The 105594-nt window shown below is 44.3% G+C and overlaps 2 protein-coding genes, 1 non-coding gene and 1 pseudogene across 9 annotated transcripts; 2 read left to right on the forward strand and 2 right to left on the reverse strand.

Annotated features, from left to right (window-relative positions):
* Positions 1-6117: 6117 nt before the first annotated feature.
* On the reverse strand, positions 6118-102736 carry Gpr45 (G protein-coupled receptor 45). Of its 7 annotated transcripts, none has more exons than XM_052744989.1 (3): positions 102373-102736; positions 14235-14585; positions 6118-9662 (listed from the first exon to the last, which is right to left on the reverse strand). In XM_052744989.1, exon 3 carries the CDS (start codon positions 9509-9511, stop codon positions 8291-8293), a length of 1221 nt encoding a protein of 406 aa, XP_052600949.1. In that variant the 5' UTR covers positions 9512-9662; positions 14235-14585; positions 102373-102736; the 3' UTR covers positions 6118-8290. The 7 variants fall into 7 exon arrangements, with proteins under 7 accessions (XP_052600949.1, XP_052600952.1, XP_052600950.1 ...); XM_052744992.1 differs by lacking the exon at positions 14235-14585 and adding an exon at positions 70772-70969; XM_052744990.1 differs by lacking the exon at positions 14235-14585 and adding an exon at positions 70703-70969.
* LOC128114765 (high mobility group protein B2-like) lies at positions 9669-11429 on the forward strand. Its single transcript, XM_052744996.1, has one exon. It carries the CDS (start codon positions 10528-10530, stop codon positions 11095-11097), a length of 570 nt encoding a protein of 189 aa, XP_052600956.1. The 5' UTR covers positions 9669-10527; the 3' UTR covers positions 11098-11429.
* On the forward strand, positions 24926-27618 carry LOC128114764 (NHP2-like protein 1; annotated as a pseudogene).
* Positions 41822-41904, reverse strand: Trnaa-agc (transfer RNA alanine (anticodon AGC)). The gene has a single exon. It is a non-coding gene; the product is annotated as a tRNA-Ala (tRNA).
* Positions 102737-105594: the final 2858 nt, after the last annotated feature.

Consider the following 105594-nt stretch of genomic DNA (forward strand, 5'->3'; position numbering starts at 1 on the left):
CAAAAAAGAAAAAAATATAAAACCCAACCCAGAAACTCCAGCAGGTGCCCTCTGGGACTCAAATCCATGCTTGTAACAATGCTTTTGGCTTTCCTGGTCTTCAGAACCACAAGCCTTACTACATCTCTTTCCTTATAAACTGCACAGTCTGAGGTGGGGTTATAGCACTAGATGACAAGACCTGGAGAAGAGGACATGTCAGCTGCAGCCTCGGACGAGGTGTGACTGATTTAGAAAGCATGGAGTGCATCCTCTGGGGAATGTGGAAGGCAGCCAGGAGCACTTGTGTATGCTTGGCGGGGAGAAACCCAAGAGTGACCACAACGCCCTTCCCCCCACCAACACACACACCAAAGGTCTGTGCATGGGGAAAAGTGCTTTCTCAATAGTACTTTCTCTAGTAGATCCATCAAATCCCAGAGGCAATCTGGAAGCCTTGAGGGAGAAAAGCTCTGAGTATCAGATAATGTTTCTCCCTTACTCTGTTCACCATTGAAAGCATTTTTTTCTTTTCTTTTTTTAAGCTTTCCACTTTTCCTTACGCATTTTCTAAAGTGTTCAGTTTGCTTGTCTTTCATGGTGAGCAGTGACCTCTCTTCACGGTGTAATAAAGCATTCAAAGGCTCCCTGATACCACTGCAAAGTCCCGAAATGGAGAACTATGGCAGCAGCATTTCAATGAGGGAGGAAACTGGAAATATATTCCCCCAAGGACCGTGCATAAGGAACAGCAAGCCTTTCCGATAAAAATGCTAAATGAGCTTGGTCATTTTTTTTTTCCTAGGGAGTGCTTGGAAAATGGGCAGTGGATGCCGGAGGCAGCAGCAAAGAGGGTAGAGATGGAACATGGAGCTATAAGGGAAGTAATTTGTTCTTCCTAACTGGGCCATGGGGATCTGCAGGTGTTTATTTACACATTGAGGGAGGCTGGACTGGAGTATCAGGGAGAAGGGACTTAAGAGACAACCATTTTATTCTGGCTCATGCTTTGAGGGTGTAGTCCATCATGGTGATGGGAGTGGCCTTCTGCTGGGGCAGCAGAAGTAGAAGGCTGCTTGACCACATCCGGGTGGATCAGGACATGGATAGGGTGTAGGAAATTCATGTACTCAGCTGACTCTCCTTTTTCATTAGTCCTGAGCCCAGCTCAGAGAAAGGGCCATCCACATTCAGGCAGAGTCCTCCTGCCTCAGTTTATCCTCTCTCAAATCACTTTCACAGACACACCAAAAAGCATGTCTCCCAGGAGACTCTGACTCCGGTCCAGTTGACAGTGAGGATGAACCATGACAACTGCCGTTAGGTTTGAGCTCTTCTCATTAAAAAACAAAAACAAAACCAACCAGCCAAACAAAACAAAAACCCTCTTTCTGTTCCTATGAAACTAACACGGGTTGATGAAGCTGTAGAGTGGCCCTCTGATGAAGCTGTCCCCTCTGTCCCCTCTTTGACCCTGCCTTTCTCTGGCACCTCTCCTCTTCCCAGAGTGTCTTGTCCTTAGCTTTCTCGGGATGAAGGGCTGGGAGGATGAGGAAGTCCGGGACTCTCTGCTGCAGTAACCCGGGACACTTGCCCAGAATGACACCCCCCCCCATGCATTTGCATTCACACTGCCTGTTATTAGAATAAAATCCAGACACTGAGACACCAGCAAGGGTCCCCAAACCTTTCCTTAAATGTTTAGAGTACCATGGTGGGCTGGTCAGCCCACTATGCACTCTGTCTATAGCAACCAGTCTTCTCCCACAGAGCAGCTAGCTTTGAACTAACCCTTTCCTACAACATAGTCAGAGTCTTAGAGTTCTGTCAACTAGTTTTGCATTCATTGTTTTTTTTTTTTGTATTTACATTAGTGAAGTTCATCCCTATGTGGCTACAAACTTTCACTTTCACTTTTATGTCTCCCATTGTGTGTCTGAGAAGTTTACTATGGCCCCCTTTCTCCTCCTCTGCAGCGTAAATCTGTGCAGTTGCTGCCACTACACGTAAGACTATATCTTTTGAGGGCTTAGGGTAAAAAGAGAGCTCACCTTCTTCAATTGATGGAGTACAGTTATGCTTATTTTTTGAGAACAAAGGTTCATGTATGAAATTCGTGCTTTGGACTTTAGAATTCCTATGCATTCTGGGATCTCTCATTTATTTTTAAACTAGGTGACTCATTGGCAGATACGCTGAGGAATCCACTGAATGCCCCCCTTTTCTTCCAGGGGTAGCCAACTATAGTTAGGCATATAGCCTCACGAGAAAGCACTGCAGTTCTCAGCCTTCTTTGGGACTGCCCATGGTTGTGTGCCCATGGAGGACAGGTTATGTGGAGAACATTTGCCACACATGCTCCTCCACACCTGCCCCACCCTCATATGCTAGAATACAAAGTGGTTGCAGCCCAGGCTAGCCCACACTATGAAGACCATAAATATGAAGAGGACAAGGGGAAACTAGGCAAAAGGAACAGTCTGAGTGACAACCAGTGTGCCTAACCGTTTGGTAATTAATGCCTGCTTCCCCAAAGTGCTTTAGTGCTGGCTCTCTTCGCTATTATCAGTCCTATGCGTCACCTAGATGATGGCTCCCATCTCACTCTGCCTCCCTGGTTTCCCATGCGTACTATAGGCTTCGGAACAGCCCTCAGAAGAGCAGGTGCGCACATGCAGCTGTAGGGATGGTGTTGCACTCATTGTCCACGCCGTTCTCCCCATCAGCCCTGCAGGACTGGCTCATGACCCAGTAGAAATTTATATGGAGTAAACGGGCACAGCTTAGGCCACATGGCAGACTTTTCCTTTTGAAGTCCATTAACGCTTTGAAATCATTGACCACGTGAGGGCGAGATTCCTTTGGATGCGCCTGTCTGTGGCTAGGGCTTCCAGGTTGCTTCCAAGTGTCCCTGGCCACCAGGACGGACTGCGTAGTCTAGAGGAAAGGAACTTTTCAACCCCACTCTAAGCCCCGATGAGAGGAGAGTTGCTCACAGATGGCTGGTGGTGTCATTGGTCATGGCCGTGTACGGAAGCCTCCGTAGAAACCCAGAGGATGGGTGCAGACGGGCTTCTGGGAGCTGCCTGACGAAGTTTTGCGACAGGGTTATACCTTGGAGAGGGCGAAAAGGCACAGTGCTCCTCCCTCCAGGCCTCATCCTCCTCATTTCTCCCACCTACCTGCCCATCTGCACCCTTTGCAGTTTCCTCTGTAATATAAAGATAAGCGGGAGCGCAAAATGGTTCCCTGGGTTCTGTGAGCAGCTGCAAGAAATTAATCACGCCGCGAAGGGCATTGTGGGAACTCTGGTTTATGGGCCATTATGCACTTCAGCTACTTTTTGTGCAGTTACCTGAAATGTGTGGGAGGGGGTTGTCTAGTCTTAGGAACTCAGCCCCCAACTTGTGGAATCTGATGTCACCTCCAGGTAGACAGTACCAAACTGAATCCAGCCAGATGCTCCTCTAATTGGAGAGCCGTTCTGTTTTATTTCAGTTCAGGAAAATTCAGCAGCCTGTCTCTCTAACCATTTTCTACCCTAGCCCACAAACAGGACAAGCTGGTAGGAAGCGGGTGCCCAGTCCATCTGAAACAATTATGGCCTCCAAATCCCCGTGCCTGCCATGGACCAGGCCCTTCCTTCAGCTCTAGTCTATAAATAATGTAATTTCTATTTGTTCGTTTATTTTGATGGGGCTGGGGGGCAGAAGCTAGAACCTCAAGATTGCTAGAGAATCATGCTCTACCAGCTACACCTCACCCTTTTCTTGCTAGTCACCAAGGCTTTGTGCCTGGGAAGATTCCCTTTATTTCCCAGATAAGACTCATGGGGTCTGGGTGCTCTCCTACTTACTCAGAATGATGCAGGGAGTAAGCAGCCCCAGGATCCAGACTGTCGCCGTCCGGAGTCCTTCCTCCACATTGCTAAAGTTTCTGTAGGGTTCAGGCCTGAGTGCAGGGTGTCAAGCCCCTTTCTAACTACAGAGGGTGGGGATGGCGGTGCCCACTGCCTGAGCTGGGGAGAGCTGAGCAACTGTACTTAGTCCTAAACTATACGCAGTCCTGACCTCAGTCCCAAAAGGCTGTTCTGTGAGTTGTGCAGGGGAAAAATACACAAAGTGTTGGCAAATAGGAGACACTGACCTGGATTTCCATTGCTCGTTTTAATGCTCACAACGTTCTTAGGACTTCGCTGTGTTTTTTTTTTTTTTAATATTTCTTTATTTTTATTGATGTGTGTGAGTTTCCTGCCTTCACGTATATGTATGTACACAATGTGTGTACCTGATGCCTGCAGAGGCCCGATGGAGGCGCCGGAGCCCCTGGAACTGGAGTTAAGGACCCCTGTAAGTCACCATGTGGATGCTGGGAACCGAAGCTGGGTCCCCTGCAAGAGCAGTAAGTACTCTTACTAGCCGAGCCCTTGCTCCAGCCCTAGAACCTTCGCTTGTATTTTACTCCAGCTGTGGGGACCAAGAGTGAAGATGAAAACACGGGGGCTGATGAGACAGTTCCTGGGGTAAAGATGCTTGTCCCCAAGCCCGACAACTCCACTTCAGTTACCTGGACCCACATGGTAGAAGAAGATAACCGACTCCCACCAACTGTCCTCTAACTTCCACACCCATGCTGCTCCCCCTTCTCTACCACATACACACAAATAAATGCAAAAACTGAAAAGGGTGATAGTTTTTGGGGATTCATTATAATTAGAACAATATCCTTGGGTTCTACATGCATGGAGTCAACCACCTAGGGATGAAAAATACTTGAAAAAAAAATCCTTTGTACTAGATATGTACTGATTTCCCCCTCTCATTCCTTAAAAAAAGTGTAGTATGTTGTGTACCTGTACGGTATGTGCATCATTTGGTTTTAAGTCATCTACAAATGCTTCAAAGTATCCAGGAGTGTGTGCGTTGGTTCTTTGAATTATCATAGCACTTCAAGAGATATCTAAATGTAGGTATCTATAGGGAATTGGTTCCTGGACTCTTTGAGGATATGACTTTGTGTCTTATGTCTGAGGCTCTTCCATGTGGCCCAGGCATCGTCACAGGATGGGAATCAGTTATTCCTGTGGCTGAGAGATTTTTTTCTCTTTCCCAGGCCTTGAGAGAAAAAAAAAATCATGGATGTAGTTGCTCTGATGTCACAGATCCCAGAAATCCCAGGACCTGGCTAAACCGGGGGCCAAAGAGAATAAGAAACAGATGAATGATTCCAAAGCGAAGCAGCATGTGCTCTGTGAGCCTTAGGGAAGGACACTGGGACTCTGCATTTACTCTCAATCTCAGGAAATGGAAGTTCCTTAAAGTGGGAGTAACTCCGAGCCTAAAATGGAGGTGGTCAACTGCGGTCAGAGTTAAGACAAGCTGCTCTTTCACTCCCCAGAAGCATGATGAAAAAAAAAAAAAAAACAGCCACAGTCTCTGCACTGAGCCACCTGTGGCTCCAACAGTCTCTAGCTGTCAACTCAGCGTCCCATCTACTTCAGTTTTGCCAGCCTTGCTGGTTACTCACAGGCTGTCCACCTTGGGGAGGTCATTGTGTCTTTGGAATGGCTACAGTTATAACGTGTTTTCTCCAAGTTCTGATGTTGCAACTTCATACCAGTGTGACAGTGTTAAGAGATGGGGCCATGGGGAGGCAATTTGGTGGTCCTGAGGGCTCCACTCTCCTGAATAGGATTAGCATCTTTATTCTATTTTTTTTTTTAATGTGGAGAACACAGATGATGTCAACCTCTGGCCTTCCTATGCACACTCACACACACATATGCATACACAAGTGAACACACATGATCATGCACACATACATATACACCGCAAGCATGCATGCACGCACACACAAGGCCCCTCCCCTTCTGCTTCCACCATATGGCAACATAGCAACAAAGGCACCTTCTGTGATTTAACAGAGTGGTCCTTTCCAGACACTAAATCTGCTGGTTTCTTGATCTTAGACATGCCAGCTTCTGGAACCATAACACCTGTATTTGCATAGTTTGTATTTGCAAAGGTGTAGCCTGAACAGCCTGATAAATAGGTATTGGGCACAGGATTCCAGGCTTATAATAGTAGCTTTGATACCACAAAAAGTATTTTGGCAAAAAACATGATTTTATACACTGAAAGAGCCATAATACTTTATTTAAAATATATACAAAATTATTACTTTGAAACATATATATTACTATCCAACATATATCATATAACACACATTGATGTAAATTTTGGTACCTTCATTCAGTTTTGTGATTTCTCTTTGCTCAAGGTTCCTGAATAAAAATTCTCTAAAATACCACTGGAGGGGAGGTGCCCATAGGCTTGCCCCCCACAGTAGTCTGGCAATTCTCTTGGGCACCCTTGGGCCCTGTGAACTTGACCCATGGAAGCTGAGGCCAACCCTAGCCTTGTTGGGGCACTGGGGGAGGCACAGGGTTGGTGGCACCAGCCTTTAATAAACTACACACCAGCCCCATCTTTTCTCTCTCTTTCCCTCCTGGTTGGTGAAAACTGGTCAATCACTGTCTTGACAGACCCTCCCCTGGGCTGAGGTTAACGTAAGTTAGGTTCTTTTGCACACTCCACCTTCCTTCACTGCCTCCATCACCACTACCACAGGAAGAGGGTAGGAGAGTAGGGAGCTGGCCTCTGAGTACAACTTGGAAAGAAATAAAAATGAAGCCAACCGGAACTTCTGTGCTCTTGGGCTGAGATCTCACACCCCTGACAGAAATCAGACAACTGGTTTTGGGTGCATTCCAGCCTTTTTTTTTTTTGTCACTGTCACTTGCACAGTGCATTTCATCCAATAGGCACTTACTTAATAGATGCCCATCATATGGATGAATAAATAAATGCAAGGGATCTGGTGATTTCAGGCAGAAAAACTTCCAGTTTAGAATCAAGGGGACTTACCTCTTCTCAGCTTTTTGGCTACAATCAAGTGTAGACTCAAGGAGACTGAAGTCATGGAGATTTGTTTCCTCCTTTGACAAATGGGTAAACTGAGGCTGACAGATGATAAAATGAACAAGATTACTGACTGGTCCCTGATAGAGTCAGACCTGGAATCCTGTTTTCTTCATTTCTCCCTCTCTTCAGGTCTGACTGTGTAAAGAGAGCTCAATGGACCCACTGCTGTGTCCTGAACGGTCAGAACTCACCTTCCTACACCAGAAGCTCTTGGTCAATATGGGCGGCCAACGAGCATAGTGGCCAAGCATAGGCTACAAGCAAAATGTCTCCTCGAAGGAGCTTCACCCCCAGAATCGGGTCCTGGGCACGAGGATTTGTCGGCAGCAGTGGGCATGAGTGAGGTAGGAGGAACAGAGATGGATGGGTATAAGCCCAGCTTTGGGGAAGGGAGTGTCTGTTCTGTTCCTGTAGCAGTTCTAGTACTGATGTGGATTTGGTGCCTCACAAGGCTCTGGGTTGTCCAGAGGAGATGTGTAAACAAAGCTAAGTCACTGGTTGCTCCTGCTTCTGAGAGCATGTCACTACAAATACTTGCCCAGTGGACGAGTAACACTATGTTCTTAGCACACCGGAAAGGATGAAAACAAGGTGGCCAACACAGGGACAGAGGGATAGAGACTGTCAGGCTAGCCGGATGTGTGAGGGGTGGGCACACGCCCAAGGATCCAGGTGGACTTCTCATTTCAGTTAAGCTGTCACAAGGTACATTTTGAGCTTTGGGCCACTGTCACCCCGCCCCCCCCCCACACACACACATCCACCTCCTGTCATACTGTGGATCTCAAGAACATCCCAATGTGAGCTCCACTCCTTTCCAGAAAGGATAATTTTTCATGATCGGAAACACACAGTTGAACATTTATGGAGACCTCTGCACCATACCCAGGCCCTGCAGATACGCTGGCATCCGACCCAACAAGGGCACCACAATCTGCCACCAGGGGCCTCCTCTCTTGAGCATGTAGCATGGGGGCTGGGATGAACGTGATGTGCTCTTTTTGATAGATCCTCCTCTTGCCCCGCCCTCAGCCCGCTTCACTTTCTGCTTCCCCTCATCCTCTCTCATTTTCTGGCCAGCTCCTGCAAGCCCCAACTCCCATTAGAACTATATATGGTTTTGTTTTTTGTTTTTTTTTCTGAGAGAGAAAAATAATCATTATTCGTCTTACGGAAATCGGAAAGTTGAAAGCCACACATCACCTGGAAATAAATGAGTACCTTTGTGCTTGTGTCGTCACTACAAGACGCAGACAACTAAAAGCCAGGGAGCAGGGTCTGAGCAGGGACCCTTTGGAGTGGTCTGTTGGCCTGCTCTGACCCGCTCCCTAGACAGCGGATTGGTTTTCATTGCACACGTAGACCGTGCTCGGCTGGATTTTCCTCTGGATCCGCTCAGGCACTTTTGGGAGGATTTGGAAAGTTTGGGGAAGCAACTCTATGCAGGCCTCGCGGAATTTCTTGATCCTCCAGCAGTAGACGATGGGGTTGAAGACGGACTTGAGGTAACTGAGCCACAGGACGCACGTGCTGGTGGTGTAGAAGGAGGCGCTGTAGTAGAACCGCCGACTGAACGCAGACAGCAGGCTGTAGACTGAGTGGGGCAGCCAGCAGAGCGAAAAGCCCACGAAGAGGATGAGGATGGTGGTGAAGGCCTTGGTTTTGAAGCTCAGGTCCAGGCTGACCTGCTGCTGCTGCCGCCGGAGCCGTCTCAGGCCAGCCCTGGTCAGCTGTCTGAGGTCCAGGCTGTCTGACTGGTTGTGCACGCGGACGGCGTTCTTCCGCACCGTGTTGAGGATGCACAGATAGGAGCACAGCATGACGCCGAAGGGCGCGAAGAACACTGCCACCACCAGCATCACCACGTAGGCGCGTTCGGCTGGGAACTCAGTGTAGCCCAGAACGCACTGTGGGGCCCGAGCCGGCACCTCCATGAACGTCCAGCCGGTGAAGGAGGGCGCAGAGATGCAGAAAGACAGCACCCAGGAGGCTGCGATGATCACCTTGGCCCTGCGTGGGTTCAGCTTGTCCTGACGCTGCACGATGATGAGAAAGCGGTCCACGCTAATGATGAGCAGGATGGCCACGCCCTCTAGGACAAAAAACCAATAGAGTGTAGCTGAGAGCCGGCAAAAGTGGTCCCCGAAGTGCCAGCGGACAGTGATGAGGGTGATGGCCGTGAAAGGCATGCAGCATAAGGACAGCATGATGTCAGAGAAGGCCAAGGTGGCCAGCAGCAGGTTGATGGCTGAACGCATGGCCGGCCTCTGATACACGATGATGCAGACCACCGTGTTCCCGAGGAACCCTACCACGATCATCAGCAGCATCGTTATTGCCAGCGAGATCCTGAGTGGTGCGGACAGTGGGGTGGCCCCGGGGTCCAAAGCATTGCTCACATTCTGCAGCAGATGTTCGTAAGTCCCGATGGATGTGCTGTTACAGACCATCGTGGAGAGAAACTCGGAACCTGGACAGAAGTGGCTGCAAGGGCACCCTCCAGCGCTTGGGTGGCTTTCATTTTCTGTCTGCTGGCTGCATCTTTTCATTTGATGTTGAAGGATCTCTAAGGCCCTTGAATCATGGGGAGAAATCTTTCTTTGGAGTGGCTAGCTGGGTTTTGCGATTCATCACTCACATTCTTGTCCTGTCTCTCTGGCAGTCATGCATTCGCACAGCTCCCTCGTAAGACACTACAGTCTAGAGCAAGAAGGGAGAGAAGAGTCAGATATTGGAATCCTGGTGGAATGGAGCATGGTCTAAATTTTACAGGTACCGGTGATCTGACATGTGAGGGTTTTGCATCTCTGCATTCAGCCAACCAACCCAGGAAATAGTCAGAAGTCCCCAGCAGGGTATGAACTGAACAAATACAGACTCCTCCTTGCCACTGTTCTAGACAACACAACTATTTGCATACCTCTTTCATCACAGTGTGTCACACATGATCTGAAGATGAGTTTTGGCGTTATATGCAAACACCTCACCATCTTCTTAGAGATGTTAGTCCATAAGGGAGTATTGGGATTGATTCCTGTGAATTCCCAGGGACAGGAGAGCAGAGAGAAGAATGACTCATTTATTTCTGATTTAGGACAGAAGTTGGTATTTACAAAGAGTGAGTCTTGTCAAGCAGTTCAGGAAACCCAAGAAGCTAGCTATCCTCTGGGCACTTGGAAGCTCTGCCTTTTGGGTACTTTGGAATTACCACTTATGTAGTTTGGAATGGATTTTTAGGAAAATCAGTGGAATACGGCCTTGAGCAAACAAACCACCTGCTTTGGAATGCCGGATTCAAGCCCGCAGGGCTCTCGCTTGCTTTAATATGTGTGTCCTCAGCACCTAGGACAGCGCCCGGCTGACAGGCAGTTGGTACTCTCCTGGCTCCTTGATGAAAAAATGATTAGTTTTGAGATCTCGCCAGAGCTTGGGGAAGGAAGTCTCTCTGTCGGGACTCGGAGGGAAGTGCTGGCGCCAGGTTAGACGCCGCCGCGCCGTCAACACGGCAAGGGAGGCCCCAACAAGCCACAGGGGCAAGATGTCCTCATAAGCCTTCTTCGTGCAGATGTGCCGGGAGGATCACAAGAAGAAGCACCCGGATTCCTCGGTCAACTTCGCCGAGTTCTCCAAGAAGTGCTCTGAGAGATGGAAGACCATGTCTGCAAAGGAAAAGTCAAGTTTCGAAGATTTGGCCAAGAGCAACAAAGCTCATTATGACAGGGAGATGAAGAATTATGTTCCTCCCAAAGGTGATAACAAAGGAAAGAAAAAGGCTCCTAATGCTCCAAAAAGACCACCGTCTGCCTTCTTCCTGTTTTGCTCTGAACATAGCCCAAAGATCAAAAGTGAACACCCAGGCCTGTCTATTGGAGATACTGCAAAAAAATTGGGTGAGATGTGGTCCGAACAGTCTGCCAAAGATAAACAACCCTATGAGCAGAAAGCAGCTAAACTAAAGGAGAAGTATGAAAAGGATATTGCTGCATACCGTGCCAAGGGTGAAAGGGAAGCAGGAAAGAAGGGTCCTGGTAGGCCAACAGGCTCAAAGAAGAAGAATGAACCAGAAGATGAGGAAGAGGAGGAGGAGGAGGAAGACGAAGATGATGATGATGAGGAGGAGGAGGATGAAGAGTAAATGGCTGTCCTAAAATGTGTGGCATGTATGTGCTCAGGCAATTATTTTGCTAAGAATGTGAAATTCAAGTGCAGCTCAACATTACCTTCAGCATAAAAACTGTACAGATTTTAAAAAAAGAAGTTTGTAGCTTTTTCAGGGGCTACAACGTACAGTTAGATTTAAAGCTTTTGATGTTGAATGTTCCTAAATATTTAATGGTTTCTTTAATTTTTATGGTAGCAGAGCAAACTTAATAGGAATTTGTATTACCAGTAAATTTTGGTCTTTTTTTTAGGATGATGCATTTTTTTAAAAAAATTGTAATAAAATAATGTATATTTTAAAAATGATTAGTTTTTATACCATCACTCTAATACTTTTTTATTTCATCCTTTTAAAAAGGAGATTACAGCCGGGCGGTGGTGGCGCACGCCTTTAATCCCAGCACTCGGGAGGCAGAGCCAGGCGGATCTCTGTGAGTTCGAGGCCAGCCTGGTCTCCAAAGCGAGTCCCAGGAAAGGCGCAAAGCTACACAGAGAAACCCTGTCTCGAAAAACCAAAAAAAAAAAAAAAAAAAAAGGAGATTACAGACTATCCTTTATTAAGATATTTTATCTGCAGAGTTAAAAGTGGAGAATTTAAAAAGTAAAATTTATTAAAACATCACAAAGCAAAATTAACCAGACCCAAACTCTCTAACCTAAGTCTTAGCTTAAAAAACAACAACACCTTTTTGAGGTGTGAATGGAATGTGAACAGGTGTATGTGTTTACATCTCAATAGTGCCAGGGACAAGTGTGTACCTGGAAACCATCACAACCATCAAGGCCATAAACACATCCATGGTTCTGAAAGTTGGCCTTCTACTCTCTTTACTGAGATCTACCTTTGGAGAAAAAAAAATTTAAATGTGTTTTCCTAAAAATATTTAGTGTATTTGAGACAGGTATAAACTCCCACTCACATGGAGTCATAAGGAAGTAGTGACCTTCTGTATATCCTTTGCCTTGTTTCTCTGGCAGAAGCATCAGATGAGTGTAAAGCTGCTATATGATTCTTCTTGGAAACACTGAGAAGGAGAGAGGACCAGTTCTTAAAAACAGCGTTAATCTTTATTGCTTTTCTCAGAGATGTGGCAGGTATGGTGTCCAGGAGCCGAGGTCCACAGTTATGTCTTTGCTAGGTGAAACAGATCCTCCCCTGAGTATCCATTCCCTGGGTATCCTCACTCACTAATACCTTCCTTTGGAGTCTCTCATCTAGAATGCATCAGGCCCAGGTACGGAGTAGCTGTGCATATCGCAGATTCATGTCACCACATCTGGATGGCAGAAGGCTCTCTGGAGGTGGCACTGTTATCATTTGAGCCCTGTGGCAAGCCAATCACATTGCTACAATGGCTGCTGTTTCGTGTACGCAGTAGAGTCATGTGCACACATTTGCACGTGGACTGGACCTGATAGCAGCATGTTTTGAAATCCCACCATGTCCACTGCAGCCGATTGCACCAGCATGGTGGCCTCAGGAAGTCTACTCTAGAGTCTGACTGTGATGAGGCAGACTCCAGGTACTCAGCTGGAAACAGAAACTAGGAGTTTGCAGCAGCTACGGCCGCTGAGGGATCACAGGGTTGTAGGTGGATGAGGCCATAAGATATGCTGGAGGCTCTCTTATCCCCTCCGGATTCCTGGCCCTCTCCATCCTGCCCTTACCTGGGAGGATGGACCCTAGTCCATGAAGATGGGTGAGAAATAAGGTCTATTTTGCCCCAGCTTCCTTCTGCCTGGTTGTGGGTGATCCTCCTGTAAAGCCCTAGCTTCTGGGGACAGATGTGCTCTACAACCTACAACCTGGCCTTCTTCTCAGGTTCTCCATGTGTTTCCTGTCTCCCTGCTGGCCTCCTTCACTTCCCTTATCCTATTTCACCTTAGCACCCTTCCTGTATCTATTTTCAGCACCATGCCAGAGGTCATACAAACAGAAGTTACTAGGAAGCAGAAAATAAAAGCAGATAGTATGGGCAAAGGCATGTGTGGTTTTTAAACAGTTACATTTCCACAAGTACTTTTGTAGTATTTACTTCTTCCCCTGTGTTTAATGGATGCTTTAGCCTTTTTTTTTCTTTATCTGATCTCTTACCTGCATCTTTGCTGATCCCCCTTAAACAGGCACTCCTAGAAGTGTCTGGCTTGAGTTATGCTGATGATGCTCACACAATGCTGTAGGAGAAACTCGAATCTTAGTTCCTGAATTACTTTAAATACTATTGTTTGCACCACAGCATGCCAAGATTGAGCTTATTTTATTACCTCACTGTGGTGGTTTGGATAAAAATGCTCCCCATAGACTCACAGGGAGTGGCACTATTAGGAGGTGTGGCCTTTTTGGAATAAGTTTGGCTTTGTTGGAGGAAGTGTATCACTAGGGGTGGGCTTTGATGTTTCACATGCTCAAGCCAGGCCCAGAAGCTCTCTCTCTTCATGTTGCCTGCAGTTCCAGATGTAGAACTCTCAGCTCCTTCTCCAGCACCATGTCTACCTGCATACTGCCATGTCCCACCATTATGATAATGGACTAAACCTCTGAATGGTAAGCCAGCTCCAACTAAATGCTTTCCATTGTAAGAGTTGTCTTGGTCATTGTGTCTCTTCACAGAAGTAAAATCCTAAATATGACACTACTGACTTCCTCTTAATGATTGATGAATAAGTGTTTTGAAGTCATCTGAGAAGCACCGAAACCATAACAATATTTAAATCTCTGCGTGACACTCCACTGAGAATGGACAGTATCCATTTTGTCTCTACCCTATAAGATGCAAGTTAAGTATCTCTTGTCTTTACTCACATTCTCTTATTCTTTTACATCTATTAGCTATCAGCTATATTTTTATTTTTGCCTAGTTAAGGTCACCTATTTATCACCTGTAACTCAATCTTCTGCGATTATTTTTATAAGTAGTCTTTAATAATTTAACCCCCAATAAAGCTAGTTACATTCTTATGACAGTGTAACATTTTTCAAATTTGGGTATTTTATCTGCTAGAAGCCTATTTTCCTGACTAGTTCAAGATTATGATCTACAGGGTCCAGATAAACAAGGAGTATATTCCTAATATAAAGGTCAAGTTAAGTATACATATTTGGTAACTTACCAAAACTTAGAAGCTAAAAGAACCTCATATTACAGTTTACTTCATATATGGTCCATGACGGTCATGTACAGATGTTTGTGTTTCCCTTGAGTTTCTCGTCACCTCTTTTTCACACTGTGATGTCATTCTTTGGTCTAATAGTTTTGATCAGGCTTGCTATCCCTCCTGAAGATTTGCCTCTGCTGCAGATCTGGGCTCTGTCTCCTGGGTCAGTAACATGGCTGCTCATGAGTCACTTGTTCTGAAATCCACTGCTGTCTCTTTTCTGGAAAATGACTGTAAATTGCTTGCTAAGAAAATGTTCCAACAGGAAAGCTTCAAGTTAAGAAAGCACTCCAAGCCTTTGCGTCTCTGGAAAAAAAAAAAAAAGGTATTTTTCTTCTACCTTCTCACAGACGGATGCTTTGTCTGACTATTGAGGCAGCGAGAATTTACTGCCCGAAATGGAAGGCTTTGCCTCTTCACCAATTGGTGTCACTGATGTCTTTAAAGTAGATTCCATTATTTTTCTTCATTGATGACAAGCTTTTTTTTCTCTTGAAGTTGTATTAATTTTTTCTTCTGGAAATGTTGGTGAAAGATGTACATTTGGGTCATTTTTTACTATGTGGGACACTCACTCACTGAGTCATTTAAACCCAAAGGTACATGCAGGTCAACTCCAGAAAAACCTTTTCCTCAGTAGGTTTGGTATTGCCTTCCCACTGATCCTGTGGTAGAACACAGACTGCTTTGAATGCTAGGCCCATTCTTCTGGCCTCAATTTTCTTTTCCATTAAAAAACCTTTCTCTTTTGTATCCTATACTCTGTGGTGATTTAAAAAAAAAACTTTTATGTTTAGTGTTTGTTTTCAGTCTCATGTAGCCCATGATGGCCTCAAAATCACTATGTAGCCTCAAATCCTGCACCTCCTACCTCTACCTCCCAAATTCTAGAATCATAGACAGGTGTATTGTGTCCATTTTATTTAGTTTTACTTAATTCTGTTGTTTGTTTGTTTGTTTGTTTGTTTGTTTCTGAGAAAGGATTTCTCTGTGTAACTGCTCTGGCTGTCCTGGAACTCGATTTGTAGACCAGACTGACCTCAAACTCACAGAGATCCACTTACCTCTGCCTCCCAAATCTTGAGATTAAATGGCACATACCTAGCTAGGTCAGCGTTTTATCACAGCAACAGAAAAGCACAGTAGAACAGCCAAGACATCTTCGGTTTACAATCTGTCTTGCCTGCAAAATATGCTAGGGCAGGGGCACTTGTGGGAGTAGCCAACCAATGTCTGACTTAACTTAAAGCCTACCCCATGAAAAAGAACCCACACCTGACACTGCTTGGGTAACCAAGAACCAGAGACTAGATAGCCCAGAGACCTAGGGTGAAACTAAACATGACTAATCTAATAAAAAAAAAAGAAATCAATAAAACGATTCCTAATAATATTCTGCTATACTCATAGATCAGTGCCTTATCCAGTCATCATCTGAGAGGCTTCCTCCAGGAGCAGATGGGAAGAGATGTAGAGACCCACAGCCAGACATGCAGAGAAAGTATCTAAATTGGATGTCTCCATCAAATTCCTCCCCTCAGAGCTCAAAGAACCCTGCTGAAGAGGAGGGGGAAAGATTGTATGAGCCAGACAGGAGTACATGGCCCTCTGAATCAACTAAGCAAGGTGCATGTGAGCTCACAGAGACTGAAGCAGCAATCACAGGGTCTACATGGGTCTACACCAGATCCTCTGTGTATATATTATAGCTATTAGCTTAGTATTGTTATGAGACTCTTGACTGCGAGGACAAGTGGATCTCACAGTCTTGTGCCTGTTCTTGGGACTCTTCCTCTTGTTGGGTTGCTGTGTCCAACTTCAATATGCAAATTTTTTGCTTCATCTTATTATGATTTATTTTATCATGTTTAGTTGTTATCTCTTAGAAGCCTGTTCTTTTCTAATGAGTGGCAGAAAGGGAGTGGATACAGAGTGGGGGCATGGGGAGAGGGGAGGAACTGGGAGGAGTAGAGGGAGGGGAAACCAATCAGGATATATTGTATGAGGAAATCTATATTTAAGAAAAGAAAACAATAAAATAGAGAAGGAAAAGAAGGAGGAGGAAGGAGGAGGAGGAGGAGGAGGAGGAGGAGGAGGAGGAGGAGGAGGAGGAGGAGGAAAAGAAGAAGTAATAGAAGAAGGAGAAGTAGTAGAAGAAGGAGAAGAAGAAGAAAAGTAGGAGCATGTCTAAGAGGGACTGCAAGCTCAGCCCTGGACTAATATGTCTCCTATTAACTGATGATGAGCTTAATCTCTTTAAGCCATGATTTTCTCATCTGTAGAATGGGGATAACCACTCTGCCACTGAAGAAGATTCTTATGAAATGGTCCTGAGGGAAGATGTAAGATTCTGGGCACAACAGGCATCTATACCTTCCAGCTGAGAAATAATGCTCGGTTCAAGGATGGGAACTTCGTTTGTTTTGGCCATAGGTCCTTATGGTGGAAGATGCTTTTGAATTATTAACAATATATCATTCAAGGTGTACTCTTGTGATGGTTGGTGTTAATTGTCAACTTGACAGGATCTAGAATTACCTTGGAGATAGGACTCCAGATATTGTTTTTTTTTTTAGGGATTATCTAGCTTAGAGTTTGCCTCTGAGAATGTCTGTGAGGGATCATCTTGATTGAGTTGATTGATGGGGGAAAACTGCATCTTGCTTATGGATTTAATGTGGCTGGTTGCTTTAAACTCCTGATGCCTTGACCTCCTTGCCATAATGAACTGGCTAAACCCTTAAACTGTGAGCCAAAATAAAAATAAATGCTTCTCACTTGACTTGCTTTTGTCATGGTATTTTATCACAGCAACAAGAAAAGAAACTAATATAACTTCATTTACAAATTCTGTAAAAGAATAATGGACTTTAAAAACTCAGGCATTTGATGAGTTAACAATTTTGACTAAATTTTAACTAGCTGCATGTTTTTTCCTCTGAGAAATATGTGTATAATATTTTCAATTGCTGGGCATGGTGGTACATGACTGTGGAGAAAAGGCAGATATACTGGATACACAGCTTAAACTCTCTCTCTCTCTCTCTCTCTCTCTCTCTCTCTCTCTCTCTCTCTCTCTCTCTGTCTCTCTCTCTCTCTCTGTCTCTCTCTCTCTCTCTCTCTCTCTCTCTCTCTCTCTCTCTCTCTCTCTCTCTCTCTCTCTCACACACACACACACACACACACATCTAATAGAATTTGCTTTCTCCTTACTGATCCAGTTTCAGCTAAGTGGCGGGAAACTTGACAGGCTCTGTCTCCACAGCATTTACTATTACTTCATGGAACCCATTGGTGTTTGGAATATTGGGTTTTTCAGTCTCTTCTCCAGAAGAACATATTGTTTCTCAAATGCCAAATCTGGAAATGGAGTCAGTTTTGGCAGATGGAAAAGCGGGAAACAGCCCTTTGCTGTGGAAACAGCTTGACTCTATCATTACCTGCAACCCTGTCACCTGCCTCTTCCACACAAACTCAAACAGATGGCATATTTCAATCTCAATAACTTTATCGGCAATTAAAAAAAATATGCAAGGGCTGCCAAAAGTAATACATCAAGTAGCAGTGTTTAGAAACAGGTGTTGGGCCATGTGTCTCGACTTCCAAGAAAGGTAAGCTAAAAGGAGCCTGGATTTTTTAGTCCTCAGCTCAGGCAAGGCTCTTGGGGTGGGATTTTTCAACTAGGGCAGAACTGGGGATGTTTTTAATGAAGTAAATCTTTATGGCTCGTTCTTCTTAGCAATGGTTGAATTTCCTCGTGTGCATTTCCTGTGATAAGTGAATCCCTTTACATAGTTGGGCAGTTCTGGAGCTTGGCCCTGGATTGACTGCATTAGCATCCCCAGCATTTGTTAGATCTTCAGCCCCCCCCCCCACTGTTGTGAAATATTAGTTTAAGACGTGTTACATTCATTTATGCTATGGAATATTTGTTTAATGGTGTAAAGATGTGTTGCATTCTTTCATGTTCATTTGTTTAACTCTGTGAAGCTGTGTTACTTTGTCTGTCTAAAACACCTCATTGATCTAATAAAGAGCTGAACAGCTAACAGTGCGGCAGGAGAAAGAAGTAGGTGGGGCTGGCATACAGAGAGTATAAACAGAAGTAGAGAAGAGGAAGGAGCAAGAAAAAGAGGAAAGGAGGATGCCAGGGGCCAGCCACCCAGCCACACAACCAGTCATGGAGGAAGAAGGAAAGAAAAATATATAAGATAGAGAAAGGTAAAAGCCCAGAGGCAAAAGGTAGATGGGATAATTAGTTAAGAAAAGCTGCCTAGAAACAAGCCAAGCTAAGGCTGAGCATTCATAAGTAAGAATAAGTCTCTGTGTCTTTATTTGGTAGCTATGTGGTGGGCCCCCAAAGAGTGAAAAAAAAAAAAACAACAACAAAGCCAACTACACTCTACTAGATCAGAAATGCTGCATGAGGCACCAGCTGACCTTTAATAAGGCCTCTAGGAGGTCAGGCTTTCTCAGTGAGAACTCTAAGGAAATGTTTGACATAATGTCTCTTGTTTGATGTTCATGCTAAGTCCTTTTTACTGGTAACATTTAGTACAGGGAACCCTTCTGTGTCAAGAGCTTCCAAATTTATTGATTCAACCAAGCACAGATTGAAGACATTTAAGGGAAAAAAATGTATCTATGCTAAGCATGGTCAGCCTTTTTCTCCCCTTGTCATGCTGTGGAATGATACACAGAGGTGGTGCTTATAATAGTATCGTAATGGTATCACGTCACCTGGAGATGATATATAGTTCATGGGATGATGCAATCACTTTGCCATTCTACATAAGAGACTGGGGCTTTTGCACAAGGAGAGGAGAGTCCTGAAACCATTCCCATGTGGATGCTGGTGGATGAGTGCTGTGGGATTCAGCATCAGGACCAAGTGGTCTGACTCAGGACCCAGAGTCTTAAGGTCTGGGCTATGCAGAGGCTGCTTACATAATCACACATTGGGAAATCACACCCGATTTTTTTTTTTTTTTTTTATCCAGGTGTGATTGAATTCTGGATGCCCTGGCAATTGAACCCGGCTCCTCTGGAATATTGTCATGCTCTTAACCGCTGAGTCATCTCTGGCCTCTACAACTGATTTTTATATCAGAAATGAATCACCAGTTTGGAGCAGCAGCCATATCTTTCACAGTAAATATAGGAACAAGGAAGTGCTCAGGGACTCTACAGGAGCACATTGGGTACTTGATATCCTAGGCAGACCCTGGGCCACCAGGCTTTCTCACAGCTTGGATCAGACCCTGTGCAACAGTGGTAGAAGACTCTTAAAACATGGATTAGACCAGTATCAGTCCACTTTTCATCACCATGACAATACACATTAGACAATCAACTTAGAAAGAGAAAAAAAATTATTTTGGTCCATAGTTCTAGCGTCTTGGATTTGTGGTCAATTGGCTTAGGTGATTTGTGTCCTTGGTGAAGCAGCACATCAAACCAGGAGCTTGAGGAGGAAACAGTTCAACATCATAGCAGCTGAGAAGCAAATACTGAGAAGAGATATGGTGATTTGCATGAGAATGTCCCCCATAGGCTCAACTATTTGAATACTTGGTCCCCAGTTGGTGGTACTGTTTGGGAGGTTGTGGAACCTTTGCAAAGTTGAGCCTTGCTGAAGGAATTACATCATTGAAGTCAGGCTTTGAGGATTTAAACCTGCACCCCACTTCCAGTTTTCTCTCTGCTTCTTGCCAGCGTTTGAAGTTGTGAATGCTCAGTTTCCTGCTCCTGCTTCCATCCCTGCTGATTCCCACCATACTTTCCCACCATAATACACTCAGCCCTCCGGAACTGTATGCCCAAATAAACTCTTTCTTCACAGCAACAGAAAGGTAACTAAGACAGAAGTTCATACCTGAGCGTTGCTATTTCTGTGACGAACTTGACATGTTGGTCTTTTGAGGAATGCGGAAGATTTAGGAACTTTGGCCTAAAAAGGTTTCAATGATGTAAAGCTTCAGAGCTTAAAATGCTATACTAGTAGGACCCTGAAAGACAGTCATGCTGAGAGCAATGTGGAATATGGAGGTCTGGCTCAAGAGGCCTCAGAGGGAAGCAAGGGCTTTACCAGTAACTCAGCTAGAAGCCTGTCCTGTGATAGTCTGGCAAAGAATCATGGTTCTCTTCTGCCCATGCCTTGAGAACTTGCCTGAGGTTAAAATAAAAAATAACAGACTGGTTTCCTTAGTGAGGGAGATTTCAAGACAATGAAATATTGAATCTGTGGCATCGTTGTTACTAATGCTACTTGTGCAAGTCTGTAATAAAAAAAAGAAAGAAAAAATATACAGTTCATAGAGAAAAAGCTCACTGGGAAGCTTATGTTATAGCTGAAGTATATGCGGGAAGAGAAGCGGTAAGAGTTAAGTTTAGTGCCAAGATGGAAGGGCCTGTTCCACAATGGAATAAAGGGAAGGGTGCCCTCAGGGCGAGACTCCACCCAGCTAATTTTCTAACTTGTGAAAGAGGTTAGGAGAGGGGTTTTCCACTCCTAGCAAGAAACGGAGTGCAAAAGGTGCTGCTGATTGTTTCAAGGAGACAAGGCTCCATCCCAAGCTGGAAGCCAAGACTGGCAGTGCTATACACATCATGCTGGTGTTTAGAGGCATGATTAGTGCAAGATTGAAGGGACCATGTATTCTTTCTCCAGAGTTTGAGAGAGCTGCAGCTGAGGCCAGGCAGCATGTGTCAGGAGAGCACCTGTGTGAAGGCCCTGAGAAGGCAGAAAGCCCCGAGAGGCCATTGTGTGAAGCTGTGAAACTGAAGCCCCCAAGATATGGGAGATGCCAGAACAATGGGATATATGCTAAGAAGGGTGTATAGAAGGAGTGGAACCAGCCTGTGTGTGTGTGTGTGTGTGTGTGTGTGTGAGAGAGAGAGAGCGAGAGCGAGAGCGAGAGAGAGAGAGAGAGAGAGAGAGAGAGAGAGAGAGAGAGAGAGAGAGAGAGAGAAGAGCTGCAATCTGAGAGGCTGGAAGGTGCCGTCATTAGACATGGAGCTCCAGGATTTGTTCTGCTTATTTTCAGTTTTGCTTTAGTCCAGCATTTCTTCACTATGCTCCCATTTCTTTTGGAATGGTAATATGTATTTTATGCTATTGTATGTTGGAAGTATGTAATCTCATTTTTTTAAATTTTATTTTACAAGGGATTATAATTAAAAGATTGCCTTGAGTCTCTGAAGAGATATTGGACTTTGGACTTTCAAACAGTGTTGAAACTATGAAAGACTGTGGGGACTTTCAAAGTTGGACTAAATGTATTTTGAGTTATGATATGACTGTGAGACTATGGGAGCCTGGGCATGTGATGTGGTGGTTTGAATGAGAACTTCCCTGTCTCAGTTAGGTTTCTATTGCTGTGAAGAGACACCATGACCATGGCCACTCTTATAAAGAGAACATTTAATTGAGGTGGCTCGCTTACTGTTTCAGAGGTTCAGTCCATTGTCATCGTGACAGGGAAGATGGCATTGTGCAGGCAGACATAGTGCTGGAGCTTGCAGGCAACAGGAAGTTGAATGTCACACTGAGAGAAGCTTGAGCAAAAGAGACTCCACCCCCACAGTGACACCCTTCCTCCAACAAGGCCGCACCTCCTGTTGGTGCCACTCCCTTGGCGGGCCATTTTCTTTCAAACCACCAAAATCCCCAGTAGGGTCAAATGTTTGAACATTTGGTCCTTAGTTAGTGGCCTTGTCTGGGGAGGTTGTGGAACCTTTAGGAAGTGAATCTTTGCTAGGGGAAGTGAATCACTGGGAACAGACTTTGAGTATTTAAAGCCTCATGCCCCTCCCAGTTTTCTCTATGCTTCTTGCTTCTGTTTGAAGATATGAGCTCTTAGCTTCCTGCTTCGGCCATCATGCCTGCCCTGTCATGATGGACCTGTATCCCTCTTTCTCCCTAAAGATGTTGTTGTACATGGCATTTTTCTCACAGCACTAGAAAAGTAACTCAGAGGAAGGAACTAGAGTCACTACGTCCCCTTTAAGGACAAACTCCCAGTGACCTAACTTCCTCCCACCAGGCCTCATGTCTGAAAATTTATACTGCCTCCCCTACCAAAGCAACATGAGTTTGTGACTGAAATCTTCATTGCATGAACCTTAGGGGGACATTTAAGAGCCAAACTACAACAAGACCTATAGTCTCTCAAAAGTAAAATCTGCTAGCTCCAAAAAAAGCAACAACAATTATAAAAAAAATATCTATAACTTGAAGCTGGATCCATGAGAGACACAGGGTGGAGCTGGGATTCACTGCCATCCCGTGTCTTTGTTCAGCTTTTGGTACCTCTCCACTTTCTTTGGGTAAGGACCAGACAGAAGACGATGTTGCCCAGCATCATAGAGTCACTGACCACAGAGGTTGTCAGGTTGTTGCTATGCTGATGGGATTGATGCCTCAGGCATCAATGGCTCCAAGGCCACAGATGAAGTGACCCATCCCAATAACCAATTGAAATCATTCATCAAACCTCCACTTACACAAACTCTAATGACCAAAGAAGCAACAGTAACATCTCACATTTGTATAAGACTTTCAAATAGACAAAATGTTGCAGAAATGAGTTCTTACTTCCTTTCCATAGCCCCTAGTGACATACAGTTATTCCTTAAGGCCCACAGGCACTGTTTCAAGAATTCCAAATTCTGTGAGTGCTCAAGTCCCTCTATGAAATGGCACCATCCTCTTCGCACAGAGCCTACATGTGTCCCCCATACACTCAAATGACTTAGAATATTGAATGCAATGTAAGCCCGTACAAATGGTGAGATGCAGTATTGTTTAGGGAACAGTTACAAGACCCATGTGCATAGTCAGTATGGATGGATTTTTTTAATGGTATCTTTTTGGCACTGCTGGGGACTAAGCTTTGCATGCACTGAGTGAGGCTTCTAGCACTGATAGTCTGATCATCCCTATATGTAGGATATTTTCAGTCCGCATTTGGTTGCCTCTGAGAGGTGGAATCTGCAGATACAGGTGGCCCCACTGTCTTGATAGCCCCGTTTATACATGTGGAACCTTGATCAAGACAATGACCTCTTTTTTGATACCCGTGGAAGGCAGAGAAATCAAGTCACATCTTTGTTTGTTGAGATGGTGTGGTGGCTTGAAAGAGAACAGCCCCCCCAAAGGGAGTGACACTAGTGGGAGGTGTGGCCTTGTTGGAGGAAGTGTGTCACTGTGGAGGTGGACTTTGAGGTCACATACATGCATCCAGTGTCTCAGACCACTTTCTATTGCCTGTGAAAGATGAACTCTCAGCTCCCTCTCCAAGCACCATGTCTGCCTGCAAGCTGCCATGCCCCACCTTGATAATGGACTGAGCTTCCGAAAATGCAAGGCACCCCAATTAAATGTTTTTCCTTTATAAGAGTTGCTGTGGTCATTGTGTCTCTTCACAATAGAAACCCTAACTAAGACAGATGGGGTCTTGCTCTGTAGCCCAGGCTGGTCTTGAAGTCATGATCCTCCTGCCTTAGCCTGTAGAGTAACAGGATTATAGTCATGTATCCTGCTTCAGAACTTAGTTTTGACCATTCTCCTCTTTTCTCCCTCCCGATGTCTTGGGGAAGACTCAATCAGGACATCCACTCCGTCCGTGTACAATGTGAGCTTCATTATGTGGACAAATGTGCCCCTACGGTTTCAGCTGATGAGCAATCAATCGTCCAGCTGGCTGTACTTGCTCTGGTTCTGAGAAAGAACCATTAGTTCTTCAAGGCTTCTAACAAGCCCAAACTCACCTGGAGGATATTCACACAATATCTATTTCCTGCATCTTCCTGTTACCACCTTTCTTCGGGGGGAGACAGCACATGATTCCCTAAGGGTTAGCAGCTTCCAAGTGGAGCCCTGAGAATTTGATCTGTGAATTTCACGATTAAAAGCTAACATTTTCACTCTGGCTCAACTCATCTAGAGGTCTTGTAGCTAAGAAGGGGTTTTTAAGTCCACGAACCAGGTATGAAGATTCTGCTACAGGCACGAAGCATATGGTGCCAGTTTAAAAATGGATGTGGCTTGATATTTTAACAAAATCTGAGACAATTAGCACATTTTCAAGATGCTAAAAAAAAAAAAAAGGTCTGCCAATGTTGAGTTTCTCCAGCTAGACCATGTGACATCCCAAGCAGCCTGGCCCAGGGGCTTGGAGGACAACTAGGCTCATGCTGGAGTCAAACCAGACACTGACGTCTCAAACTTCTCTGAGCTGCTTTGTGAAAAAAAAAAAAATTTCCCTCCAACACCACACCTGCGTCACCCTTCCTCCTTTTACCTGGTTTTCTCAGAAACTAATTTTAAACTCCTTTTGTGCCTCTGTGAGTTTCCTAACATTTTATGCCATAATTCCAGAGAAAAGAAAACCAGACCAAAATACCCACCTAAGTTTTTTTGTTTTTGTTTTTGTTTTTTTTTTTTTGTTTTTTTTTTTGTTTTTTTTTTTGGTTTTTCGAGACAGGGTCTCTCTGTGTAGCTTTGCGCCTTTCCTGGAACTTGCTTTGGAGACCAGGCTGGCCTCGAACTCACAGAGATCCGCCTGGCTCTGCCTTCCGAGTGCTGGGATTAAAAGGCGTGCGCCACCACCGCCCGGCTTAAGTCTAAGTTTTAAAAACACGGTTTTCCGGCTCTCGGATGGCTGAGAGGCCAGAGCACCTCAGCCAGGATGGAGGCTGATGTGAATCCGAAGGCCTATCCCGTCCCAGGTGCCCACTTCACTGAGAAGCTGCTGGGCCTTGTTCAGCAGTCATGTGACTACAAGCAACTTCAGAAAGAAGCCAGTGAAGCCGCCAAAACCCTCAACAGGGACATCTCTGAGTTCATCGTGATGGCAGCAGATGCTGAACCCTTGGAGATCATCCTGCCCCTCCCACTGCTGTGAGAAGACAAGAATGTCCCCCATGTATCTGTGTACTCCAAGCAGGCCCTAGGACCAGTCTGTGGGCTCACCAGGACTGCCATCGCCTGTTCTGTTACCATCAAAGATGGCTCTCAACTAAAGCAGCAGATCCAGTTCATCCAGCAGCCTGTTCAAAGGCTCTTGGTGTAGGCCTGTGGCCTCTGCCCTTTCCTGTTGACTCACACCCTACTTGTGTATTATGTGGTCTGTTAGCACTTAGTGTTTCCAGCCAGTTTCTATTATAAACATTGTTTTAAAAAAAATACGTTTTTCCACTTGTAATGTGAAGGAGACATACAGTTCTTCAGATATGTGATATGCTATACATAAAGCATTTTCCCATTGTAAGTTTATGAATTGATGCTTTATGCCTATTTAAACTGTTGTGTGACTGGGATCAACTTTGAGAGTAGTCCTCCTACCCCAGGAAAAAATCCCTTATGCCTGTTAGCAGTCCCCTGATTTAGTTCTTAACAGTGCTTTCAACTAACTAAAAAAACAAAAAAAAGAGGGATTGATATAACCCTGACAATTCTAACAGTGGGCCTGGTAATCCTAACCACTCCTCACCCATCCTGTACATCTGCTCCTATGCCTGGGATGCATGGAAATGAGCTGCTAAAAGACTTTCTTCACTGAGGTCATAGCAGGCCTGTGTCCTGTGCTGGTATTCACGATCCAGAGCTAGTAAGTCTTGTGGGGCAGGGAGCACGGCAATGTTACGTTATTTTCTCACTTGAAGTCACCAAAATACCAGCTGCCAATGAATCTATGAAATAGAGGAGGCGAAGGAACAAAGTAAGTACCAGGTTCCTGGCTCTGCTTCTCAACCTATAACCTAGAACGAACTCCTGACTCTTTGGCCTCAGTTTCTCCTTTTGTAAAATGGGAGTGGAGTACCTACCTACAATATCTTTTGTGAAAACCAAATGTTTGGAAAAGACCCCTCCCTACAAGGCATGAGGCACTAGGAAAAGGCAGGGAGAGGTCTTCATCAGGACAGAAGTAAGGTCAGTCCCATAGTATATGATGTGCCAGATCTGGTGGGTGCACTGGGGGTGAGGGTCTGAACTAGCTGTTGGCATGTGGTTCCTTGGGGATGGTGTCCTATACTCTTCTAGGGCATTGTGCTTCTTATTATAGTCTGATTTAGAGTAAGATACTTGATGCCTCGTAAGAGCTCATCTCATTGATCTCATCACCCTTGGCACCTAAGTCTCAGAAGGATGCACAGCCTTGCACAGTGCATCAGAACCTCCTCACTTGAGCCATCCCTAAGTGTCTCCAGGGTGGACTTCTGCAGCAGACCCTCCTGTATCCAGAATTTCACTACTTTTAGAAAGGAAGAAAGAAACTTGGATTTAGGTTCTAAGTTTCTAAGATTCTGGGTAAGATGCTAATTTATTGATGTGTTTAACCAGTATTTCCTGAGCAATGGCTGTGGGCAGGCCCAGGGATAGGATGATGAACTCTGTCTTTGAGGGATTTATAAACTTGGTGGCTTTTCTCCAGATGTAGTCTGGAGATGAGCTGCATAAAGGCGACAGGGAAACAGGACACAGTAGCATGTTCCTTTAATCCTAGCATTCAGTGGCAGAGGCAGGTGGGTCTCTGTGGGTTTGAGGCCAGCCTGGTCTACATAATGAGTTCCAGGCTGGGTACCATAGTAAGACCCTGCCTTAAGAAAGAAAAGTAAATGATGGAGTCTATGGTGGTTTGAGTGAGAATGTCCCCTATAACCGCAGGCATTTGAATACTCGGTCCCCATTGGTGTCACTATTTGGGGAGGATTTGGTGGTGCAGCCTTACTGGAAGGAGTAGGTGTGTTACTGGGGCAGGCTTTGGGATTAAACAGCCACCAGCCACTTCCAGTTTGCCCGTTCTGCTTTGCACTTGTGGTAGAGGATGCTCCCGGTTTCCTGTTCCTGCCATCTGCTGCCAGGTGTCCCCCACCGTGATGGACTCTAGCCTACTGGACCCCTGAGTCAAAGGAAACTCTTTCTCCTACAAGTTGCCTTGGTTACGGTGTTTTATTACAGCAGCAGAAAAGTGACTGATACAGGGATCCATGAAAACTCACTGCATTGAAGTTCTTGTCTGGGGGCCAAGAGTTCACTCACAGGAGATCGATTCTTGGTGTCTCCGCCCTTGAGACCAGCAGTGGGTGGCAGGAGACCATCACAGAGTTGAGAGGCAGGCCAGACTCTGCTAAAGAGTAGAAAAGCTGCCTCCTAATGCAAGGAGGATTTATCTACAGTGAAAAGGATCTGTGCCAGAATCCTGACAACGTAAGAGGTAGGTCAGCCGGGCGGTGGTGGCGCAGGCCTTTAATCCCAGCACTCGGGAGGCAGAGCCAGGTGGATCTCTGTGAGTTCGAGGCCAGCCTGGACTACCAAGTGAGTTCCAGGAAAGGCGCAAAGCTACACAGAGAAACCCTGTCTCGAAAAACCAAAAAAAAAAAAAAAAAAAAAAGAGGTAGGTCAAAGCTGTCACATCTGTGGTTGCCCTGGGGTGCCGGGGTGGGAGGCAGTGGGGGTGGGAGGCAGTAGGTGTGGGGTGGTGGTACATGTCTCACCTGCACTGAGACCTACCTGTGTGCCTAGTTCATCCGTGGTTCCTTCATTTTTTTTCTTAAGACCTGAGTTTTTAAAGCATTTTCAGGCTCATAAAATGAATGATAAAAGCCCAGGGTCTCCCAACTTCCCTTTCACATTGCGTACAGTGCGCTCCTGTTAGTCTGAAGGAGGAGGTGACGGCTTCTAATGACAAAGAATGACTTAGTGCTGAGATGTCTGTCCTCCTCAGCCATCCAGACGCATCCCAGCTAGGGGAAAACATCACCCCAGATTCTGTTTCCTGATCTGCTGAGGTGTGAGGGACTCTACCACACAATCCCCCACCCGACACTCAGCCACCTTCTCAGGTCTTCTTTGCTGAGATGAACTAAAATCCCCTGAAGCCAAAACCATGAGCCACAATAAATCTTCCCTCCGTGAAGTCACCTCTGTCACCATGAAGAAGAGCAACTAGCATAGTAGTTCAAAGAAATATGGAAAGACATTTTATGAAAGAGAGAAAAAAAATTAGAAATCGATCAGTCTTGGTGCTAGTGACGTAACTCAGGGGTAAAGCACTTGCTTAGTTAGTATGTGGAGACCCTGTGTTCTAACCCCAGCGTGGAAAAACAAAACTAAAAATAAAAAACAAATCAGTGTTAAGGATGCATCTTGAATGTGTAGCTTCCATGTATTCTATTACTGCTGTGATGCCATTATTGTTATTATTATCATTATCATTATTATTATTATTATTATTTTACTATGGTTTTAGGAAACCTTTCATCTTCTCTGGTGGCTTGGTCCACAGGAAGAAAGTGGGGAGCATGCTAAAGGCTGGGGGTGGGGTAAACTGGGTGCCTGTTAGAAGAGCACCTCCCTGTCATCAGACTTGAGGGGAAGTACCAGGGGCTGTACTTCCAGGCCCAACCTGAGTGATTCTTGTGTAATTTGCATATAAGAATCTCCTGAAGGCCTGTGTGTTACATGATCCCCAGGGTGGTTCTATTGGGAGTTGGTAGAACCCTTAGAGGTGGGAAATAGTGGAGGGGGGGAGGTCTTAAGTTATTTGGTGCATGCTTTGGAAGGTGGTTGTTGGGCCTTCTCTTGTCTGTCTTTTCCTTCTTTCGCTTACCATGCAGAAGTGGTTTTGTTCCTATACCCACTCCTACCACAGCATGTCGCCTCACCATAGGCATAAAAGCAGCCGCATCAGTCACCCATGCACTGATACCACCAAGACGGGAGCCAGTATCAACCTCTTCTCTTAATGGCAATTGTTGCAAATATCTGTTGTCATAGAGAAGGCTGACATCATTTCCAAGCCTCCTGATGACAGAGAACCCCTGGCCTGCATTATTGCCACATTCCTTCCATCTGGGGAGCCTGTAGCCTATGCTGATAGACACTAGACACTCCAGTTCCCAGACCGAGCAGCACAGTGATGGGGGTGGGGGCAAACAGCGGGGGGAGGGAGGCTCCAGGAGGAGTTTGTTCCTAGGGGAAGAACAGATTCTTTTCATGAAGAAAGGGTGAACACTGGGTGCACAGGGAAGTCAATAGAGCAGTGGTTCTCAACCTGTGAGTCACAGCCCCTGTTTTGGACCAAATGACCTTTTCACAGGGGTCGCCTAAGACCACCAGAAAACACAGATATTTACATTATGTTTCATAACAATAGCAAAATCACAGTTATGAAGTACCAACAAAAAATAATCTTTTGTTTTGTTTTTTGGGGGTTTTCAAGACAGGGTTTCTCTGTGTAGCTTTGAAGCCTGTCCTGGAACTTGCTCCCTAGACAAGGCTGGCCTCGAACTCACAGAGATCCACCCGCCTCTGCCTCCTGAGTGCTGGGACTAAAGGCGTGTGCCACCACCACCAGGCAACAAAAATAATCTTCTGGTTGGGGGTCACCACGACATGAGGAACTGTATTAAAGGGTTGCTGCATTAGAAAGGTTGAGAACCACGGCCCTAGAGCCTTGTGGCCACATAACACGTGCTCTCCCTCAGATGATGTAACTGGTGATGTAGCAAAGGCGAGGGCAGGCACGGAGGCCTCATTATGCCTGAATGAAGAGCAAGGCTGTGCTTCACAGTATGAGCATGCCCCTTTGGTCCGTAAACACCATGCACTTCATTTACACCAGATTTACAGAGTAGTTTTGTCTCATATCTTTTGTTTCGCATCTTTACAGTTCCAGCCTTCGCTTTCACTCACCAGTCCCTCCATCATTCATTCAGAGCAATACCCAGCCCTGCAAGCTCCATCCGCTGAAAGTGCCCTGTGCTGGCTACCATTTTTAATCTTCTATGCCTTGTTTTTATTCCACATGCTCTACACCTCAAATCCACCAATCTTCACAGTTACCTGCAATCTTCAGGCCCGTGCTTTGGAGCAATGAGATGCTCCAATGGGCAGTGCGCAGCAACACCTCGGCTTGTGTGAACACACTCTATAATGCTGACACGCACCAGTATCACTCAATGATGCATTTCTCAGGGTAAGCACTCAGTGTCAATGATGCCTGACTGCACTCTGGTATGAGAGGCCTAGGAAGAGGGAAGGGTGAGTGGTTCAAGGTGGCAAATCTAAAGGAAGCTGGCAATGATGGTACTGATGTTCCTAACAGCCACATCTGGGCCAATACCCACATGCTTTTCCATCTCATTTAACTTTTCTCCCGCATCCAGAGGGAGTGGGTCATTTCTACCTAGAGAGAGAATGGGTAACTTTCCTGTCGACGGTTGAGGGGTAGTTTGGGAAGGGTTTCTGAGAAACCAGGACTAGCTCTAATACTGTCAATCCTTTTATCCTTGGGACAGGGGACCTCTAGGGGATAAAGAGCCCTTAGCCTTTCCAAAACGAGGTCATGCTATATAGCACAGGTACTGGAGACCCCACCAAAGTCTCTGATGGGGCAACCTGGGAGAGTATCCACTGTGGAGAGTGGCCACCAACTCTCTCTTGGGCACCTGGAGCTGAGAGATGGTCTAGAGGATTGTCTACTAATGTTGAGTCAAAGATGTCTTCAGAAGACACTGTGTGGGGAGAGATTCTCACTGCAAAGATACCCAACCAGACCCATGGCAATTACTGCTTTCAAATTGACTGACATCACTATGGGACTCTCTTCTAAGTATCTGTGATGGTCTGTTCATAATTGTTTAATTTGTCACTAAGTATCTGTGACAGTTTGTTCATAATTCTTTAATTTGTCAAAAATATCATTTCATTGCTACAGTAAAAGACTGACTTGGAAAGTCCTCTCCAGGAATCTACTATAGGGAGACAAGTGTTGATACACACAGAAATTAGCCACAGGGGGAAGTCATAAAACCCCCAGTGACAGCAAGGCACTGAGGGATAGGGTGGCTTGAATACTGACCTGGGCATTGGTGAGACTTTCTTTGACCTTTTTGTCTCATCTAGAACTGGGCATCCTGAGATTGCCAGGACTACGTCGGTGTTGGGTGGAGTACTGCAGAGCCTGGATACGGTGAACCTCAGCCATAGCTGACTTCATAGGCTCTTGCTGGACCACAGCAAATTGAGACTAAGAAAGAACTGTCAGCAGACATGAGCAAGCACCCCACCACCAGTTCACGCCCCTTCTGGGCACTCACTCCATATTGTTGCCTCTCAGGGGCATCTGACGGTTTCTGGAACTTAGTAACAATTCAGTCAATTTTTACCCAGTGGATGAATTATTTCACTTCTCTCCCAACAAAATATATTTTACTAAGAAAAAAAGCAGCTAATTAAAAAAAAATAAAAAAGTAACACTTTGAATGTTTGCATTTTGCATTTCTTGAATGTGACGGATAAGAAGTGGGAAACAGTGATAGCTAGATAAAGGGAGGGAGACAGCATGACCCCCTGTGTTAGTCTGTTCTGGACAACAGCCAAATTCATTGTAAAATCAGGGCCTGGAATCTAATACCACTTCTTATCAAGAAAGCCAACTTACTAATTTAAACCTAGGGCTAGAGTATTCCAGTACCAGCTGCTTCAACTCCTAATAATTCCCAACATGTTTTAATTGTTCAGGCCCCTAATGACATCAAACACGTGCCTTCTCAGCATGAGGAACACATTTAGTTCAAAAAGAGTCTTGAGATGGAAACATCTGAAGTCCACAGTCAAGCCACAGGGAACACCCGCCTCCAGGTTAGCCACTCCCACGTGGGCTCCTCTGAATCCAGCCAGAAGAAGGTCATTTGCCATCATGGGCACTCAGAAAGGTCACCCGAGATGATGTTTGACAATGAAGCCAAATATGCACCTGTTCTGTGTTAACCTCTTCCAAGCAGTATGATCTGAAGGGATTGTAGCAATGATGACCGGACATTTGCTTAGATTCAAAGACCTTTCCAGAGACAGGGAGAGTTCCAGGCTGGGCCTGCATTTCTCATGTATTCTCCCAGGCCATCATTTCTAGTCTAGTGTTCCAGAATGTTGCTCAGTCTCAGTTCTATAAGCCTCCCTCAGCAACCACCCCCCACCTTTTTTCTTTTTCTTTTTTTTTTTTTAACTTTTTATTGCTTCTTTGGGGATTTCACGTCATGCATCCTGATCCCATTCATCTCCCTGTCCTTTCCTATCTGCTCTCTGCCCTTGCAACTCCCCCCCACCCCCGCGCCCCAGATAAAATAAAAGAAAATTTAAAAGAAAAAAAAATCTCATCGTGGAAGCTGTAGTGTGACACAGTGAGTCACACAGTATACCCTTTAGTCCATCCATACATCTTAATTTCAAATGTTCATTGTAATGAGTCACTGGACTGCTCTCGAGGCCTCTGGCTTCTGCTACACTAGTGATACTGGGCCCTTAATGGGACTCCTCTTGGATATCCTGTTATTGCCCTATGCCATGAAGATCCTCCAGATTTGATTCTGTAGGACTGACACCATCACGTGCTCCAGCAGTTCATAAATGAGGTGGATGTTGGTGTGGGTCCTCCCGTAGCCCTGGTTCTGGGTCTGGGTGGTAGCCAGGCTGGTCAGCCTGCCAGCTCTCCCTCATCCTCATCACCAGGATGAGCTCTCTAGCACTGCCCTGGCTAGTTCACCCAGTACAGCAGGCAGCAAGGGGCGGGGCCAACTCTCTTGCTGTCATGCCCTGGGGTTGGTTGGTTCTCCTGTGTTGCCCAAGGAGAGGTGCAGGGCCCACTCTCAAGTGCTGCCGCTTGTGACGGGCAGGGCAAGCTCCTCTACCTGCTGCAGGTGGCAAGGGGGGAGGGAGGAGGGAGGACATCGTTCCCTGGCTTACGCCACCACATGGCAGACAGGGGCAGGGCGGGGGTTGGGAGAGCAGGGCTAGCTCTCCCATTCTCAGGCCTTCAAGGCCAGCTCACCTGTGCCCCTGCCCCCCTTTTTTAAGCTTCAAAGTCTGTGGTCACCAGTTCATGGGTAGAACAGAGCCTTCACCCCAGTGGACACCCCACTTCTGCTGCAACCAGTATTACCAACACAGTCACCCTCATTCCTCCTCACTCCATAGTCACACCCCCAATCAATCATCTCTTCTCAGTTATAAGAAGATAAAAAATGCAATCTGCTTCTCTCCATATAAATTGCTCGTGTTCATGTTTGGGGTGTGGTCATCTCACAACTGGATTATATCCACCCACACCCAGCCCCAGGTGACCCTGGAAGCCAGTGGTTCTCAACATGTGGGTTGCAACCCCCTTCAGGGGACACATCAGATATCCGGCATAGTAGATATTTACATTATGATTCCTAACAGTAGCAAAATTACAGCTATGAAGTAGCAGTGAAATAATTTTATGGTTAGAAGTCACCATAATGTGAGAAACTGTATTACAGAGTCATAACATTAGGGAGGTTGAGGACCACTGCCATTCACTCTGTATCAACAGCAGTATTGATCATTCTGTGAAGGAAAAGAGACCAGGTCATTTGCACATAAGTGGCTCCCTCGTAATCTCAGTTCAGATTGAACTTGATCGGGAAATCAGTTTATTCAACCCTAACCAACACTTGAAAACCAGAATAAAAGCCGGGCAAGGTGGTGTATGCTGTAACCCCAGCACTGCTAAGGCTGAGATGGAGGATGGTAGGTCAAGGCCAGCCTACACTATATGGTGAGACACTGTCAGAAACAAGCGTTGTTGTGGACGTAGCTTAGCGGGAGAACACTTGCCTGGCATGGTCAAGGCACTGGGTCCATCTCTAAAAAACAACTAAGCAATAAAAACAGACAACAGTTGTCCCCAAATAAAATAGGATAGAAATAACATCTTCTGTGCATTGCAGGGCCAGTGTTTGTAACTATGGTTTCATACCTCTGTGTGCCCTATGTTTAATGGAAGATGAATTTCTTACTACAGATTACAGTGAAGACACTATCTGCCCAGTCCCCAGGCTCATGTCTCCCCATCCGCAGAATTCTCCCGCTACATAGGCTATCTCAAATACAGCTCTTGGCTCCCTGTTTCCTTGACATACACTGCTCTCTTTCCTTGAAGCCCTTTGCTGGCCGTGTGTAACCAAGCCTGAGCCTTTCTTCGCTCATGCGGAGGGATAGGTCACCTGCTACCAGTCATGCTCACTCTCCTGCAGTTTACTGATCTCGGTCTGCTTTCCCGCTGCTGGTTTCACAACATGGGAATTAGGCCTGCGCCTTCTTACCTCTGGGGTCTTGGCACAGATCAGAGGGTTCCATGTGACTCTGTGTTGAGCAAACAGAGGAGCCCACTGGCAGGGAATCTTTTGGGTTCCTGATAGGCCAAACCCTGGGGATGCAGAGACACAAACATGGCAGCCTTCCTGACCTGACTTCAGAGAGGACAGACTCCTGACCTCTGCAGTCAGTAAGGAAAGCATCATAGAGTTGGCACATCCTAGTGGACTCGGGGAGGCTCTTTCGTACCCTAAATAAGAACCAGACAAAATCTCCAACACTCACACTTTCACCTCCATTTTCTTGCTAGATAGTCCTTCCCTGGTTTAATCAGAACTTCATTGTTTTAGCTTGAAAAGGGGTCAACGAGTGGGACCAAGGCAGACATGGGGGGCCTTGCTAAGGTCCTAACCCAGGAGAGAGACATATGGTAAACATCAGTCATTTTTGTCTCATGATGAATCCTTTTTTTTATATATATATAAAATGATACTGGCCAGAAGAAGGAGGGAACCGGGCATTCACGTCTCTAGAGTAGGAGTTCGGGGACAGAGGGAAGAAAAGGGAAATGGAAGACAATTCTCACTTCCTCCTCAGGGCTCTGGGGTCAGCCTTTGTGAATTGCTTTGTCAGGGTACCTGGCCTTGTTGGAAGGATGAAAACAATGGAAATATGAGCTTAATTTTTAGGTAGGTTCTCAATACAGGGTGCCTATGGCTATGAGGGCAGCTGGGGACATCTCCATAATGGCTAGGAGTCAAGGAGCACTGCTGCGCATGACAGGTAAGGTATTCTTTACCGGACCATGGGTGGAAGCAAGGTCAAGCAGCTGTCACAAACCACAGGCCATAGACTAGGTCATAGTCCTGGTTATAAGAGTGCAAAGTCAGACTGCCCGTGATCAAGAGGGTGACGGGCTCGTACAAGCCGTGAAGTCCTGCAAAGTGCCTTTTACATTGGTTTCATTGTATTGTCCCTTTCTGTGTGACGTGAGGTAGAGGTAGCTGAGGTAGAGGCTGTCTTCAGGCCCTGTCACTGTGAGGAAATAATTAGAGGAGTGGACACGGCACACCTTATTATTTCCCGCTGGCCCTAAAGTCATCTACTTATCTGATGTGAGTGAACCCAGAGCCCCGGGGGCTGGAATGGTCTCTGTTTCCTGATGTGCTGGGAGATGGCAGGAAATGAGGGGCAGGCCAGGCCAGCAGGATCAGGGAAACCCAATACCCAGCGTCTTTGTTCATGATAACTCGAACTCATACTTTCGAGGAAGCTAATGGAAACCATGCGAGGGAGTTTTTTCATTTCTCTAAACATTTAATGTAAAACATGTACAAAACATTCACTGGGGGCTTTGAAGAAAAGGTGGTTTGGGTTTTCAAAGATGGTCTAGGGGTCCAATTGTGCTTTTTTTTTTCTGTAAGAAATTTGGCTCTTCCCACCTTTGGGTGAGGGGTGCTCAAAGATGGGCTATGCTACACCTGATGGAGGTGCATGGCTGGGGTGAGTTATATGGAAGGAGTTAGATGTCTGGGGTGGCTTATATGGATGAAGTTGAGTGACTGGAGTGGGCTATATGGAAGGAGTTGAATGGCTATGTATATATATGTATAGATATATAGATATATAGATATAGATATATATCTCCCACTCGAGGTTATATGGTTCTATGAAGAAGTTGAATGGAGATATATATATATATATATGTATATATATATATATATATATATACATATATATATATATATCTCCATCCCACTTGAGCCCGATATCAACCCTTCTCTGGTTGGTTCCCAACCTGCTAGCCTGTTCTTCAGACTAAAGACTTGTGAACCCAATGGGCCAATCACTTAAAATAAACCTATATCTTTATATCTACATACCTTCAGAGATCTAGAAATCTATATACTATCTCTCTGTGAAGAGCTGTGTATCTATATGTGTTTCTTCTTACCCTTAGTGACCGTGGACTGTTCAGCCCAGTGTCATTAAGTTTCTCCAGAAAAACAGAACCAGCAACGTGTGTACTGTTAAGAGGTGAACAACTCAAGGTATGAACAGCCTCCTGGGGAGGCTGCCCCTGAACGGGCAAACAGAACTCCAGCTCACTGGTCCTCTCTCTTTTAAACCCACCAAATGCAATTTGTGCAGTCCATATACTGTAGATGTGTGGCCTTCCCCGGAGGGTGTCAACAGCTGGGTGGGTTGGGAAATGGAGGTAGATCTGACAGAAGGATGAGCATGATCAAAACACATTGAACAGACATTTCAAAGAGTTAATGAAACTGAGATTTTTGGTGTGGCAGGTAACAGACATGAGTCATGAAGGAAGATATAAAGTGAATTGTTTTTATAGTTCTAATTCTGTCATAGGTATTTTTTTAATTTGGCTTTGGTGATGGATAAGAGCATAATATGCATAGAAAAAATTCAAAGAACTAATAAAAATGAGAACAGAAGTTTTCAAAAACCAAAAACTTCCAGTTTGATGGAGGACACAGTGTCCCATGAAGCACCGAGAGACTCGGGGCACTTAGGAATGGCCCCTGAGGACAGCCTCTGCACTCTGGAACAGCAGTGCTCTTGTAGGCCTGTCCTGTAGGGATGACAGGACAGTAACAGGTTTGCACTCTAGGGCCATCCCAGGTGGTTCCCAGGTGTCGTCTTGGTGAAGTCACTCTTAGGATGCTGTTTCCTCTGCCTTGGTCTATTGTATTCCTGCAAACCTGAGGGTTGCCTCTTCTCTGGGTTCATTTTGGTGTGGATCTTGGCTGGCGGGGGCAAGACAAAGACAATGACTTGCAGAGTCAGAGCCCAGAGTCCTGAGGCAGAAGTGGGGATTGTCTTCTTCTCCTTCCCTCTTCCTTCTGCCCCAAACTCCTACTCTCAGAGACTTGGGGTCTGTACAATGTCTAGTCTAGGATAGAAGGAACATCTCCACCCTGCCTAGAAATGCCCAGAGCAGGGAAGAGGTAAGGGGACAAGAACCCAAGACCCAGGTTCATGTGGAGGAGAACCAAACTGGCTTCCTACCTTGGATACCACGCAGTCCTCACTGAGTCTAATCTATGACATCTGCAGAAGACACCAGGGCCTTAGGGAGCTGGCTTTATGGCTGTGGGTGCTCTAAGCTACAAAGAAGTGTTTCCTTCACCAAGGACTTTCAGAAGGCAGATGAACATGCTAATTCACTGAGTGAAAATGGCCTCTTGGTCACTAACGGCTGTTTCTCGAAGGCCAGGCTTGCTCCTAGGCTTAGCAACAGTTGCTACCTGTGTATATGCTTCAGAGCCATTCCCCAAGATCAAGTGCCTGATGGGAACACTCTGTAACTTATACCAATGTGGTATCTCTCCATTCTCAAAATATTGGAGGAGACTCAGCCGGAAATAAGTGGAGGGCCCTAACACCTGCAAGGAGAGTGAAGGACAGTCACCTGAGAAGGAGCAGAACTGTGAAGAATGGAGGGGTCACACTGGCCACACACTGATAACATCATACTGTCTTGCTGATGATAACTTACTTGAGAGAAAGGATTTCATGCCTCTACTTTTATGTTCCTGCTACCAAGGTACACAGACAGGTTTATATGTGAGTGAACACAGGCAGAGTTCATTAGATTCAAATGTACTACAGAGAACTCTTCAATATCTATATCAATAGCAGCCTTCTATGGACAGAAGAATAGAAGAAATACCAAAGGAGATATTAACAATGATATTGCTGCCTAAAGACTTAAGTATGAGGTCTATGGAACTCCTAGACAATGGCATGGAGGACAGCTTGGTGACACTAGATTTGGCAATAATTGCTTGGCTATGGTACTGGCAACAAGAGTCAAAGGAGCTCAATGTGCTTGTGCCGAACCTAAAATCCTGTGCCCAAGGAAACTAGCTACAGACTGCAAAGATAACCTAAGGAGTGTGATGACTGTGATGACTGATGACAGCCCTTGTTTTTGATAAGGGGTTAATATACAGATGAGATAGAGAACTCTTCACATATCACTGTTTATGTCTAACAACAAAAACTCTGACAGTTCTGAGGGGCACACAAACTTAGTAACAGTGGAGAATGCAGGTGCAGGACTGGCCTGCAAAAATGGCTTTTCTCTGGAGGATGCCACGTTTGTCAGGGGAAGTAATAGACCTAGCTCATTCCGAGATTTCATAGGTAATAACTTCATCGCGGTAATATCTGCAACAAAGTTTAGAACTTATAATAACTTAAGACTTCATTCAGTGACATTGTTTGGAATTGCCATTGCATGGTTATGATAAAAGATAGACTTGTTTTTAGTTAATTATTGCTTTTAAATCCTCTATGGAAAGCACAGCCCCTTATTCCCTGAGGGGCTTCTTCCACCCCATCCTTCATAATGTCAAGCCCAGAAGATGTTGATCTGCTTCCATCCCAAGGCACTGGCCATAGCATGGGCTGTGAGCTTGCATGTTTGCTTTCTTCCTTCCTTCAGTCATTCAGTCATTGATAATGATGATGATGATGATGATGATGATGATGATGATGATAATGATGACGATGATGATGATTTTTTCAGATATGGTCTCTGTATGCAGTTCCCTACTGGCCTGGAACTCTTGTAGACCAGGCTGGCTTTGAATTCACAGAGACTCTGCCTTCTAAGTGCTGGGATTGAAGGCATGTGCCATCACACCCAGGCAGGCACTGAGCTTTCTTGATGTGGTCCCTCTTCTTCATGGGCCACTTTCACTCTGCTTCATCTCAGATCCTCCCCCACAGTCAAGGTTTAGTGAAAATCTGTGCAGCTATCTCTTGTTTCTCATTCTCTTAAACCCAAGTCAACCCTACTAGCAGATTCTGTCCGCTTTCTATTTGACATACCTTGGGAAGCCTGTCTGACTCATATCTGCTCTACCCTTACTGTAACCACCACGGTGCTTTGACTGCACTACTGCGGCAGCCCTCTGCAACACTCTTGGCCCTCTACTGGCAGCCAGAACGATCTTTTGAAAGTGTAAGGGGTACTTCTCCTTGTTTTGCATAAAACCCTCCTCCATTTTGCTCAAAATGAATTCCAGCATCTCTACCAAATCATTTTAAATTGAATAAGAGGGGCAGGAAGGATGGCTCAGAGGTTAGGAGTACTTGCTGCTCTTATAGAACACTGGAGTTTGATCCTGAGAACCCATGTGGTGGCTCAGACCCTCTGTAACTCCAGTCCAGGGTATCTGATGCCCTCTTCTGGCCCTCTCAGGCACTGCATTTTGTAGTGCACATACATGTACACGCAGGCAAACCACTCATACACACAAAATAAAAATAAGTAAATGTCAAGGTGCAACACGGTCCAGAATAGCCCAAACTTCCACCACCTCTTACTCTTGTCTACTCTTAGATGCTACTCACCCTCCGTAGCTGAGCGGCTTCCTGAATATTTCTCAAAATTCCATAATACCCTGGGCCTCGGGCCCTCTGCCCCAGCTGCTCCCTTTTTGCCATAGTCCTTCCCCAGACACAAGGTCCACTCCACCACTTCTTCACTCTGCTGTCCAGTTACTTTGTAAGCAATGCTTTCCTTGCCGGCCTGCCCCTCATCATTTCCCACCTACCTTGGTTTTCCCCTCAGCTCATGCCACTATACGGCATCTCAGATACCCATTATTATTTGTGGATTTGCTCATTTTCATCAAAGTGGCCCGGGAAGGTGTCCTATGTAACTGTTCAGCAACGGGCCACCACCAAAACTTAGACCATGAAGGGCAGGTGGGAAGTATGGATGTTTATCCCCGTCTGCTCTGATCTCAGCAGGCATGGCTAATGGGTCAGTGTGGTCTCTGACATAATGGCTTGTTGGGCACGACAGAGAGTTGGCCTATGTGGCAGCATTTCTTTAAATTAGTCCAGTGTAGGCATTTTGTCCCCATGCTGAAGAATCCTGAAGCTCTCATTTCTACTTTGCCTGAAGGACCAAGAGACTAAGATGGGTTGAGCAACGATTGCTTCGAGTCCTTCATGACCTCCAAATCTGAATTTTCCCGTGCCTTCCTCTGAGGGCTTGAAATGCTTCAACCATTCCCAAATCTCTGAAAATTCATAGTGCGAAAGCTCTCCCCTTTCCCTTCTCAACTCAGAGTTTGCTCACAGGAGATCTGTAGGATTGTGCCCTCCCAAGTTCAACACTAAGGTCGTTTCTTGTAGCTCTCACTGTTATCTCTTCTTGAGACTTTCAAAGACATCCTTAGTTCTAATGCCCAAACTAAACCAACATTCTTCTCCTCTAAACAGGGCCATGGTATCCCAGTGTCTCCCTCAGCAAGGGGTTCCACTGTCTACCTGTGGCACCAGCCATAGAGCCTTGGAGTCAAGCTGGGTGCCCCACCATGTTGATGACCTAATGCCAGACTGCTCCCACCCACCTCCCTTCTGCCTCCATGTCTCCGGACACACAACCACAGAGGCAGCTATCCTCACGTTGGCAGCTTGTAGCTGAGAAGTCCTGCAGGGAGGAGGCCCCTCTTGGCTGACACAAAGCTTCCAAGTCTCCATGTCCTATTGGACCAGAAGCCCTTGTTCCTTCAGTGTACCTCCAAAGACTAAGGGAGACTTTTGGAGAGATGTGCCTGTAGTTGGAAGTTTGTCTGTGTCCCGCCTGGCCTGCGGTCAGGACAAATCTCTCATCCATAGTCCCACAAGTAAACACAAAGAGGCTTATATTGATTATAACTGCTCAGCCATTAGCTCAGATTTATGACTGACTAGCTCTTATACTTAAATTAACCCATAATTCTTATCTTTGTTTATCCATGTAGCTTGGTACCTTTTTTTAGTTTTGTCTTTACATCTTGCTTCCTCTGTGTCTGGCTGGTGACTTCTGATTCAGTCCTTCCTCTTCCCCAAATTCTCCTTGTCAGCTTGCCCCACCTATACCCCCTACCTTGCCAGATTTAAATGGCATCAGTCATGGCCCTTCTGGTTCTTGGGTAAGCAAGCACATGGACAAGTGCTGGATGGGGCTGTTTCTTCAGGAAAAGCATCACATGCTGCAGAAAAAGCCAGATTTTAGTAAATGGACTTCAATCACTGTCTGAGTAGAGCCAGTGTCTGGGTAGGGCCAGTGATGGACACTGAGGGTAGCTTGGAAGCAGACAAATCAGGTTCCAGTTTTGCCTGTCCTTGGCTAACTCTCCAGCCTGAAGATGCTCAAGGCTAAATAAATCTTCTTAACTTGAAACAAACATAAATGTATATTGTAAATTTGTGGACGTTATGTCACCCAGATCCACCCAACCTCTAGATTAAGAGTTCGTTGTGACTTTCATGGAGTTGTATGTGTGCACATGTTCATATGGGTTGCACATGTATGTGCAGGTACATGAGCATGTGCTGCATGTTCGTGTGGAAGCTAAAGGTAGACTCTGAGTGTCTTCCTTTTTTTTCTCAGAGCTGAGGATCGAACCCAGGGCCTTGTGCTTGCTAGGCAAGCGCTCTACCACTGAGCTAAATCCCCAACCCTCTGAGTGTCTTCTTAAAACCTTATTTTTTTTGAGACAGAGTCTCTCACTGAATCAATTTGTCTAGACTGGCTGGCCAGCAGGCTCCAGGGAATCCTCCTGTCTCTGTCTCTCCGGTGGTTGGATAAGAGATGTGCATTGCTATGCGAGGGAAATACCTTTTTCCTTGGGTGTCAGGGACCTGAACTTGAGTCTTCCTGCTTGCATAGCAAGCCATTTCCTGGCTGAGCCCTCTCCACAGCATCCATGAGCATCATTCGTCACGCCATTCTCAGAGGCCACCCTACTCTGTCCTCAGCCTTGTGGGCATAGTGGATGACATATTGGATACATGCATCCATTCATGAACAGCCTAGTGTGCTGTCAATGCTGCGGTTGGATGCTTGTTTATATTATTGTTGCTCTAACCTTCCCCCAAATCCTTACGATTGCACACAAGAACTGCTTGGTGACCTGCACGGCTGCTAATTTCCAGAGCAAGCTGCTGGAGAACTGTGTGTGCCACCTCACAGTCTGTTTTCATTCCGAAGAGAGTTAGCTAAGCAGCCTCTCTCCCGTGCTTGTGTTCAGCCCTGAGCCAATCCATCAAGACGCTCCACGGAGGGAACAAATTAGAACGGCCTTTGTAGGAGGCAGTGTGAGCTCCCCTTTGCGTTGCTTCCAAACTACGCCGTGGCACAAACTGCTGAGAAATCTCTGCACGTCAGGTATTCTTCTTCTAATTGATAAGAAAGTGCTCGAAAATAGAACTGTCATCTGACAAATCCTGGAACTAATTGCCTTACGCCGAGCAGGCTGCTAAATGTGACTGACATGCTCCCCTCGACTCTGTGGTTCCCAAGGAAACGGGGTTAATACATTCATGCCAACACTTGCCTTGTCAATCCCAGTTCTCTGCAGCCCGCATAGAGTGTGGGGGGGAAAGTGCTGAGAGCATCGTTTCTTGCTTTTCCCCTCTGCCTGGAGTGCAAAAGTCTCAACCAGAGATTAAACAAATGTTCAGCCAACCATCAAAAATTAATCAGCATGCAAACATCTCCCACAGTCTAAAGGCTTGCCTGGCGATCTGCTGGCACCGAGACACAAGGTGCTCAGAGCCCAGGACCACAGCTTTAACCCTTTGGTCACAGCGGCAAAAGTTTTCTCTGGGTGTATTTTGAGACGTAAAAATTCGTGCACAGGTGTGAGCCATTCTGTTGAAAAAACTCTGAACTATGTCAGCCTACCGAAAACTATGGTTATTAAGATGAGCTCTCGTGTGTGTTCCACAGGCTTTGTTTTACATTTTCGAGGAGCAGTAGTAATAGCAACAACATCAACAAAGTCCTTGTCCTGATTTCGTTTCTGCTATTGAGATAAAATACCCTGACAGAAAGCAGGGTTATGGGAGAAAGGGTTGGTTTTGGCTCACAGTTCCAGGGTAGAGCCCATCATTGTGGGGAAATCAAGGCAGGAACTTAAAGCAGCTGGTCACATCACAGTCAAGAGCAGAAAAAGATGAATGAGTTCATGTTTACTGCTCAGTTCATCTTCCCTTCCCCTTCCTTTCTCCTCTCTTCCTCCCTCCCTTCCTCTTCTCATCTTCTCTTATAAAATCCAGGGCTCAAACCCTGGCGACAGTACCACTCACCTTCAGGCCAGGTTTTCCCACATCAACTACGGCAGTCAGTACAATCCCCCACAGACCAACCTGATCTAGGCAATCCCTTACAGAAATCCTCTTCCCAGGCCATGCTGGGTTGTATCTGGTGAGAATTTAAACTAACCATCATTATACTTCTGTGCAATTCAGTCTTCCCCAAGTTACAATTTTTGGCAACAAAAAGCCGAGGAAATCCCCATGAAACTGTTGGAGCTCTGATTGAATGCTGTCTGCTCTGCAACCCACGGGTCTGAGTGGCGGCAATGCCAGCCATTTTCTTTTTAAAACTCCCTCTTGGGGCTTATATTGCTACCTTGTTTCAATAGTGGCAATCCATTTCTTTCCTGTTCTGTTCTGAAGTCAACTATTTCAGTCCCTGACTGGTTGTCAGTCCACTGTCTCCTTGCTTGATTGTCGCTTGAGAAATCCCTTGTCAGATCATTGTAGTTCCTTGTATGAAATCTGCATTTGTTTCTCTCTCTCTCTCTCTCTCTCTCTCTCTCTCTCTCTCTCTCTCTCTCTCTCTTCTCTCTGGACAATTCAAAGATGTTCATTTTTGGAATTCTGTAGCTTATACTATACTCAAATGTGGATTTTTTTTTTTTTTTTGTGGTATCCTGTTTGATCCAAGTTAGGTTTCTGGAAATGAGAAATTCTATAGTTTTCCGGTTATCTCTAAACATTCACAACTGTGATGTCATCAGGCTTTGCTTTTCTTGGTACCTCTTATCAGGGGCAGTTCTCAGTGTCTTCTACCCTTTCCTATTTTCGATCTCATTATCTTTCTCTTGTGCATTCTGGGTGATCTCTTTAAGTTTTTTCTTCCTGTTTACAAAACCATTCTTACACTGAGTCTATTCTGGTGTTTAATCTGTTCAGGGAACATTGATCACACATTTTCATTTCCATGTTCCCAGCCCAGAGCTTTAAAAGGACCTTTTAATGATAGAGGAATTTATGATAGAGGCATCTCTGCCATACTAATTAAATAATTCACTGAGCCCTGGATCCTTCGGGATGGGGAGGGTTGGGCTTTCAGCCACTTGATCTCCATGGAGAAGATGGGCCTGGGAATTAAGTTTAGTCACATGACTAATAATTACCAATCATGCATGCATACTGAACGCCAGTAAAACTCTAGGCACTGGACTTGGCTGAGCTCTCTTCGGCAGACCCCTTTATGCTGTGGGATGTTCTGTATGGCAAATGTGTTGCTGATTAGTCAATAAATAAAACACTGATTGGCCATTGGCTAGGCAGGAAGTGTAGGCAGGACAAGGAGGAGAATAAAGTTGGGAAGTGGAAGGCTGAGGCAGAGAGACACTGCCAGCCGCCATGATGACAAACAGCATGTGAAGATGCCGGTAAGCCACGAGCCAGGTGGCAAGGTATAGATTAATGGAAATGGATTAATTTAAGCTGAAAGAACAGTTAGCAAGAAGCCTGCCACGGCCATACAGTTTGTAACCAATATAAGTCTCTGTGTTTACTTGGTTGGGTCTGAGGGGCTGTGGGACTGGCAGGTGAGAGAGATTTGTCCTGACTGTGGGCCAGGCAGGAAAACTCTAGCTACACCTTTACCTTTCCCTTCTAGCCCATCTCCAATCCTATATGTCAGATGCTGAAGCCTAGGAACACTTTCTACCAAGGATGCCCAGTGACCGTACTAGGAGGAGACTAAGGCAGGAGGTTTTCACTATCCTTCCTGTCCTCCATTACAGTCTCTCCACTTTCACCCCCACCTTTTTTAGCAACCTACTCACATGTTCCCCTCCATTCGCTGGAGACTCCACCACTTGGTACAGACCCAGGGTCCCTCTGGCCTTCCATCCTTGCCTCTCTAGACATATTCATTGTCCTACTACAGCCTACTTGCAGAAGGCCCTCTTCCCACTCCTACTCTCTGGGAACCCTACTTCTTGGAGTGAACCTAATTCCCCTAGATCTTTCCCACACACTCCCTCAGCTTTTTCTCCTAGCCCATCTCCATTCTTATCTACAGCTCACCATCCTGCAGACACATCTCTTACCAGGCAACCTTCAACCACCACATTTTCCTAAGATCCAGAGAGGTCAACAGCAACCAAAGAATGGAACGTCCAACCAACAAAGACAAGACCTAGAACCATGTCAGCCACCATAACTCCAGATGCCTAGACACCAGCACAAAACCACAACATTAACAGCCAAGACAATATGCCTCCACCAGAACCCACTAACCCTACTAGAGTAGACCCTGAGAAATGTAATATATCTGAAGCTCAAGACAATGACTTCAAAATAACAATTATGTATATGATCAAGGATCTTAAAGGTGTTATGAATAAATTCTTTGATGAAGTCTGCGAAAACATAAACCAGTGAATGAAATAACGAAAACAATTCAAGACATGACAGTAGAATTTAACAAAGAAGTCAAATTATTAAAGAAAACACAAACTGAAATAAAACTGGAAATGAAAAATTTAGGAAGCCAAACAAAAACTTAAGGGGTAAGCCTCACCAACAGATTGCAAGACATGGAAGAGAGCACCTCAGATGATGAAGGCAAGGTAGAAGAAATAGATACATCAGTCCAAGAAAATATGAAATAAAAAAGTAGGCATCCAGGAAATCTAGAACACTATGAAAAGACCATCTTCAAATAATAAGAATAGAGAAGGAGAGGAAACCCAGGTAAAAGACACAGAAAATATTTTTGACAAAATCATAGAAGAAAATTTTTCCAACCTAAATAAGGAGGTGTCTATCAAGGTACAAAAAGCATACAGAACACCAAATAGATTATACCAGAAAAGAAATTACCCACATCACATACTATTCAAAAGACTAAACATACAGTACAAAGAAAGAATACTAAAAGCTGCAAGGAAAAAGACTAAGTAATACATGAAGTCAGGCCTATTAGAATAACACGACTTCTCAATGGAGACTCAGGAAGTCAGAAGAGCTGGTACAGATGTTCTATGAACTGAGAGACTACAGATTCTGGCCCAGACTATAATACCCAGCAAAATGAATCAATCACAATTTACAGAGAAAGAAAAATATTCCACAACAAAGCCAAATGGATCAAGGACCTGAACATAAGACCAGATACCCTGAATCTGATAGAAGAGAAAGTGGGGGATAGGCTTGAACATATTGGCACAGGAAAAGACTTTCTGAACAGGATACTGATAGACAGGCACAAAGAACAACAATTAATAAACAGGACTCATGAAACTGAAACTCTTCTATGGCAAAGGATACCATCATTGAGACAAACTGACAGGCTACAGAACAGAAAAAAATTTTTAACCAATTATACATCCAATAGAAGGTTAGTACTTAAAATATATAAAAAATTAAAAAAACAAACAAATAAACAAAAAACAACATTGAGGAAACAACCCAATTTAAAGAATGGGGGTATAGAACTAAGCAGAGAATTCTCAAAATATGAAACAGATATAGCTAAGAAACACTTAAAGAAATGTTGGAATTCTTAGGCACCGGGGAAATGCAAATTAAAACCACTTGGAGATTTAATCTTACACTAGTCATGATAGCCAGGATCAATAAAACAAATGGCAGTTTATACTGTTGAGGATGTGGGGGAAGAGGAACACTTCTATACTGCTGGTGGGAGTGCAAATTGGTACAGCCACTACGAAGCTAGGAACAGATCTACCTCATGATCTAGTTCTACCACTCCCTGGCATATAACTAAAGGATTCACCATTCTATTCCACAGACACTTTCTACATCATGTTCTGTGCTGTCCTGTTCACAATAGCTAGGAAACGAAAACAATCTAAATGATCTTCAGTTAACGAACAGACAATGAAAATGTGGTGCAGATACACCACAGAATACTCCTCCGTTATAAAGAAAAATGAAATTATGAACTTACAGGCAAGTGGATGGAACTAGAAAAGATCATATTGAATAAGATAACCAAGACTGGGAAAGACAAATGACATGCTCTCTCTCACTGGAGGCTCCCAGCTCCAAATAGTCAGATGTGAGCACACAGCCTGGAGTAACTAAGAAACTAGGAAAGTAAAGTAGGACCATTGTCAGGATAGGGAAAGTTGGGGATCAATCACTCAAGAGGGGAATAGCAGACTACAGTGATCTGATCAGGAAAATGGGAGGGGGACTCTTTAGGGAGGAGAGATGGAGGCAATTACAGAAGAAGGAGGGATGAGGGCAAATAAGAATAAGAAAGTCTGAAAAAAACAACAACAAGGAACCATACTGTTAACTATTTGCCTTTTAAAAAAGCAAGCTTATAATAAATGTCATTCTGTGTATAAATACACACATATGGTTTCAGTGAACTTTTCTCATCTGGGTTCATGATTCTCCCTCAAAGAACCCAAGACTAGCCAGACATGAGAAGCCCTCTATTGAGTTGTTGGCCAGGGCTATCCAAGAGACTCCCCAAAACATATATCCTATTGCCGTTGCCCTTGGCTGCCTCCCAGATGTAGAAGGTAAGTCCCCATTGCTGAATATACCATGCACTTCAGAAACAGGGCTGAGAGATATCTGTGCTGGAACTGACCTGAATGCTGCCCCCACCACCCACCCTGAGGACTAGCTTTCATGGAATTAGAAGGCACCATGAAAGTTTCTAAAGGAGAGAAGCAACCGAGAGTCCTACCTTGATATGACACCTGTGGGTCACATCACAGACCAGCATGGTATAATAACCCAAAGGGCACAGTAGTGTCACACATTCCTTGGTGGTTACCAACAACTCTCTAATTAAACTTAACTCTGGTGATAATTCATTTGTGCAACCCAATAAAGTTTATCTGGGGATCAGAGGAAAAAGCCAGCCACTATATTAAACATAGAAGTCAGGCAATGGTAACACACACCTTTAATCCCATCATTCGGGAGGCAGAGGTCTGTCTGGATCTCTGTGAGTTCATGGCCACACTGGGAACAGAGCCAGGTGTGGTGGCACACGCCTTAAATTCCAACACTAGTTAACCATAAAGGTTTGGAGGTCTTTACAGACAGACAGGAAGTGACAGCGCTGGGCAGGAAGAGGAAGTGAGGTAGCTGGACAGAGAGAGCAAATGAGACAGTAGAACAGAAATGCATATAGGTGTGGGTATACAAGAAGTAGGTCTCTTTTGGAAGCTGAGGGTTTGTAAGGTGAGGTTGGCTTGTGGCTTTTCCTATTCCTCTGATCTCTCAGGTTTTAACCCTGACATCTGGCTCCATGTTTTTTATTTAATAAGACTGTTTAGCAATTCATTTACACTTAACAATTAGGATTCCTGTTTAACAAGAATATCTTGTATGGGAAACCTAGCTAACTGCTTAGTGCCAGGGAAGTCACAGTTATTGGAGGAGAATCTACAAGTACTACTTTACTAAACCAGAATCATCCCTAACAACAGTCTGTAAACCCTTGGTTCTTATACTCACATAGAAGTATAATTCTCACCCCTCATCGAAAAAAAAAAAAAAACTCCTCTTTGAAACAGATGGAGAGCACTACAGAAAACCACAACCAATCAAAAACACAGAGCTGTGGAGTCCAGTCCCAACGGACACATCTATAAAACACTCCTGTATCTAAGGCCCAGGGAACATTGCAAAAGATAAGATTGAAAGATTGTAAGAGCCAGTGGGCCAGGGAGGTTGCTTTGAGATTGTGTTTCCTAGTAATATCAGAAACCACACCCATAAAGTCTCACCAACCTGGCTGTGCAAATGTGAGCTGTACAAGGATAACACCAGCAGACATGCCAAAGTGGATGGGGAAAAGCCATGAAGCCTCAACTCTACACAGGAAAACTATAGACAAGGAGGAAAGCTGAGAGCAGGAAAGGGGGTCTTCCCAGGAGAGAGTACACCAAGTGGTTGTCCAGTGCCAAATGGTCATCCCTGAAAACATTCTGTAGCTGGAGTTTTCCTGTGTCCACCCGGCTCCTGCAGCCGCTCAGACCCAAGTAAACACACAGAGACTTATATTACTTATAAACTGTATGGCCGTGGCAGGCTTCTTGCTATCTAGCTCTTATATCTTAAATTAACCCATTCCTATAAATCTATACCTTGCCATGTGGCTCATGGCTTACCGGTATCTTTACATCTTACTTCTCATGGCGGCGGTGGCTGGCAGTGTCTCCTGACTCAGCCTTCCACTTCCCAGAATTCCCCTCTCTCCTTATCCTGCCTATACTATACTGCCTGGCTACTGGCCAATCACTATTTTATTTATCAATCAATCAGAGCAACACATTCACAGCATACAGAAAGACATCTCCAGCACATCCATACAAGTAACATTATATGGAGTGGGTTATATTTAGGGTTATATAATGCAATAATAATTAATGAAAGAAGAGGCCATGATTTGAAAGAGAGTGGGGAGGCATATATGGGAAAGTTTGAAAGGAGAAAGCAAGGAAGAAATGTAATTATATTTTAATTTCAAAAATTAAAAAAAGAAAACCTCTAGACACTGAGAGGTTAAGAGTAAATTCCCAAAAGCACACATAAAGTACTGGGAACGTGATGTGCCCTGATGCCACACAGAGAGTGCATAGATGCTGTATGTTCCACAGCACTAAGCCTGTGCCTTCCTATGTGGCTGGCTCTCGCTGTTGTGTCTTTTATAATGAACCTTGAATCTGAAGCAGTTTTCCCCTAAATTCCCTGAGTTGTTCTAGGAAATTATAAAATCTGAAAGGTTTGTGGGAACCTCTGAATTTTTGGAGTGGTTTGGAAATGTGGGTGACCCTGCCCACCTCTCCAGTTGCAGCTGAGTCAGAAGGAGCAACAGTCGTATTAGGAAGGGCGGCCTTCCTGCAGCGTGTGGGATCTGTCTCCCTGAGAAGTTACAGCCAGGGGTACATGTATGATACACTCAGTCAGGGTTGAAGGAGAATAGAGTTCTGCTTCGGTTTGCATGTGAAATGTCATCCATGGCATATGTGTTTGAACACAGATGACACTGTTTAGGAGAGTTCTAGAACCTTTAGTTGGTGGAAACTTGCTGGAGGAAGTGTGTCACTGGAGGTGAGCTTTGAGGCTTTGTAGCCTGGTGCCACTTTCTGTTCACTCTCTGCTTCCTGAGTGTGGATGAAATGGGACCAGTCAGCCTCCTATTCCTGCCGGGATGCCTTTCCTGACTGATGCCGTGTCTTCCCTACCATGACAGACTATCCCTCTGGAACTGTAAACTAAAATCAACCCATTCTCCGTTAAGTGGCTTTAGCCAGAGCATTTTATTTTATTTATCATTTTAGCAATAGGAAAAGGAACTAAGACACCAGCTTTCCTTTCATAATGTATGAGACTGAAAAACTAAAATTAAACTCTCTCTGTACCTCAGTTTTCTTGAAAACGTTGTTAGCAATGCCTTAACTCATTAAAGCGTATTAAAAACAAATTAACTACACAGCATTTGACACAGTAACCGCTTTAGCCAGGTGAGCGCTAGAAATGTCTGCTCACACGTTATCCCGTCTTGAGAGCCTATGAGCCTACACCTCTCTCTGAAAGAAAACATTCTCTCTTGTTCCCTACCACTTTCTTTTTCTTTCAGCACCAAGCACCACTTCTACTACTCAGCAATTCCTGAGTGAATGCTTTGTCAGCAGTCACCCCACAGGGCCAATCTAGGCTGGGTTCAGTGGGATGATTCTGCTCTGACTTCAGCTCTACTGGACTCGCTTCTAGACTATGTGTTGCATCCAAGTTGGACCCGTGTTTTATTATTCTGGGACTGGACTGCTGGGGCAAATTTTCATGGCAGTGCCAGAAGGACATATTGCAAGCCTCCCTCAAATCACAGTCTTCCATATTCCATAGGCTGAGGGGAATGGTATGGCCAACATCCAGTAACGAGGGGCAGGGAAATGTACTCTGCTTATCCTGGAAAAATGGCAAGGCTCCTGGCAAAGCATGATGAGAAACGCTAAAGGCTCAGAATATGAGGAAATAGGAGCGGTGTATATTCCACTGGACAGCCATATTTCCATGTGTTTTTATCCAGAGTAGGTTTCCATCCACTGCTGTGTAAACTCCAGGAGAGTAGGGACGTTAGTCATTCATACACAGTATTGTCCTTGCTGTCTACAGGACAGCCTTCATCAGGCATCTGTTGGCTGAATGAACAAATGAGCCCAGTAAAAGAACACTATCAACTGTAATCAAGATCGAAGAACTTCGTTGTGCAGCTTCTAATAAGTGGTGAGCTGTGGTGGGGAGGAAGGTAAGGCCAGAAGAGGTCAAGTGGGGCTCCCTTGATGACACTAGGAAGCCACAAGTGAAGGTGAGAGAGCTACAACATGAGGATCTCACAGCCCATGGCCTTAGAAACCATTGGTTGTGAAGGAAAGCTCTAGACTCTTGCCGACTTTACTAAAGCTGAGCAACAACAGAATTAACATCCTCAGTTTGATACACGGAATTTTGTACCTGGGAATCGGAAATATTGAGGCAAGCCCACTTTTAAATGGGCTTTCTTTGGCTTCCTCATGAATGGAAGGAACCCTAAAAATACAAATTCTCTGCAATTTAGCAAATGGAGGGACAATGAAAAGTCTAATAATAAACTTGAGACAGACTAAATACTACCTAATTAGCACACTTGAGCCAAAGGCAGAAGAAAAACATGTAATTAAGTCTGAATAGTTTAGGAAGAAATAAAAATGGTGCAATAATAGCTAAATCAACCAGAATGAAAAAGGTTATAAAAGGAAATCTCCAGTTGACTTCTTCAGTAGGAAGATATGGAACCAAACAGAAAATGCTGGAAGGAAAGGAGGGGACACACAGTGTAGAGACGGAAACATGAAGATGATGTGACAGTTGCTTCTTCAGGAAGACTGTAGAGGACTTATCCTATAATAGGCTAAAACCAAAGAAATAAAAATCCAGCCCCACACATTCATCCACTTCTTCCTAAGCACACTGCTGGAGGGGAGGAACCTTTTTGATGTATGACTAAGGTGGGAGAGACTTAGCTTGTATAGCTGGCCTACTTATAACCTGTGGAGGGGGACCTTGTCAAGTCCAAACTAGAGGTCAAGTCTATGGCTTTTGTGTTACATGGGATGCAGGACTGTCTATAGTTTTGCAGAGATGGTAGCCATTGCAGTATCCTATCCTCATGGTAAACCCTGGTCTTGGCCTGCAATTCCAATCTCTAGTTTCTCTCTAAGTTATTCTTTTAAATTTCGCATCAGACTCAAGTTAGGCTCAAGCACACCCTGATCTAAGAACACTTGTGTGTCAATTGGCAAGGATGGAGATGTATTCTGAGACATGTGTCTCTCGGCAATTTCATGGCTGTGTGAGAACTGTAGGGCACACAGGTCTAGGTGGGCCAGGTGGCCACTCCATGGAAATACTTGGTGTGACCAACAAATGCTGTTGAAACAATTTGTGTGAGGCTGAGGCCTGTATACCATGGCATATTATTTGACAGTGAATGTCTTTGATAAGGAAGGGTTTAAATAAAATAAATCTGAAATAATGATAAAAAGAATAAATCATGAACTAGCAACAGGGTTGGTCATTAACTTTATTCTAATGGCTAATCTTGATTGTCAACTAGACTGCATCTGGAATCAACTAAAACACAAGCTGTTGGCACTCCTGTGAAGGATTCTCTTGATCATTTTTATTTGAAGTCGGAAGACCCACCCTAAATCTGGGTGGCAGTTTCTAGTGGCAGCCCACATAAAAGACCATAGGAGGACATTTTGTTTTTGCCTGATTGTCCCCTCTCTCATTGGCAGGTTCATCTATCCTGTTCCTGACACATTCCTCTGCCAATATTAGAAACAGATTTTTGGAATTCCAACAGAGATTGAAGACCAGCAACTCTCCAGGAATCCTCCAAGCCTCAGTGTCAAATGGGGTTTGTTGAGACACCTATCCTCACGGATTGAAGATCTGCCAAGATTGTCAGCCTCTCCAGTGTGAGACAGCAATTGATGGACCAGGACTTCAATCCATAAGCCAATCTGATAAGTCCTCATTTAATGTATGTATATTTATTCACTCTATTCTGTTCCTTTAGAGAACCCCAACTAACACTATTATCAAGTATGAAGTATGATATATGACTGTGTTACAGGCTCTGTTGTTAACACCCTGGTAATTCAGTAGGTTTATTTTCAGAGTCCCACACGCACACAAGGGATGTGTTGAGCTGGGCTGTGATGACAGTTACATCACCGTACAACAGGAATTCTTCAGCTCCCTGGTATGCAGTCCAGTGGCATCTGAAAACTCATTATTGGCATACAATTATAACCTTAGCTATAAAACCATTTAATTACACAGAAATATAGATGCTGGTGTAAACTGCTTATACTTATGGAACTCATACATGAAGGAAACTCAACTAAAATATAAGTACAACAGAGAAGAATTTCTCATTCCTGGGATGTTTTACCGTGACTGTGAAGGAAGGCTGAGAAGAGATGGACAAGGATGCAGTGGCTTCTCGGATGAACATTTTGATTTCTTGGCCATGGCTGAAGCTGTGCTTGGGAAGGCAGAGAAGGAGCTCTGCTTGAGGGGCTGAGTCCCTTGGGCGGCAAACTACCCCCAGGCAAAAGATCTCTGCCCCTAAAGTTTGATGTACACCAGGAGCCTGTGTGACAGACTGGCACAAAGTCGGCATTGAGGCAAAATTTATGAATGTGTCCCACCTGCAAATTCTCTTTGGGCCCTAAGCTTTTCTCTGATGGCCAGAGTGCACAGATCAGCACATAACAGAAAGTTGAGCAACTCCTGAACATCAGTATCCACAGGAACGTATGTCTTTGCTACCAGAATTAAGTTGCTATGGGCCCACAGCAAGGAAGGAGAGAGACCTCCAGAGTCCTAGAGTCAAGCACCTGCAGGAGGTGAATGCTTTTCCAGGGCCATTTCAAGAACCAGAGATTAGAAATACTTCTTCTGGTCCCTGGGAATTTGGGCTCTTATTTTATGAAAAAATTGGAAACACTACCCTTTCCCCATCTCAGTCCCTCATGTGATTTCTATGGAAAGAGATCCTGGGGAAAGAACAGGGTTAGCTGCAGAGTCAGCAAAGCCTGAGCTGGAGGCTTGAGGTAGGCACGGAATTCTCTTCTAAACCTGGCCTGACTCAGGATCTGCAGAGATGATTTACCTTTCATGGCTGAAAGAAGAACCTTGTGTGTGTGTGTGTGTGTGTGTGTGTGTGTGTGTGTGTGTGTGTGTAGAAGTTCTTGTAGCCAGTGTGTGTGTAGAAGTTCTTGTAGCCAGGAACAGCCCAGTGCCTCCTGTGGAGGCCCACAAGGATTTCCTAGTGAGATCTGAGCTTGCTTTACCCAGCAGAGCTGCATTAGAGGATTACTAGACCACGTGCATGGTTTCTAGGTGATTGGATAGGTCTACACTTGGCTGAGCTAGGGGGAGGTATTTTAGTCTACCCCTTGGATTCCTATTAAAAAGAATCCCTTTAGGAGAGACAGGAGGGACCAGTGGATAAGGATCCAGGCCCTCCCGAGGCTATCCTGTGTTTCTATCTGTCTCTCTCCCCTCTATCCTTCTATCTAAATCTCTTATCCCTCTCTCCTCAAGAGTACCCTGGGGTAAAATGTGGGAGCCGGTCTCCCAGTTGGTCTCCCACAGCCTCCTCAGCAGGGGCCTGTACCACAGTCCCTCTACCACCCACCCCGCCCCTTTCATCTCTAGGAAATGTGGTCACCACAATCGGCTGCCAGACTTTAGTACTTCCCATTACTCAAAACAAACATGGGCAGCGCAGTCTCTTTCCCACCTGCATTGCCCCATTTTCCGTCCTTCTCTGCAGCCACAGGGCCACTGTAGTTCCTAGAACAGTGCTGTGTTTCTACCCAGGGCCTTTGCACTGTCGTTTCCCCCGATGGAAATCTGAGAGTTAGATTCACACCATTCACAGCTGTGTTCAAACGCCCTCTCCGTCGTGTGGTACTTAATGCAGTTCTCCCAGGCTCTTTCTAAACCCCATGTTTATCTTATTCTACTTCAGGGCACATCCTCCACTTGTCATTTTTGATAAATTTATATGTTTTTTCCTAGGTATTCTCTATCTCTCCATAAGCATGGTAAGGGAAGGACCCTGGACTTGCAGTATCCCTCATCTCATCCCTTAGAATAGTGATGAACACATCTGTTTCTACTATTCTGGGGCTTGCTGCAATGGTCTCACTGACCTATACAGCATGGTCCTTGTGCTGAGCAATGAGGGGATATTGCTCGGTAACACCGGAGTTGTCTGAGTTTGTTCAAACCCACTCTGAAACATTCATATGAGGAAATCAGCTATGTATCATTCCAAACATGTCTCATCACCTCCTAGCCATGATTTTCTGACATCCTAAATGGATGGGAGCTTCTTGGGGGGGGGGGACACAACAGAAACTCTTCCCTAAGGTAAGTGACAGATGCTCATGGGAACATGTCGATTCAGGCACAGGAATACTGTCATTGTTGCACATGCTCGTGTTCATCATATGACAACAGTGGGGACCAGAGCCACCCTTTGCCAAGGCCTCAGAATGCTCCAGGCATTGAGAATAGAATTTTCCCCTATACAAAGGAGCCTGCAGTTTCTCAGGCAAAGACCCACTAAACCTAAGTGATGCCCAGGGACATACCACGAGGGGCAAGGCTCGGGACTGTACAGGTATGAACAGGGGGATCAAGCGAGCCACTTCAGCTTGGACCTATGGGACTCCCCAGGAAGCTGTCAGTATGGGACTGGCTGATAGATTTCTGACTTAGAGCTTTTCTTTGAATTCGGTGCAGACAGAACAAAGGTATAATATTTCCTACTCTCTGCTAAAAGACCCAGTACAGGGCAGAGGCGTGAGTGGGCAGGTGGCTGGCTGTTGAGGGACCTGAGGACTTCTTCACTCACCCATCCATCCCCAAAGAGGACATCCAGACATCAGCTCTAAATATCAGCTCATTGTAGTGATGCCTCCAGTCCAAATCTATCCCTAACATGCCAGGACCCCAACATACATTCTCCTCCGGAGCCAGATCCCATCTCAGTACTTCCAGCTTGTTCAAAGCTGACTATTTGGTTCTCAATCCCCTCCCTGCCCCAGAAGACACAAAGCATTCACAAGAGCAAGGATAGATGGCCATGCTGTCCCACTGGCCACTATGACAATCCACTCGGTCTCTCGTCACAGGCCAGCATGTCTCCTGCCTCCCGTGACCCTGTCAGTGATGTCTCCACATGCGCTCAGAAGCATATTCTCCCTTCTCGTCTTCACAAACCTCCAGTTGCCTCCTGCCTGGATACCAGCTGAACTTGGAGCTTCCTTAGGTTAGCCCACAATCCTCCACAGCAATCCAGGTACTACTTCAAACCCAAGCTTCATCAGCCAGCTCGACACAGGTCTTCCAATCCCAGAAAAGCAAAGCAAAGACTTTCCTGTGACTTCTCGGGACAAATCAACACCCTGCACAGCCCTGGGACCCCTACCTGATCAGCTTTGTCTTCTACTACCAACCCCCTCCTCCACTGGTGTGCTTCTTACTGCCTTCAGCCACACCAGGGTCCTTCCTCTTTCCCTCAACAAACTCTGTTGGTGTCTGCCTTTGTACTAACAGCTGCCCTTGTCTAGAAAACTTCCATGCTCAGAGAAAAATCGTTATGGTTGCATCTTAGGCCTTTGTTAAAATTCTAACTCTTTAGAGATTATGTCCCTGATCACACCTTTCTGTGTGTTTGAAAAACAAACAAACAAACAAAAACAAAAACAATCAAGGGGTCTGGAGAGATGGCTCAGTGGTTAAGATCAGTGCACTCTTGTCCCAGAGGATCTAAATTCAGTTCCCAGCACCCACGTCAGGCAGCTCACAATCACCTGTGACTCCAGCCCAGGGACTGGTCTCCAAGAGCCCCTGCAATCATGTGCATATACCACAGACAGGCACACCAACACACATACACATAAATAAAAATAATTAAAAAAATAAACTTTTAAGACAAACAAGCAAACAGAACAAAACAACCACGGAATGCTTCCTTACATCATTTAGAATGCTGATGTTTTACTTGCTTTTGTTTTACTTTTAGGCTTCATGAAAACAGAGGCATCCTCTATGGGGTTAATGCTTTATCTCTGTGGTTGGTAATGGTGTTTGGCTCACACTGGGTGTCTAATAAATGTATATGGAATAAATGGATGGATGTAGAAATAGCCTTCAAAGATTCTCAGGACCATTAGGCCAAGGGGATGAATGATTCAAGTCAAAGAACCAAAGAGACAGCTGAGAAAATGCCAAACATCATAATGCACAGAGCAGCGATTCTTCACGGAAACCCTACAAGCACCATCAGGAGGTCGGAAATGAATGTTGTTCAGTCCGCAGTAGGCAGCACAGTGGCCCCTGAGCATGCCTGTCCTGGTCCACGGGCCATGTAATTAAGTTAGACTGCATGGTGTGATGGCTAATCTTATCAGCTTGACAGGATCTAGAATCACCTAAGAGACAAGCCTCCAGCCATACCCAGGAGGGGGGACTGTCTAGATTAAGTCAACCTCTGGCCATGATGGACTTAATTGAGGTGCTGAAGACTAACCCAAAAGGCTGTGTCACAAGGCCCTGGGCTTGGGTCCTGGACCACAGTAGAAGAAAGCCACCTAGCTGAGCTGGACCCATCATCTCCTGCTTCCTAACTATGACCATGGCCGGCTGCTTCAAGCTTCTGCCAACATGGTTTATTTGTCATGATGGATCTGGAACTGTGTACAAATAAACCCTCTCTCCCTGAAGTTGCTTTTGCCAGTGTGTTTTATCACATCAAGGAGACAAGTAACAGAGGCACACGGTGAGGGGGAATTGCGGTTGCAATGAATTCACAGTTGCTGATTAGAAAATTTTTAAATAGGGATTTTTTTTTTTCTGGCTGGGCAGGCTCAGCCTTATTCCAAGGGCCCGGATGGCCCACGGGAGAAGGAAGAGCCATTCAGAGAGCAATGTGTCTAAAAAGAGACCCAACGAGCCATCACTGGCTGTGGAAATGGAAGAAGATGCAAGGAGAGGTTCTCCCAGAAACTCTAGAGAGAAGACAGCCTGCTGGCAGCCCCACCATAGCCCAGTGAGGACCAGGATGGGCTTCTGACTTGTAGACTAGTGAGAGATAAAAAGCAGGTTCTTCCCAGAAATCCAGAGGAAATGCTGCCCAGCTACTGGTTTCCAGAGAGGTAAGGAAATAAATACATTTGTGTTCCTAAGCCGCTGGATTTGCGCGTGTGCCATAGCAGCAATGCCAAAGTGGCATGTGGCAGTGTAGTCTTCTGTCTGCTTTTAGTAATAACTAAAATCCTAGAATACAACATCCTATCCTTGTTTATGTATCCGTCATCAGGTACTCAAATCAAAGAGGTAACTGCTGTTAACCGGATAGTGTGGCATTTGTAGAATGAGCATGTTCAACAGCTTTGGTCGCTCCTGTAGTTAATACTATACTCTGTGTACTACAGAGGCCTCACCAGGCACCCAGAGCTCTTGTAATTAATATCTAACTTCTGAATTAAACACCTCAACTCTTTTGCACATTGCAAAACCTTTAGCTGAAAAGAACACAGCTGATAAAATAATTGTAATAAAATAATCTCAGAAGCATAAATCCCAATCCAGTAATATGAGAAAGATGAAAAGTCACAGCAATGTAACACCTTCCAAAGTTACAAATCTCACAGTAATGACCTCCAGCAAGAATGAACTAGGTTAAATCCCAGACAAAGAATCCCCCCAAAATGATTATAAGCATGCTTAAAGAAGTAAAAGAAGAAAAGAAACACATGAATGATTCCAAGAGAACAAACACACACAAACCAGATGTATGAAATAAAAAAAAAAATGATGCAATATATGTAAGAAGGTTTCCATAAACTGGTAAAGACACCAAAGAAAACCCAAACTGAAATAGATAAACAGACAAACAAATAAAAATTTCCCTGGACAGCCTCACCACTAGAATGGGTCAAGGAAAGCACTGAATATCTAAGCTTGAAGGCAAGGTGAAGGGATCAGAACATTCCAGCAAAGACAAATATCAATTAATAATATATAAGAAAGACTTGTCATTACATTCTATACACCATTACATACAAATCTAAGAATCATGGGCACAAGAGGGAAAGCATGGAAAATATTTTCAACAAAATCATAGAATTTCCCCAAAATTAGAGACAGACGTACCAACCTACAAGAGTCATTTAGAATACCAGGCAAGACCAGAAAAGAACCTTCCCTCATCATCATCCATCAAGAGGATATTACAATTCTAAACACATAGGTGCCAAACACAAGTGCACCCAATTTTATGAAACAAATACTCTGGCATACAAAGTCATAAATTATCCCTAGTACAAGAGTAGCAGGTGACTTCAATACTCCACTCTTAAGTCTACTGACTCCACCAGTGGACAGATCATCCCAATTAAAAAAAAAAAGCAGGAAAAACATCTGAGTTAAATGGCATCAGTGGCAGTAGCCATGGCCATGCACCTTCGTACGCCTACCCATTTTTCTAAATGATCAGAAAAGCATAACTTTTCCCCCCTTTTCTTTTTACATTTATTTTCCAAGTACACTTTCTCAAACACTGTGGGCTTCCCAAACATGTTTGGTTTCCTTTCTCTTTATGTAGCATTCCCTTCCCAGCATGTGAACGTTTGCCCACCATGTGTCTGATTTCTATGGGGGTTAAAATGACACGGGTTTTAAACCCTTTCTTCTCTGCTATTCTCTTCTAGGCAGGTGCTGACATTCACAGTTTGCCTTCCCTGGGTGAAGGGTAGCCAAATTCTAATACATTTTTAAAATTTTACTAGAAACATTTAAATTCTAATAAGATTGTCCTCAAGCTTTGAAAACAATGTCATCATAGATCAAACAAAGTTAACAGACATCTATGGAACATTCCATCCAGACACTGCAGAATACCCACCTCAGCAGCTCATGGAACTTTCTCAAGATATGACACAAAGTAAGTCTTAACAAATATAAGAAAACTAGAATACTCCCATGTATTCTCTCTGATCACCATAGACTGACTGCAAATAAATAGCAAGAGAAACCCCAGAACACACATGAACTCATGGTGATTAAAGAACACACCACTGAATGATCAATAGATCATTGAAGAAATCAAGAAGGAAATTTTAAAATTTTTAGAATTTAGTGCAAATAAAAAGAACATATCAAAACAGTAGATTATGATGAAATAAGTTCTAAGAGAGAAATTTGTAGATGCAAATACTTGCATATAAGTGCCAGAGCTATCAAGCAGAAAATTTAATGATATACTTTAGAGCCCCAGAAGAAGAATAAAAGTCAAATCCAAAACCATAAGATGAAAAGAAAGTAACAAGACCATGGTAGAAATTAATGAAATTTAAATAATACAAAGAATCCAGAAAATAAATAATTGGTTCTTTGATGAAATAAACAAGATTTACCAACTTTAGCCAAAAAAAAGGAGAGAGGGTAGGAGAAGACCTAAATGAACAAAACTAGAGAAGAAAAGGGAGCCAGATACTGACAAAACTACAAAAATCATTTGGACATATCTTAAAACACATATATTCCACTAGATTGGGAAATCTAAATAATTGTATCAGATACATGTGACTTAGCAAAATTAAACCAAGATGAGATAAATAATTTGAACACATACATAACATTCAGGGGAACTGAATCAATAATTATCCAAGAAAATCACCCAACTAGAAGAAGGCCTAGAGAAAAGTATAAACTAATTGCCCTAATGACCACAGGTGTAAATTTCTCAAAAGTGGGGAGGGGAGGGCAAAATTCAGGAACATTACAGACAGATTGCTCCCCCACTAGCAAGTTGGCCTTATTCCAGAGAAGCAAGGATGGTTCAACATATGCAGAGTAATAAATGCAGATATCAAATAAATGGATGCAAGGACAGAAATCACATGATCTTCTCAACAGATAGAGAAAAGAAAAGGCTTTTGACAAAATATTCCTTAATGATTACACACACACAAAACCACACAGGCACATACACACACACACACACACACACACACACACACACACACACACACACACACACTGAAGAGACTAGGAATAGAGGGAATGTATCCAATATTACACCAATCAGTGAAAGCCCATTCCCACTAAAGTCAAGAGCAATTTGGGGTGTTCACTTTCTCAACTGTTACTGTAGTACTTAAAGTCTTAGCTCAATAAGACAAGAGAAGCAAAAAAGAGATATAAATGGAATGGAAGGAGTCAAAGTGTCTCTATTTGCAGATGGTAGGATTCTATACAAAAGCAAGCCTTAAAAGTCCACTAGAAAATTCTTAGTGCTCATAAATATTTTAAGTAAATGGAGGGATGCAATATTGACACACAGAAGTCGGTAGGTGTCCTATACACCAGTAACCAACACGCTGAGGAAGGAGGCAGAGAAACAGTCTTGTTCACATTTGCCTCAAAAGAAAGTACCTTGAAATAAACCTAAGGAAATAAAAAACCCTGGAAGTGAAAGCTTGGAAAACATAAGAATAAAGAAATTGAGGAAGATACTCAAAGATGGAAAGATCTCCCATGCTCATGGATTGGAAAGGTCAATGTGAAAATGGCCGTCTACAGATGCAGTGTAATCCCTATAAAAATTCCAACGACATTTTTCACAGAAATAGAAAAAAATCTTAAATTCTTTTGTAAGTACAAAAAAGCCAAAACAAACAAAACAAAACAAAAAACCCTGAATAGCAAAAGCAATCTTGAGAGAAAATAATGCTCAACAACATGTCACCGCAACAGACTTAAGCTGCACTACAGAGTCATAGTAACAAAAGCAGTGTGTGCTGGCGTGAAAACTGTCACATGGGTAAATGGAACAGGGAACCCAGATATAAACGTACACAACTACAACCATCTGATTATTGATATCAATGCCAAAAATATACACAGGAGAGAATAACCTTTTTAAAAATGGTGCTAGAAAAACTGGATATCCACACATATAAGAATTAGATTAGATCCCCATCTCTCATCCACACAAAAATCAACTTCAGATGAATTGAAGACTTTCATGGGAGGCCCAAGACTACAATCTGTAGAGGGAAAAGGAAGGAAGGCACTTGAAGAACAGGCTAAGTCTTTATTGGTATGATTTCAGTGCTCAGAAAATGGGGCTGTCAATTGACAAAGGAGCTTCATGAAATCAAAATGCTTTTAAGGGGCAACAAGGAGTTGAATGAGTGAAGAGATCACCCACATTATGGGAGAAAGTCTTCATTAGCTAGACATCTAACAGGAGACTAATATCTGTAACACACAAGGAACTAAAAAAATTAAATGACAAGAAAACAAAATAAAGAGTTCTAAGAAATAACTTTAAAATGTTTGTCATCCCTAGCAATTATAGAAATGCAAATCAAAACAACTTTAATATATTTTATTTTACCCCAGTCAGAATGGCAAACATGAACAAAACTATTGACAACAAGTGCAGAAGAGGGCATGGGGGAAAGGAAGCCTCGTTCACTGTTGGTGAAGTTGCAAACCAGCCCAGCTACTCTGAAAATCAGTGTGAGGAATTCTCAGAAAGCTAAAAATAAATCTACCATATGACCCAGCAATACCACTCGTTGGCATATGCCCAATGGACTGGACATCACACTCCACAGATACCTGCTTAGCCAAGTTCATTGCCACTTTATTACAATAGCTAAGAAATGGAAACAACCTAAATTCCTGAAACAAGGAATGAATAATGAAAACATGAGACGTGTATACTATGGAATGATATACAGCTATAAAGAACAATAAGATCATGAGCTTTTCAGGTAAGTAGATCGAACTACAAAAGATCATGTTGAAGGAGGTGACAGACCTAGAAAGATAACTGTTTCATGCTCTCTTCCATCTGAGGCTCATAGCTATAAATCTTCAGATGTAAGTATATATGCTGGAGGAACTGCAGAAATCAGGAAAGTGAAAGTGGACCATTGCAGGGAGCAGAGCAATACGGAGTGGAATAGAGGGTACAAGTAATCTGATTGGGAAAATGGGCAAAGGGGGCAAATATAATTAGGGAGAGGCGGAAGATAAATACAGAAGAAGGAAGGAAGAGGGTAAAATTACAGTAAGGATGTCTAAAAAAGTCATAAGGATCATACTGTTAACAATGTACCAATAATACATGTAAGTTGGTGTATAAACATAGATATTTTTTCCCATCTGGGATGACAATGCTCCCTCCAAGAGGCAAAGATTGTCTAACAAAACCCCAGCACTGAGCATGAGAAACCCTATTTTGCGTTGTTGATCAGTGTTGTCTAGGAAACTCCCAGAACATTACAGGCTATTTCTGTTATCCTTGGTTGTTTCCCAAAGATGAAAGGTAGGTTCCTATGGCTGAAGACACCATGCACTTCAGACACAGGGCCAAGTGGCCCATGAGTTGGAAGTGACCTGAAAGCCTACTCCCTGAAGACTAGCTTTCATGGTACTAGAAGGAAGCAACCAATAATCCTACCCAGTGATGACGCCTATGAACCACAACCATAACCAGTATGGCATGATAACCCTAAAGGTGCAGCAGTGGCATTCATACCTTGGTGGTAACCAACATCTCTCTGGTTATATTTAAGACCCACTCAACAAGAGAGAAATCATGCTTGATACCAGAAATCTAAACCAATTACCCATGATTTGGAAGATAACCTACAGCTACTACTTTTTGTAAACCAGCACAATCTCTAACTACATTCTAAATATTTTTCCATATGTTCACAGATAAGAAAAAGACACAAATTTAATTATATATATATATATATATATATATATATATATATATATATATATATATATATGTATTTATTGGTTTTTCAAGACAGGGTTTTACTGTATAACAGCCTTGGTTGTCCTGAAGTTAGAGCTCTATAGACCAGACTGGCCTTGAACTCACAGAGATCCACCTGCCTCTGCCCACTGAGTGCTGGGATTAAAGTATGTGACACTACTGCCCAGCTTTAAATAAATATTATAAAGCCCTCAGCATCCTTAGGCATCAGGGAAATACAAATTCATTTGAGATTCCAACTTATCCCAGTCAGAATGGACCAAGAACAACAAATGTTGGCAAGGATGTGGGGAAGGTAGGACCTTTATTCTCCATTGATGGGAATGTAAAGCAATGCTTCCACGCTATCAATCAGGGCGGAGGTCTCTCAAAAAACTAGAAACAGAACTACCATATGATCCAGGTATACCACTCCTAGGAATGTACACAAAGGACCTAACATCTCTCACAGGCATGCCCAAACAGACATTCTTATTGCTGTTGTAGTCACAAGAATAAGGAAATGAAATCGGACAGGATGTCCATCAAGTAATGAATGGATAATGAAAATGGAAACTTGTATATGCAATGTAATTTTATTCAGCTGTAAGGAAGTGAAATGATGAGATTTGCAAGAAAGTGGATATAACTGGAAAATACACTATTTCAGGGACCCAGGCTCAGGAAGACAAACACCATGTTCTCTCTCGTCGGCAGATCCTAACTTCCTACATTCACACACACACACACACACACACACACACACACACACACACACACACACACACACGAGTGCATGTATGCCTCCCCCCACCCCCGTGTGTATGTGTGCGTGTGTGTGTATCTGTGTGTGTGTGTCTGTGTGTGTGTCTGTGTCTGTGTGTGTGTAGGCCAGGAAACTAGGAAAATAAGGTATGAAAGAGGTTTTTTTTTTTTTTGGTTTTTCGAGACAGGGTTTCTCTGTGTAGCTTTGCGCCTTTCCTGGTACTCGCTTTGGAGACCAGGTGAAAGAGGTTTTAATGCAGGGATAAAGACAGTAAAATGTAGCTGATATGAAATGAAAAAGGAAATACTAGGTGTGGAAGTGTTTAAACAGAGATGAGGAAGAAGAGGAGTATCAACCAGTAATTAAGATACATAAAAAAATACCCTACTACTTGTGAGCTAATTTTTGTTTTGAGTACTGGTACCCTGTGGTACCCTGCTTGGGTGGATAAAGCTGCTCCTAGCTGAAGACACGGCTCAGTTGGTAGAGTGCTTGCTGGTGTGCAGGAATCTCTGGACTCAGTCCCCACCATCACACAGAATTGAGCTGGTGATGCACACCTATAATCCCAGCACTGGGGAGGTGAGAGACAGGAGGATCAGAAGTTCAAGGTTAGTCCTGGCTACACAGAGAGTCTGAGGTTAGCCTGGGATCCATGAGATCCTATCTCAAAGTGAAAGCAAAGCCCAAACCAAAACGCAATGGTTCCCAGAAGCCATGGGTTATTAAATGAAAGGTTGTGTGCCAGGGGTGAACTACCTCCCAATGAATTGTTTTTCATGGAAACCTCTGAGGCCTTCAAAATAATACAGGACATTCCCATTGCTCTTGGTTGCCTACCTAGAACTAGATGTTACAACTATTTTGCTAAAGATGCCACATAGTTTGATTACAAGCACAGAAAAATCAAGTGAATATTGAGAAAAAAATTTCCTCCATGATGGTCAACATTTGCCATGCTTGAAGTGCTATGCAGGATACTGGGGGAGAAATGTCATCAATAGTCTTTCTTTACTGTTGCCCCCTTGGTGATATACTACTGGTCTACCAGACAAGATGTGCCCACTGGTACAGTAGTGGTATGATGGTTATGAGAGTTACCAACTTTGTTCTGACTAGAATTGAGGCCTGCTCCACAGGAGAGGATTTGGTCATGCTACTCTAAACCTTATCAAAAGTCCATTGCTGGTGAGGTCATGAAGCTATTACTGTTGTTTTTGGAAGTGTACATATACCTGTGAAATAATCTAAATATTTATACTTACACTAAATTTTTTATATTATGTTACTATCAGCTTTGGTCAGAGAAGTTACTTTTTGAAGTAGGTGGTGATCAATATAGAGACTCATAACTTTTCAGAGTGCTGAAAATAAGCACTCTTTGGACCAACCATTACATGCCACAATGAAACTCATTATTATGTATTATTCGTATATGCTTAAAATAAGAAAGAAAGAAGAAAACTGAAAAAGTGCAGTAGATGATAACTCTGCTTACTACTTGCAAGTATTGTATGAAGAGGATACACGGAAAATCATTAGGGCTCACTCATAAATTGAGCTTCCACATCAGCCTCTCCAAGGTTCAGGGACCGTCACAGGAGGGGAGGCAGAAAGGATGTAAGAGCTGGAGGAAGCAGATGAGTGCTATGAAATATTTTCTTCCAAGCATGATATTGCCATGGTATTAATTGACTTATGGCATCTATGATTACCTGCAAAATATCAGTCCCATAGTAAACTCATCAATATTCCATCACAGAGTGAGAAAGCACTCACAAGACCCTAACCCTACCTGAGGAAGTACAGACAGTTATTGATTACAGGTGAAGGAGAAACATTTTCTTCAGTGCTATAGTCACTGGCAAGTTGTCCATGCTTCTGTAAGTAACCCCTCAATGATGCTCCCATAACTAGACCTAATCCATCAGATGAAGATGTCTTAATGAAACATTATTCTGTCCAAGTAATACATACTTTAAAAGGAAGGAAAAAGAAAATAGAGAAAGCGATATGGATTATAACTCATTTCTCACTACCTTGCAAGTGTTACATGAAAATGTCTCTAGAAAATTATTAGTTAGCATTATTTTTTTTATTATTATTTTTAGTTTACCAGCAAGACAGAGGCCGTACTAAAATAATTTCCTAAATATAAAATTTGGGTCAACTCCCATTGTAAGATTTGTGTAGATCTCTGCCAGCTCTCATTGTAATTCTGTAAAGGGGGTTGATTCTACAAATAAAAGAAGTTCTTGATTTTGTGTACAAGCTAACACACACACACACACACACACACACACACACACACACACACACACACACCCCACCACATACACGCACATTCCAAACTTTAAATATTCCTATATTACATTGTGTTCTGCATATTCTGCCCTTGAACTGTCAAGGTACAGCTTCTCCAGCTAGAATATTTTCAACTTGATTTTTGAGAAGTCGGTGCCATCTCCCACTTTCTGAGCAAACATGGCAGTCTTGTCAATACTTGAAGGATACTGGTTAAATGCAGGAATGGGTTTAGCAATGGGGTTGTCTGCCCACTTTGGTTACTCAAACTAGAGGCAATGTTTCAATGTGCTGGGCAGTAGGTCAACATTTTCAGGCACCATTCCATCTATTTCCCATAATAATCTCTCGGAATGTAAGACGTCCATTTAAAAAAAGAAAAAAAGCAAGTCCCACAAAGCCACATAGTCTAATACTACCCATTTTGAGATGGAATCTTGGTCTGTTTGAGGCCAAAGTCTACATTACATCTTTTTCTTTACTAAAACTTTCAGTTCTCTTGTCTGGGTCCTGGAAACAAAGTGAAGAGTCATTGAGGAAGACACATGTCATTGATCTATGACACACACACTCACATACCCAGACATGTACTCGTCACATATATATGCCACAGACACACACACAGACACACACACCACATGCATATGCACACATAAAAACATACATACACATGCCATAGATGCATACACACACATACACACACACACACACACATACACACAGAGAGAGAGAGAGAGAGAGAGAGAGAGAGAGAGAGAGAGAGAGAGAGAGAGAGGAGAGAGAGAGAGAGAGAGAGAGGCACCTGCTGTCACTGATGATCCATTTTTATTGAGTACCAAGTAAGTACCAAGTCATAACTTCATATGACTGAGTCTGTAAGGATTTTGAGGATAAGAGGTAACATAAGAAGAAAAAACACCTAATTTTTAACTTAGATAACGAGAATAGAAATTTAGTCTCTCACAGTTCTGGAAAAAAGAAAGCCCGTTTAGGTCTGATCCAGGTTGGTTCCTAGTGAAGATTATGTGTAAGTTGTCAAGTCCTGTCTCCCCAGGTTTGGAGAATACAGGAAATCCTTGGTATTCCTTGGCTGAAGACGTATCACTCCAGCCTCTTTGTCATCACAATGTGACATTCTCTCTTTGTGTCTTGGTGTCTCCACTATAGTCTTTATCTTAAGTATCTCCACAAGTCCATGTAGTTAAGGCTTGGTCCCTAGGGAGCAGTGATTAGAAAGTGGTACAACCTTCAACAGAAGGACTCTAGTGTGACATCTTCAGCCATTGGGGACCTGCCTTTGGAAGGTCTCTCTGGATGCAAGGTCTTCTTCCTCACTTTGACATAATGAATACGAGGTGAACAGTTTTGCTACTGTAGGCTGTGTTGGGCTGAATAACCTCACCATAGGCCTCAGAGTGATGTGGTCCATTACTCACCAGCTACAACCTTCAAAACTATGAGCCATGATCAGCCTTTTCTCTTTATAAGTTGATCATCTTACGTATTTGTTACAGTAACAGAAAGATGACTGAAAAAGAAAAATTTTGGTATCCAAACACCCTTCCTCTTACAAGGGAACATTCAACATGTCCAAATTCCACATACCCTCACCTTAGCTCAGTTATGTCAGGAAGGACTATTTTCCCAAAGAAGGGCATGTTCACATGCACCAGGACTTCAACACATCCTTCAAAAGACACAGTTCTACTCACAACACGCAACTACACACACACACACACACACACACACACACACATTCTAGATAAATATTGGGATGTTCAACATATTCATGGATGGAATGACTCATTGGGAATAGAAATGTGCATCAAGATGATTTCAAGTGGGACAATCAGGATGCACTTTAGATATAACAAGACTGGCCATGAACTGATAATTTTTGAAGCTAAATAAGGAATATGCTGGGTTTGGGGTTCATAACCTCATTCAGGATCATAGTTGTGCAAAATATCACTCATGCTACTTAGGGCCAGTAAGACTTGCCCTTATTTCTCCTCTCTTGGACTGTAGGGTGAAACCTTCTGTTTCTTGTGCTCATCCCAAGTGTGAAGTCCACGGCGGGGGGGCGGGGGGGAGCCTTAGAGAATCCATGGTGACTGTGGAGCACATGCCACAAATGACCTTTGTTGCTCTGTGTTGTCTGTCATGACAGCATCACCTGACCATTCCTGACTGATGCGGTGGGCTGGGCTTGGGGTTCGGGTTAAATCTCAACCAATAATAGCTTAGGGAATTGGGCCTAGTAAGCAAATTGTGCATATTAATGCTTCCAACAAGGTACACAAAGTACCTAGAGGCTTTAGTAAAGGACATGTAGGGAACAGCCAGCACATAGTAGATACTCAGGAAAAGGTCGTACTCTGACTTACCATCTGCCTTCAGTTCCTGTGTTTCCTCATCTTCATATGAAGCCATATGGCTGGATCAGATGTCTTGGTTAGTTAGGCTGATATGACCATGTTAGGTCTTAAGCCTGGGATAAATGGCTAACTGAGGTGCCCATTAACATACCAAAGTGGACAATGGCAGCCATGTTCTCCCAGCATCCCTCAGTTTCTACTTGCCACAGAGCCCTCCTGGTTGGCATACCTTGCTCCCTACACTGAACTCTCCAGCCCAGGTGTCGGACTGGGCTTCCCTCCCTCCAGCTCCTCTGGCCCCTATATAACTCAGCCATTTTGGCTATGCCAGTCTCTTGGTCCAGACCACCCTCTTGGTTGCTAACTCTTCTCTTCTCTCCCCTTCTCCCTCTGTTCACAGCTCAGGGTCATGTTCACTCTGGACTCTCCCAGATGTCTCTGCCTCTGGCTATGATCTCTCTCATACCTACAATAAACTTCTCCTCCATACCTAGGAGCACTCATGTCTTTCCCTTTTTATTTCTTTTCTTTTTTTTCATTCAGACAATATACTGTGGATTGATCCATGTAGAACAACAGGATTTCATTCTTCACAGTTCTATGGCCAGGAAGTCTGAGGTCAGGGTACCAGTATTACAGAGTTATGATGAGGGTTCTCATCTGGTCATAAACTTCTTTTTGTATCTCCACACAGCAGAAAGAGTTCTTGATAAACCCCTTTTAAGGACTCTAATTCTATTTGTGAGGCCTCCACCTTCGAAACCTGCTCAGCTTCCGAAGGCCCCACATCCTAATACATGGAGAAGAGGATTTCAACATCAGGAGATTTGTGACACACAAATGTTAGATTTTCATAGTCTCTAAGGGGGCTGCTGCTCTCACCGAATGACAGATTGAGGAGTGACTTGCAGCCAGAGTTGTGGAGTAGGACACCAGGGCCTCTGCACAAACCTTGACAATGACGGATCACTGCGGGAACACTGAGTGCCCAGCTCTGTCTTCTTCACTCTCGGAAGAGCAGTAGGATCATTTCCCCGTCACGGGAGTCATTTATTATGTTCATAAACACTTGGCAGTCTTTGCAAACAAGTACTCAGAGTTAGGAGCTGTCCCCCATGAAGCTTCGTAGATATGCACCTAGAAGGTGACCTGCAGAGCCGAAGAAAGCCACACAAACATGTATTATGGCTTCAGATTAGTCATTCCCCATGGTTATTTTCTTACTAATGTGATCAGATCTGCCTCGCTGCCTGCTTCTCAAGGCAGCTTTCTCTGTGGAACTGTTTTTGCTCCTTAACTAAAGCCTCAGGGTAGAACACAGCAGCAGAAACCAAGAGAAGGACTTCCTCCGCCTTTCAACCTCACGGCAGCATTTTCTTCCAATGTCTTTCCCAACAAATCACCCTTCCCCACCTGACTTCTTCAAGCAGCCTATGTACAGTGTCAATATCCCAGACCAGGAGGTTGCAGTTGACAATTTCTGCACACCCGGGTTTCAGTGTATGGTCAACTGATACGTTAACACCAGTCCTAGGAGCCCCGACCTGACTCGTGGTTCTAAGGCATTGTGGTCCTTGATATGGCTGTGCTTGTGTCGATAAAATACATTCCCTCAAGACTTCATCCAGTCCTCGCAATTGCCCTCCATCTCTCCCTCCTTTCCCTGCTTTCTTCCCTTTAGCAATAGCACCCCCAGAAGGTTAGCAGAGCACCAGATAACATGTCCCACTTTGCCTGCAGGTAGATAGAGTTACATGACTAAGTTCTACCAGAATAGATGTGAACACACTGCAGGTCAGGACCTTAAAGAGGAACGGGGATGTCACTCTTCTGAGGTGGAGGGGAACACTTGCCTAACATGTAGAAGGCCCTCCGTTTGATCTCTAGCATTGAAAACAAGACAAACAAAAACCCCAGACCCCCACAACCTTGAAAGGAAGAATCCCGGGCATCCTTGTCTCCTTTCACTGGTGCCCATAAAATTGGTAAGGAGTGATTTTGTACCAGCAGACCTCAGAAGAAGGCAAAAGGTGCTGGCATCCCAATACGGAGCCAGGTCAGTCCTAAATTTATCTAAGTTGATCAGCATTTACGAGCGTATCTTTCATGTAAGTCACTTTGGGATTGTGTTTGTGTGTGTTTTCTTTCAGTCTTTGTTTAAATGAATACATTGCCATCACAGTTGCTGAAATGAAACAATCTCCATGCTTGGGTGACAAATTATGGCCCTCGGTAGCCTCCATACATTGTGAACTATATGCTAGCATGATGTGGGAACAAACTATACCAAGAATAACCATGTAACCAGGCAACTAAGTCTCGGCCAAACCTAGCAGTTGAGCTTCAGCCAATAACAGGTTGGCACCTGACCAGACCATGTCCATGTAAAAATTAATGCTAACTCCAGCCAATCAAGTTGTCTCTCTGTGGTGGTGTTATGTTCCCCAAAATATTGTGCACCCTAATAAACTTATCTGGGGTCAGAGAACAAAACAGCCACTAGATATAGAGGCCAGAAAATGGTGGTACACATACCTTTAATCCTAGCATTCTAGAGACAGAGATCCACTTGGATCTCTGAGTTCAAGGCCACACTGGAAACAGTGATGGCAGAAAGCAGAAAGATACATAAGGCATGAAGACCAGAAACTAGAAGCATTTGGATGGTTAAGCATTCAGACTTTCCAGAAGCAGTTCAGCTAAGATTCATTCTGGATGAGGACTGAGAGGCTTCCAGTCTGAGGAAACGGGATCAGCTGAGGAACTGGCGAATTGAGGTAGCTGTGGCTTGTTCTGCTTCTCTGATCTTCCAGCATTCAGCACAATAACTGGCCTCAGGTTTGATTTTATTAATAAGAACTTTTAAGATTCCTACTCCATCTCTCTATGACACTTCCTTACCTCTGTCCATAAACACATCCTGCACCTGTTGTAGCACAGGACCTTTGGAAGCATTGTGTTCTGGTTCTAGGAACCTTGTCTTCATCAGGTAAACCTCCTTACATTTTGCTGGTCTTAGTTTTTCTTTGATGAGGTAGTACTTGGCCCAATAAAGTAGTGCACACCTGTAACCCCAGCACTTGGGAAGTGGGAGCTGGAGGAGGCTCATGAGTCTGGGCTATATGACAAGATCCTGTCTCAAGAGGAAGGGAGTCCTTTATCCACTCATTCCCCGACATCCAGCTCCTCCCTTGCATCCATCCCAAATCTGCTTCAACCTGTCCTGCAATGAGCTTCCCCTGAAAGCAGCATATTACCAGCTAACTCCTCATCTAGCTCATGTTTTCCCTCCAGTCCATCTCAGATAGTTCCAGAGCCACTTTTAAATCCTTCTCAGACCTACTGGAGCACCTTCTTCCCACTCTGACTACCTTTGTTTTCCTGCTGTTTTGCTAGGCCATCTAGCTCTCTTCAGTCTACCCTTTGCAGGAGAATATCCACTAGTACCCTAACATACCTTTGCTCAAATGCTTCAGGCAGGACAACACATTACCTGGTCTTTTCAAGATGTAAGGATATATGGGTATGCATGAAGTTGGGGGATGGAACTAATTTCACTTGACCTAAAAGACCTATCAGCTAAAGCAATGTTTAAATCTGAATGTTTAACCTCAGTGTTTAACACCACTGCCAAATGATACTGCTGAGCCATGTGGCAAAATTCAAAACCTGGCTGATTATTAGATTCTGTGATCGTTTTAAATACCAACTTTCCACAACCTAGAATTACCTGGGAAGAGGGCTTCAAATGCAGAATTATTTAGATCAGTACGGCCTGTGGGCATGTCTGTAGAGGATGGCTTGACTGTTAGTTTATATAGGAAGGCTCAGCCTATTGTGGGTGACTCCATTCCCCAGACAGGGCAAGAAATGAGAAAGCTAGCTGAAAACAGAAGTGAGCAGGCAGCACGTCTTGGGTAATAGCGTCAGGTCATGATGAATTGAATCAGCCTGTATTGGACAATAGCCCCAAGTCATAAAGAATTGATTAGCCCCAGCCTAACCATTATAGCTGTAACTTCCTGGTATCTCTCCTCTCTGTCTCTCTGTCTCTCTGTGTGTGTGTGTGTGTGTGTGTGTGTGTGTGTGTGTGTGTGTGTGTGTGTGTGTGTCTGTCTGTCCGTCCATCCCAGCCCCTCTAAGGGTACTCCACCTTCATCTTGAGGAAAGGTTGGGCCCTTCACCGCTCCAATAAAGCAGCCTTAGCCTGTTGAGATTGAGACTGTCTGCTTCTCTGCCTCATTTTCCTTAGAGCATGGATACATTTGTTCCTCCCTGCTTTAGAGTATGGATGTAACTGCTTCAAGTTCTTGCCTTGACTTCCTGCAATAATGGACTATGACCCGCAATAAATTACAAGTTGAACAAACTCTTTCCTCCCAAATGCCACTTTTAGTCAAGGGTACTTTATCACAGCGATAGAAATGAAACTAGAGCAGATCCCGTTATGAAATTATTGTACATTTTTAATGTAGGAATGAGATTATGGCATGTTTAAAAGGAATATTTTTTTTCTCTTAAAGATACATCCTGAATCCCTGACAAATTAAATGATAGGACTGATTTAATTCAAAGAATCCAGCAGTCAAGAAGCAAGCAACGGAAAAATATAAATGAAATAAAGTTGGCCATATAGTATATTAATAATTAATGAATCTGGATAATGAGCAAGAAAACATTAGTTACACCAGTCTATTTTGTGTATATTATCTCATTTCCATAGTAAAATTAAAAGCTAAACAAAAGATAGCATTGCCCAAGTGTGCAATGATCCCCCTTGCCTTCAGGGTCGAGTGTCCTCCAGGTGAGGTGTGTGTGTCACCGTGTCCCACTCTGATTTCTCCCTCCAGAACTCCTGCCACCTCCCTATCCATGCACCTCTCCAGAGCAGCCAGGCCCCGTCCTACTGCCCGGAGCTGCCTTCAGTGCTGAGCCTTGTGCCATCTTGTACATGCTCAGAATACTCTCTGCCTTTCTGTTCCCATGCATGTTCATCAGTTCACTACCAAGCCTTTTCCGGCTCTGTGCAGCTTTCCCTGGCCCATGTCTACCCCATCATACTGCAGGAGAGTAGAAACACCTTTGTTTCACCCATGCTGTGTCTGTGGCTAATACCAGTGTGACCAAGGACAGACCAAAAGGGAAAGGCATAAAGATGTGTTCAGAACAAGGATTCCACATTCAGCAGGAAATGAAGCCCCGAGGAAAGAGTTTATATATTTCCATGCTAGAGCCTATGAAGAGTGGACGGTCATGAATAAATACAAATGGACACAGAGGTATAACCCGATGGAAATGAACAGGGTGGTTAAGCAGGCCGTCTTGGTTCAGATTCTTCTCTGTGTCCCCATATCTTCAGGGTTAAGGGCATTACTCTGGCTGTAAAGAGGGAACCTCTTCAGGAGAATCTCATGACCTCACCATAGGAGAAAGGGTGGGGGTGACTTTCTTGACTCTCATATTTTCTCACATGCCAAGGTGCATTATAGTGATATTTTATTTGTACTAAAATGTGATTTGTATGTTAATAAATAAAGTTGCCCGGGGGTCAGAGCTATTAGAGCTGTAGCAGAGCTGGGCGTTTGTGGCACATGTTTGTGGCACATGCCTTTAATCCCAGCACTTGGTAGGCAGAGCTAGGTAGATTTCTGTGTGGTCAAGGATACAGCCAGCATTGGAGACACATGCCTTTAATCTCAATACCAACCATAGAAGACCTGGAGGTCTGTACAGACAGGCAGTGATGAGGCAGTCATGTGGTTGGGTTTACAACCAATGAGAAGGCAGAACAAAAAGTCTAAAAAACAAAAAGACAAAAACACAGGAAGTAGGTCTCTTGGCTGAAGAGGCTAGCTGCAGCAGACGGGTAAGGCTCTTAGTTCTGATCTCTTGGCTTTCTTCTTTGCATTGGTTCTGTGTTTCTTATTTAATAAGATGGTTGGTTACATCTACAGTGCATATATCTTAGAGTAGTATGTCATGGACAGCATCAACTTCCCCAGTGTACAGGGCATGTGATGGCTATTTCTTGGTTGTCAACTTGACTACATCTGGAATTAACTAAAATCCAAGCGGCTGGGTACACCTGTGAGGGCTCTCTCTTAATTTCATCATTTGAAGTAGAAACACATCTTTAATCCAGATCTTTGACATGGGAAGATCCACCGTTAATCTGGGCCACACCTTATGCTGACAGCCTATATAGAGAGCATGGAAGAAGGAAGCCTGCTTTCTCTGGCTGCTTGCTCTGCTAGCAGGTCAATTTCCACTGGCATTAGACTCTACTTCAAGATTCTATAATATCCTGAAGACCAGCTGAGACATCCAGGCTCACGGACTGAATAACTACTGGATTCTTGGACTTTCTGTTAGTAGACAGCCATTGTTAGACTAGCTGGAACACAAACTGTAACCCACTCTAATAAATCCTCATATATATATTATATATATATAAAGTATATATATAATATAGTTATGTATTATACAATCATATATAATATAACTATGTAAGTCACATGTAATTATAGTATATATAATTTTATAATGTATTATATATAATACACTATGTAGTGTATATATACACTATATTAATATATTATAATATATTAATTCTATCATTTCTGTTCCTCTAGAAATCACTGACTAATACAGGGAGCCATCAAAAACAACTCTGGTAGCACATTTGTGGCATTTTTTTCATCTACTCTTTTCTCTCCAGTGTCAATTCCTTGGGAAGGTAAATATGACCTCTGGTATCATTGAGGGGGCTGCAGTCTTGGTCTCCAGTGGTCATTTAATAAAGAGGCAGAATGGTCAGTAGAAAAAAGGTCAAGCTGAGTGAACACTTGTCTAGCAAGGGAAGCATGCATGTGTGTGGGATCTGGAGAATGTGAGTCAGCTCTGGCAGAGGAGGATTTCTTGGTTGCAAGAATGTCACCTATGGTTATCACAAAGATGGCTGATGTGCTTTGTCAGCCAGAGGACAATACTGAAGAAAAAACACAATACTCCTATTGTTTGGGAGAATGTAGCCCAAAGGGCTGTATGTAAAAACTCAGCCCACTGGTCAGCAGTAGTGGAATGTGCTGAGGACCTATAAGAAGTGGGGACTGTGGGAGGTTCTTGGATCCCTGTGGATATGCCCTTGAAGGGGATGGCAAGACCCAGTGTGTCTCATTCTGCTTCTTGGTTAAGACATGACAGCAATCAGTTGTACATGAGTCTCCTCCATAAGATGACACTATCAACACAGCCCTCCCAAAATGGGGGTGCCTGATGTTGGCCTTGAACTTCCCAATGCCGCCAGTCGAAATAAACTTCTCTTCCTAAGCTAATACAGATATGTGTCCTGTCTACACCGTCCCAAAGAATAGATAACGGAAATGTTCCTGCTGAGGATCTGTCTTCCTTAAAGGGAAACCAACAACTACTCCTTCTGCTGGAAGCCCCCTAGCCTGTCTATCTCCCCTATCTTGAGCCCTGTGGATGGGGTAAGACCTCCGCTCTGTTCTGTCTATGAAAGAAATCTTTCAGGCCACAAGAACAGAGGCCTCTTTCCTATGGAATCTGAACTGTAAACATCTATGGTGATAGATCTCTCCATAGGGTACACAATGAAGAACTTAGTGGTAAACTAGAAGGAAGTGATTCAATGGCTCCCCAGTGAGCAGGATTCAACTCGCCTTGATTATCTAGGGGACCAGAATGGTATCTATTTATGGTTCCTTAAAGATCTCTAACCCACCAGGTTCTCTTCATGGCCATTTCTTCTGCTCTTAGCACAGAAACAGCACCTGGTGGGAGCCTCACTGTCCATTTCCTGTTCTAAAGACAAGAAAAGGAAAAACATCAATCATCAGGTATCCCATGTCTTACCTCAGCCTCCTTTCTGATGTAGGATCTCATGAAAGGAGACATGATTTTACATGAGATATGACAGAGGTCATTGGCTGGTGGTGATGATATCTCTCTTTGGTGGTGTGCTCTGGGATGTGACCATGAATGAAATCCATGGTTCCCATCCTTGGAGCTTACTTGAAAATCCAGACACTGATCAAGGCACCCTTCACATCTTGCCAAACCAATGGCCAGGGCAATTTGGAAACAAGTTATGGATGAAAAGCAAACTACAAAACAGGACAACCTTCCAGGAACAGACTGGGTTTCTAAATCCTTACCACCAGCAGTTCAGTTCTCAAGGTCCATATGAACATTTAATGGAGACATACAAATAGACAGCCAGGCATGGTGGAGCACACCTTTCGGTATGGCACACAGGAGGCAGAGGCAGGAAGATCTCTGTGAGTTCCAGACCAGCCAGAGCTACACCAGTAGGGAGATCTCTGGTAACTACCGAGTCCACGGCAAGCATGAAGGAGGTAGCAGGCTGATACTGACTGAACACAGGCTACATAGTTTGCATATGTTGTTTCGCTTAATTTTAAAGCAACTTGCTGAGGCATGCTTAAGCTTCTCTGTTTTCAGAGATAAGCAAAGAGAGGCAGAAATGAGTTCTGCCTTTGGGCAAGATCAAACTGGAGAGGAGAGCCATTGTTAAGAGTCGAAGTCCAGGTTTGGCAGAGTTCAAAGCCCTCTGTTCCTAGACTGTCATAGCTTCCTACACTGCTTTCAGCAGGACAGAATGACACAGTAGAATTTGAACTTGGATGCTCTGCCACCCAAGTTAAAGATTTCTAATAATAGTCTTTTGCCAGTTTGCTCAAGAAGTTAATTGAAAAAATTTTATCTTTTTTTTTCTCCTATTATTTTTTTCCTAAGCTTTGGTGCCTGTAATCTCTTATCTGATAGTGATATCAAAATCAGCCATCCAAAAATGAATTGAAAACTTGTGAAGGATAATTAATAACCCTTCATGCTCTGTTCAGTACACTTGATTTTGTTCTAAAATACATGCTGCCAATGTTGATTTCATATTGTAATTGTGTTCTGAGAGCCTCAGGGCTTCACAGGGAATCATGTACATAAGGTCAATTTTAAAAAGTGTTTGAGACTGGATGTCCTAAGGTAGACTGTCTGTCTACCAGGGAACACCAGGGTGGACCGTAAACCCACCTCCAAATTATCCAGGACACACCAGGGATGATAAAATTAATTTCCTACTCAGAAATAGCTGATCGTGTTCCCTCTTCGCCTTTATAAGTACCTTGTCTACCCTGGTATCTGTAAGGGACAGAAGCAGTCCTGGGTGATTCAGTGGATCACCGCTTTCCCACAGAAAATACCTCCCTTTCATTAAAGGAGGAGGGAAATTAGGTCACTGCCTGAGAGCCATGGAACAGAACTGTTATGCTGCAAACAATTATATAAAAGCCAGGCCCCACTGAGAATCAACCTCCTGGGACAATATGGAAAGATGAGAAGAGAGAGCTTTGTAAACAGCCTGGGTCTAAGGCTCCACAGCCCTGCTGAGAGGCCAGATTCTTCCTGCAGGTAGGGCTTTATTCAGTCTCTCCTCTGCTAATTTACCCACCGTTTATACAGCCCTGCTCTGTGCTGCCCAGGGCTCTGCAAGGCTCCTGGATAAACAGGGGAATAAGCTGGCCGGTCTCGTGGAACACAGGAGTGCTACAGAGAATTTACAAAGTGTGACCCATCGAGAAGGGAGGGTGGGAACCACAAAGAAATGTGAGCCTTTGGGAGAAAACCGTATGAGACACTGCGTTATCGTGATGTCCAAGAGGATCCCGAGGTATGACACAGGGAGGAGAAAGAGAAATGGATAGTGCTTCATCAGAACTAAAAGCTTTCGTGCATCAAAGGACACTATCAAGACAGCGAGAAGACAAGTCAGGAACAGTGTTTGCAAAGACTGTGTCTACCAGGGGAATAATCTCTAGAGCATCTGATGAACTTCCACAATTCAATGACAGCAACCATGTCCCTGTTAGAAAATGATCAAAGGACCTGAACAGAGACTTTTCTTAGAAGGGTATGCAAATGACAATATTTACATGGAAAGACACTCAACCTCACTGACCATTAAGTAATGCAAGGCAAAGCCACATGAGGTACCACTTCACATCCATGAAGATGGTACTTAAAACAAAAAAATGTTGGCAAGGATGTGCCCAAACTGGAACCCTTGTGTGTTGTCCATAGTATGGAAGTTTCTCAAATAGCTACACACAGAAATATCAGGTAGTCCAATAGTTCTGGCTGTGGCCACCAACCTAAAAGGATTAAAAAGAAGAATGTTTTTATAGCAAGTATGCATGCATTCACCTTTCATAGAACATTTTGCACAAGGCCCAGTGGTGGATACAATGCAAGTGCTCATCAGTGGGAGAACACAATCAAAATGCAGGGCATTCAGTTAGCCCTCTATATCCTTGGGCTCCACAGCCATCCAATCAACCACAGATGGAATGCATTTTTAAATGCCTTGTGTCCCTACTGAAAACATTCAGACTTTATCCCCTAAATGATACAGTGAAACAACTACTTATGTAGAATTTGCATTGTATTTGGTATTTTAACCAATTTAGAGATGATTTAAAGTATACAAGAAGATGAGTACAGATTCTATGCAAATACTGTAATGTAATATATATATAAAAGGGACTTAAGCATGTTTGAATTTTGGTATCCAGGGAAGGAGGTTTAGCCTAGAGCCCACCTCTATGGATGTTGAGAGATGGCCATGTATATAATAGGCTGTTATTCTGTCTTTTAAGAATAACATGGCCCGGGCGGTGGTGGCGCATGCCTTTAATCCCAGCACTTGGGAGGCAGAGGCAGGCAGATCTCTGTGAGTTCAAGGCCAGCCTGGTCTACAAAGCAAGTTCCAGGAAAGGTGCAAAACTACATAGAGAAACCCTGTCTCAAAAAACCAAAAAAAAAAAAAAAAAGAAAGAAAGAAAGGACCTGCTGGTACATGGTACTACTTGTTAGTCACTCCTTAACATTATGGACAGCAAATGAGAATTCTTGTAAAGACACTGTCTCTCCAAAGGGTGATTAATTAGAATTTCAGTGATGTGGGGAGGTTGGAATGTTGCAGATCCTGAATCTAATGACAATTTATCTTGGACTGTCATTAGCCCCCCTAAAAAGTCATTCCTAGTCTACTCCTGTATTGGATCTAACATCCTGTAACTAGTAGATAAAGGCAGACTTAACATCTTGATAAACAAAACCTTTGGAATGTACTAACTTAATGAAACCCTGTTCTCCATCAATCAAAAGGTTAAGAATGTTATCAGGTAGCATCTAAGGGCAACAACTGAGATTTCTAGACCTGGCTATAACCCACCTCTCTGACGCTTCCACCAATGTGTTTAAAATATGATTTATGACCTTCTTTGTTCTGTTAGTATAAAACCTTCCTGAAATTACTTGCATATTGAAAGATGGAATTTGGGGTCATTGATAAACCAGGCTTCCTCCATCTTAGGCTTGACAAACATCTTATAGTAAAGAAAGACAAACTAGGCCCATTCATGTGTATGACTAAATCTGGTTTTTCAAGGATTGGGCTATGCCCTGCCTATAATGTTAACTACAAACGGTTCTGTACTGACAGTTTCAGGAAATGGTAACCATAAACCCTACCTTTGTTTCAATAGGTTGTTATGAGCACCTATTGTTATGACTACCTTGTTGTGTCCACCTTGCAATCATGTCTTTGTTTCAGCAAGTCATTATGACTAACTTGTTGTGCTTATGCCTTGCTCCTGTAACTGCCTATTTTGCCTGCCAAATCCCCCAGTTGGAAACCCCCTACCCTTAGGTAAAAAAACTTTGTCTCCCTCACATCCAATGTTGACCTCTTGAAGGAGGCATCCCATGTACACAAATAAATAAGCTTGCTTTAATTAACTCTTTGCTTTAATTAGTTTGGCCATGATGATTTGGGTCGGTGTTCTTTCTCCTCAAATCTTTAGGATTAACAGTCACCTAAATCTGTGTTCCTAGCCATGGTCACTCTTATTTGGCTCCAAAATAAACTCTCTCTTAATTCCCTTGAGGTAAGGGCTGCATTTTTGTCTTTGTATTTTGGCAAAATAACTAAGGAAATCAACATATAAGAGGGAAAGATTACAGCCAGGTATAGTGGCACATGTTTTTAATCCCAGCACATGGGAGGTAGAAACAGGCAGATTTTTGTGAGTTCAAGGCTAGCCTGCTCAACATAGTGAATTCCAGGACAGCCAGTGATATGTATCTATCTCAAAAGATTAAAAAAAAAAAAAAAAGAGGAGGAGGAGGAAAGATTACTTTTAGCCTGTGGTTGGTTATCTCCATTGCTTTTGGGCTTGAGTTGAGGCAGAATATCACACAGGGAGCTTTCAATGAAACAAATCTGCCCACTTCCTGTTACCCAGGAAGCAAAGGGAGACGAAGAAAGGGGCTGGGTCCAATATATCTTTCAAGAACATGTCCCCAACAGCCTAATTTCCTCCCACAAAGCCCAGCCTCCTAAAGATTCTATCCACCTTCCAACAGCCACAGGCTATAAACAATCATTTAACTCGTGATCTTTGGGAGACATTGAAGATCTACACTACAGCAGCCCACTTCTTGGTTCCTTAAACTCACTTCCATGTCTTGATGTAACATGCATTTAACCCATTTAAGTGTTCCTAAATCCTTAAAAGTTCCTGCACTGCTTAAAGTTCTCCATATTCTCCTGTGAACTCAAGGCAAACATCACGGGCCTGGGTTAAACAAACAAATGAACAAACAAACAAACACCATCAAAGACTCTCATATACAATAGGGGGAAGAGGCTAAACATTCTCATTCTAAAAAGGAAGAATAGGGACTGGGAAAGGAACACTTGGATGGAAGAACATTAAATCCTGTAGCTTCACATCCAGCAACCAGAGCACATGGTGGTGTGAGGCGGGCTCTAAAAAGTTGGGAAGTCTCAACCTTATGCTGGCTGTAGACCATGTGGCTCTCTCTCAAGCTCTGTTCACAGGATATGGCCTCCTTTGCAGCTATTCCATGGTACTGGCATCTTGTTGGGGTCTCCACTGCAGTATGAGCTCCCCTTTCACCCTGCCAGGGGTGCCTGCTGTATACTTCCTGACTTCCCAGACTTGCTCCTTCAAAAGCTCAGTGGAAGCTTCTATGGCCTCCTAACTCTTATCTTCTACATGACTGCAGACTAGCATCATGTGGATACTGCCAACTCTTCCACCAGCTGTAGCAGTAGCGGAGTCTGATTAAAATAGCTTCAGAGTTCCTGGGTAGCTGAATACCAGGACAAATCCTGGTGAAAATCTCCCTAGGTCACCCTTTGTGAACTGGGTGTCCCTGTCTCTTCTTCTCAAATCAGTCTTTGAAATGAATTTACATTTCTATACTTCTCAGCCCTCTGACTCCTGAGATGCCCTCCAAGCATTTTTCCTGTTGTTCTGAAACAAAGTGCTTTTGTTTGGGTTTTTTTATGGTTGTGTTTTGTTGCCACAGAGTCTAGTTATGCAGCCCTGACTGGACTGGTACTTGCTATATACTCCCTGCTGATGGGAAACTCATGGCAATCCTCCTGCCTAAACTCACAGATGCTGGGATTACAGACATGCACCATTATATCCAGCATGCCTGCTGTCTCAGGGTTTCTATTGCTGTGAAGAGACACCACAACAACAGCAACTCTTATAAAGGAAAATATTTCATTGAGGTGGTGGTTTACAGTTCAGAGGTGCAGTCCATTATCATAATGGCAGGGAGCATGGTGATGTGCAGGCAGACACGGTGCTGGCTGCATCTTGATCAGAAGGCAACAGGAAGTGGACTCAGCATCACACCGAGCAAAGCTTGAGCATACATGAGACCTCAAAGCCTGCCTCCACAGTGACACACTTCCTCCAAGAAGGCCATACTTACTCCCACAAAGCCACACCTCCCAATAATGCCCCTCCCCTTGGGGGCCATTTTCTTTCAAACCACCACACCTGCCTTCTTTTTAATAATGCTGACCCCACAATCTAGTTCCAAGAGCTTCTGGGCTAGATCATCTACTGTAGTCATAGCAACAGCTTCACTTCTGTACCAGTTTCCTGTATCAGCCCTTTATTACTGTAACAAAATAGCTGAGAAAATCCATTTCAAGGAAGAAAGGTTTATTTTGATTCATGGTTGCTTGAGAGAAGAATATCATGAAGGGAGCAGAGAAAAATACTCACCTCACAGAAGTGCTAGAAGGAGGAGAGTAGGGGGCAGGGACCACAATAGCCCTTTTCAAGAGCATATTGACCATTTTGAGCCTTAAAGTGACTCTAATTCTTTCCCCTAGGCCACACTCCTACACGTTCTATCAGCTCCAATAGCACCACAGCCCAGTAACCATGTCTTCAACTACGGACTTGGGAGAGCGTTTCAGATTGAAACTATAATATGGTGTCACACGGAGGACCTTTAAGGACCTTATGCTAAGGGAATCAAGCCAACACCAAGGAACAAATACTGGGACTCCACATATATAGTGGTACCTAGCTTCCTCAAGTTCATGGAGACAGAAAGCAGAGTGGCTCAGAAAGCTGCCAGGTGACTTGTCAGCCCATCAGACCTGGTAAGCTAAGTCCCTAGAGTGACTGGTACTCAGGGGCCTTTGCTCCATGGCACTGCCCAGCATTCTTCTAGTCCATCTTGTTGCCTCAGTCTCTTGGGGAGAACTGATTATGGTTGAGGGAAGGCAGGCCATGTCAGTCCACATAAGCAAAATCTATAAAGGAAGAGAGTTAACACTTAGAACCTCATCCCTCTCTCTAGTGATAAATAACCCCCCATACACACATCTGGTGCACAGATGAGATTAGAATCTGCACTAAAACTACCTGTGACGACTAGTTTTATGCCAACTTGACACAAACTAGAGTCCAGAGAGGGGGCGTGAGCATCAGATGAGAAAATGCATCCATAAGATTGGGGCTGTAGGCAAGCCTGAAGGGAATTCTTTTCATTAGTGATTGATGGGGGAGGGCCCAGCCCACTGTGGGTGGTGCTACACCTGGGCTGGTGGTTCTGGGTTCTATAAGACAGCAAGAGGAGCAAGCCAAGAGGAGCAAGCCAGTAAGCAGTATCTCTCTGTGGCCTCTGCTTCAACACCTGCCTCCAGGTTCCTGCCTGGCTTGAGTTCCTGTCCTATCTGTTTTTGACGATAAACTGTGATATGGAAGTGTGAGTGAAATAAACCTTTTTCTTCCCATTTCTTTCAGTCACTGTGTTTCACCACAATAGTCGCCCTAACTATGACAATACCCCACATATATTGATATACATCACCCTGTGGTACAACCAAGTACTGTACCAGATCCATCTAACAGGTGTCTCGCTCTCTTATTTCTTCCTTTCTGTACCTCTAGTTGTATTTACTGGAGGGAAGCATTTCCTTAGGTTTTAGTTAAGTAGCAACTGGGTAGGCAGCTGAGATGGTGATGGAAGCCAAAGAAGATGCACCTGTGGGTGAGAAAGACTACTCCTTGAGTGTGGGTACCAGGAACACTGCCTCACAGAATCTTCCCTTCTGCCTACAAAAGCGCTTCATGTTCTGAAACCCATGTTCTCAGTAAGCTCTGTTATGTTTTCTTCTCAAAGTTTATACTTGACAATGCAATCCGTGATTATACATTAATCTTTTGGACAAGATGGGAGATTTAAGGCCAGGCAATGGTGGCACATGACTTTAACCCAGTACTTGGGAGGCAGAGGCAGGGGGATCTCTTTGAGTTCAAAGTCAGCCTGGTCTACGGAATGACTTCCAGGACAGCCAGGACTGTTATATAGAGAAACCTTGCTTCTTAAGAAGGAGGAGGAGGAGGAGGAGGAGGAGGAGGAGGAGGAGGAGGAGGCAGGAGGAGGCAGGAGGAGGCAGGGGAGGGGGGGAGAAGGAGGAGGAGGAGGCAGGAGGGGGGGAGGAGGAGGAGGCAGGGGAGGAGGGAGGAGGAGGGGGGAAGGGGGAGGAGGAGGAGATTTAAGTCAAGATCCACTTTTTTTTTTTTGGACCTATGGATACTCAATTGTTCCATAACCAATTATTGAAAAAAGTCATTCTTCCATTGAATTGCTTTATTATGCTTGTCAGAGATCTGTTGTCATGCATGGTGGATCAACTCTGTTCTCTATTCAGCTCTATTGATCCAAGAGTCCATCCCTCTACCAATATCCTTCAGCTTGAGGACTTTAGGTAATTAATCTTGAAATCAAGTTGAGTAATTAACTCATTTTTTTCCCTTAAAAACTACATCCCTGGCTGTTCTAGAACTCACTCTGTAGACCAGGTTAGCTTAGAACTTATAGAGCTTCATCTGGCTCCATCTCCATGTCATTCCTTTTAGAAATTTGCTCTATGCAGACTGAGCACAGTGTGTTTACATATTTGGGAGTGTGCGTGAACACACATTAACAATATTTAGAAAAAAAGAGACCATGAATTTGAGAAAGGGCAAGGGGAAGGAGTACATGGACGAGCGTGGAGGGAGGAAAGGGAAGGGGGAAACGTGATTATATTTATGAAGAAAAAAATGTTTAAAATATCCCAATTTTTGCCTCTCCTTATTCGTTTTAGCATAATCTTATTTTCACCCACAAGACCATCTTGATAATATGGTGGGAAACTACATTAAAATATACATCAATTTCAAGAGACTTTGCTTTGCTACATTGATTATTCAAATCCATGAAAAGAGTGTCTGTCTCCATTGATTTAGGTTTTCTTTGATTTCTTTCATCAGTATTCTGCAGTTTGCTGAAGTATTTTATATTGGTTTTAAAATAGCACACCTAGTATTTCAATGTTTCATGACTACAAATGGTTTTACACTTTTAACTCTAGTTTCTAAGTATTCATTATTTTTCTTCATTAATCTTGTATCTCATTTTTTTTTTATGCTGGGGAGAGTTTGTACCAAGGCATTTATGTGGAGATCACAGGGATGCTTGAGAGTAGTCATCTTTTTCCACCAGTGTGACCAACTCCAGTCATCAGCCGTGGCCACAAAGGCCACTTCATCCACTCTAATCTTTTCCCTTATGTCATTTGCTAGCTCTAGGAAAGTTTTAAAGAGATTTTTACAACTTTTTTTTAACATGGGTATACTATCAGCAAAGGTACTTTTATTCTTTACTCTGTGATTAGTGAGTCTTGCATTTCCCTCTCTTGTCTTATTGCAGAGGTAAGAGCTCCCTGTACTATGTTTCTTAGGGGAGATGAACATAGACTTCTTTATTTCTTAGGGGGGGATGAACAGCTTAGAGGCTCATTGTTAGGGTTTCTGTTGCTGTGTCGAAACACCATGACCAAAGCAACTTGGGGAGGAAAGGGTTTATTTGACTTATACTTCCACTTCACAGTTCCATCATCAAAGGAAGTCAGGGCAAGAACTCAAGTGGGGCAGGAACCTGGAGGCAGGAACCAATACAGAGGTCATGGGGAAGTGCTGGTTACTGGCTTGCTCCTTATAGCTTGCTCAGCTTGCTTTCTTTTAGGTCTCTGAACCACAAACCCAAGGGTAGCTCCACCTACCAAGAGCTGGGCCCTCCCACATCAATCATCAATCAAGAAAATGCACCACAGGCTTCCCACGGGACAATCTGGTAGAAGTATTTTCTCAATTGAAGTTTCCACTTCCCAAATGACTCCAGCTTGTTTCTAGTTGACAAAAACTAATGAGTATGGTGGGGAATGGGGGATGGACATCCAGTCTTTCAATAGGAAATGTAATGTTACTTCTAAGATTCTCTGGATATCCGGATGTCCAATTTGGAACATTCCTACTATATTCCTTATTTTCTAATCATTTTGGATATAAATTGGTATTGAGTTATGTCAGATGCTTTTTCTACATCAGGTGACCTGATAATGTGAGTCTTCTTTAGTCTATTGATATGATATATTACATTGATTGGTTTTAAAAAGTTGAACCAGCCTTGCATACCTGAAACAAACCTCAGTCAATCATGATGCATGCATAACATTTTCATATATTGTTGAATTCAATATTTTACTTAATTTTATGGTGTCTTCCTTGTATTTTTCTTGACTGGTTTTTGTATTGGGGTAATAATGGCCTCATTAAAAAACAGAAATGTTCTTTCCCATATTTTACGGAAGTCAATGAGTAGAACTGGTGTCAGCTTTATAATTTCAGTAGCATTTTTTCAGTGAAAGCATCTTGACTTGAGATTTCTCTTTTGATAGACTTTCAATTAGGAATCAATCACATGAATTACAGAGCTCTGTGAAAGATCTATTTCATATTGGGGTTATTCTAGTTACTCTCTCTTGCTGTGTTGAAATGCTGCCCAAAAACATTGTGAGGAGGAAAGAGTTTATTTAGCTTACAGGTTACAGACTGTTATTGGAGGAAGTTGGGGTAAAAACTCAAGCAGATACAGGCAGGAACTGTGGAGGAAAGCTGCATGCTGGTTCAAACTTCACAGCTTGCTCGGTTTGCTTTCTTATAAAATCAGGACATGTATCTAGAGGTGGCGCTGTCCACAGTGGGCTGGACCCTTTCACATCAATCACTAGTCAAGAAACCCCTACAGGCCAACCTGCTGGAGGAAATGTCTCAGTTCAGGTTTCTTCTTCCCAAGTGGCTAGAGTCTGTTTCAAGTTGACAAAAACGAACCGGCACAGGGCAAGTGTGATGGCTTTTCTTTTTCTTTTCTTTTTTCTTTTTGAACTTGTCTGTTGCGTCTAGGTCTCCTTTGCTTGACTAGAGTAGCTCCTGGAACTTTCTTGTTACCCTCTTGGCATTTGCAGGAGCCGCAGTATGTTGTTTTGCTATGAGACAAGCAGTTTCTCCCCTTTCCTCGTCTACACTGAGGTTGATTGGTCAGTTTCTGCTCATCGTTTTGTTTGGAGAATCGGTTATTGATTGCATTGTCTTTCTCGTATTCTTTTTCCTGTTTCCAAATTCACAGAATTAAAACAAAATGGGGGGGGGGGGAAGAGTCGACGAGACGATTCAGTGGGTAAAGGTACTAGTTAGCAAGGCTGATGACCCAAAGTCCTCAGAACCCACATGGTAGAAGCAGAGAATTGACTCCCATGAGTTGTCACCTAATATCCACATGTATGTAATGGCTCACTTGAGTGTGAGCGGACATCTATACACACTAAATGTTAAAAAAAAATGTGTGCCTAGAGAGATGGCTCAGTAGTTAAGAGTGTTTAGTGTACTTGCAGGTACCTGAGTTTGGTGTCCAGCACTCACGTGGGGTGTCTTACAACTACCTCTAATTCCAACTTCAGGAGATCCAACACCTCTGGTCTCTTTAGGCACCTTCCCTCAGGTGGGTATACTCCACCCAAACACACACACACACACACACACACACACACACACGCACACGCACACGCACACGCACACGCACACGCACACGCACACACACACACACCTCAAAATAAAATAAACCTTTAAAAATTGCTTGTGTACATGCTGTGTGAGAGTGTGTGTGTGTATGCATGCTCACATATGTGTGGGTATGTATGCACATGTGTATGTGTGTACCTTTGAAGGACAGAGGTTGGTGTTGGGCATCTTTTTTCAATCACTCTCCACTTCCTGAGGCAGCGTCTCTCAATGAACCTGGGGCTTGTTGATTCAGCCAGTCTAGTTGGGCAGCTTGGCCCACAGCTCTTCAGGCTCTGTATACCTCCCAACAGCTGTATTGCTGGTGGGCTTCCACACCTACTGTTTTCTCCTGGGTCCTGGAGATCTGAATTCCAATCCTCACACTATGCAGCAGCTGCTTTATCCCCTGAGCCATCTTCCCAGCACCTTAAATTCACACATTTTTTTCTTGTATCTCTATCTTTTCCTTCTTACTCCTTGCTTTGGCCTTTTCTTTTCTTTTTAAATACAGACTTTGTTTTTCTTTATTTTCTTGAGGTGAAGGTTTACAATTGTTGACTTGAGAGGTGTCCATGTGCAAATTTCCCTTTCAGAATTGGCTTAGTTGCATTCCATAAATGTTGACATGTTGCATTTTCATCTTGATTCATCTTAATGTATTTTTTTTTTTTTTTTGGTTTTTCGAGACAGGGTTTCTCTGTGTAGCTTTGCGCCTTTCCTGGATCTCGCGCCGTAGACCAGGCTAGCCTCGAACTCACAGAGATCCGCCTGCCTCTGCCTCCCGAGTGCTGGGATTAAAGGCGTGCGCCACCACCGCCCGGCTTAATGTATTTTTATTTCCTTTGAGATACCCTCTTTAATGCAGGAGTTATTTTAAAATGTAAGGTTTGGCCTATAAAGGTTTGAATATTTTATTACCAACTTTTTAGTCTGATCCCATTTTTATCAAAGAAATACATTTAAACTTTCAGTTCTTTCAAGTTTGCTAAGACGAGTTCATCACATAGCCACAGCATATCTCTACTAATGTTCCCCGGGAGCTCAAGCAGAATGTGTATTCTGCTGTTGATGGAGTAGTTTATAAATGTTGTCAGGGTGTTTACTCTGTCCTACATTTATATTTGTTTTCATATATCATTGCGTATAGTTACTTAATTTGATGCTCAAAGATAGTATTGAAGTCTCCAACTATGGTGACTGCAGAGATGGCTCAGTTTTTTTTTTTTTTTTTTGGTTTTTCGAGACAGGATTTCTCTGTGTAGCTTTGCGCCTTTCCTGGATCTCGCACTGTAGACCAGGCTGGCCTCGAACTCACAGAGATCCGCCTGCCTCTGCCTCCCGAGTGCTGGGATTAAAGGCGTGCGCCACCACCGCCCGGCATAGTTTTTTAAGAGCATGTATCCACCTTGTGCAGGACCTAAGTTCCTAGCACCCACCCTAGGCAGCTCACAAATGCCTATAACTCAAGTTCCAGGGGATCCAATGCTCTCTTCTGGATTCCATGAATACCTTCACTTATGTGTACAAACTCATACACAAACACACATGTAGATCCATAACTTCTTTAAAAATTAAATCTTTATGAAGTCTCCAATTAGAGTTGTGGATTTATCTATTTCTCTATCAATTTTTGTTCAGGTCTACTAGTTTTGGTATAGTATGCATGTGTTTGATGTGTACACATATGTTTTATTGGTGTAATGGTCCTCTCTGTTTCTGTCTTATTTTGTTTGGCCTGAGCTAACTTCATTTGATATCAGCAATTGTAGTAATTTTTCCTATTAGAATCAATATGAGCATGGTATAACTTTTTTGTCATTTTGCTCTATCTATATCATTATATCTGGGGTAGAATTCCTATAGACATCATATAGGTAAATGATGTTTTAAAATCCACTCTGCCAATTGTCTTTTATTTGGTATATTTGACCATTTACATTTAATGTAATCACTGGTATTAGGACTGGAGTCTCCACTTTAGCCTTTCTCTTTTGTGTCTCTCTCTCTCTCTCTCTCTCTCTCTCTCTCTCTCTCTCTCTCTCTCTCTCTCTATCTTCCTCACTTCCTATGCATTCATTTTTTCTTTTTGTGTGATGCTTTGTGTCAGCTGGTAAGAGGAACTTGACCATCAGAGGCTTGTACCAACCACACAAGCTGGTCTTATGGCATGTTGCCTCCTTTCTGTGAATGAAGCACTGTTGAGTGGCACCATGGTGGGTTCTCTGGTGACACTGTATTGGTAGCATCTGCCCTAGGCAGAGGCCACAGTGTTTTTTTTTTTTTTCTTTGCTCCCTTCTGTGTGGAAGAAGCCTTCACCTGAGATTGGTATTTGGATCTTCTTGCTCAATGTGCTGTGGACCTCTGGGACCTATGTTTGTATGGTAGCAGACTAAGTCTCTCAAGGCTTTAGAGGCTGAATTTACTCCCTATTGTGTTATTAGGAGGATGAAGCTCCTTTCAACCTTCATGCTTAGAGGTGGGGCCTGTGGGAGGTGATAAAGATTAGGATGAGATCAACAGGGTGGGGTCTCAAGATTCAATCCTTGCAGCTTCATAAAAAGAGGGAGAGAGGAAGGAGATAGACACACAGGCCTGCTCTCTGTACCATCCTAGGGCATTGGCAGGTCCTTGAGCCTTTGCCAGAACTAGGCATTCTTTTACTCTCTGGTTAATACATCTCCAAAAAATATTTAAGAAACCTTTTGCTCTATAAAGACGTTCTCCCCATTCCCTTGGCCTGGGGTGGAGTCTTAGTGGCACATCCCTAGATTTGAGGAGAACAGTCCCTACAGATCTTGAACACCAAATGCAGAGGAAGGGAGAGTAGGTCAGCACATGAAAGTGTGCTTGTCACTTTTGAGTACTGTGTGAAGTGGGTATAGACCCTGCCCTACCATTCACTGATGATTTATAAATAAGGCTCATGATTCACTCTGGTGTGTGTGTGTGTGTGTGTGTGTGTGTGTGTGTGTGTGTGTGTGTTTCATTTATGAGTACAGGTCTCTAGTAAGATATGTGGAATATGGGCAATGGAAGCATGGAAAGAAAACTTTTGGCTTTCTTGGGCTATGATCATCAATAAAATAGGGCAAAAGAGAGCTGTAATCTAATGTACCATATTATTGTAATTAGAGCTTCATGCATACAGCTCTTTCCCGCCTTCCCTCTGAAATAATGAAACAGTTTAATATAAATAGTCATGACTTTCATCTCCATCATGTGGCGCTCAGTGATTGGGAAATTAGGCTAACAGTGAACACTTAACGAATTCAGAGCTCAGAATATAGAAGGAAGGACACAACACAGGAAGCCAGCCTTGCCGAGCTGAGAAGCCCCATTCCATCAAAGAGGAAACCGAGACCCAGAAGGGGCAAGTGACCTGTAGATGCCAGGCACACAGACCCAAGCACTCAGGCCCCTCTTTCTTACTCTGTGTTCTTTTCAACCCTCCATGTGGCCTCTGGAAAACTCCATCAAGACAGAATATTCTAGAAATCTTTGCACATGTTGAGTTGGCTGGGCTGCATGACACCTACAGGAGAGAACACAGATTCTGTGAACCTAAGATGTTGCCGGACTTTTCTGTGCACATTACAGCACTTGAATGTCATCGGCAAAGGGCTTGCGTTGTTTTTTTTCCCATCACTGAGGACTGAACCCAGAAAGTGCTCTACTACTGAGCTACATCCTCCAGCCCTAGAAACATTTTTCATCCTACCCATTTCGTTCCTATGACATAGAGAGAAGAAAAAATTAGCATTACAAATAAGTATTTGTTTAGTTTGCTGTTCATTAACCTGTGTGTGTACACACAATCAACTTTAACTTTTGTTAGATTTCATTTCGGCAGTGATACTAAGAGCATCAGATAAAGGACTCTGTATACTAAAAACGCTGGTTGCTGTACAGAGGGCACACAGGGGGTCCCTAAGGAGAGGAGCCACTATCCTCACAGTCCAGCTGGGAACAAGATTCCAGGCCATAATGTGTAATCTAGATCCACGGATGGTAAGCTACTTTCTACCTAATGTGTTGGGTTTAAACAGACCTCACCCAAAGTCATGAGCCTGCCCTTCCTTTTCTCCTTCTTCCTGTAGGAGAGGCTGAAACCCTGGGGACGAGAGTACAGACTCCTCCCACACAGCCCCTGCTCCTGAATTCTAGAAAACCAGTCAGTCTCTGGGTGATCCATCCAGTTTTTCCTCCTCCTCACTCTGACAGTAACTGCCAATAAAATACACTCCCTGGTCACCCTTAAGATCCATCCCAATTTGACCAAGGCGCATGTGGCACAACCTATTTCTACCAGGCTAGAAAGATCCATGAAGAGATACAATGCCTATGTGCTGACCAAGTGGTTACTTGGCAAAATGAAGCAAGAAAATGAGAAATGGAGGTAGCAGGACCACGAAGAAGGAAATCATCTGTTCATGAACTTGGCTTTCTCGGCCCCAGTGTTGCCGCTCCTTATCTGGAATGCAGTCAGGCCTTACTCCAAGGTCAAGAAGGGAAAGGAAACACACCCTAGATGGAGAGCTGAGACCAGTACATGAGGGGGAACCTCAGAGTGCAGCTGTGGACCAAGCTTGATGTGAATGTCAAGCCTACCACCCAATGGTACAGAAGGTCCCCTTGTCGTCACTGATTCATGAAGGACCCAAGTCCCAGGGGAGTTGAGCGTGGGGAGAGCTGATAGAGGAAACACACAAACAAATAATCTCCATTTTATGGATGAAGAAACTGAGGCACAAAGGGGAAAAACGACTCCGTCTGAGTCAACCAACTTGGAAAATGGCCTCAAGTGGTCTCAGATGTAGGCCCGTACTCTTTTCACTCATAAATATGATTTCTCTGGCACTCCGGTGCTCTTTCCCTTCCCCAGTCACCTGCTCTGGACAGTCTCCTTTAGGGAGTCCTGTCACCTGTTTAGAATAGAAATGATTTGTCATCTCCCAAACCAAACCAAGCACCAGGCTCAGTGATGAAGACTTCTATGTCATTACCGAGGTCTCCCAAAAGTCCTCAGAGCAGAGATGCAATTCTGCAAGATCCTGACTCTCTGTGGTTAGTAACTAACATGAAAGTGAAAGGATGCTCTCAACAATACTAAAATCACTTTTCTTTCTTATTTGTATCTCAGTCTTTTTTTTTTCTTTTTTGGTAAAAGGTTAAGTGGACACAGAGGGAAAAAAATAAAATTTCGAACAAACATCCTTATATCAGACATTGCATAAATGCTTTAAAGAGATGTGGATAAACTGATTAGAAATGAATGTAGCTATGGTCTTCCTGCAGATGGTTCCAAAGACTCGGTGTTACAGGGACTGGATGAACTGTACCCAGAAAACCTCGAGTGGTTCTCTGCTAAAATGTCACCTTTACACATTTGATGTCCCTGAAGCAGGGAGGGGCCTTATGAACACAGCAGGGTGCCAGCTCAGCCACAGCTCACACTGATGTTGCAAGCATGCCACCCAGACTTGAGTAGGAGGCCCCAAGCTTCTGCCAGGATCAACAGCAAGTGTGGGGGTAGGCGCTGGGGTGGGGGGTTGAGCACTACACTGTCTTTGAGGCAATGTGTACATTAGGTGCTATTTGCTGACAACTTGTGGGTTCTGAGCCTATTTCTACTCAATGGACGCTTCTTCTAACTAATCAAGATGGAAAGATTCACAGGCTGACAGCTCTGGAATACGGTGTTCATTTTACTAAAACTTTTGTCAGTGCGTTCTCAGGGGAAAACTGGACTCATCAGCATGCCTGAGTTAGTTTTGGCTCTGTGGTCTTCTATTAGTCCATTTCCTGTTACTAGGACAAAATCCCTGATGCTGAGAGCTTCCCAAATAAAAGAAATGTTTATATAACTCACAGTTCTGAAGTTCCAAAGGTATGGGGTCTGGGAATGATTGATTCGGGTGAGGAACTCAGGACAGATGGCATTACAAGAGCAGGAACATACAAAAGGGAGGGAGGACAGGAGGGGACGGGAGAGGAAAGGAGAGAGAGACAGAGACAGAGAGAGAGAGAGAGAGAGAGAGAGAGAGAGAGAGAGAGAGAGAGAGAGAGAGAGAGAACAAGAGTGAGCACACTCAAGTGCAAGAGAAAGCACCCATGACAAGACTCAGAGGGCAGGGATGAGCCAGTCTTGAAATCTTCCCTTAAGACCCACTTTCTCAGGACTGGAGAGATGGCTTAGTGGTTAAGAGCACTGACTGTTCTTTCAGAGGTCCTGAGTTCAATTCCCAGCAACCACATGGTGGCTCATAACCACCTGTAATGAGATCTGGTGCCCTCTTCTGGCCTGCAAGGACACATGCAGACAGAATACTGTATGTATAATAAATAAATAAATCTTTAAAAAAAAAAAAGACCCACTTTCCTACTTCTTAACATCAACACTCTGAGTACCAAGCTTCTAACACATGAACCTTGTGATACAAGCCACATCTAAGCCATAGGTAAGTCCCAACAAGCTTCTTGTCTCATCTACAGACATGACAACAGCAATACCCACTGAACAGACAACAGCAATACCCACTGAACAGACTTTGTGGGAACAGAATTCACCTGCAACAGCACTGTCAACAGTGACCAGACAAATCATTGCCAGTGCCAGCAGCAGCTGTCAGCAGAGGTGGATCCCACTGAGAGACTGGCTAGCCCTAGGACCAGAAAGCAAGTCACTCAGGATCAACAGCAAACAACGTCAGATCACTTCTCTGCACCTCACTCTTAGGAACATGCAGCTTAAGTGTGGCATCAGTTCTATCTCCCCTTGTATCAAATTGAAGTTCTTTCTTTGTGCATCTTCATATTGTCTTAATGAATGATTCATAGGTTTGACACACACAGTATTCACGCAGGAGTATTAAGCCAAACACTACTGTGTTGCCTGCTGCAGACAAGAGTTGTTGTTTTTTTTTCCCTCAGAAAGAGACCTGCCAATGTCTTGCACATACACAACAATGACTGGGATATTCCCCGGCAGAGCATAAGTGCAGTCATGACAGATTTAAAGGCAACCATAAACTATAATTCATTATCTCATCACATTTAACATGGATTCCTACAGCACTTTACAGTTCTAACATAGTCATGGTCAATGACAGCACAGTCCCAACCACAGATAGAGCAGCAAGTGTGGTGGATGATACATCCCTTTTCCATAAGAAGCCCAAGATGGCAGAGAATTCCCATAGGAGCACCACAGGGATGGCGCTCAGCATTACTATATTTTCCATCTTCACTGGACCCTGCTCAGGGGAAATTTTATTTTATTTTTTAAGAAAATCTGCTTTCTCCTTCCTGAGGCATAACTCTCACATGATCTTTTTATTCATTTGTTCTTCTATCTATCCATCCATTGGCTGATCCATCCATTCACCCATCCATTGGCTGAGCCATCCATTCACCTATCCATCCCCTGAGCCATTTATCTATTCATTCATCCACCTATCCATTTTACCTGCCCTGCCATACATATATCTACATCCATTCATTTATCCACTCATCTGACAGTCCATCCATCTATGAGTGTGTGTGTGTGTGTGTGTGTGTGTGTGTGTGTGTGTGTGTCCCATGGGAGCATGCACACACATGTGCAGGGCTGAGAATTTAACTATGTCAGGTAAGCAAGCACTCTGCCACTGAGCTACATCACCAGCAGGGTATATCCATTTTTTAATCTGCCCTTACACACACACACACACACACACACACACACACACACACACACACACACACACCATCCATCCATCCATCCATCCATCCATCAACTCATTCACCTATCCACCTGTCCACCTTCCTAATCCACCCATCCACTCAATATCTGAGTGTCTTCTCTACATCCAAAGTCCTGGGCCCTCCCACCAGACTTCATCCTCACCAACAGCCAAGTCTTCATTTTGAACAGGAATAAGCGTGAAGGCCCTGCAAGTCTTCCTCACCCACCATGGATTTTCCATGATCACAGCAAAACAAAGCGATACTCCAATTTTTTTTTGACAACCGAGATAAGAATCTTGAGAAGCTGACAACAAAAAAGTAAGAAAAATAAGAAAAACAAAAACCCAGAACAAAACCACCTGGTTCCTGAGAGCCCTTTCCTTTCTGAATCTGTCGGGAGTACAGTAACGGCACTTATGTAATTGGAGCACTCGAGACACAGAGGACACACACTTTTAGCCTCTCCACACGAACAAGTTCAAATACTTAGAAATCCATCCCCAGTACAGTTTTGCAGCCTTTTGGACATGCTAATTTAAGCACCTGGCAGTTTCTCAGGCTACCGTTCAGAGATCCACTTATCTGCAGGATTGAGCTGTCTGGGGTTTTTCAGTTCTCAGTTTTGGGGCTGAAGGCGGTGAACCCATGTCAACGGTGTGGGTGCTTTAGGGATATAGCAAGTCCCCATAAAGGGAAGGGCTTCAGTAGGTCAGCACAATCTCCAAAACCTTAGCAGACAGAACACGAACGAATTGTCAAGTCGTATACAAGAGAGAAGGACTCAAACACGCCAAAGAAAAATGTTGGCTTTTCAAATCTGAAACGTTCAAATAAAAATGACACTTTCACGGTTCTTTCCTCTTGGTGTCCCTGGGTTCTCACCCAGGCTACCGCTGCTCTTGCACTGCTATCTCCATGAGCCACTGCTTCTCTTGGAAGCTGCGACTCACACTTGGACCCCTTAGTTCCAGAGCTGTATCTCTCTCCAACCTGATGGCCCTTCAGGCGACAGAGTGGCAGAGAATGTGTTTAATCAATATTCATTTCAGAGGACCTCCTAGTAGGTATTATATCCAAATGCCCCACACGCTAACTAGCAAGCAAAGCTTCCTGCATCTACAAGAGGGATGTGTCAAAGCCAGATGTGGTGGCTTTCGCTGAAACCTCAGTACTTAGCAGATGGGGGCAAGAGGCTTGCTTTGAGTTCAAGGCCAGTCTGGGCTACACGGTGGTTTTCGGGCCAGCCCAGAGTGAGACACTGTCTCAAAAATGAGATGATGCCAGATGTGGTGGTGCACACCTTTACTCTGAGCACTCAGGAGGCTGAGGTGGTGGATCCCTGAGTTTCTGGGTCAGTGTGATCTATGTTTCAGGCCAGCCAAGTCTACATAGTGAGACCCTGTCTCAACAAACAAACAACAAGTGAAGAGCTACACCAGGGGAAGAGAAGCTGGGCATGAGGCTCTAAAATGCAGTTATATAGGAGGGATAAGTTCTAAGGTTGTATAGCACCATGGAGTATAACTGCTCCTAATGAACCCTGCTCCAGGTTTACGAAGAACTGGAAGGCACGAAACACAGAGACACAAGGAAATGGAAATACTAAGTCAATTACCCTCAACTCGTCATTGCATACATACAGGTGTAATGACTTATCACACAGTCCTCCTGACAAGTGTAATTGCTGTTGTCAATCAAAAAGAAAGCAAAAATGCAATCATTTTTAAAAAGCCAAAAGTATCACGTACACTAGATTCTTCCTCCACACCCCCAGTGGTTTCATCATCCGTTTTCTAAGACCTAAGGAACCCAAGAGTCATCCATGCATTTCCCCTGTCAAACATGAGGTTGTGTTAATTCTCCCTTCTAATCTCAAATTCATCACCACCATTCAGCAGAGTTATCCTATCCCCCAGCTGGATGCCCATGCCTCCACCCTCCTTATCTGGGAATGATTCAGCAGTCAGCTCCTCAGCTTTCTCCTTGCTATGTCTACCATCAAAGTCTGTCCCAGTCCTTGGAGCAGTGCTGCAAGCTTCCAAGGGTAGGCCTTTGAGCACTTAATGGTCCCAGTTACCCCAGACATCAACTACCTGTAATGATATCAGTCCTCTGTCTCTCAGCTCTTGAGTCAATGACGTCAGATGTGCCCTCCACATGGAGAATCCCTTCCCTTTCCCTCCTGTATGTTATAGCTGGTCAATATTCGCTTCTCTCTTTCCAGCTGAAAAGTTCACAGCTTCTTGGAAGCCTCCTATTTCCCCCTCCAAACAAAACTCGATTACAACCCACCTCCTTTCCAGTCCTACGCTCTGAATCTGGTGGGTATTGCCTACATGTTACTGGTTTTCCATTCTTGCCCTATCAAGGCCCATATCTATACAACCCTGGGCCCAGGGCCAGCACCCTTTGTGGACCAAGTAGATTTAATGGAATAAGTTTTTTAAATGTTTAGAAATTATTTTAAAATAATTGCTTTTCTGTGTTGAAAAAATGTCAAGTAATGATTATAATCTGAAAACATCTTGACTAAGAAGGGGCACAAGGCAGGATGTGTGTAAGCAAAAATACATCAAGTGGCATGTGAGAGATGTGCGTTCTATATATATGTTAAGTACTTCAAAAATGAGAATATGGTGTTGTAGCTCAGTGGTAAGAGCATGCGTTCAGTGCACATGAGATCTTGGGATCAATTTCTAGTACTCCAAACTCCAAAATCCAACAAATAGATTATTTTTAATTTGTAGTGTATTTCTTGAGTGGGGATATGAAAGCTCATACAAGCTAAAACATCTACTGTATTATGTACAACAGAACTCAATGATGGCCTTCTGGGGACTGGATGTTTGGGTGCCCCATTAATTCATACACTGAACTCTATTCCTCAATTCACTTGCAGTAAGAGATAGAATTCATAGGCTATGATTAACTAAGAAGAATTCACCTTAAGGAATGGAATTGCTACCCTTGTAAGATGCCCGAGGGAGCTTCTTCAGCCCCTGTGTCACACAAGGACTAACTAAAGGTACCATCCATGAATCAGAGAGCAAGCCTCCACCAGATGCCAAAACTGGTGTCTTGACTGTGTACATCTGTGAGTAATAAATTCCTGTTGTCTATAAAGTATCTTGTCTGAGGTATTTAGTTATAGCAGCAGCAAAGACTAGAACACAGGCAAAGGCATGAGAGTCCATTAAGATGCTAATTCTTTCCCAAAGAGCCGGAATTTAAAACACTGTAAGTTTCTACTCTGAAATGTGATTGTGTGTGACTGACTATACCTCACCTAAATTTGGGATTTGGAACATTTGTAGATAAGAAAAACCTTTCTCTACAAAATTACTAATTTAAAACCCCATTTCATAAACTGGGGAGGTCTGAGTCTATAAAGCATAATTATACTTCAACATCAGAGATATTTCCAACTATGCTAGTGGTAAGTGCTGCTCAGCTAGGTCTTCGTTATTGTTATTAATGTTTTATGTCTTAAGCTATTTTTCTTTTTTTTATGAGTTAAAAACCTGTCCATGGACAATGTCACACATGTCCAGAGGGAATGCTGACTACTCTCATCCCCACATTATTTTTCACAATGTCATTTTTCTTACTGGGTGCAGGATACAGGGTGAACCACATCAAGAGGGCCACCCTCACAGACCTAGGGCTACCTCTTTCGAGGACAGAATATTGTAGTAACCTGGATCAGGTCTATGTCGAGGCTGCTAAGGAAAAGATATTTCCTCCTGGTTGAAAGAATGGGATCTACCCCTGGATGGAGACAGAAGGTTCCAAGCTACCCAGAGCACAAGAGTTAATTCAGATGGGCCCATTGGTCACCTGGCCAAAGAGACCAGCCCTCAGGAAGACAGATTCACCTTAAGTCATACCAAAGAGATGGGAGGAATAATTATTCCTTTCTTGAGATAATGTACTTTCCCTTCCCAGAAACTCCTGGCTATGTGGCTCTGCTACAATCTGCTTGATTTTTTGAATTACTTAGAAAAACATAACTTTCCCTTTTCCCTTCTTTTTATCTTTCTCTTTCTTTCAGATACTTGCCAAAAGCCCAAGCATGCTGCTCTGAACACTCTGGGCTTCCTCACTCTTTTCCTCTGAAACTGTCCCTGAGACCCACTTCCATCATGTGGGAGAGCTGTCTCTCTTCCTCTTCTCCATCTTCCTCCTCCTGGAAACTGCTGAGATTTACACTTTACCTGCTCTGGGGTTCAAATAAAATAAACTCAAATAAAATTGTCCTCGAGTTTCCTTCTGAGTTCATTCTTAATTTTTTTATTAACAAGATTAAGAATCTTAAAAAGGAACCCCTATTGCCCCCATAACATGTGGCAACCCAAGTGGAGTTCCCCCAAAATTCCAGGAACAACAGGGAAAATAAAGAACGGACTTGGGATCTTACTGTGTCTTCAAAAGCAGGCAGATGCCCAGACCCATTCTAGGAATATGCTTGTTCCCACTATTCTGTGCTGAGCTGGCAAAAGGCAGTTTTGAAACCCAGTAATTAAGCCACTCTTCAGGTAGGGTGGAAAAGCACCCGGGGGTACATGCTATGCGTCCAAAATGATGAGCTTCACCAGACAAGAAGCACCAAAGGGACGCTGTCCACTCCAGACGGATGCTGCCCTTAGCAAGCTGAAGCGATTTTCCTACCTGATTTTGCTTCTTTTTTGGAATAGTTTGTTCAAAGTTTCATCTCTTTAATTTTCCATTTGCTATTAATACTCATACTTTGACACTTAGAAGATAAGAGATAAAGTCTCAAACCTCAAATCTCTGGTTTAATGAAGACATTACTACGGTGTCGCTTTCATCATTAACAAGTGAGACATATATCTCTGTCCCTTCTAGCACCGGGATTAAACAGCCAGACATCGAGCCACCTTAGTGGCTACGCCGCCGCCGCCGAGGCAGCATCGCAGGCCCCTTTCCCTGACGGGGAACACCGAGGCAGCCCAGTGGCCTGTTAGATGAACATCCCACAGCAGCTGCGCTCACTCGCGATCGGTCTGTCCAAGTATTACCCGATGCAAAGGAAATGGTCTGACAAAGTTGGCAGTGTGCGCTGTGGGGAGATGAGATGGGGGATGAGGCGGGATAGTGGGATGGGCGACGACCAGTGATGGTGGTGGTGGTGGTGGTGATGGTGATGGTTGGTGACAGTGGCGGCGGTGACGCTGGGCCGGCTCCTCTCCCGTTTTTCCATGACTGCCAGTCCTCGCAGCCTCCGCCGTCCCCGCGTGGCCTCTGCCCGGAGAAACAGGATTTGCACCCAAGCCGCACGTCCGCGCGGGCGCGACGCTGCGGCGCCCCGCGAGCCGGCCACGCGCCCCTCTGAGCCCCTGCGCCGGCGCCGCCCGAGCATCGCGGCTGAGGTTCCTCCGGCCCGGCCTCCCCCTCGATTCCCCCTCCTTCGGCAGCGCCCGCGCCAGGGCCCGCCCCACCGAGCCCCCCGCAGCCCGGTCCCGGCCCCCATCACTTACGCTGCGCTGGGCCCGGCGCTCCCCGCGGCCGGAGACAAAGGCTGAGCGGCCCCGGTGCCGCCGGCTGCTCCCCTAGCCGCGGCTGCCGGGTACCAGGAGGAGGATGGGGAGGATGCAGAGGAGGAGGGGCGGGGAGCAGGGGGAGGCAGTAAGGGAGCTCGGGGGAGGGGCCCGCGGCGTCCGCCACCCACCGCAGCCGCCCCAACCCCAGCCCTCCTTCCGGGGCCGCCACTCTCCGGGGGTGCAGACCTCCCCCAAGGGACCAGGGTACCGCCCCCCCGGGGGCGGGGTGGGAGGAAGAGGAAGGGAAGGAGGAAGGCGGTGAGTGCGCCTGTGTGCTCCTCCTCAATCGTGATCGTCTCCACCCACCCCCGCGTCCGCCAGCAACCCCAGGAACATGCTAGACTCCCCGCCTCAGCTGCCTGGCTCCCAGCTCCCCGTGCCCGCCTCCCTCGGTGCCGACACACCTCTGTCCCAGACCAGCCAGCCCGATCCACCTCCACGGGCGAACAGACCTGAAGGTTAAGTGCCTGAAAGCGCTGGCGAGGGAGAGCCATCTGAGAGGTGATAGCTGGGGTCGAGCCCTTTGTGACCCGCCCCTGGAGGCACCTGCTCTGCTCTAGCACTCTCCCTAGTACCTAGGGGACCGCCAAGGTTGGGGAGTTGGGCAAGTGAGATCTGTCGGGCTGGCGTTTCCCATAGGCATCTTTCTCGGAAAAGTAACTCCATGGCTTGACTCAGTCATTCGCGTCTTGGTGCAAAGATTTTGATTTTTTTTTTCGTATTTTAAAAACTTTTTATTTTATTTTATTTTTTAAATCAAAGCAGGAAAATAGTGCGACAAACCATCTTCAGCCTCAAGAGATGTCAGAATTGTCCCATCTTTCATCCACTCCACTCAAGAACATGATGGCTATGTCGGTTTCCATTCCTTGGTGGCATCTTACTAATGTTATTTTTGGAGCATCCTGGTCCCCAGGCCTGTGCTAAGGGCTTCACCTGTGCTGCTTGGCTTGGGAGGGAACCCAGAAATTTGTAGGGCTCTTGATATACCATGAGCTAAGCAACACTGACCTACCCAGGACCAAACTGCTGTGTCTGTGCCCCAGACTCTACCAAATGTGACTGATGCCTGTCCTTCCAGGGAAGAAAAAAAAAAAAAAAAGAACAAACAGAATGTCGACTTAAATTCCAAGGATTTCAGTTCTGTTCTTAGCTTTAGGAACCCAAGCACAGGTTATAAGCCACAGAGGTAGTTGGAGTCTTGAGGGTGGGGCCTGGCACCCGCCAAGAGAACCAGATTTGGTTGGAGTCCTGAAGTCCACACACAGCATGAGCTTAATGCCCAAGTACCCGACTTTGATCTATGTTTAAGTTTCATGTGTTTAAGAATTGGTTCCTGCCTGCTCCTCAATAGGACAGGCTCAGGCCACACTGAGGGTACCCAGCCTATCTGTATATCTTGTCCCTCCCGGTGGCAGAGCAGAGGGGTGCCCTTTGGTGAGTGATTCCCAGAGCAGTGCTATGCACTAGTTGGGTAGCTAGGTCAAAATGAAGACTATGGTCTCAAACTACCTACCTAGCTTTCATTCTTTCACTTCTTGTCAGTTGTGTGCCCTGGGGCAAATGACTTGGCAACTCTGTGTCTTATTTTCTCAATGGGAAAACCTGGGAGTGTGGATGGAGTCTGTCTGTTGTAGCTGCTGGGAGGCATTTATGTATGTAGAGCGCTTGGCCTGGAAAGGTTGAGAAGGCACTGTGAGCACTTAGCCTTCCATATGGGAAAAGCAAAATGATTGAAGCCCAGAGAGATTGCTGTTCCAAAGGATTTGCAGCCTTGTTTTCAGAGGAGGGGAGGGGCGCACCACCACCCCCCCAAACTTTGTTTCCAGAAGAAGCTGAATATATGGAAAGCAGAATGGCTCTTCTCTTCACAGAGGCCTGCAGAGATTCATGCAGGTACTTATAGGCAGGCCTCTGAAAAACCCTTCTGGACTCAGCTCTCCTTGTCTTGTGACTCCAGGGCACAGTCTTTCAAGGCTGGAAGGAAGTGTTCACTCTGTATCCACCTTCCCAGCCAAACTGGCCACAGTGACTAGAAAATGATGCCCTACTGCCCTGACTCTGTGTGAGCTGTCCCCAGCAGCCTGCCCACCCCACATTCATGGCGGCAGCTGTCAGGCATCCAGGCATCCGCACTCATGGATTGAGCTGGCGCCCATCTCCAGTCTTGGCTGTCCTTGTGACATTCTTCCCGTTGCCCGACCCCATGCTATGCAAACTACTCCTAGAACGGAGCAAACAAAAACCATTCTCCCAAGAGGGTTTGCCCCGCACTGTCACTCCCAGTCCTGTGCCAGCCCAGCAGCTGGCACAGGTGACTTGAACTTGCTCACATGCTCATCCTTGCCTGGGCCCAGAGAGGCAGAGGCCTGTGTGCCGTGGAGCCGGGGCATCCAGCACCGTGATAATGACATCCTGGTTTGGATTTTTCATGTCCTGGTTGCTCTCTCTTCTCATCTGTAATGAGAACCATAGCCACCGCCACCGACCCTGGTGGGGCGCAGGACTTCACTAACTTTTTCTGATGAGAGCTGTGCTGTGTCTCTCATTTTTGCGTCACTGTGGAAAAGCCCCCGAGAACCCAGTTTAGAGAAAGGAAGGTTTGGGAGGTTCTGCATGGTCCCTTGGGTTCTGTGACTTTGGAGCAACAGAGAAGTGAGGTAGAAGGTCGTGGTGGAGAACTCACAGCACAGCAGGGCCACTCACCTCATGGCGGCTGGAGAGCAGAGAGAAGATGGGACAGAGTCCCAGTGTCTCCTTCTAGGGGACACCCCCAGGGACCCAGCTTCCACCTGCTCCTCCATCCCAGGAACACAGCTTCCTGCTCTTCTGCCCCACACGTTAGAGATTCTGTCACCTGCCCAAAGTGCAGTCAGGTGAGGACCAAACCTTAGGCATGTGGGCTTCTGGGGGGGCATTTAAGAGCTGAACCGAGCACCCATCCCCTGCCTTCTGTCTTGACTGTTTCATTTCCCTCGAGTCTTCCTTCGTTTCTCTCTTGGCTCTGTCAACCCCATTGTCCTTTGCTGTGCCCTGACATCCTATTACACGGGGTTTTGAGAACCTTCCATTGGGCTTTGCCTGGACAAACTCAGGACAATGTCTGAGAGTAAAACCAGTTTCCGGTTTTGTAGGATGAGATCGATAAATGAAGCGTGG

This window comes from Peromyscus californicus, unplaced genomic scaffold, assembly GCF_007827085.1.
Source record: "Peromyscus californicus insignis strain IS unplaced genomic scaffold, ASM782708v3 Scaffold_19__1_contigs__length_69161282, whole genome shotgun sequence".
Lineage (NCBI taxonomy): Eukaryota > Metazoa > Chordata > Mammalia > Rodentia > Cricetidae > Peromyscus > Peromyscus californicus.

Bases quoted from the DNA above. Each gene is read 5' to 3' on its own strand.
- Gpr45 (XM_052744988.1), bottom strand. From the start codon at position 9,511: ATGAAAAGATGCAGCCAGCAGACAGAAAATGAAAGCCACCCAAGCGCT.
- LOC128114765 (XM_052744996.1), top strand. From the start codon at position 10,528: ATGTGCCGGGAGGATCACAAGAAGAAGCACCCGGATTCCTCGGTCAAC.